The following is a 144,179-nucleotide window of genomic DNA, read 5'->3' as shown; positions in this document are numbered from 1 at the left end:
GGTCTTTAGGGAATAGACTGAGAAGGGGAATAGCTGGGTCAAATGGTGGTTCCATTCCCAGCTTTCCAAGAAATCTCCATACTGCTTTCCAAATTGGCTGCACCAATTTGCAGTCCCACCAGCAATGAACAAGAGTGCCCTTTTCCCCGCATCCTCTCCAGCACTTATTGTTGTTTGACTTCCTAATGGCTGCCAATCTTACTGGAGTGAGATGGTATCTTAGGGTAGTTTTGATTTGCATTTCTCTGACTGCTAGCGATGGTGAGCATTTTTTCATGTACTTATTGATTGATTGTATGTCCTTCTCTGAGAAGTGTCTGTTCAGGTCCTTGGCCCATTTATTGATTGGGTTATTTGTTATCTTATTGTCTAATTTTTTGAGTTCTTTGTATATTCTGGTTATTAGGGCTCTATCTGAAGTGTGTGGATTAAAGATTTGTTCCCAGGATGTAGGCTCCCTGTTTATCTCTCTTATTGTTTCTTTTGCTGAGAAAAAACTTTTTAGTTTGAGTAAGTCCCATTTGTTGCTTCTAGTTGTTAACTCTTGCGCTATGGGTGTCCTATTGAGGAATTTGGGGCCCGATCCCACAGTATGTAGATCATAACCAACTTTTTCTTCTATCAGATGCCGTGTCTCTGATTTAATATCAAGCTCCTTGATCCATTTTGAGTTAACTTTTGTGCATGGCGAGAGATAGGGATTCAGATTCATTTTGATGCAAATGGATTTCCAGTTTTCCCAGCACCATTTGTTGAAGATGCTATCCTTCCTCCATTGCATGCTTTTAGCCCCTTTATCAAATATAAGATAGTTGTAGTTTTGTGGATTGGTTACTATATCCTCTATTCTGTACCATTGGTCCACCCGCCTGTTTTGGTACCAGTACCATGCTGTTTTTGTTACTATTGCTCTGTAGTATAGTTTGAAGTCTGGTATCGCTATACCGCCTGATTCACACTTCCTGCTTAGCATTGTTTTTGCTATTCTGGGTCTTTTATTATTCCATATGAATTTCATGATTCTTTTATCTATTTCTACAAGAAATGCCGTTGGGATTTTGATTGGCATTGCATTGAACTTATAGAGAACTTTTGGTAATATCGCCATTTTGATGATGTTAGTTCTGCCTATCCATGAGCAGGGTATATTTTTCCATCTTCTAAGGTCTTCTTCTATATCTTTCTTTAGGGTTCTGTAATTTTCATTATATAAATCTTTCACCTCTTTTGTTAGGTTGATTCCCAAGTATTTTATTTTTTGGGGGGATATTGTGAATGGAGTAGTTGTCCTCATTTCCGTTTCAGAGGATTTGTCGCTGATATACAGGAATGCCTTTGATTTATGCGTGTTGATCTTATATCCTGCCACTTTGCTGAATTCATTTATTAGCTCTAATAGCTTCTTTGTAGACCCTTTTGGGTCTGCTAGGTATAGAATCATATCATCTGCAAATAGTGATAATTTAAGTTCTTCTTTTCCTATTTTTATGCCTTTAATTTCTTTCGTCTGTCTAATTGCTCTGGCCAGTGTTTCGAGGACTATGTTGAACAGAAGTGGTGAGAGAGGGCATCCCTGTCTTGTACCAGATCTTAGAGGGAATGCCTTCAATTTTTCTCCATTCAGAATGATGCTGGCCTGTGGCTTATCGTAGATTGCTTTTACAATGTTGAGGTATGTTCCAGTTATCCCTAATTTTTCTAGAGTTTTGAACATAAAGGGATGCTGTACTTTGTCGAATGCTTTTTCTGCATCTATCGAGATGATCATATGGTTCTTATTTTTAAGTCTATTGATGTGGTGAATAACATTTATTGATTTCCGTACATTGAACCAGCCTTGCATCCCAGGGATGAATCCTACTTGATCATGGTGTATAATTTTTTTGATATGTATTTGAATCCGATTCGCCAGAATTTTATTGAGGATTTTTGCGTCAAGGTTCATTATACCTTTATTTTTTTATTTATTTATTTTGTTTTATGTGGTGCTGAGGATCGAACCCAGGACCTCACACGTGCTAGGCGAGCACTCTATACTGGGCCACAACACCAGCCCTCCAAGCCCTTTTCTTAAATTTAATTTTGAGACAGGGTCTTGCTAAGTTGCTGAGGCTGACTTTGAACTTGCAATCCTCCTGCCTCAGCCCCCAGAGTTGCTGGGATTACAGGCATGTACCTCCACGACCTGGCTAGCATTCGTCTTAGTGTTTTCTGATTTCCATTGTGTGTGTGTGTGTGTGTGTGTGTGTGTGTGTGTGTGTGTTTCTTCCTTCGTGGTCTTAATGCTTTTTGTTGGCTTGTTGTTATACACATGACATGGCTCAAGTTTCAAGTTTCAATCTATGGGGGATTTCCTGTTTTATGTTTGTTTGTTTTTTTAACTTTATTTTATTTATTTATTTTTACGTGGTGCTGAGGATGGAACTCAGCGCCTCGCACGTGATAGGCCAGCGCACCAGCCCTCCCGGGTCTCTATAAGTTGCTTAGGGCCTCGCTAAGTTGCCGAGGCTGACGTTGAACTTGCAATCCTCCTGCCTCAGCCTCCAGAGTCTCTGGGATTACAGGCATGTACCACTGTGTCCCAGTTAGCGTTTGTCTTAATGTTTTCCAATTTCCATTGTGTGTGTGTGTTTCCTTTGGGGTCTTAATGCTTTTTGCTATACACATGGCATGGCTCAAGTTTCAATCTCCTGGGGATTTGCTGGCGTTTTTTTTTTGTTTGTTTGTTTGTTTTGTTTTTTAATCTTTATTTTATTTATTTATTTTTATGTGGTGCTGAGGATCGAACTCAGCGACTCCCATGTGCTAGTTAAGCACTGAGCCACAATCTCAGCCCCGATTTTCTGTTTGTTTTAAATTTCATTTCTAGCTTTGTGCAATTAGTTCAAAAGAAGGTAGTGCATTTTTTAATTATTCTGCATTTCATCACTTTATCAAATAGTCATTTATGTCAGTTATATAGTCTTAGGTCACTTTTTAAAAAATTGTTTTCTGTTGTTGTTGCAGGTAGACACACTACCTTTATGTTATTTATTTATTTTTTATGTGGTGCTGAGGATTGAACCCAGCACCTCACACATGCTAGGCAAGCACTCTACCACTGAGCCAGAACCCCAGCCCCTTAGGTCATTTTTTTTTATTAGGACCAGTCAGGTCAAAGTTATTTTTGTAATAATGTCTTTCAGCATTTCCATTCTCATTCTCCATAAAGGAGTCAGAGGAATAATCCAGAAGGTCAGTATGTGTGATAATGCAACATATAAAATGAACAATTTGACATAAAACCCACACCTGTCCAATTCAGTGTTTCCAAATATCCCTCATACAGAATTCTTGTAACTACATAGAGTAGCTCCAAAATAGAGTAGGGAAATAGCTAAATAAAAATTTCAAGAAAAATTTCCCTTTTCCAGCTCCCTGGACTCTGAATCGGTGTTTAGAATCATTGGGATTTAGCTGATTCTACTGTTTACTACTGATAATCTTTCAACTTTAAAAACACAAACCTTTATTGCATGCAATTATGCATCTCTTGTGTGAAGGGAGCTTCCAGTAAGAACAGTGATGCCAAGAAGGGACCTGCAGCCAATGAGGCACAGCCATTGGCCCGATGTGTGGGGAGGTGAACCTGGCTAAGCCAGGCACAGCCTTCCTGCAATATGCAGCTTGTAGATTAAGGGGAATGGGACTGAAGTTTGTTGCTTTTGTTGTTGTTGTTGTTCTATGACTTGGTGATCTTCATGGCGTTTTAAAAATAGAAGTAGAAATACAGACCCGGGAGTGGGATATTTCCCTACCCCTTGCATCTAATAGGAGGAGTATGGTCTGCCATTAATAAAAGAATTAAGATGATGACTTTCCCTTAAGTGATCTGAATGTTAATATTCATTTTAATGTTCACGCATTTGAAGTTCCTTTGTGTTTTCTTCTTGGTCCCAGCAGCCATTTGGTTCATTTGGTTCATTTTTTTCTATAAATGTACTGCTGAATTTTAAAGCAGTTGGGGATCTTCTAATTACTATTCTTTAAAAAATTGGTTCCTACCTGACTTTGTTTGCAGAGAAAGAACATACTCTGGGATTTCAGTCCTAAGAAATTTATTACAGTTTTCTTTAATGCCCAATATTTTATTATTTTTGTGAAGTGTTTCATTTGTACATCTTTTAAAATGTTGTAAACAACCCTCAAAGTGTGCACACAACTTTTAAGGATGTCAGTCTTAGACAAACAACGAGACAAAAATCTGGGTGAATTGCCAATATCAAAGTGTTTCTTGAGCGCATCAGGGGAGGAAGAAGACCCTTCCAGGAGAGACACCCCCCCCCCACCCCATGGATTCTTCTGTTTGACAAGGCCATCCTGGCTCGAGGGGAAAATACCATGAGGGGGGCAATTTCACCTCCAGGGCTCCACCTGGGGTCTGTAGTGACAGGATATAGTTACAAATGAGTCCTCTCGTCAGGATTAGTACTCCTTCTTATTTAGGAAAATTAGAGCAATCTTACGAAAAAATCTGAATAAAGGTGCTTGATGCACAGGAAGCCCAAGAAAAGCTACCCTGAAATCAAACTCAAGTGGATCCCTGGTGGTGACTCCCACAACAACTTTGGATGCTGAAGGAGCCATGTACTTTTTTTTTTTTTTTTCTTGTGGAATGGTGAAAGAAAGAGGAGGGTGGGGATCGAGGGGAAGGGAAGGGGGGAGTTTGGAAGGGAGGAAGAAAGATTTCACAAATGTGCTGAATTAGTCATGGTGGTTGGTGCTGCTTCAAAATGCCACTATTTTTAATAAGAAATATTATTCCTAAGGGCTTCGTGTATATTGACTTCATCCAGATCTCTTTATGAGAAGTAATTTTAAGAAGTCACATTCACTACATTAGATTTATTTTGCTATGGGTGTTTTCACCTTTGTAAGTTCAGAAATCACAGTAGGAGCGTTAGTAAAACAAACCTAATTGGATCTGTTGAATGAAGACAGGGAGTATAGTGGGACTGACATAGACAAACGATTGGGCTGAGAGTGGAATAATAAGGTTGAGGACCAGTAGTAAATGTGAATGCATGTGATTAATCACTTCAGTGGTTGACTGAGCAAAGGGGGCACCTAGTGAGAAATCACATGAGCTGCCCCTTGACGGGCCTCCCCCCCCAGACTTCTGCAGCCCTGGGGTCCATTACTGCACCCCTGAAAGTGCCCTAGATCCACTGTTATGCCAGATTCGTGGGACCCCAGTAGACCTCCAGGAGCCAAATCTGATGCAATCATACAAGTCTTTATTGCAAGCTCGAGCCTGGCCTCACAACCTTTTTTGAAGCAGCCGTCCCGAGGAGTGAGACCCTGTCCTTGTTCAGTGAGATTTTATAGGTTTTGGGGATACTCTATATGTCACAACATCACACAGCAAATCATTTCACACTGCAGGAATATCAAACAACAACTCTTAACATTGATTAGCACATTCACTGGAGGGAACAAGTTGGGTAGGGGTGATTGGTTAGTACAAGAGGTGGATACATTTGAACTGATTGGTTTAAGCCACGAGGGGTGTACGTGCTAAACTATGGTTTCCTAACATGTTATCAATCACTGAAACTACTGGAGGCGGGGTCACCTGGCATTCCAGGTATTTTCCCTGTCTCACGCTGATTTGTGTTTGCTAGGGGGTTGCTATGGGTCCTCACCTAGTGTAACTGAGTCAGGGACACCTGGCACCACAGATCTCTCCTGTTATTTACAACAAACAACTCAGCAGGGTGACTATGTGCCTAGGAACGCTCTGTGGGTTTTTCCAAGGACAAGGATCACCCCGCCCACCTTGGACAGGCTTTGCTCTGAGGCAGAGGCTGGTTTCTCAAAAATGGAGTCGCATCAGTTTCTCACCACCACCCCTGAGAACCAACCTCTTTGGGTAATGAGTGGGACCTCTCATAGTCTTCTCTCAGCAGCCCGAGACTTCACCACTTGTCGGAGCATGTCAGTGACACACCTGATCCTTCCAGCCCACCTTTCCTGGAAATTCTCTGGAAATTCTGCTGTCTAGAGGCCCCTTGGGCCATGCCTGTGATTCTTGATTAACCATGAAGAAAGCAGCACTGGAGACCTGATGACTCCATCCTCGACACAGCCTCCTGCTTTAGCCCCTACCCTGTGGGCCCCAGCTCAGTGTCCAGGCACCTTATTCTCGACCCAGTGCCCCCACTTAGTCACTGCAAAACACTTCAAAAGTTGTTTTCTAAACATCAACTCGTTCCATTACTTTGTCTTTTCAGTAAAACATACTATTATGCCAGATTCATGGGACCCCAATAGACCTCCAGGAGCCGAATCCGATGCAATCACAACAAGAGTCTTTATTGCAAGCTCGAGCCTGGACTCACAGCCGTTCCCGATGCCGTGGTCCCAGGGAGTGAGTCCCGGTCCTTTGTTCGGTGAGATTTTATAGGTTTTGGGGGGATACTCTATGTGCCACAACATCACACAGCAAATCATTCCATACCGCGGGAAAGTCAAACAACACCTCTTAACATTGATTAGCACATTCACTGGTGGGAACAAGTTGGGTAGGGGTGATTGGTTGGTACAATAGGGGGATTCGTTTGAACTGGTTGGTTTAGGCCACAAGGGGTGTACATGCTAAACTACATGGTTTCCCAACATGTTATCAACCACCGTAAACTACTTGGGGGTCATCTGGCATTCCAGGTATTTTCCCTGTCTCATGCTGATTGGAGGTTGCTAGGGGGTTGCTATGGGTCCTCACCTAGCCTAACTGAGTCAGGGACACCTGGCGCCTCAGACCTCTCCTGTTATTTACAGACAAACAACTCAGCAGGGTGGGTATGTGCTTAGGAGCGCTCTGTGGGTTTTTCCAAGGACAAGAGTCACTCCCCCTTCCTTGGACAGGCTTCGCTCTGAGGTAGAGGCTGGTTTCTCAAAAATGGAGTCACATTAGTTTCTCAATACCATGAGACCATGATTGCTGGCTAGTTGCACTGTTTACTCTATCAACCCCTGAAGTGAATAAGCACATGTGTTCATATTCATTTCCAGTCTTCAACTCCATTGTTCCCTCTCTTCCCAATAATTTACCTGTGTTGGTCCCATTATGCTCCCTGTCTTCAATCCACAGACCCATTTTTTGTTGTTTTTACTAATGCTATTGGATTTCTGCATTTACAAAACAAAAATAATTGAATGGATATAATTTCTTAATATTACTTCTTTTACAAAGATAAGTATGAGTTTGGTATGCATGAAATAACTTGGAATAATATTTCTAATGAAAAACACTGGCATTTTGAAGCAGTACCAACTGCCATGATAAATTTAGTGGCTTGGGGAAATGGGTATGTTCTTATTGGTCCACAGGAAAAGGCATATGGCTCCCTTGGCACCTAAAGTTTTATTCCAGCTGTGTACAACCATCCATGAGTTACGGGCAGTTGATTTCACAGTAGTTTTCTTTAGTCGCCTTGTGCAGCAAGCCCTTTTTTTCAAACGTTGTCACGAGTTGGTTCCAATTCCCAGAGCAATAATAAGTACTAACCCTGATGAGAGGACTTATTTATAATACAATTGGGAGATATTAGCATGAATATTAACACTGAAATGATGTGAGGAAAAAAAAGTAATCCTAGTCTTCTTAATGAGTCACCTTCCTCCTCTTCATTTGATGAAAGGGATAAGAAACGTGTCCCTCTCACAGCTCTGAATTTGCATTTTCAAATCACCACTTTAAAAAACATGTGAGCCAGGGCTGGGGTTGTGGCCCAATGGTAGAGTACTTGCTGAGCATGCGTAAGGCACTAGCTTCCATCCACAGCACCACATTAAATTAAAAAAAAAAAACACAAAAACTTAATAAACAAAGTAAAGATACTGTGTCCATCTATAACTAAAAAAAGAAAAAAGTAAAAAGAAAGAAAGAAAGAAAACAAGCAAGCCAACAGTCCTTGGCAACAAAAGGAATCACAACGTGTCTCTCCTCCAAACCCAAGATGAATTTCACACAGAGGATCTTACTGCATTAGCCCGGCAACCTATCCACACTGTGAGCCTATGCCTGGGACTCAGACGCTTCAGGCCTCTGACTTAGCCAGCCTAAACACAGACTTGGGCTGTGGTCCCATCATCCATGCATAATTGCACAGCATGAAGGGTTTTGGCTTAAAACTTAGAAAACTCTCAAAGAGTTAGATTATTAATTTCAGGCTCTGGGGAGTTGGAAAAATGAATTACTTCTTGAAATTTTGGCTTCACTCCTTGTGCACTGTAGCTTCATTACTATAGTTAGTGAATGTTAAAATCTTTGACTGAGATGAGTCTGATCATATATTTTCTGCCATATCACACAAAAAGTACCTCTGGATAAGTCTGACACACGCTTCTTGGAGAATAAGAGTGAAAAATGTCAATTCCTTCCTTACAAAAATGAGGTGACCTGATTTAACCTTAGGAAGGGTGACCTAGGAATATACCTGTCAGAAATCACCATTAAAGGAAATGATTAACTGCAGAACCATGAAAAGAAGCCTGCTGTGTTCCTTGGAGTAACCACACATGTATTAGAGGTGGCAATGTTTTCATTTATTAAATAATCCTTGGAGATGGGCAGGGCACCCTCTTGCCCACCCCGAGACATGAGCTGTGCAGTACTGACAGCACTACAGGTATTTTGGGCCCAGTGATGGCTCTGAAAAGAGCCTTGGGGGTTGGCTGCTGAGGGCGCCCAGAGTCGGCTCACTGGCGGGGATGTGAGCGGCTGAGGGCCCTGGTGGCCTCGTACACGGCGTGCTTGAAGATCTCCCCGGGCAGCAGGAGGCCCACGGCCACCTGGATGTCTCTGGAGGTGATGGTGGAGCGATGGTTCTGGCGGGCCAGGCTGCCGGCCTCGTTGGTGATGCGCTGGAACATGTCCTTGACGAAGGAGTCCAGGACGCTCACGGTCGACCGGGAGAGGATGAGGCCTGAATGAATGTGCTTCAGCACCTTGGGGAAATAGATGGCCAAAATGTCCCTGTGCTTGGAGTGGCTGAAGCGCCTCGGATTCTTCACTTTCTTCACCTTCTGCGGGGTGGTCGGGCTGGCATCCTGAGGCTCTTGGGGATTGAGGGACTCCTCAGAAGACTGGTCACAAGCTTGTTCAGCCATCTCCTTGGCACCTTCGGACACCGAGGGAGGACACGTCACCCCCTTCTTCAGTCACCGCCCTGGTTCCTTCCAACACTGGGGGAGGACACATGTCACAAACTTCTTCAGCCACCGCCTTGGCAACTTCTGACACTGGGGGAGGACACATGTCACCCCCTTCTTCAGCCACCACCCTGGTACCTTCTGACACTGGGGGCGGACACATGTCACAAACTTCTTCAGCTACTGCCTTGGCACCTTCGGACACAGGGGGAGGACCCACGTCACCCCCTTCTTCAGCCACTGCCCTGGTACTTTCAGACACTGGGGGAGGACACATGTCACCCCCTTCTTTAGCCATAGCCTTGGCATCTTTCAACACTTGGGGAGGGCACATGTCACCCGCTTCTTTAGCCATCGTCTTGGGACCTTCTGACACTGGGGCAGGAGACATGTCCCCAGCTTCTTTAGGCATTGCCTTGGCACCTTCCGACATTAGGGCAGGAGACCCGTCACAGTCTTTTGCCACCATCGCCTTGGCACCTTCTGACACTGGGGGAGGACACCTGTCACAAGCTTCTTCAGCCATCGCCTCGGCACTTTCCAACCCTGGGGCAGGAGAAGTGTCACAGGCTGGTTCAGCCATCACCTCGGCACCTTCTGACACTTGGAGAGGACAATTAACAATGCCAGTTGCCAGGGGCCATTTGTCGCGTCACAGGCCAACTCGACGTCTCATTGGATGGCCCACAACCCATGGACCCTGTCAGTATGGGACGTGGAACAATGTGATTCGACCATCCTCTTGAGTGGCATCCTCCCGACCAATGGGAGTGGATGGTTGATGGTCCTCCTGCTTGACCAATCACAGGGAATGTCTGTCCTTCCAGAACCCAACTGTTGCCACTAGCAGAGCGTTAGGAAGGTGACACAGGGGGCAAACGGTCATCAGACCATATCTGGTGACTCCTGGCACACTACGAGCACTTTGAAAAGACGGTTACCGAAGAAATGAGAGAGTCTATCGCCAATATCCCTAGTCTCAGAGATGTGCCCATAGGGTACGTCTGGGCTATTGCTTTGTCACAGCAGAAAATATCTTTGTCCTGAGAGGAGCCACTCTGGCTTGAGCAGCAGTTCCCTGACCGGGCCAGCTGAGTGTTCCTGGAAGCCAAGGGGCCTGACTGTCCCTCTCATGCCTCTCGTTCCCATCAAACCCTCAGTGAACTGGGAAAAGGAGAAATGACAAAACCCCAGTTTCCAAACGGTGAACACGAAGAGAAGAAGGCTATGTGTACATATGTACAAGTTCCTTCGGCATTTCCCAAGTCCAAATTGTGTTATCGTCGTCCTCGTTTTGGTACTACAGGTTAAACTCAGGGCTACTTAACCACTGAGCCACACACAGCTCTTTTTTATTTTTTATTTTAATACATGGTTTCCCTAAGTTGCTTAGAGCCTCACTAAATTGTTGAAGCTGGCCTTCAACTTGCAATCCTCCTGCTTCACCCTTCCCAGCAGCTGCTGTGATCATAGGCCTTCACCACCATTCCTGGCCCATATCGTATTTTTAACAGTCCTTAATCCTAGTAAATAAATACCTCCACATGCTATCATTGGTGAAGAAAGACAAAGGTTCCTAACTGAAATTCAAAATGACACCATTTCTGTAATAAACCATCAGAGAGAGAGAAAGCTAGTTTAATCTCAGTAACTCAGGTCTATTATTCACCACTACAGTTTCACTACCTCCTGCTCCATTGCTGAAGCACGTCCATATCTGCCTCACCATTACCTAGACAACCTTCTGTCATCTGCCAATCCAAGTCCCTTTTCCCTAAAAAGAAATGTTAGGCAAGTTTGGTTTATTATTCCTTCAAATCAGAATGGTTTTGGTTTCCTAGAATAACCCACCCTGGTTTTAAGCCAAATTCCCTCATACCCTCTGTCTTCATATTTGACCAAACCCTTCAGAGAATCAGAAAAATTAGAAATAGCAAAACCACCCTCTCCAAACCCAGAACACAAAGAGAAAAGGGTACACATATACAAATGTTAATTTTTTTCTTAAACATCTACCAATTGTAAATTTGTTTCTAAACAATATTTAGGTTGTAAAAATATTCTTAATCTTAGCATGAGAGAATGAGTTATTCCAGGCAATTCCTGTTAACCTAATTTCTCTAAGAAACCTCTTTAGGGAAAGAAAGGGAATAAAGTGAATGGAAAACAGTTTTAAATTGAAAGATATCTGTCAAGTATCTATGATAATACATTCAACACCATTTCTTAAATAGATGGAAATAAAACATAAATGACAAAAATTGAACCAAAGAAGGAGTCAAGGATTAAGAAGACTTAAAGAAATAGAGATCCCTCATGAGATGTCACATCAAATGGCCAGGATTCTCACAGTGTTTCCCTGTCAGACATATAAGAATCAAATAATAAGTCTACAATATGAAGGGATGAAAACCTTTTTTTCATCCAAAATACAATGTGATGAGAAAACTGTTGAAAGAAGCATGCTAAGAAATTCTGAGAAGCTCATTTTTAAGCAAGGATACAAAAATCTTTCTTGAAATATAGCAATCAAATATGGTACCATATAACATTAAACAAAACAAAATAAGGGAATAAATTACTGCCATAAATAATAATTAGAAACCAGGGAAAACATTATTAATGGAACCATCATACCCCATTCCACATTTTTTAACACAATCCCTATTATAATATTCATTTAAGTAGCCAGCAGGTGGTGCAAGACTGTATTCCTAGTGACTCAGGAGGCTGAGGCAAGAGGATTTCGAGTTCAAAAATAGCCTCAGCAAAAGCAAGTTACTAAGCAACTTGGTCTCTAAATAAAATACAAACTAGGGCTTGGGTTATGGCTCAGTAGTTGAGTGCCCCTTAGTTCAAACCCTTGTACTCCCCCCAAAATTTATTTAAGTATATAACCAAGGACCAAACACAGTGGAGTAATAGCTATATGAATAAAATAATGGATCTGAAGATATGGCTCAATGGTAGAGCACCTGCCTAGCCTACATCAGGCCCTGTTTTTGAGTACCAGACCATAAAAAAAGAAAAAAATGAAAGAGAAATGAAAAAAAATGTGTAAGTACTCTTTTTCAAGCTTTCTCAAACTGGAGTAACTATTCTACTTCATTCAGACTTAGCTGATTCTATTGTTTTCCTATTCTGTTTGTTAATCAGCTCTCCATCACTATAACAAAATTCCTCAGATACACAATTTGTAAGGAGGAAATGTTTATTTTGGCTCAAGGTTTCTGAGTTTTTGGTCCATGGTCTCTTGTCGCTACTGTCTTTGGGCCTTTGGTAAGGCCGCACACATATCAGGAGCACATGGCAAAATAAATTGCTTATCTCCTAAAGACCAGGAATCAAAAGAAAGAGAGAGGAAGAGAGAGAACAAAGGAGGAGAGGAGAGGGGAGGGGAGGGGAGGGAAGAGGAGAGGATGGCTTACAATATCTCCTTCAAGTGCATGTCCTCAATGACATAACTTTCTTCCACTAGGCTCCACTTCCCAAAGGGTCTGTTACCTCCAAATAATTCCACAAGCTGGTGACTAGCCTTTAACACATGGGACCTTGGAGGGCTGTGTTGGTCAGCTTTCTTTTGCTATGACAAAATACCTGATGAAAATGAACTTAAAAGAGAAAAGATTTATTTTTGGCTCATGGATTCAGAAGTTTCAGTCCATAATCCCTGGAATCATTTCTTTGGTCCTGAGGTAAGTCAGAATATCATGGCAGAAAGATGTAGCAGAACAGAACTTCTTACCTCAGGTGAATGAGAAGCAGAGTGAATAAAGAGGATTTGGGGATAAGACATACTATTCTTATATTCTTGGATGCCCCAAGTGACCTGCTTCCTCCAATTTAGTCCCACTACCTCCCAACATTCTGTTCAATTATGAATCCACCAATGGGTTAATCTGTTGTTGAAATCAGAGCTTTCACCATCCAACCACCACCCAACAGCTCCACCTCTGAGTCTTGCTGCACTACGGTCCAAGTCTCCAATACCTGAGCCTTTGGGGTACACTTCATATTCAAACACTAACAGGATCACATATCCAAACTATATCACTAGTCTATAATCTCTTTTTGCTAATTTAAACTTTATTATCTGTAACTATGCATTAGTCTAATAATGGAAGCATTCAATGAGAACTACTCAAAATTATTTTTCAGTGGCTCAAAGTGTGAGCAGGTAATCTAAGCTAAACCACAAAGTGCTTTCCTGGGTGTTCAGCCCTGGAGATTTTGGAGGAAACTGATATTTTGTTTTTGTTGTTTGGTCTGCTATTTTATCATTGTTCGCTTTTTAAAAAAATATTTATTTTCTAGTTGTAGTTGGACACAATAACTTTATTTATTTATTTTTATGTGGTGCTGAGGATCGAACTCAGGGCCTCATATATGCTAGGCGAGCACTCTACCACTGAGCCACAACCCTAGTCCCTGTTGTTGTTTGCTTTTAATCACAGCAATTTAAGGATATGAATCCAAAGATATGAGTGTGCATGTCTTCTCTCTCTAGCATCATAGTAAGAAAATTATGATGACCAATTATGAGAACTAGGGTAAATCTTCCATTCTTTTTACCAATTTGTTTGATGATCTTGTTATTTTTTTTTTTTTACTTTCAATCATGTGTCTGGAAAAAAACCCACTGTAGTAATTTGTTTTTTTAATATTTTTTAATATTTATTTTTCAGTTTTCGGTAGACACAACATCTTTATTTTATTTTATGTGATGCTGAGGATCGAACCCAGCGCCCCACGCATGGCGAGCACGTTACCACTTGAGCCACATCTCCAGCCCCCACTGTAGTAATTTGGAATGATGAAAACACCTCCTTCAAAACAATGCTCCCTACAAAATGTGATTGGCCCTGATTTGTCACCCAATATAACAGTCTTCCTCTTTTATCATTTCATAAGGGAAGAATGAGTGTTAAATTGGGAGGTAGGTGCAGAATCTTGAACAGTGGGTATTTACTTCTTTTTGTATTCCCAGGCATTTTCCCTATGCCCTGATTTCACCTGTTATCCTTTTGAATTTCTTAATAGCATCCCTTAAACCCTGAGATGTGTTCCAACTTACTACTCCACACTTCTCAGGGTAACTAGATCATGTAGAAAATTGTGAGCACAGTAATTCTCAGATCTTTGTTAAATAGACAAAATTAATAGGGCATATTTTATTATGTCTGACATTTCACCTCTTTGGGGGTTATTGGGGGGTAACAGATCTGTTCCTGGAGACCATAATTTTCCTTTACGTTTCCATGAGTTTGACTATTTTAGATACCTCATGTAAGGGAAATCATATAGTATTTGTCTTTTTATGACTGGCTTTTCTCACTTAGCATAATGTTCTAAATTTCATCCACATTTGTAGCATGTGACAGGATTTGCTTCTTTTTAAGGCTACATACTATTTTACTACGTGTATAGATTAGAATTTCTTTATCATTCATTTGTTGATGGCCATTTGGGCTGCTTTCGCCTCTTGAGTATTGTAAGTTTGTACTATATTTGTGTACAATGAGTTGAAATGCATTCTGTTGTCATGTATAACTAATGGGAATAAATTTTAAAAAGATAAATGAGCAGCTAATAGTCACCAGACTGGAGAAAAGTTCAGACATAGGATCCAGGAAATAGGAAACACAGCACAGGAAAGAAATGAAGAAAACAAGCAGGATAAGGCACGTAAGTTCCTAGAGAATAGTTCAGTAGTAGGTCAACAAAGAAGCAAAAAAGATTATATAAGAGGGCAGAGGATGTCTCCAAGTAAGAAGTGTAACTAATAGGCTGCCTGATGTGATTGACCACACTGAGAGTAACTTTTAAGTAAGTAATTCTGGCTATAAATTAATGTTAAATGCATTTTTAAAATGTAAGGGCATCAAGGGCTGGGGTTGTGGCTCAGCAGTAGAGCACTCATCTGGCACACTGGAGGCCCTGGGTTCAATCCTCAGCACCACATAAAATAAATAAAATAAAGGTATTTTATTTTTAAAAAAATGTAAGGGCATCAAAAATAGAACAATCAACTCTAGATAAAACAAAATACTCTACAGGAAAGGAAATGTAATAACAATGCCTGTACAGTCATAGAAATGTAGACACAGAATAATAATTTAACCAAAACTTGAAATGGGGCTGGGGATGAAGCTCAGTGATAGAGCGCTTGCCTCGCATGCATGAGGCCCTCAGTTTGATCCTCAGCACCACGTAAAAATAAATAAAAATAAAGATATTAAAAAATATATACATGGAAGACAGTAGAAAGAGGAAATTGAGATGGCAGAGACATATAATAAAGCTTATTTTCTGGAGTATGAAAAGCTTATCTTCCCAAAAAATAAAATTAAAAAAAGCAAGAAATATCTGTAATAGCATATTACTTAGTAAATAGCTTCTCAAAAAATTAAAAATAGCATTATTATAAGACCTTTTTGTTTTTAGTAATTAAGGTCACATCTACTTATGTGCAATGACAGGATAAGTGTTTAAAGACACTGACCAGTATTTTTTTAAAGGGTATGAATGTGTATGAGAAGAAAACCATTTAAATTCAGCCTTTTTCCTTTTCCTTTTTCTGCTACAATAGGCCTTAGTGCTGTCAGTTTTGAAAAAAAAAAATAAGATTTTTGGCCCTAAATCATAATCCCTGCATATTGGGGGGGGGGAATCCTCCCACTGTTGGTAAGGCAACTGAAACTAATGACTAGAAGAGTGCCCCACATTATGTATTTAAGAAATTGTTTTTCCCACCTCCATTCTTTATTAATATTTACTTAGCAGCTACATGTCATTCACCTCCTGCCATGCACTACTTATCTATTCCTACTCTGTTTAGCACTTAATCTACCCAGGATGGAACCAATACTTGACTGAAAAGGATGGCTACCAGAAGCAACTTAACACTAGGAGTTCTTGTCTAATCCCAGCGTGCCTTCCTTTGAGCTGTGTTAGTGTGCAAATACAGAGGTTTCTGAATCTATCATGGATGAATAACGTCTTTGCAAATGGCACCACTGAAAGGAGAACAAACATATTAGATAACAGAGTCAGGATCCAGAGATCTAATGATGAACAAGTTTGTGCTTATGTGGAACCAGGATGTCCCCTGTCAGTGTAACTTGGGCCAAAGGATCTGTGAAGTGTTAGATGGAGAAGACTTGGAGGTACAGGGGCAGGCACACAACAGCTAACTTCAGATTAACTCTGCTGTATGAGCCTCTGGTGCATAGTTTAGGAGTATTGAATAGAAGTTACAGGGAGGCAGCTTTGGGCACAGTGCAAGCAGCATATCACTACAAGGGATTAAGTGACTCTACTAGACAAATTATTAGAGACTAACATGTTTACTTACAAGGTTCAAATCTTCTTACTAAAAACCCTGTGATTGTGTTACCTTATTGGCACTTGATCAAAGTTGACCCATTTACTATTTTGCATATGGGAAGTTCATATCATACCAGAAAAAATAGCTTCCATTCTGCTTAACTACAGTGATTATTTAAGGGTATGAGTCCTTAGAAAAGAGGAAAGAAGATAATATTTCAGGTCAAAAATAGATATTGAAGTATAATCCCCTTTTAAGGGATGATATATATTAACAGATGACATTCTGGATGGTTATACTGGATGATTAACATTTCTAATTGGTGGGACTGTAGATGACTGGTTTTATAAATTTAAAGTGATAAAAGTATCATTTAAAGGCAGGGATTGAGACACATGCATTTATATGTATTCCTTATTATATTAATCAGCTCAGGCTGCCATAACAAAATACCATGGACTTGGTGGCTTAAAAATCAGAAATTTATTTTCTCACAGTTCCAGATGTTAGAAGTCCCAGCCCAGGTCAAGGTCCAGCATGGTCAGATTCTGGTGAAGGTACTTTTCCTGGTTTGTAGATGGTCATTTTCTCATTGTGTCTTCTCATAGTAGAAAGAATTTCATTCTCTTTTCCTTTTATTGTAAGGCCCACAGTCCTATTAGTCCAACCTTTATGGGCTGATTTAACTTTAATTACTTCTTTAAAACTCTATTACCAGATACACAGTCACATTGGGTGTTAGGACATATGAATTTGCAAATTCAACATATGAATTTGCAACTCACAATTCAGTCAGTAGTACTTACATTGACCATAACAACCAAAAATGTTCACTTCATAAGACAGTAAATTCTGTTCAGTACAAGAACCAGACCAGAGGCTAAGCATGGTAGAGCACACCTGTAATCCCAGCACTTGGGAGGCTGAGGCCAGAGGATCACAAGTTCAAAGTCAGACTCAGCAATTTTGAGACAAGGTTTCCCTAAACAACTTAGGGAGACCCTGTCTCAAAATAAAATATAAAAATTGCTGAGGATGTGACTCAGTGATTAAGCACCCCTTGTGCCAAAAAAAAAAAAAAAAAAAAAAAAGGACCAGGCCAGAGTTTCAGTGCCACAGGCCATTAGTGATATTAAACATCTGAGTTTACACTCAATGGAATATCTTGATATGCTTAGTATGGTGTAAGTTAGCAACTACCTCCTTCCCCATTCAACCCTAGCCTTGAGTGTTCCCTCCCATTAAGTTGAAAAATACTTTCCAGAAAACAAGAGGGTTAGCATGAATCCCAGCCCTTACTCATCTTGAACAGATTTCTTATCTTCAGACCTCATGTTTCCATTCTTCATTCTGAGATAAGAAGTTTAGTCCACATGACCTCTTCTTCCAACGTTACCTATGATTCTAACTCTAAGGGGAAAGCATCTAGTATCCCCAATTCAGGACTGACCAGACCTGGATGGGGGTGGGGAGGAGCATTTCTCTTACACATAAGCTGCTAAAGAGATTTCCCTTCAAGGACTTTGCTTAGTTTAAAAGAGTACCCTCACTTAACTTCATTCCTTACAAGAACACCAAGAATGAACCACAGGAAAACAGTGACTGTGTTTATTATTTTATTGGTACATTAGAAATGAAAATTAACTGTGAGAAGCTGCAAAAGTATGTAACTTCATGAATATTAAGAAGCAATAGAGGTACCCATTCTAAGTTAAAATTGGCTTGCCTTATGGGGTTTGCAAAGACTACACACACAAAGATCATCAATGGTGATACTATTGACAGCATCTTTCATTTGGAATTTATTTATGTACCAAGAAGAAGTTTAAAAATAAATTTAAGGGAACATTGACTAGTGTTGACCTCTTAGCCACAGAGTACAAGTGAGAAGCCATAGATGCCTAAAATTTCTACGAATACATGGGTTTACTAAAACCAAGACTCTCCATCAATGTTGAAATTTGCTCTTGGGAGGAGATCCCCATTTTATGATGTTTGGACACACTCTTTCTCCTGCTGGATAGCTAAGAAGGAAAAAAAAGCAACAAAAAAAATCGTTAAGAGAGTGTTTTCCTAAGATTAAGTCCAGTACCTTCCAAAAAAACACTTTGCTACTGGGTAGGGGGTACAGCTCAGTGGCAGAGTGCTTACCCAATATGCAGGAGTCCCTGGGTTCAATCCACAGCACCCCCCACCCCCCCCACCCCCCACCCCCCCACACACACACTGAGTTCTTTACTAAGTCACTTCAGCCTGCCATACACACTTTAAATTTAGGATGCCAAAGCACTGAGCACAAATCCTCATAGTGTGAGTATGTGCATGCTTTTTAACCACCTGAACATACATTAGAATCTACATCAACTGTGGGCTTTTTTTTTTCATTTGAGAGGTATTTATTATTTATTCTATTGCCATTTTTCCATAGATTATTTGAGACTGAAGAGAAAACAAAGCACTTTCATTCACATTTTTAATCACTATACAATAAGGAAATTATACTTCCAGATATTTTTTGAAATTCCCAAATAATGCTGACATGACAAAAGTGTCCCAGAGCATTTGTAAACATGTTTGCAATTTCTTCAGAAGGCTGTAACTCTAGAGGGTAAAACTGACCCCTTGAAGTCTGGGAATCTTAAGTATATCCAAGGTCTATACATGTTCTTCCCTATTATCATCAGGTAGAGAAGGTCAAAACTGCAGACTGTGCATGGTTCTTTAGGGGTGAGATCACAGACTGAAATTTCTAAATGCAGAAAAATACCAGATAACTGAAAGTGGATAAAAACCAAAGCTCTTCTAGTGTTTAGTCCAATATTCTAAGATTGGATTTAATGTGATTATTAGTAATTTTCCCAAAAAAAACTAGTTTTTTTATTCCGACATACTACTAAGGCCTATCATATGAGAACCATTTACATAACCCCAATAACAAAGTCAACTATTGACATTTTTAACTGTTGCTTTAAATACAATAATACTCTAATTACTGCCCATTTTGTGGCAAAATTTACTAGAATATGGGTTTATTTACTGAACAACTTCCACCCTTGTTGGCATGTCAATTAAAAATCCCTCATTACTTACTTTCCTTTGAGGGAAGAGTATTTTTTTCTTCAGTATTAGTTTTCTTCAGTTTTGATTTGTCAAACTTCTCCACTTCAGACAAGTCTGGTTTATCACTCATCTTGACTAAAAGAAAGACTAAAAAAAATTAAGTTAATTGGCAGAACTATCTTCAGACTAAAGAGTAACAGTAAAAAATGTCCTCGTTTAATTTAATATCAATGTATATTTTACCTGCTGATATTCAACAGAAAAAGAGCTTAGAAAGGTCACACTTTTATTAGAATGCTTTCAGTTCTGTTTCATTAGCCCATTTCTGGTAGGCAGTAAGTGATCACAGTGGATGAAGATGCAGTAGAAAAAGATGCTCTAGATACGCAGAGCCAATATGTCTGACTCTTTTCAAATCACAGCAAAGGTAAAATGGAGGTGATAGAAGCACACAAACAGGTTTAGAAGACAAAAATAAAAGAAAATTTAGATTTGACTAGTTAATGATTCTGTAACAGGAGCAAGCACTATTTGAGCGTTTTTGTCTTCTATTCAAGTTCTCTTTTTTCTGGCATTTTCCCTGGGAGATGAAGGACACATCATACAAAAAAAGGTAACACGCAAAATTGTACTAATTTCTTTCCATTTTAAATGTCCAAAGACAGTATATTAAAGAGCTACAATAAGAAAAGGAAGGATTTAATCTGGTCAGAACTAATCACAGGTCTTGTGACACTAGTTTGGAAAATACTGTAAGGAACAGCTAATTAGAATCAGATTGAGGTCATCAGAATGGGGTAAAGCAAACAGAATTGATTCTTATTTCACCCTATTTTCTCTGTAAAGGGAGAAGCAAGAAGATGAGGCTCAGAGGTGCCCTCTGAACATCCTGTATTTGTCCAGGAGAGACAATAGGAGACTCCACAAACCGGAAGAGAGCTCTCCTGTACGTGCCTGGCCCCACCCTGGTGAGGAAAGACACGTCTAGTGCCCAGAACAGAATGAAGAGCCCCTCACCACACACACACACACACACACACACACACACACACACACACACACACGCAGCTATAAATCTTCAGTTAAGGCCCTCTTGCCGAGTGATCCGACACCAATCTGAAAGCTATGAAAACCGGAATTAACAAAATTATTATTAATAACAATAAAGGAAGGGCGGGGCTTATTGGCGAGTTTGTCAGGAACCATTTGCCAGGAAAGATTTGTGTACATTTTAAAATATTGTCACTGCCTGGTGCCCTGCTGAATGGTCACTGAGAGGCAAGGGTATAAGGGGCCTGCCCCAGAAGACCCATTCCGGGTGGCCCCCCAAACTCCTTGTCCTCACAGACTCCGGAACTGCCGCTACAGTGGGTAGGTGACTGGTGGTTCATCCCCCTGGGCCTTCCAGAAACCGACCCCCAGGAGGGCTAACCATCTCGCAAAAAAAGGTGGTGCTGCAGGAAGACAAAGGCGAGGACTCCTCCAGTGGCACAGACGCCAAACGCCAGCCCAACCCCCGCCTCCTCGGCTCCAGAGGGCGCGACAGACGCCCTGAGCCCTCCCATAACCGTGGGCCTCCGATTCGGATGAGACCACAAGTCCTCACCTGAAGCCTTGAGTCTAGCGTAGAGCCGTCGGTTAACTGCCGCCGCGTTCACTCTGGAGCAGGTTGGCGTTCCCGCGCAGAACCAGGCACTTAAACATCGGTAACAGGCACCGCCCCCATATCCCGCCCCAGCCCTCTGATTGGATGAGAGGTCCTGGCATCGCCTCCCGCCCTGCCTCTGCTTTAGCCCAGCAGGCCTGCGTCCACCATCTTCGCTCTACCATATACTTAATCCGTGGCCGCAAAACTTGATGACGTCATAGCAGACCCTGGTCCAGGATTAATTTTAGGGAGGACACAACTCCCCACTTCCACTGCTTTAGTCCTGAGGGTCCACATTCCTTTTGTCGCAAATACCCGTACTCCTCCGCGGTAGTAGGGTCCTCTAGAGTAAGCGGACGTCAAGCCCAGTTAGATTTGAACGTCTGGAACTTTTGAGATTCGAGCTGAATGAGCAGTGCTTAGGCTCTCTTGGCGTTTTTTAGTCCGTGGAAGTTCGCTGCGATGGTCGAACAGTAACTTGGAAGAGGTGCTCTGGGAGGTCTGTTCTAATCCTTGGTCTATAGTAGGGCTGCTCATGGTGAGGGTGGATGGTTCAGGGTCATTCACTTCTACGGCTAGACGTTTCTGTGACAATGGTGCCCTCCTATGTAAAAGCCACATTTGTTTTTTTCACTTTCTCTACCACTGAACATGATAGCAGTCAGTTTAGAATAATTGCAGGAGACTCTACTGGGTCTCTTTATATCCCCAATCCCTAGCACTTTGCTCGGCCCACAGGAAACACTGGTTAAAGACATGTCTGTAGATTGAAGTAATAAATCCATGAAGAGCTTAATTTTTGGACAGCAGCACCACCCAGTGTCTATTTGGGGAGAAAAGTAAGAATCTGATAGTTACTTGAAAGGACTTCAAGTTCAAGGTCATTTTCTGGGAACTCACCCAGAACCTTAGAGTGTTAAGGTAAAATTAAAGTAGAACTATATATAGCTTGCACCATATGTTTTCTATATGGCTCATGTATGATAATATAAAGCTACACAGGTCAGAAATCACTATTTACAGGGATTTCTCCAAACTTCCCCACCTCACTCCATACTGTTTTCTATGCTTTTGAGGCACTTTGTGTCAATTTCAGTTTTGTATATTTTTAAAGAATTGCTTAAAATTGAAAGGCACATTTGTTCAAAAGATTGAACAAATTGAACTCATCGTTGAATACCTACAATGTTCCAGGCATTAAAAATGATAAATACCAGTGTTTCTACCACTCAGATTTCAATGTTAATATTTTTAAAAATACTTTTAGCTGTAGATAGACACAATATCTTTATTTTGTTTATTTTTTTATGTGGTGCTAAGACTCTAACCCAGTGCCTCACACATGCTAGGCAAGTGCTCTACCACTGAACCACAACACTGACCCTCCATGTTGTTAATACTTAGGTATATTTAATTTTACTTTCTTTTTTGCAAATAATGAAAAAAAATATAAGTTTCCTTGACCTTTGTCCCTTTTCCATTCAACCTTCCCCATTTTAGATGTACTCCTATCCTGAATGTGATGTATAGCCTTCCAGTTCATTTCTCTAGTGTTTGAACCTGCATTTCCCAGATTATTTTATAAAGATGAGCAACTTTTTATAAGTTTCCTGGTCATATGTATTTCTTCTTCTGTGAAGTACCTTTTTAAATATCCTTCGCCCACTTTCTAAAGTTGTTTGTCTTTTTAGTATTGCTTTTTTATGGGCTCTTTATATATTCTGTATTCTAACTAGTGGTTAGAATTAATAACAATAAAGATTGAGGTGGGGGTCTGGGGCTGTAGCTCAGTAATATATTTTACAAAAAAAATTCTCAATCTCTTGATGGTTCTTTTTTGCATTACACTCTGTTGGTTTATAACTAGTATAACCAGAATAAACTTGTCTGAGGAAAAATAACTTTTGGGATGCACACAACTACTTCAAGAGCCATGTGTTAGGAAGTATTCTATGACATGGGTTTCCAAATATTTTATTCATGTATTATATACATACACAAAAAAATGAACATATCTTATATGTGCATCTTTTTTTTTGTCCTGGGGACTGAGCCACATTCCCAGCCTTTTTTATTTTTTATTTTGAGATAGAGTCTCACTAAGTTGCTTAGGACCTCACTAAGTTGCTGAGGTTGGCTTTGAACTTGTGATCCTCCCTTGTCAGCCTCCCAAGTTGCTGGGATTACAGGTAGGCACCACTGTACTGGGCTTAAGTGTGCATCTTAATGAATGTTCACAAAGTGATGAAACCCATTTAACCAGTCCCGAGATCAGGACATGTAACATGATCAGCTCTCCGGAAATCTCTCTTGTGAAACCTTCCAATCACCACTATGGGCAAAGATGATAGCCACTCTCCTGACAATTAGTTTACCTCCTTTATGCTTTAAATATACACTTTGTGTGTGTGTGTGTGTGTGTGTGTGTGTGTGTGTGTGTATGTGTCTTCTTTTACTCAACATTCAACTTTAGGTGTGTAAATTCATCCATGTGTTCATGTGTATTTGTCATTAGTTTGTTCTCCTTTGTGTACTGCATTTCAATGTATTATGAATACACCACCATTTATTTACTCATTCTACTCTTGATGGACATTTTTTCTTTCTTTCTCCTCCCCTTACCATCACTGAGATAAAATCCCCATCCCTATTTATTTCCACTTTAGGGCTACTACATATAGTTTTGTTATGAGTATAAATATGTACATTTTTTTCTTGGCTGTATACATAAGAATAGAGTTGCTGGTCATAAGGAATCATATATTCAGGTTTAAAAGATATGGTAACTTGTTTTTTATAAAGCTTATACCAATTATTAATTGTTTTTTTTATTTCTCATGTATTTTATTATACAATGTTTCTGGAATGAAATATATACTTCTTTTCCTTCAAAAACTTGTATTTGGGGTATTTATTCAGAAAATTATTCTCTAAGGACATTCTGATTTTTTTATTGATTTTGACATTTTGGTTGTTGCCTACATCTAGACTTTATTGTATAAGGCATGAATCTAAATTCTGTCTATAAGGCAAACCAATTGGCCCAATCACGGGTATCAAATTACTTATCCTTTCTCCACTTCTTTGCAATGCCATCTTTCATATACCAATTTCCTATATATACCTTTTTCAATTTTGTAATCATTTCTTAAATTGCACCAAAAAATGAACCTGTTAATGTGTCAATTGGAATAGTATTGGACTTATGGGTTAATTTGAGAATTGCCATCTTACTGACACAAAGTCTTTCCATATCATATATCCAATTCATAATGGAGTATTGTTGGAAAAGACAACCCTCCATGGGCCCTGAGTATCCTTTATGTTCTTGCTGAGTATGCCAAAAATGTTGGGCTCTAATAACTTGGTCTTTTCTCAAGGTCATGTTTGCAATGGCTAACCCTGAGGGATGAGGAAACATCACTCCCCAGACAAGGAGCAGACTTGTTTCTCTTTTCTATGAAAGCACTGGATTTTTCAAATTACTATTACTTTCCTTTAATGCAATGCACTGTGGGTGCAGCCATCTATCATTTCTCCTTCACATTGCGCTTGTGTAGCTTGGAAGGCATAGGGGACAAGAACAAACCAACATGAATCTACAGCTACTCCTGTTTCTGTGAGTAATAAAATTCTTTGTCCTTCACTCAAAACTCCTATGTCTTCTGATAAAATACTTGAAACTATGGCAGGCAAATGTGTTAGCTTGTACATGGGGTAAAATCCCAGACCCTGTACAGTTCTTGACAAGTGTGTGTGTGTGTGTATGTATATATATATATTATTTTTCCTTTAGCACAATTTTATGATTTTCTGCATAATGCTTGTTCATCTTTGTTAGTTATTATTCATAGATGTCCTATATAGTTTTTGTACTACCATGAATGGGTCATTTTTTCTGCTGTATTTTTTAATTCCACATGATTTTTCTGTGTCACTAGTATAGCTTCTCATATAGTATACTGTATTTTTCCCTCAATATGTTATTGGCTTCTCTCAAGAGCAGAAACTGCCTTATTCATGTCTGTATTCTTCCAGTGAAACATGTACTTTAACGTTTATTGAGCATCTACTATATAATCTGTTCTTAAATAAGGAATGAGATGTGTACAACCACAAATAAAATAGGCGCCTATCTTTAGGGATTTTAGAAAACATGAAGAAGATATACACAGCCACAAAATATTCAGAAAGCAGTAAACTGCACTGTAATAGATATATGAATAAAGGACAATGTGAGTAGAGGCAAATTATTGTGACTTGCAGGATTCTGGAAGATTTCATACAATAAGTAACATTTGAGTTGGATCTCAGAGGGTGATCTAGGCTGGTGCAGATGGAGAACTGATAGGGGAGGTCATTTCTTATACATTCAAATTTAAAAATATGACATTCAAATTAAAAATTTCAAAAATTTTGAAATTTTGAAATTCAGTTTTAAAAATTATTTTTTCTTGGACCAAAGCATAATAGCATTACCTACAAGAATCCCATTATAATCCTATTCATGAGAATCCTCTTTATTGTCAGTAATTTATTTTAAAAAAAGCAACTAATAAAATCCAACAGGAACTGAAAATATAGCTCAGTGGTAGAGTGCTTGCTTTGCATGCTCAAGGCCCGAAGATCAATCCTCAGCACTGAAAACAAAACAAAAAAAAGAATCCAACAGAGAATATGTTAAGCACTCTGAAGGAATATTGTAAAACTTTGAGAAACATTAAAATTAGAATAAAACATTATTTTGTTTACATTAAAATTCAATAGTTACTTTTGCTGAAATTAAAGTCTCAACATTAAGTTTTATACAAAATAAACCTTGTATTTATTTTTGTAGCTATTTATAAGAAAGTTATGAAACTCTTGAAAAAAGATTGAGGTGGGGGTCTGGGGCTGTAGCTCAGTGGCAGAGCACTTGCCTAGCATGCGTGTGGCACTGGGTTCAATCGTCAGCACCACATAAAAAATAAATAAAATAAAGGCATGCTACAACTACAAAAAAATTTTTTAAAAGATTGAGGTGGGAAGACTTTCCCTATTAGACATCAAAACTTATTTTAAAGCTACAGTAATTAGGCAACAACCCCCAAAATATATTCTTCACATGGTTGGCATTATAAATGAATTGGGAAGGAAAGACTTTTTAGCAGATGATATTGGAACAATTGGATATAAGAGGGAGGGGATGGAATTGGACCTCTATTCTCACATTTTACACAATATCAATACCAAGTGTACTGAAGACCTAAATGTAAATGGCAAAATTATAAAAAGTATGAATGTTAATATAAGGGAACATATGATATTGGACTAGAAAATAATTTCTTTGAAAAAAACAAAGTGCTTATCATTAAAAAAATGATAACTTTGGCTATATTATAATTAGAACTTCTGATTATCAAAGGAATCCAATAAGGAAATGAAAAAAATAAGTAACTAAGTGGGGTATCTATGCAACACATAAAAAGGACACAGGACTGAAGTTAGAACAAGTAACACAATTTAATTTGAAAAAGCCACAGAACCCAACATAAAAAAAATTCAAATGTCTTGAATACATAATTCAATTATTTCTTCCAAGAAAGAGGAAGTCTTAATGTTCAATAGGCATATGATAGATGCTCACCATTATTAGTAATCAGGAAAATCTAATTATGAGATGCCATTTTACCCGCCACTGCATAGGCAAAAATTAAATCTGTTAATGCCAAGTTTTGGCCAGCAGGTGGAGCAATAGGAATCCTAAACAGATGATAAGGCTGTAAATTAGGACACACCATTAGGAAAAGATAGACATCATCTAGAGAAGTTGAAAGTATCCATGTTCCATAAACCAATAATTCCATTCTTAGGAAAATGAGCTATAAACACCCATGTTTATGCACACATCCAAGAATATTTATTGTAGCTCTGTTTTCTAACAGTAAAAAACTGGAAACAACCAGAATGTCCCTCAAGGTTCAAAGTTTATTCATCCAATGGTATACTGCCCAACATTAAAAATGAACCAACTACAGCTATCTGCAACATGAATGAGTCTCACAACAATGTGGAGTGAAAGAAGATATTCACAGTTTCACGTTTACAGAGTACATAAATTTTAAGCATAAGTAAAACAAATTTGTTGTTGGGGCTGGGGATAGAGCTCAGTTGGTAGAGTGTTTGCCTCACATGCACAAGGCCCTTGGTTCAATCCCCAGCACCACAAAAAGAAAAAATGTTGTTTAAGGATGATAATAAGGAAGGTAAATCTATAGACAAAAGTACAGAAACAAGTGTCACAAATGTGAGAATAGGGGTTACCACTAAGATGGAAGAAGGAATTTATTAGTGGTGGTGTGTAAGGAGGTTAGGTGTTCTATTTCTTGTCCTGGATGTTATTACATGGGTGATAGCTTTATGAATGTTCTTTTAAATAGCAGTTCTCTTCTGAATGTGTTCCCCCTCTCCCTCTCTCTTCCCGTCTCCCCTGTCCCTCCCTCTGGAACCAGGGATTAAACCCAGGGACATATTGCCATACTAGTGACTGTTGTATTCTGCTGCCTTTCCTATCCTTTACTATCCCCCCTCCCCTCCCCTCCCATCTTCTCTTTCTACCGTATCTACTGTAATTCATTTTTCTCCCTTGTCTTTTTTCCCCCTTTCCCCTCATATCCTCTTATATGTAATTTTGTATAACAGCCAGGGTCTCCTTAGTATGGCAATATGTAAAAACGTGGATGTGTAACCAATGTGATTCTGCAATCTGTATACGGGGTAAAAATGGGAATCCATAACCCACTTGAATCAAATACATGAAATATGATGTGTCAAGAGCTTTGTAATGTTTTGAACAACCAATAATTTAAAAAAATAAAATAAATTAAAAAAAAAAACAGGGATACTGATACTGAGCCACATCTCCAGCCCTTTTTTATTTTTTTATTTTGAGACAAGTTCTCACTAATTTGCTTAGGGTCTCACTAAGTTGCTGAGACAGGCTTTTAACTTGTGATCCTCTTTCTTCAGCCTCCTGAACTACACCCCCAGCTCTATGCCATTATCATAGAGATAAAACAGTCTTCTTTAAAGATTGGAATCTATAACTATTAAATATAGAAATTAATATATGCAGCTCTCAGTTCAGGAAAAAAATACATTGTGCCTGTACAGAGAATGCACAATTAAATGATATAGAAAATTTGGTAAAAATTTTAATAATAGGTGAATGTGAGTGAAAAGCATATAGAGATTCTTTATGCTTTATGTTTGCAACGTTTTAATATGTTTAAAATTATTTGTAAAAGAGAATAAAGAAAGGAACACTAACTGACAGTGACATAAGTAGAAATTAACAATGTACTTGGCAATTGGTGCATCTCTTAAATAAAAATAGGGAGTAGTGGCAGTTTATCCCTCTTCTTTTCAGCTTAAAAAATAAAGCCATAGGGGCTGAGGTTGTGGCTTAGTGGTAGAGCGCTTGCTTAGCACATGTGGGGTCCGATCCTCAGCACCACATAAAAATAAATAAACAAAATAAAGGTATTTGTCCATCTACAACTAAAAAAATATTGAAAAAAACTAAAGCCATAAGTTGTTACAAATTTTTTAAACATTATTTTTCTTCTGAGAGCCTTAAAACATAACTAGCTGCTGTTCTGTTTCCTTACCTTGTGCCAACTATGTGTTCTATATCCTTGAATCCACAAGTACAGTCATGCATCCATGACCAGAGGGGATTGGTTCCAGGACTCCCCATGGATACCCAAATCCACAGACTCCCAAGTCCCTTATTTAAAAAATGGCACAGTTGCATATAACTTCCCATCCTATACTTTAAATCATCTCCAGATTATTTGTAATCCCTAATACAAGGTAAATTCTATGTAAATGGTGTTTATACTATATTTAATGAACAGTGGCAAGAAAACAGGCTTTCTATGTTCAGTACAAATGTAATTTCTTTCCAAATATTTTCTATCCATAATTAATTGAATGAAGAATGTGGAACCTGAAGGCAGAGAGGGCCAACAGCATTATTCCAATACATCCAGTTCTGCAGATGTGGAAGCTCACCTGCAGCTCTTCTGGACATCCATGTCCTATTGACCTCAGTGGCAAATGCTAATACTTTTTTTTTTTTGGTCATATTATTTTATTTATTTGTTTTTTTAATTTTTATTGTTGGTTGTTCAAAACATTACATAGTTCTTGACATATCATACTTCACACTTTGATTCAAGTGGGTTATGAACTCCCATTTTTACCCCGTATACAGATTGCAGAATCACATCAGTTACACATCCACTGTTTTACATACTGCCGTACTAGTGTCTGTTGTATTCTGCTGCCTTTCCTACCCTCTGTAAATGCTAATACTATATGGTCAATAACTGTGTCTTTAATTTTTATCACATTCAGTGGAGAATTATCATTGCTAGATCTATAATCCAGTTATTATAAAGGACACATTTAGGTCAGCAAGGAAGTGCAAGTGGAGGGCATTATCATGATATAAGGGAAGAATTACAACACATGCCATCTTGGAAATACTCAAAATTCCACAGTGGAAATGAATGGGATAGCTATGCAATGTGATTCTGTTCCTGAAATTTCAGTTGCTAAAGGGGTCTTAATAAAAAATATGCCATCAACAACACAAACTCAGGGGCTGGGGATATGGCCCACGTAGTAGAGTGCTTGCCTTACATGCACAAGGTTCTGGGTCCAATCCCTGACACCACCAAAAAAAAGAAGAAAAAAAAAAGAAAAAACACAAACTCATCCTTGTGTTCCCATTGAAAGTCATTTATTGTTATGATTATTATCATCATCATCATTTGTGTTATTATTATTATCATCATCATTGTTGAAATCATTATCATTAGCACAAAACTAAATCCACTATTAAAAGAAAACAAAACACACCCCAAAAGGGATGTATCTTGCTGACAATGAGTCAGTAACATTATCTTCATGTACAAGGGACAGCACCCTGAGGATATAGACCATATCACAGCTTGATAATCAATTCAATAATTCACCAACATTATTGAGCACCTAGGCACAATGGAGGATTTTAAAATTCATATACAAGAATCCCTGCTTTCAAGAAGTTTTACAGTCTAGTAGGAGGTATTGAAGAACACTAAGAATACGAAGCCAAATCAGTGACATTATGGAAATAGTGCCACATTGATGTGCTGTTGGAAAGGGGCATCATAAGATACTAATGTCACATTCAGGTAGGGGAAATGGAGAAGAAGCTCCATACAGAAGGTGAGCTGGGCTTTGAAGAACTAGAAGGATTTGGGCAGACTGGCCAAAAGAAGAACTGCAGGCAAAGAGGGAATAGCATGGGCCAAAGTATGACCATGGGTTAAGTTCATGGCATGTTTGGGAAGGAAACAGTAATTCATTTTGCTGGCTTATGGGGTCCACGTAAGTGGGAGAAGTGTGTTAATGTTTAAGTTATAGTGAGACCATATTTTTAATGTCTCTGAATGACAGGACTAAAATTTCTGATCTTTATGTCATAGTAACTATCCACATCAACAAAATACATAATTATTTGTGAAGAGATATGGTGATTTCACTTCCAGATTTCTTAGGGAAACTCAAGTAGTTTCTAGGCCATGTTACCTTGATATCAAAAATGTCCCAGCAGGTAACACCAAGCAACCTATTGTATTTTTTTTCTATTTTGCATGTAATTAAATCTCATCTTTCAAAATCTATATTATTTCCATCAGGAACCAAATTTCTTCACATTTCCATTTTTAGCCCTACCAGATCTTGTGGCACCTGATGAGATGAAGCGAACCAAATTTAAGATTTCCAGCCACAGCTGCTACCCTGAAACTAGGCCCTATAGCCTGAAGAAGGGTTAGTGATTGGGGTAGAGGCAGTGAATGTGACAATCTGAGAAGGTTCATGGAATCTCCATCTTCAATGTCAAGAATAGTTCTTTGAAATTGGAGATCTCAATTTGGTCTGGAGGACACCTGGAGTGGTCCCAGAACTCAGAAAGCCTGAATCAATTCATCTGCTGAACTGTCTTCTTATTAAGGAATCCCTTAATAGAATGACATTTAATCTAGGTTACAAGTTATTTAAAGGCCTCCTGGCTCTGAGGCTACTGAAGCTGTGGATAGACTGGAGGGACTTTCCCTTTCTGACCTAAAGTTCCTGTTGGGCTTTGTCTGTTCCCAACAGGCTAGTAGTTGGGAACTCCTGCAATGACAGATGCTAAAAAATGGCTGCATTAGGTAACCAAGCCAAAGAAGTAAGTTAGATAGGAGCAACCATGGAAGATTGAGAAGAACAAAGATGCCATGGCCACACTTCCTGCAGCTAGTCAGTCTTTCAGCTCTTTCCTGGAGTGAGACTTCCTCTGCAGGAAGTCGTGGATAGCAGTAGTGAGGCCCCACGTCACGCTGGACCTTAGGATAACCAGGGAACCTCCTCGGTAGATCAGGAATACCTTTCGACCCCGAGTGTCCCACACATCCTGGGCAGAAGCCCACAGGCTTGGCATTCTCTGCCAGCCAATATGGGACTGCATATTGGCAACCAGCACAATCAGAGGATACAGAACTAAACAGGTGATTGTTCCATTGACACTACCAGACACCAGTGCAGGAACCCAATGGGGCAGGCCTTGCTCTGCCAAGCCATCCTGGATGGGGTCCTTGAAAGAGAAATAGAGAGCACTCCCCAGGCTATTCCTGACAAGAACAGGCCAGAAACCCCGATAATAGCCCAGTGACAGCCGCCCCCACAGCCCATAAGAGTTGAATTCCTTAAGAATGCTGAAGGTGCTGGGGAAACGAGCTTGCTTGCGACCATCCTGGAGGACATTTTGAACTCTTTCAAAGGGGCTGAGTGCCACAGCCTCCACCACCCCAGACATGAGCCCTGCAGTCCATCGGTGTCCCAGGGAATGTGGCCCATCAGGGGAAAGAGAGCACAGCAGGCTATCATAAGTCCCGAATAGCAGAGTCCCTTGCAATGTCTTGGAGAGAAGAGGAGGGTAGATTCCCCTGTAGAAGTACTGAGGACCTTCATGCCAAAGCTGTCTCACAGCCTCTGACACTGCCATAGCATGGATCTGCTGCCGGAATACCACCTTATAGATAGGAAAGGTCAGAAAAGTAGACATAAAGTTGGAAATGGCCCCAAGAGTGTAGGCTTGGGGGTGCCAGTTTTTCTTTGCTGGAGCCTCTGTTCGTGTCCTGTGCTGAAGCTCTTTCCCTGCAGAGTGGTTCTGCTCCCCCATGCTGAAGACAACTGGTTGCAGCTGGAAGAAACTGGCAAAGATGATGAGAGTTAGATTGACAATTTAAATATGTTGGCCAGCATTATCATGGCTTGGTTAGAAACGGAGACCCAAGAAACTCAAGTCTACGTAAATAAGCAACACTTTGGGCCAGTTTCTGAGAAACAGGCATACCCTTAACAAATTAAGAATTCACCAGGGGGCTGGGGATGTGGCTCAGCGGTATTGCGCTCGCCTGGCATGCGTGCGGCCCGGGTTCGATCCTCAGCACCACATACCAACAAAGATGTTGTGTCCGCTGAGAACTAAAGAATAAATATTAAAAATTCTCTCTCTCTCTCCTCTCTCACTCTCTCTTTAAAAAAAAAAAAAAAAAAAAAAGAATTCACCAGCCTTAAATTAAAATGTAGTTAAGGGTTTTTTTTTCATTTTCTTTTTAGTTGTAGATGGGCACAATACCTTTATTTTAATTATTTATTTATATTTATGTGGTCCTGAGGATTGAACCCAAAAGGCTCACACATTAGGCAAGCGCTCTACTACTGCACAACAATCCAAGCCCAAGATAGTTTTTCATAGTCACATCTAGACACAGCAAATATTCCAGTATTTAAAGGATTACAAATTAAAATCATGAAAACTGAAGAGAGAGGGCTCTAAAACCTATTGCATTCAACTTTCACTGAATAAAACTTTGCATTTTATTAATTACTACTAGACTGTTACTATTTTCTTTCCAAAAACATTGTATGTGTATGTGTAACACTAGGGATTGAACCCAGGGCCTCCTACATGCTAGGTAAAGTACTCTACCACTAAACTACACTCATTAGGCCCCCTCAAATTTTCTTTAAAAAGGCGTTCAGAGGTGGGGCGAGCTGGTGCGTGCCTGTAATCCCAGCAGCTCGGGAGGCTGAGGCAAGAGGATCATGAATTCAAAGCCAGCCTCAGCAACTTAGCAAGGCCCTAAGCAACTCACTGAGACCCTGTCTCTAAATAAAATACTTTTTAAAAGGGGCTGGGATGTGGCTCAGTGGTTAAGATCCCTGGGTTCAATCCCTAGTACCAAAAAAAAAGGTGTTCAAAAGATGTGGTGCAACACTTCCTCTAAAAAAGTTGGTAGTTCCAGGCACAGTGGGGTATGCCTGTAATCCCAGCTACTCAGTAGGCTGAGGTAGAAGGATTGCAATTTCAAAGACAGCCTCAGCAACTTAGAAAGGCCCTAAGCAATTTGGCAAGACATTGTCTCAAAATAAGATATAAAAAAGGGCTGGGGTGGGGCAGCGGTTGTGGCTCAGAGGTAGAGCACTCGCCTAGCACGTGCGAGGGCCCTGGGTTCGATCCTCAATGCCACATAAATATAAAATAAAGATATTGTGTCCACTATAACTAAAAACTAAATATTTTTTTAAAAGGGCCTGGGGATGTGGCTCAATGGTTAAGTGCCTCTGGATTTAATCCCCAGTACCTAAATAAATAAATAAGTAAAAGTTGGTAGTAAATATGGGGAGGGGAGAATTTCTCCACCCCCTATAGATTTCTGCCTAAATTGTAGCTGTCTTAAAGCAATGCCTGGACCCCTCTCCCAATTGAGAGAAGGAAGAAGCAGCTGCCCCTTGAAGTACAATGCCAAGAAGTTCAGCACCTGGCAAATTCCAAGTTTAACCTTTAACAAGAGTACCTATGGGGCTGGGGTTGTGGCTCAGTGGCAGAGCACTTGCCTAGCATGTGTGAGATCCTGAGTTCAATCCTCAGCACCACAAGAAAATGAAACAAATAAACTAAAGGCATGCTGTCCATCTACAACTACATTTAAAAAAAAAAAAAAAAGAGGAGTACCTAAATAATAAAGCAGTGTTTCACAACTTTGACACCATCGACATTGTGAGCAGGATATTTATTATCAGTTCTAGTCCTGTGCAAGATAGGAAGTTTAGTGGCATGCCTGGCTTCTACTCACTGCATACCAATTAAGACCCACCCAATGTGACAATTGAAAATTTCTCTAGACATAACCCTTAGTCCCCAGGGATTCAAAACAGCCCTGGGTTTCAGAATCACAGTACTAGAAAGAAAAGGTAATGTAAACTATTAAACTATTAAAAGGTCTGGAAGCAGGTGGAGTATTATGAGAACCAATCTGGGAACAAGGAGAATGGTAGAACTTTGGGATCAAAAGGAAATGAGAGAGGCTGTGGTTGTGGCTCAGTGGTAGAGCGCTCACCTAGTACATGTGAGGCACTGGGTTCGATCCTCAGCACCACATAAAAATAAGTAAATAAAATAAAAACATTGTATCCACCTACAATTAAAAAATACTTAAAAAAATAAATGAGAGCCACTCATGGTGGTTTATGACTGTGATCCCAGATACTTGGGAAGCTGAGGCAGGAGACTACCTTTGAGCCCGTGAGCTGGAAACTAGACTGGGTGATGTAGTAAAAACCTGTTTCAAAAAAATGGGGGGTAAGAAGGGAGGGAGAAAGAAAAAGGGGGGAAGAAAATAAATACAGTAAGCAAAAAGAAATGAATGCTCAGTGCAAACCTGAGACAGTTTGTCCAGAAGGCACGCCACTGAGAAGAAGGATAGACAGCAGCGGGAGCTGGCCTGCTGTGGAGAGGAAGCACACAATTATCTGGGTAGGGAAGAGGAGGGGGAGGGCATGATGACCAGGCAGCAGCATTCACCTCCAGATTGACAGGAACAGGAAGGAGGATAGGATCCTGGGCTGTGAGCCGGGACGGGGAGAGGGTAGGTGCTGGGACTCTAAATAAGTCAGCAGGCTGTGGCTCACTCAGTAGGGACAAAGCAGGTACAGGCTGAGGCCCCAGGGAGGAGATGCCAGGTGCTACTAGAAACCCATGCAGCCTTCCATGAGCTGCCACACCCAGAACTTGCCTTGCACTGCTTCTCCTTCCAGAAGCAGCCCCATCAGCTCTGTTTCTCCCTGGCCTCTTGTCCTGTTCCACCTCTACCCCCACAATCTCACCTTACAGCTGCCCCCTCCCCTGGAGCCTCTCTCATCGCTTGGTGGAGGGGTGGAGACTCAGCCTCCTGTGCTCTGCCCATCACCCCTCTCCTGCTCCCAGCATTCCATGTTGGCCTTAAACCTCAGCCTCCTTGACCCTCAAGGCCAGAAGGAGACTGGCAGGGCCTTTCTGCCTCTGACCCCTTAGCTGAGGCCTGACCAGAGGTGATGGCTTAAGAGGCCCAATCCATGAATTCCTCTGGGGCACCTCTGGGCCTCTGGAAGCCACCTCCTTCTCTGTAGAGCCAAAGGGGACCCCTCCCCCACATGCAGGCAGGAGGCAGCTTCACTCAGGTCCCCAAAGCCACAGGGGGCCCCAACAGTAAATTCTTCTATCAAAGGTCTTATTTAAGTCTTTTGTATACCTAAGTAAAGACAGGTGGTGAGCAAATGTTTGTCTCCTCTTCTAACTCAGAGTGCAGTAATATTTTACTTTCTCCCCACCTTTTTATAAATCTGGGTTCACTGACTCTATGAGGCAGGCTGATTTAGCAGATATAAATTGGCTAGGATTGGGGCTGGGGCTGTATCTCAGTGGTTGAATGCTTGCCTGGCATGTGTGAGGTACTGGGTTTGATCCTCAGCACCACATTAAAAAAAATAAAATAAAAATATTTTGTCCACCTACAACTAAAAAAATTTTTAAATAAATAAATAAAATAAAATGGCTAGGATTTGGCAGACTGGTTTCTAAGCACCAGTTCTGTTATCAACTTTTTAATATGACCTTTAGAAATTCATGACACCTTGGTTATAAAATGAGGAGAAAGGGCAAAATGTTCTGTAGGTATCCCTATAACTACATAATTTATAGGGGGTAAATATGGGGAAATTCAGTCCAATAGTTGTAGAGGATTTATATTTTTCTAACCCTTCCTTCTGTCATTTATGCAAATGTTTTTGAGAGATTAAAGATAAACAATAATTTAGAAACACTTTACCTTAAATATCTAATTCATCATTTTATAAATATATTTCTATTTTATAGGGGAAAGGAAGCCCACATTTCTTCTGTGTATTTTTCTATTAAGATTCTTTGGGGACCTACTGATCTGAGACTGAATCATGTCTTCATTATTTGCTTAGCTGTGTAACCTTGGGCAAGACACTAGCTTCATTCAGTCTCATATTCTTCAGCTATAAAATGAGGGCCATAAGACTTACCACAAAGGTGGCTCCAAAAATCAAAAATATAAGAGATTGAGGGGCAAGGCTGGAGTTGTAGCTCAGCAATAGAGTGCTCGTCTTATATTCATGAGGTACTGTGTTCGATTCCCAGCACCACATATAAATAAGCAAATAAAATAAAAAAATCCATCAACAACAACAATAACAAAAAGAGATCAAGTGGCTGAGAATCCATGACTTGGTGGCTTCAACAAAAAATATGTTTAAAACTGATGCTTCCCAACCTTACCCTCTGTCTCCACAGAGCATTTGCTCCTACAGGACACTATCAAGCTAGCCATTACCAGAAGAAGCATGGTGGAACAAACTTCATGTTCATATGGGAGCCAGGAAAGGCCTTTCTTCCATGAATGCAGACATGCACCATAAGTGATCCAGGAGAGTCTGTCCCTTTAACATGAATTCCAAAGTAGAGAATGGGCCTGGAGTTGGGCATGAGCAGTTATCACCTGAACCCTATGATCTGCCTCCTATGTTTACAACACAGTCAGATGACCCCAGGGTAGTCCAGACTCCTCTCACCAGTATAGTGCAAATGGGTATCCAGTGTGACCATCCCCAGATCCAGCTCAACATTTGTCCATTCATTTGGGGCATCCTTAGCCAGTCCTTTGAACACCTTACAAACATGTACTGATCATCTTCTAAGCCATTAAATTACTGCATAGCTAGAGATGAATAGGACTGGGTGCCTGCTCTCAAGGCCTTGAAAATTCAGTGGGTGAGACAGCTCAACAATAAGCTCAACTTTACTGGAAGACAAAACGAGACACTAATCAAGGTCAAAGCAGAAAGACAAGAACAATGTGTTCCACTCAAGATAGGGGACACTCAAAGCTAGTGGGAACATAAATGAGTACAGCTACTATGGAAAATATGGAGGTTCCTCAGAAAACTAAAAATAACACTACCATATGATCCAGCTATCTACTCCTGGGTATATATCCAAAGCGAATGAAATCAGCATTCCAATGAAGTACTTCATGCCCATGTTTATTGCAGCACTCTTCACAGTAGCCAAGACAGGGAATTACCCTAGCTGCCCATCAACAGATAAAAGGATAAAGAAATGTAGTATATACACAATGAAATATTATTCAGCCATAAAGAACAATGAAATCCTGTCATTTTTAGCAAAATGGATGAAACTGGAGGATATTATATGAAATTAGCCAGATATAGAAAGACAAGTACTGCATATTCTCTCTCATATGTAGAAACTAAAAATGTCAATTTGAATTTAGAATACTAAAGGTTGGGGAGGTTGGGAAGGTGAGAGGAAGGTGGAAGAAGGGTGGGTAGATATGATCAGTTTATGCTGTATGTATATATGGAAACATCACACTGAATTTCATGAATATGTACAATTAATATGTGTTAACAAAATATTTCTCTGAGGAAAGGCATCTGATTTCAATCCTTATACAGTGAGTAGGCTTTTGCTAGGTAGAAGATTGAGGGCAAGTGTCTAGGCTGAGGAAGAGGCCTAAAGCACAGACTTAAAAGTATGAGTGGAGCCGGGCACGGTGGTGCACACCTGTAATCCCACCGGCTAGTGAGACTGAGGCAGGAGGATCATGAGTTCAAAGGCAGCTTCAGCAAAAGCAAAGCACTAAGCAACTCAGTGAGACCCTGTCTCTAAAATACAAAATAGGGCTGAGGATATGGCTCAGTGGGCGAGTGCCCATGAGTTCAATCCCTGGTACCAAAAAAAAAAAAAAAAAGTGTGAGTTATGCTTGTGGCTGCCAGTAGACAGTGAAAGGAGACAGAGCCATGGCTGACAGAGGAGCCAATATGGAATGACGGCCATATTTGTTTTCCCCACTGCAGCATGTTGCAGGGAATATACATGGACTTTGCAGTCAGGCAGCCCTGGAGTTTGAGTTTCACTCTGCCATTTCCTAAATTTATAACCTTAGTCAAGCCTCCTAACCTTCTCAAGTCCTAGTGACATTTTTTATGAACTAACTGTTAAGAAAGTTGCATGAGCCAGGCATGGTGGTCCATGCCTGTAATCCCATCATGGCTCAGGAGGCTGAGACAGGAGAATTTCAAGTTCAAAGCCAGCCTCAGCAATTTAGCAAGGCCCTAAGCAACTAAGTAAGACCCTGCCTCAGAATATAAAAAAGGCTATGGATGGGGATTGGCTCAGTGGCTAAGCACCTCTGTGTTCAATCCCTAGTACCAAAAAAAAAAAAAGTTTGCATGCGATGAATCATATAAAACTGGGGAGCCAGGTGCAGTGACACACACCTGTAATCCCAGTGGCCTGGGAGGCTGAAGCAGGAGGATTGCAAGTTCAAAGCCAGCCTCAGCTTCTCAGCAAGACCCTAAGCAACTCAGTGAGACTCTGTCTCTAGATAAAATTTTAAAATGGCTGAGGATGTGGTTCAGTGGTTAACGGCCCCTGGCTTCAATCCCCAGTACCAAACAACGCAACAACAACAACAAAAACATCTGAGGATATAAGTTGCTCCATAACTGATGTTAGTAGTTTCATTTTTTAAAAAAATGAGATAATATCAAAAAGGTATGATTACAACTAAATGATTCCAAAGGCTGCCATTGGTGGTATGCAGGGGTCATCTGCAAATGTTTTTTTTTTCCCCTCAATACTGGGGATCAACCCAGGGCCTTAGACATGCTAGGCAAGTGCTCTACCAGCTCTGCAGAATGCATTTTAAATTGCTTGTTTGGAAGACAGTAGAGTTTTCATGGGCTTTGGACCCTGCCAGCCCTGGGCTAGAGTCCAGTAGCTCTACTTTCAAGTTGTGTGGCCTAACACAAGTTACTTAACCTCCCTGAAACTCAGTTTCCGACTCTACAAAATGGGATCACAATACCTGTCTCAAAAAGGTTGCTGAGAAACTTAAATGAAATAACAGATGGAAAGTTCCTGGCAAGGAGGAGGCAGGCAGCCAAAAGTTGCTATTATTGTATCATCTGAGAGCTTTATCTCCTAACCTTCAAGCTTTTAAAAGGCTTATTTGTTGAAACTGGAAAATGTGGTCTCATTAGAACCATCATTTGGAACACACTCCCACATATGAGGCCAGAGATAAGGAATCTTTGTATCCAATTGGAGTGGACTTGCAAATTTGCAATGTTGCTCCCAAGGCTGCTCAAAGAGACCCTTACTTTGTTCTAATGGCCCAATCCTATACCTTTACACAATTCATTTGCCTTTAGTATTTTTGTCAGAATACTGAGATATATTCTTGGTCCTATCTGTTTCTACCTTCACCAGGTCCAATGGCATATACACAATTTAGAGATAAGGCCAATAAAAACATAGAATATGAGTCTGCTGAGAGGCCAGGGTCAAACATCATAGCACTGGGAGCAGAAGCAAGAGTCTAAAGGATACCCAATTGCTACTGCCAACCTCACCCCTGCCTGTGCAAGATGCACAATCCATCTTCTTTGTGCCTCTAGCACTTTTCACCTTCTACCACCACTAAAACACTGTTCCATCCCCAAGAGGAAGGCCACGATTCTGGAATGGAAGGTGCTTCCCCCCTCCAAATCTGGATTGGTTATTCCAAGAAATTCCAGATAACAAGGTTGTAAATAAGAGGGCAGAAAGAAACAGGTGAAGTACCTCAATAGGTTGAAGCTGAACCAAACAGGGTTGAACACCATCAAACTGCTCATTTATTTCCAAGCATCAGGAATCAAGAACAAGTCCCATCAAGGTCTCCTGGTCACAGGCTACATAAGGGAAGTAATACCTGCTCTCTAAGAACCAGACGTCAAAGAAAATGGAGCAGGTTTTCTACCCACTGGCTTCATGGCCCATTCACTCTGGACAGCCCTGCATGCCGTTTCCATGGAGCTGCTCCTTCTCTGGGGCCAGTGATGCCAAAGCCAGCAAAGGAGAAGTCTCCTGAAGAGCTCACAGAAGGGCAACCTAGCAACCTATCCTTGAGCCAGGAAATGAAAGAGCTATATCAGCGGCACAGAGCTGTGGTGTGGGGGTGAGGTCAAATAGTGTTTCATTTCTCACACTTCTTCCTCAAGCAGGAGTTGAAGGAGGAAGATGTCATGAAGAAAGACTGTTGCAGAGTGGTTCTTAACTGTTTGGGGGCCATAGATCCATTCAAACATTGACAAAGCTGTAGACTCATAAAAACACACAGAGTTCAAATTCTTTGCATACAATTTCAGGAAGGACCGTAGGAAGGAACCTTTGCCCGGGAGTAACATTTCATGACAGGTATGCTCTGGACAAATATACTGATGACAGGACCATTTACTTACAACCTACAGCATGGTGTGGCACTTAAAACAGTGGTCTACACCTCAGAATCAACTACAGCAATGGTTAAAAATACAGATCACACTGCTCACTTCTAGTCCTTGACAAAACCCCTAGACATGGCCCAGGAATCTGCATCTTGCAAAGCTCTCCAAGATGACTCTGAGGCAGCCAGCCTGGTTACCCACATTTTGGTTAATAGCATGAATTCTGTATTCAGAGACTCATTCAAAATTTTGACTTCACCTGATAATTTTAGGCAAGTTATTTCATCTCTCTGAGCCTTGTCTCCTTTGGGGGTCATAATGGGCTATAGAAATAATGTTATTTGTATAAACTGGCCAGCTTGTTGTGGGGTAAAATCTAGTGTAAAAAAAAAAGGAAAAGAAAAGTGCATCAGTTTCCTCTTCTGTACAATGGGTACCATAAAGATTGCCTTCCTCTTCTTTTGTTTTCCCCATTCCCACCTCACCCCATCCCTCAGCACCACCATCACACCAAGGTTGCTGTTGAAATGGTTTGAGACTACTTACATAAAATGCTCTCCAGGCAGCGCAGCAGGGCAAAAACCTGGCATCAACAGAACAACGGACTGGGGTGCAAAATCAGACACTGCTACTTATTTGCTGCAGGATACAGGGCAAGACGCTTAAGCTCCTTTTGGTTCAATTTCCTCATCTGTAAAACGGAGATAGCAGTCTTTGCTCGCTAATTCTATACAGCCCCAAATTGGTCCTCTCGTGCCCACTTAGGCTTTTCACAACTAACCCTTAATATGATGGTAGAAAGGAGTGTTTACAAAGAACTGCCTTTGAAGTCAGATATGACGACTTGAGTGTCAGCTTTTAGCTCTGCACTTCTAACCGTACTGCCTGGGTGTTTATGTCGCCCTCTCTGTTAAATGGGCACACTGCTACCGCCTTCTCAAGGAGACTGTGAAGAATAAATGAGATGTCCATATGAGCGCACTTGGACATGGAAAGCGGAAAAAGTAGATGCTTCCCACCCACCCCCTTCCCTCTATACAAAGGTGAGGAACTCTCATTGTTCACTTGCTTTCTGTCCCACCTCGTGTTTAAAGCATCCAGTCTCAAAGAGCAGAGGAGAGCCGAGGCGGAAGGGGATTGGAAGAAGGGAAGTGAGAGGAAGCAGCAAACTCACGAGTGAAATGTAAATGGGCCCGGTCCGTGGGTCCGAGCTGCACTTGACGCCGCGCTGGCTCCCGCGCCTGTCTGCCGCAGCCCCCGCCAGCCCGCTCCCCCCTCTTGCTAGCTTGAGCATCAGGGCCCTTGGCTGCGCGGGGAGGCGGCCCCCGCGCCCCGCTGATTGGCCACGCCGCCCCTCGTCACACTCTTTTGTCTCAATGGGCAGAGGCTAAAAGCAGCCGCCGCTGCTGGGCAGGCGGGCCGAGCCGGAGGGCGGGGGCAGCCGCGGCTGCCTTGGAAACCGCGCTGCCTAGACTCAGCCGCCCCTCTCTGGGCAGCCTTGCTGAGCTGCAGGGTCTGGCAGCCCGCGTTCGTTAGCAGCCGAGAAGGCGCCATCCTTTTCCCCTTCAGGGCCACAGAGACTGGAAGGTGAAACCGAACTGTAGGCGACGCCAGAGCATCCGTTGCCCACCTGCGGAGCCAAGGTAAAAGGGGGGGGGGATGCGGAATTCGCATGACGCAGAGAGTAGAGAGTGAAGGCCCACCGGTTCTGAGCCGGGCGGCTAGCGGCTTGGGAGAATCAGTATCTGCAAAGCAGGGGAAGGCGGACTCCCGTGACCTGGCTGCACTGAGGAAGGAGGTGGGGTTCACCTGGATGCGACTGGGTAGGATTTGCCAGGGCTGGGGAGGGGGTATTTTTAGGGAGGTGGCAAGGGGCATGAAAGAGGATTCTCAAGCTATCTTTGAATCCCCTTTGCATCTCATCTCTTCCTGAAATGAAATACGAAGGTGTGGGGATATCTAACTCCTATTCCCTTTCTCCATAGCAGTCCATTAAAGCCAATTTTGAACTTGAATTCTGTACATCTGATTGCAGAACTGGTAGGCTTATGGTTTCCCGGGGGGGGGGCGGATATAATGGGGGTGGGGGTATTCAAAAGACGGGAGAAGGGAATTTTCTGCCTGGTGATAGTGGAGGTGGGGGCGGGTAGCAGCATGACGGGTGAGGCAGCTTCTGACGTCTTTGACCCTTCCAATCCCTTCGCAGTGGCGCAGTCTCCAAGCTCAGAGCACCCGGATCTGCGACCCCCTGTGGACAAAGATCGGCCATACTGGGGAGACAAGCTCTCTCATTGAAGACACCTGTTGCAGAGGCCGGACATGAAATAAAGGCAAGCACTAATTTCCCAGCACGCGTAAGAATCCAAAACCGGGTAGACTTTGAGAAAGGGGTGTGATTGAGATCTAAGACCATCAGATCAATGGATATTTTACTTATTATCATAAATCTGTGAGACTTACACCGTTGCACTCTATTTTTGAGAGCTCAACATTGGCTTCAAAGGTTTTTACCTACAATTCTAAAAACAGTTCCTGCCCCTCCTGAAGGAAAGGTGGGAAGGGATATAGATATGACTGAAAAAAAAAAGTCTAGCACAGGGACACCTTGTTATTTTGAATGATTTTAACTACCAGTCACCTGAAGGATATTTTTTATGGCAATGGGCAGATAAAACCTACTGCAGGGTATTCAAGAGCTTAAAGAATGCTACAGCAGACTGGTTCCCTGCAGCTTTATTGACTTTTTTTTTTTCTCTCCCTCTTACAGTCCCTACAAGGCACGGTCCAGGAAACTTGCTCTGGGTATTCCTGCAAATTAGGCTTTTTGAAAAGCCTGAGCATCTTGCACTAAGATACCCTATCGCCTTGAGTCATGGCTAACATCATTACACATGTGGGTAACAGCCGGCGGCAGAATGCGCCTTTACCTCCTTGGGCCCATTCCATGTTGAGGTCTCTGGGGCAGAGTCTCGGTCCTTTAATGGTCAGCATGGCAGAAAGAAACATGAAGTTGTTCTCGGGGAGGGTGGTGCCAGCCCAGGGGGAAGAAACCTTTGAAAACTGGCTGACCCAAGTCAATGGGGTCCTGCCAGATTGGAATATGTCAGAAGAACAAAAGCTCAACCGCCTGATGAAAACCCTTAGGGGCCCTGCCCGGGAGGTCATGCGTTTGCTCCAGGCGGCCAACCCCAACTTGAATGTGTCCGATTTTTTGCGAGCAATGAAACTGGTGTTTGGGGAGTCTCAGAGCAATGTGACCGCCCATGGTAATTTTTTTAACACCCTGCAGGCGGAAGGGGAGAAAGCCTCCCTTTATGTGATCCGTCTGGAGGTGCAGCTCCAGAATGCTATTCAGGCAGGCATCCTAGCTGAGAAAGATGCAAACCAGACTCGACTGCGCCAGCTCCTGGCAGGGGCTGAGCTGAATAGAGACCTGCGCTTTAGGCTTAAGGGTCTTCTCAGGATGTATGCAAATGAGCAGGAGCATCTTCCCAATTTCCTGGAGTTAATCAGGATGATAAGGGAGGAAGAAGATTGGGATGACGCTTTTATTAAACGGAAGCGGCCCAAAAGATCTGAGCCAGTAATGGAGAGGGCAGCTAGCCCTGTGGCATTTCAGGGCCCTCAGCCAATAGAGATCAGTAATGCAGACTACAATGGCAACGTGATAGAGATAGATGACACCCTTGATGACTCAGATGAGGATGTGATCCTGGTGGAGTCTGGGGACCCTCCACTGTCATCCTCAGGCACCCCTCCCAGAGGCAGGGCCAGATCTCAGGACCAGGTTGTGGTCATTGATCCCCCCAGTAATTATGGGCCTGAATCTCCTTCTACCAGTGGCCATTCTGGAAATAAGAATGATGGTCCTGGGGATATTCGTAGAATCAGGAAGCGCAAGTACATAATTCGATGCTCCTATTGTGGTAAAGAGGGCCATTCAAAAGAAACCTGTGTCAATGAAAGCAACAAGGCCCAGGTTTTTGAGAATCTGATCATCACTCTGCAGGAGCTAACACATACAGAGGAGAGGGCAAGGGAGGTCTTTCGAGAACACAAGGATCCTTCTGAGCCACAGTATGGTGCTAGACCCAGCCCTAAATGAACCCTTAACTGTATTCAGAGTCCGATGCTTGGGAAACTGCAGGTGGGGTGGGGGTGGGGTGCTTCTACCTGCATGAATTAATCCACAATGAAGTTTTCCTTTGGGAATAAAATGAGATCGTGAATACCAGTGCAGTGGAGAAGGATGCCCTGACCTCTGTCCTTGCTCCCTCTTCAGCCTGCTTAAAGGCCTATTCTTTCTTTGTGTGTCTTTCTTTGAAGATTTTATTCTGTTTATGAAGAGTATCTTAAACCTTTCAAAAATAAAGAAAAATACAAGAACAAAAGTATAAATTACCTGGAAATCTCACCCCTGTTATAACCATTGTCAGCCCTTTGATGAATGTCTTTCTGGATATTTGCCTGTACCTGTGTGCCCAAATAGATATATGTATAGATGAAAGTGATCAAATATAAGTGCTGTTCTATACTGTGTATTTTTTCACCAAAAATATATCTTGTGGACTTCTATGTAATCGAATATATATATAAGCATCTCATTTAATATCTGTATGATGTTACTTTTAGTAGGATAAAGGAAAAATAAAACGATTATAGAAGCTATATGTGGGATATCATACAATGAGGTGGGGCTTTTTATCAATCTCATTTACAGATAACAAGGGAAAGTGAAATTGACTAAATATCTCTCCAAGAGCATCTTATCCCAACGGACCTTTCTCCTCAGTCATACAGCCAACATCTGCACCTACTAGTTAATAATGTCCCAATGTCCTCTAATGTATCCTGAGATCTAAATATGTGGGTGAAGAATAAAAAACAGGTGTTCCCAAGGCTCCATTCCTGTTAATATTTGGAAAGAACACATGCCCCTCCCCTGTATCTTGACCTGAGATTGGAGAGTGATGAAAGATGACATCTGACCTCTGTCCCTGAGGATCCATGTTCCTTGTAGGTACATCAGTCCCTATTCTGAGCAAGACCAGACTGATGGGGGGATGGTTTCATTTAAACAGGGTGCTGAGGGAAATGAATGTTGAAGTGAGGACCTGAGGCGGTTTATCCAGAAGGCAATTGGTCTCAATAGGGCTGAGAAGAAGGATGGACAGCAGCGGGAGCTGGCCTGCTGTGGAGAGGAAGCACACAATTATCTGGGTAGGGAAGAGGAGGGGGAGGGCATGATGACCAGGCAGCAGCATTCACCTCCAGATTGACAGGAACAGGAAGGAGGATAGGATCCTGGGCTGTGAGCCGGGAGGGGGAGAGGGTAGGTGCTGGGACTCTAAATAAGTCAGCAGGCTGTGGCTCACTCAGTAGGGACAAAGCAGGTACAGGCTGAGGCCCCAGGGAGGAGATGCCAGGTGCTACTAGAAACCCATGCAGCCTTCCATGAGCTGCCACACCCAGAACTTGCCTTGCACTGCTTCTCCTTCCAGAAGCAGCCCCATCAGCTCTGTTTCTCCCTGGCCTCTTGTCCTGTTCCACCTCTACCCCCACAATCTCACCTTACAGCTGCCCCCTCCCCTGGAGCCTCTCTCATCGCTTGGTGGAGGGGTGGAGACTCAGCCTCCTGTGCTCTGCCCATCACCCCTCTCCTGCTCCCAGCATTCCATGTTGGCCTTAAACCTCAGCCTCCTTGACCCTCAAGGCCAGAAGGAGACTGGCAGGGCCTTTCTGCCTCTGACCCCTTAGCTGAGGCCTGACCAGAGGTGATGGCTTAAGAGGCCCAATCCATGAATTCCTCTGGGGCACCTCTGGGCCTCTGGAAGCCACCTCCTTCTCTGTAGAGCCAAAGGGGACCCCTCCCCCACATGCAGGCAGGAGGCAGCTTCACTCAGGTCCCCAAAGCCACAGGGGGCCCCAATACTCTTATAGTTTTATAGCCCTTTATTTTTCCCTCCAGCCCCTCCCATATCTACCCACCCATAGTTCATTTATCCCAAATCATTAGAATCATTTCATTACCTGCTTTTCCTGCTCAACAATTCTTAATTTTACTTTAGAAATGCCATTGAAGATTTACCCAGATTTACCATTTATGTTGCCACAATTTCTTTCAGAAGCCATGTTGAAAAAAAAATGCTATCCCTACTATGGCACTTGTTTTCTCTGGAGTTTTAACTTTGAGGTTCCATATAGACTTGTTGCTTTGAAAACCTGCTCTGGAATTTATCCCCTTTTATTCCCTCCCCATTTTCTTCTATTGTGTAAACCTGAAACTCTGAATTTTTACTTTACTAAAAAATGATGCAAAACTGATACTTTCCTTTTCAATTTGTGTGACATTGACTTTTCCTTAATGTGAGAAACACATACCTTCTTTTTAAAAAATATTTCTTAGTTATTGATGGGCTTTTATTTATTATATGTGGTGCTGAGAATTGAACTCAGTGCCTCACACATGCTAGGTAAGCGCTCTTCCACTGAGCTACAACTCCAGCCCTGAAACATATACCTTCTTTAAGGAGGATATGGAAGACCTAGGTTGAATAATGGGGTTAAGTGAAAGAAGACTTTTAGAGGATTTTGTGTTTGATACTCTTCATTTAAAATTATCAGATTTTCCCCTCCCTTCTCCCTTCATTCACATTAGTCATTAAAATGTGAAGCTGAAAATTGCTCTTTCTTCTGGTCAGGAGAAACCAGCCTTTGAGTGACCTCATTTTGCATTATCTCCCTTCTTGATACTATTTTCCCTTGTTTCCATGACACTACTCTCATGGCTTCCCTCTCCCAGATCCCTTTGGTGCCTAGTTCCTTTGTTGAATCTTCTTTATCTCCCTGACCCTAACACAAGGGCAACAAAAATTAAAATCATAACAACTGTGATGTATTGGAAGTTTTTTTTTTTTTAAGAGAGAGAGAGAGAGAGAGTTTTAATATTTATTTTTAGTTCTCGGCGGACACAACATCCTTGTCTGTATGTGGTGCTGAGGATCGAACCCGGGTCGCACGCATGCCAGGCAAGCACGCTACCGCCTGAGCCACATCCCCAGCCCCTGTATTGGAAGTTTATTATGTGCCAGGTACTCCAGGCTAAGCCCTTTAAATGTATTAAGACAGGAATTAGTATTATTTTTCATTTATGATATGGTTTAAATCTTAAGTGTCCCCCAAAGTCTGGTATACTAAACGTTTGGTCTCTAGCCTGTGGAACTATGGGGAGGTGGTAGAATCCTTAGGATGTGGGGCCTAGTGGTAAAGTTAGGTCATTGAGAGCATGCTCATTAAGGGCATATTGGGATACCAGCCCTTTCCTCCCTCTCCCTCTCCCTCTCCCTCTCCCTCTCTCTCTCTCTCTCTCTCTCACTGGTTTCTGGCCAGGATGGGTGAATAAACTTTCCTTCACCATAATGTACTGTCTCACCACATACCCAAAAGCAATGGGGCCAAGTTGCCACGGACCGAAACCTCTGAAACTGTGAACCAAAATAAACCTTTCCTTTTGTTTTCTTCAGGCATTTTGAAATAGAAATGAAAAGGTGACACAATTTCTAATTAACTATTGATTTGATTGCTATTAATTGACACATATTTCAGATAAGGAAAACAGATGGAAAGTTAATAAACTTACTTAGGGTCATGTAGGTATTTAGTGACGGAACCAGGGATGAGACACAGGACTGACTGACCCCAAAGCCTGTGTTTTGCTACTTGGGTTAGTTTTCATTGCATAGCACCATGAGTTATTACATGCATATGATGCACGAGAAAATCAAAGATCTGCAGACATAATAAACCAAATGTCATAGCAACAAGTGCCACAAACAAGGATGGAGTTTTTAAGGAAAACTTTCTTGACAGAAGCTTTTTCTACTTTCTCTTTCTCACCTTATTGCAACTATCCATCTTGTTACCTGGCAACCATCCTCTGCCCACTTCTGAGTTGCATTAGTACACTCAGAGTACCAAGTTTCAGGTTTATGCTTTTAGTGCAAATGGTTGTGAATTTAACATATGCAAGAGGAGACAACAGCAGAAGTCAGTGGGGGAGTGATGAGTTGTTCATGTAGTGGTGGGGAGAACTTCATTACCCAATTGGAAAAATAAAAAGGACAATTTATTTTTCCCATGACACTAAATATGAACTCCAGATAAAATCCAGAAATAATGTAGACTTTATATCATTGTGTACTAGTTCTTCTTTAATATTACAATGAAGTAATAAGTTCTAGTGTTTTGCAACATATTATTTGACTACAATTCACAATATCCTATTATATATAGTTAATGAAGAACTAGAAGGGAGGAGTTCAAAGACTCCAAACACAAAATTAACATTAATTAGCCCAATTGGTCAATGTACATTATATACATGTAATTAAATGTCACACTGTACCTTAAAAATATGTACATTATGTGTTAATTAAAATTGTAAAAAAAAATGTTCCAGGAGATGGGAATGCTAATAATCCTGTGCAGTTAAAATAATAAATTCTGAAGATAAAATTTTGCTTGTTATAAAAGGAATGAAAAGAATCAAATTCTCAAAAGCAACCCTTTTTAAAACTTCAACAAAATATATTTTTATTAAATCTCTGGATTAGACAGCACTTTCTGTGATTAAAAGAAATGATAAAGAGTACAAGGGGGGCCAGGGTCACAGCTCAGTGGTAGAATACTTGCCTAGCATACATGAGGCACTGGGCTCAATTCTCAGCACCACATATAAATAAATAAAAGGTCCATAGACAACTAAAAAAATATTTTTAAAAGATTTAAAAGAGTACAAAGGGACGGCTGGGATTGTAGCTCAGTGGTAGAGTGCTCGCCTAGCACATATGAGGCACTGGGTGTGATCCTCAGCACCACATAAAAATAAACTTAAAAATAAAGGTATTTTTAAAAAGAAATGACTTTAATAATAGTCTCTTAATAAAAGAGTACAAGGGGAAAGACTGATAATTTGGAAGATAGCATTACCAGAAATGATATATAAACCGCAAACTGAGAAATGTTGGCAACAAATATGAAAAAGCGGGTGGGGTTAGCAACAAATAAGAAAAAAAATAACAACATCAAACTTGTGCTTAGATAGATAACATTTATTAAGGTCTCATAAAGTCCCAGGCATATTCTGAGAGCTCTACACGGTTTTATACTTCATTTCATTCTCACAATAAACCCTGAGATTGATCCTAGTATCTCCATGTCCTAAAACAGCCGGGTGGGGGGGTATAAAATATAAATAACATTAAAAGGGGAGTGAAGTGCATAAAATGCAAATATAGAGCTTAAAAGTTACATGCAAACCATCACAAAGATCAAGAAATAGAATGTTTTCAGAAATCCCTGTGGGCTCCTGTCCAATCACAGTCTCTTTCCTCTCTTCTAAAGGAAACCATACTTTTGACAACTCTGGCTGTTAATTGCTTGTTTTTCTTTATAGCTTTAAATATGGATTCCCAAACACTATCATTTGTTTTGAACTTGCTATAAATAGGATGACAATTATTATATGTTTCTGTATCTGGTTTATTTACCTTCATTTTTTTTTAAAAAAAGAACATTTTGTTACTTTTTTCCCTTCAAAAGGAGTTAAACTTTTTTTTTAAATTCTTTTTAGTTATATATGACAGAAGTGTCTATTTTGACATTTTTATACAAACATGGAGTATAGCTTATTCTAATTAGGATCCCAATCTTATGAATATACACAATGTTGAGATTTACTATGGCATATTCATATGTGTACATAGGAAATTTATGATTCATTCTACTGTCTTTCCTTTTCCTATTCCCCCTCCCTTTCCTTCATTCTCCTTTGCCTAATCCACTGAACTTCTCTTCTTCCCCTCCGCCTCCCCTTGTTGTGTGTTAGCATTCTCATATCAGAGAAACCATTTAACCTTTGATTTGGGGGGGGATTGGCTTATTTCACTTAGCATGATAGTCTCCAGATCCATCCATTTGCTGGCAAATGTCATAAAATCATTCTTCTTTATGGCTAATATTCCATTGTGCATATAAACCATTTTCTTTGTCTACTCATCTGTTGTAGAGCTCCTAGGCTGGTTCCATGGGTTACCTATTGTGAACTGTGCTGTTATAAACATTAATATTGCTGCATCACTGTAGTATGCTGATTTTAATCCTTTGGATATATACCAAGGAGTGGGATAACTGAGTCAAATGGTGGTTCCATTCCTAGTTTTGTAAGGAATCTCCATACTGCTTTCCAGAGTGGTTACACCAATTTGCAGACCCACCAGCAAATTTTTCCACACATCTTTTTCCATACATTCTCACCAACATTTATTGTTACTGGCATTCTTATAATTGGGAACTGACTTACTCAAGAAGGCTTCCAAAACAAGAAGTAAAAAAAAAAAAAAAAAAAAAAAAAAAAAAACCACGATAAATGGGATGGTATTACGTCAAAAGAAAAGATTCTTCACAGCAAAAGAAACAATCAAGGTTTTGGTATTGTGATGCCTCCTGCTTGCTTTTCTCGCTAAGGATTGCTTTGGCTATTCTGGGCCTCTTATTTTTCCAAATAATTGTTCTTCTGATGGGTGTGAGATGGAATCTCCATGTAGTTTTAATTTGCATTTCTCTAATGTTGAAGATTTTTCATATATTTGTTGAATACAATTCAACTTGTTGAATACAATATAATTCAACAAAAACATTCTTATTTCTTCTTTTGAGAAGTGTTTAGTTCCTTTGCCCATTTATTGATTGGGTTATTTGCTTTTATGGAATTAAGCTTTTTCAGTTTTTTTTTAATATCCTGGATATTAATGCCCTATCTGGGATGCAGCTGGCAAAGATTTTCTCCCATTCTGTAGGCTCTCTCTTCACACTCTTGATTGTTTCCTTTGCTGTGAAGAATCTTTTCTTTTGATGTAATACCATCCCATTTATTATTTTTTTTTAAATTTTACTTCTTGCTTTGAGAGTCTTCTTGAGGAAGTCAGTTCCCAAGCCAACATGTTGGAGTGTTGGGCCTACATTTTCTTCTAGTAGGTGCAGGGTTCTCATCTGACATCTAGGTCTTTGATCTACTTTGAGTTGACTTTTGTGCAGGGCTGAGAGATAAGAATTAAATTTCATTCTCCTATATATGAATTTCCATTTTCCCAAGCACTATTTGTTTTTCTCCAGTGTATGTTTTTGGCACCTTTGTCTAGTATGATATCACTGTATTGATGTGGGTTTGTCTCTGTGTCTTCTATTCTATTCCAGCAGTTCTTTATGCCTGTTTTGGTGCCAATACCATGCTGTTTTTGTTACTATAACTCTGTAGTATAATTTAAAGTTTGGCATTGTGATGCTTCTTGCCTCGATTTTCTCATTAAGGATTGTTTTGGCTATTCTGGGCCTCTTATTTTTCCAACTTTTTTTTTCACAACTGTTTTTTCTGTATCTATGAAGAATGTCATTGGAATTTTAATAGGATTTGCATTAAATCTGTATAGCACTTTTGGTAGCATGGCTATCTTGACAATATTAATTCTACCATTTTGCCCCTGTGCAAGGATTACACACAAATTCATGAAGCATTCCATATTTAAAAAGAAAATTCTTCCATTTCTTGGATATGCAGAATTAATACTATCAAAATGGACTTCTACTCATGTTTTTGAAATTCAATTTTTGTATATAGTATTGGTTTACTATTTTCTGTGTTGCATTACATTCAATGAACTTTTCCATTGTACTGTTGATGAACATTTTAGTTGTTCCTAGTTTGGGACAATTATGAAAAATGTTCCTAGGAACATGTTTTTATGTCTCTTGGTACACATGTACATATATAAAGTTTATATCTAGGATTTACTGGGTTATAGAGTATATAGATTTAACTTCAGAAGATTCTACCAAGCTATACAGCAAAGTCGTACCAATTCCCACCTCTACACATCAGTGTTTCAGTTTCTGTTGGTCCACATCATCACAAACACTTGGCAATGTCAACAAAGCTTTATAACTTTTCCTTAAGGTTTTACATATCTTTTATTTAGTTAAAGGTACTTGATTTTTTATACCACTGTAAATGTTTTTTTAATTTTATTTTTAAGTGCTTTTGATTATATACAGAAATATGATTGATCTTTCAATATTGATGTCATGGATTTTTCTAAGCTCTCCTAATAATTCTAAATTATTTTTAAATTTCTTAGGGTTTTCTCATGACAAAAGCAAATCATCTGCAAATGATAAGTTTTATTTCTTCTTTTATGAACCATTTAAAATTCTTCTTCTTCTTTTGCCTTATTATACTGGCTAAGACCAAGAAGTGGAAGTGGTAAGAGGGGATAGCTTTATCTTCTTCCTGAGCTCAAGGGAACTACTTTCAACAATTCACATTAAGAATGACATTTGCTGCAGGTTCCTGGTAGATACCATTTGTCAGACTGAAGATGTTTCCTTTCTTTTTTGGGGGGGGGGAATGGGGAGTACCAAGGTTTGAATTCAGGGGCACTCGGCCACTGAGCCACATCCCCAATCCTAGTTTGTATTTTATTTAGAGGCAGGGTCTCACCGGGTTGCTTAGCATCTTGCTTTTGCTGAGGCCGGCTTTGTACTCACCACCCTCTTGCTTCAGCCTCCTGAGACGCTGGGATTACAAGCAAGCACAAAAGTGCCTGGCCCTTCCATTCTTATTGTAAACTTACTGTTATCTATTAAGAGAATCATATTTTTCCTTTTATCTGTTAATATGTTAAATTATATTGCTTGGTTTTCTAATAATAAACCAATCAGGCATTGCTGGATAAACCCCGTTTGACCTGATTTTTTACAATTATTATAGATTGCTGGATTCAACCTGCTAATATTGTTTAGAATTTTTATAAGAAAATCATCCTGAACATTTCCTTTCTTATATTGTCCTTGTCTGATTTGGGTATCAAGTATTTGCTAGCTTCATAAAACTAACTAAAGAGTACAATTTCTTTTTTTTTTCCTCCTTTGGCTTTCTCCATTGAAAAATGAGGAAACTGATGTCTGAGGTATACAAATTTTTCATAAATGTATTATATCCAATTATTTGCTTAGTACCATGTGTCAGTCTGTTTTCTGTTGCTATAACAAAATAACTGAGACCAGATAATTTATCAAAAAAATAGAAGTTTATTTGGATCATGGTTCTGGAAGCTGGGAAATCCAAGTGCATGATACCAGCATCTGATTGGTATCTAGTTAGGGCCTTCATGCTGCATCAAAACGTGTCCGAGGACATTACATAAGACAAAGTAAGTGTGCTAGCTTCGGTTTCTCTTCCTCTTCTTATAAACTTACTAATGCCATCATGGCAGTCCCACCAACATGACCTCTTTGAATACTAATTACCTCCTGTGTTGGAAAAAACAAATTGCATTTTTCCTCTGTTCTCACTCAACAGCAATCAATACAGAAGATTTTGGTGACCTCAAAATGAGCGGGGGCTTCTCCCCAACAGCAAGCAAGCAATTCTGCAATGAATACCAGCTGTGTGTTCTTTAATTTAATTCAGTTCTGACACTATCTACCTGGAGATAGTGTAAGATCCCACAGGACTGCCCACACACTTTAGATTCTAGTCACAAGTCTCAGGTTGTTTTTATCTGTGCTTCTGAACAATTGAGCATTAAGTGTGGTTCCCATGACTCCGTCCTCTAGTTTAATTATTTTGCTTGAGCAGCTCACAGAACTCAGGCAAAGATGTTTACCAGTTTTTTTGTAAAAAAAAAAAAAATATTACAAAGCATACAACTGGGGAGAAGCATGGGGCAATGTATGAGGGGAGGGCTATAGTATTTCCATATCCTTTCCAAGGATACCAGCCTCCATACCAGAAAACTCCATGTGTTCAGCTATGTGGAATCTTTCTAAGCTCTATTCTTTGGGGTTTTTATAGATACTTCATTGCACAGGAATGACCAAAACATCAATAACTGTGTAGGAATGTGTTTGAACAAATCTAATGCTAGCAGATTGAGTGGGGGAAACATAATAAGACTTGTCTGCTTCAGAATTGTTGTTGGCCATTCCTGGGCAGCATTCCTTCCTCTAGAGTATGGAGGACTCCTCCACAATGAAGAAGTTTTTATGATCTACTATTGGACAAGGGTAGATCAAATAATTTCTTTATGGCCATTTCAAAGACAGAAAGGTGGAGGAAAATTAGAGTACTTATAACACACCTTCAGAAAGAGAAATTCTAGTTTTCTAGGTCTGCTTTGAGGAGGGAGTTTATGAACCAGGAATTGTGGATGAAAATGAAAAAATTATATATCATAATATCACAGCTCCCAAAGACTCCACCTCCAAATACTATTGACATAGGAATTTGAAGGTTAAATTTACAACACATTGGGGCTGGGGATGTGGCTCAAGCAGCAGCGCGCTCGCCTGGCATGTGTGCGGCCGGGGTTCGATCCTCAGCACCACATACCAACAAACATGTTGTGTCCGCCGAAAACTAAAAAATAAATATTAAAAATTCTCTCTCTCTCTTTAAAAAAAAATTAAAAAATAAATAAATAAACAAATTTACAACACACAAAATTTGGAGGGATACATTTAAACCACAGCACCATGACTTAAGCCCCTAGTGTTCGTCATTGCCTTGTTTCAATTGATTTACTATTATGAATCCACTTAGGATATCCTTATTCATATACAGGTGTGCACATATGACCAATTATTTCCTGAGGGTACATTCCTACAAGTGGAGTTGCTGGATCAAGGACTATATTCCATACAAACCTGAGTGGAAGGGGAGATGGCTCTCATTCAGCAGGACCTACTTTGCTAGCACTGGCTCATGTTCAAGGGCCTTCCTCATTTCTTACATTGCCTATAATACTTTGACTCTGAACTACTGAAGATCTTAATATTTAAAGGTTGATTCAGCTCTAAGAAATTCCTGACATTACTTAAGTTTTCAAATGATTTAGAAGGGCTTTTCAAAATGATTTTAATGGAAAATTTTTAAACACACAGAAAAAAATTTTTAAACACATAGAAAACAGTATAATGATTCCCCCATGTACCCATCAATCAGCTTCAGTAATTATTCACATTTTGAATAACTTGTTTCATCTATAAACCTCTGCACTTCAATGGAATATTTAAAGTCATTATGAAACATCCTATCAAATCATAGGACTTATCTATAGTGTATCCATAGTTATAGCTCTTCCTTTTTTTTTTTTTGTACCAGGGATTGAACTCAGGGATACTCAACGACTGAACCACATCCCCAGCCCTATTTTGTATTTTATTTAGAAATAGGGACTCACTGAGTTGCTAAGTGCCTCACCATTGCTGAGGCTAGCTTTGAACTTGTGATCCTCCTGTCTGAACCTCCCAAGCCACTAGGATTACAGGCATGCACTACCACACCCGGCTCTATAGCTCTTCATTTTATCCCACGTTTTTTAATTGGCACTTTTAAGTGGCATAGAGCACTCATTCCAATTTTTTTTTAGTTTTTATTTTTTTTAGTACTGGGGATTTAACATGGGCACTTAACCACTGAGCTACATCCCATTCCCCCCCCCTTTTTTATTTTGAGAGATGATCTCACTAAGTTGCTGAAGCCAGCTTTGAACTTGTGATCCTCCTGCCTCAGCCTCCCAAGCTACTGGGATTACAGGAGTGCACCTGGCTCAAATAATTTTAATTTGTACATTTGTCTCTATTCTAGGCCAGTTTGTTCAGAGGGGTATTAGTTTTCTGTGTGAATTTACTTTTGGTTTAACTAATTTTTCTATTGCTTCTTTGATTTCTACATCATTCATTTCTACTCTTCATTATATCATCCCTTCTACCTACCTAATCAATTACATTCCACATTCATTGTATTTCAGTCTTTTTTCATATAATATGAAGTATATGTACTTTGGCTTTAAATTTGTCTTTGAGTACTGCTTGGGTTGGCTATATTCAACAAGCCTGGATCAAAGATGAAATTTTTGGGCTGGGGATATAGCTCAGTTGGAAGAGTGCTTTCCTCCCATGCACAAGGTCCTGAATTCAATCCCCAGCACCACATACACACACAAAAAAAGATGGAATTTTCATTGTCATTCAGTTCTTCATGTTTTATTTTCAATTCTTAAGGTAATTAATACCATTTCTCAAATTTACATGTCCAACCCTGACCTCTTCTATGAAATCCATACTTGTATAACCCTTTGTTTACTTTACATCTTCAGTTGGAATTAAAATAGTAGGCAACTCAAACCCAAAAGAGTAAAAAAAAAAAAAAAAAAGAATTCTGGAAAACCTGCTCCTCCTTCAATTTCCTCTCTTTTGTGGAATGGCTTCATTGTTCATCAGTTGTTCAATCAAATCTTGATGCTGGGGATCAAACTCAGAATACTAACTATATGCTCTACTGCTGAGCTATACCCCCACCCTCAACTGAAACTTTTTTTAAAATATTTATTTTTTAGTTATAGGTGGATACAAGATCTTCATTTTATTTTCATGTGGTGCTGAGGATCGAACCTAGTGCCTCACGCATGGTAGGTGAGCGCTTTACCACTGAGCCACAGCCCAGCCCTCAATTGAATCTTAAGTTGGGTATTATTTCTAAACTCCCCTGAATCTCCCATGTCAGAAAGTCCCTTTGTTCTACCGGTACATTATTTCTTGCATCAATTCTCCATTTTCCATAGCCCTATTCCACCATACTGGTACCAGCTACAATAACTTCTTGCACAGACTAGAAATAAATGGCATAGCAGGATCCAACCTCTTACATCCCTAACTTGAGGTATTACTAATCCTCCTGTGATTAGCACTTTCCTACTGGCTTGAGAGAACAGCAATAATAAAACAACTCCCACCCCCTCCCTGTTGATATATGTCAATTCCCTCATTCTTCAGTGTCCAGGGAATGATGCTGGAGAGACAGTTACCATGGTGACCTAAAAATTTTCAGGTATAATTTGTGAAGTGTAAAAATATGGGAGGTTCTAACTGCAGTAAAACAAATGAACTGGGGAAAGCTTGCCCCCAAACCAGAAATGAGCTCTCTAGACCTGGTACTCTATTGAGAACAGGAGCAATCAGCAATCAGAGCAATGCTTTTTCTCTCAGCAGATGCAAATACTTCTCCAGCTGAAGACCAACGACAGAATTTCATCTTCTGCAAACCTGCACATCCAGAGTCCAAACCACTCTGTGTTTACTCTGGCTGAATATGACATCTTCAGGTACCCAACTACTAAAAGACTAATCCAACTCTCTTTATAATGAAACTCCATAATCCCCTTTTTGTTTGGAGACCTTATATCCTATTTTGCTGGGATACAACCCTCAATGACTTATTGATGAAAAAGAAGATAACTAGAAATTTAGTTTCAACAAACAGGACATTTTGCTATACTGTACCAATTAAGCTATATTCCCCAGGACAGGTTTTGGGAGCCTGGCACTGGCTCAAAACTTCACATTAATATGTTGACTCCAATCTGAATATTGCACTTGGTATAATGGTTGCCAGTCAGGTTGTCTGTGGAAGGACTGGATGATTGAACAAAGAGAGGAGGAACATGACTTAAGCATTCCTCAGCCTCCGGATCCTGCCTCTACTAGTTGTGTGAACTTGGGCAAGGTAGTTAACCTCTGTGTTTCAACTTCCTCATCAGTAAAAAGGAAATAATAACAGGAAGCACCTCATAGGTTTGAGGTGAGGATTAAATGAAGGAACATATGCAAAGTCTTTAAAAGGGTACCTAGTGCATTACAAGTGCCATGCTGTGGAATGTCATCATAACTGTACCAAACACTTCTCTCCAAATATTTTGAACATCCATGTAATAGATTACCTAAACCCACCCTCCCAGCCTCTTCACACAGAATTCATTAAAGTCACTAGCTTTAGACTACTCTCCCCAACATCATTGGGGGTGGGGAATCCCTTTATGAGCTAACCAAGTAATTCCTTTCACAGAAGGAACTGTCTTCAGTCACGAAGACACCCGTGGAATGCTTGCTTATTTGGGGAGGGGATTAAGGCTCCATGAACCAAGGTGAGATGACCCAGGTCTAAGGGAAAGAGTAACTCAAATCTCCTGCACAAGCATAACTCAGAAACTTTGGCGGATGGGAAGCTGGAGAGCCAAGGAGACGAAGAAGCACAAAGGCCAGGCAGGCAGTTGAATGGAAGAGAAATTTAAGGGAAATTATTCCACTATATTTGTGTGTGCACAGTTTGCTAACTAGTTAATTTTTTCAACTGATTGGCCTTTGAAAAATAATTTATTTTGATATTGTTTAGTACAACACAAACTCAGTTAAAAAGAAATAGCTTTCAAGCACAAAAGGGGAAAAAGCAAATGTGAAAGTCCCTCAACTCCTGGCAGTCCAGTTTGGTGTGTATGCCTCTAAATCTACTTTTATACACAGACAGTTTAATTCTTTTTCTGTAGAAGTTGGGTCATAGCTGTCACAAGGTTTGGAGATTTTCTTTCCTATTGTCTGTTGTGCTATGATGAACTTTCTCTATTGTCCCAAACCTACAGCAAGATCTTGCTACCGGCTCTTGGAGCTATCTTCTTGGTTTCCACCAAGTTTCTCTCAGAGAAAGGGAGAATACTACTAATAATCACTGCCCAGATGTCCCTACACTATCAGGCAGTCAATTCTCACCTTCATTCCTCATGACACCCCTTGGAAGTCATTCCCACTATTAGTGCCTATGGGGGTCACAGATGAGGGCTCGAAAGGCCCAAAAAGCAAAGGGTGAAAAGGAGGAAAGTAAAGAAGACAGAGGCAGGATTCAGACCTCCACTGTCTCTTTAAATCTTCACAATGATATTATGAAGGAGCTGTGACCACAAATGAGGAAACTGAGGCTACCGAATTCACACAGCAAGCAGCATGTCTGCTCCTTGCTGGGATGAAGCACTGAGACTTCACCAGTCCTCTCATGTCATAAGTACATCCCTTTCTATAAAATGTTGATGAAAGAAAAAACATTTCTTTAAAAATGGAAAAATAGCTGGGCATGGTGGCCCACTCCTGTAATCCCAGCAGCTCAGAAGGCTGAGGCAGAAGAATCATGAGTTCAAAGCCAGCCTCAGCAAATTAGCGAGACCCTCTCAAAAAAGAGGAGGTGTGCCCCAAAGTTCAATCCCTGGTACAAAAAAAGAAAAATATACAGTGTTCATTGAATAGAACACTCAATATAGTAAAGATGTAAATTCCCCCCAAGGTGATCTGTACATTTAACATAATTATTATCCAAATACTACCAAGATTTCTCATTAATATAGGCAAGCTTACAAAACCTATAGGAAAAAGTAAAGCAACTAGAATAGTTAAAACAATTTTTAAAGAGAAGAATAAACTGGGGGAATATCTTTATTGCAAGTTAAAATATTGGATGGATACAGTAAATTGAGACAGTAGGATCCCTGGGGAGTGACAGATACAGGTCAAGGGAAATGAGTAACAGACCAGCACAGGTACACTCAACTGACTTTACAAATGGTGTAACAAATTTCAATGGAAGAAGGATAGAATTTTTAAAAAAATGGTGTCGGAATAAATGTTCATCCATAGGAAAAAAATTGAACCTCACACTATCTATAAAAATGAAATCAAGAGGCTGGGGTTGTAGCTCAGTGGTAGAGCACTTGCCTAGCATATGTGAGGCACTGGGTTTGATTCTCAGCATTGCATATAAATAAATAAATAAATAAATAAATAAATAAATAAATAAATAAATAAATAAATAGACAAGCAGGGCTGGGGTTGTGGCTCAGTGGTAGAGCACTTACCTTGCACATGTGAGGTGCTGGCTTCAGTCCTCAGCACCATATATAAATAAATGAAGGCATTGTATCCATCTATAACCAAAAAAAAAAATTTAAAAAAACAAAAATGCAAGAGAATAAATTTCTGTTGTTAAACAAAAAAAGAAAAAAAAATGTCAACAACTAAAAGAAAAAAATTTCAAAAACAAATCTCTTTAATAGTTTAAAAAAATAAACTTAAAGTGGATTGTGGACTTAAATATAAAAATCATGAAACAATAAAAACATGAAAAATTACATATTACACTAACAAAATTAAAAGTTATTATGCTGAAAAGATCCTATTAAGAGACTGAAAATACAAACTACAGATTGGGAGAACATATTTGCAAACTATATATACAACAAAGGATTGGTATTCAGAATATATAAAGAACTCTCAAAATCCTATAGTTAAAAATAAAGATCCAGTTGGAAAACAAGCAAAAGGCATGGATAGAAAAGAGAATATACAGATGACAAAGAAGAACATGAAAATATGTACATCATCATTAGCCATTAGGGAAATGCAAAGTAAAACCACACCAATGAGAATGGCTAATATAAATAATGGTAATAACAAATGTTAGCAACTGAATTTTTTAATTGGTACTTGGGGATTGAACCCAGGGGTGCTTTACTTCTGAGCTACATCCCCAGTCATTTTAAAATTTTGTTTGTTTGTTTCTTTCTTTCTTTCTTTTTTTTTCTTTTTCTTTTTCTTTTTCTTTTTTTTTTGGTACCAGGGATTGAACTTAAGGGAGCTTAACCATTGAGCCACACCCCAAGTCTCGTATTATATTTTTATTCAGCGACAGGTTCTGAGTTGCTTAGGGCCTCACTAAGTTGCTGACGCTGGCTTTGAACTTGTGATCCTCCTGCTTCAGCTTCCTGAGCTGCTAGGATTATGGGCATGTTCCACTGTACCCAGCCTTTTTTTTTTTATTTTTGAGACAGGGTCTCACTAAATTGTTGAGGATCTCACCAAGTTTCCGAGTCTGGTCTCAAACTTGCCATCTCCTTGCCTCAGCCTCCTAAGTCACTGGTAATACAAGTGTGCACCACCACACCCAGCCTAGCAATGGAAATTTTTCATTTAGGAATATACAACAGCAAGGCTCATTCTGATACGTACTTAACTAAACATATACTTATCATAGAACTCCACAAGTCACTCTTGGGCATTTATCCAAGAGAAATGATAATTTGTGTTCACACAAAAACCTGTATGTAAATGTTCATGGTAACTTTACAATAGCAAAACCAGGTAATCCATAAGTCTTTCAATCACAACCCACATGGACCTCAAGAACATTATACTTAGTGAAAAAAAAAAGTCAATCTCCAAAGTACAGGATTTCATTTGCATAACATTCTCAAAATTACAAAAATTTAGAGATTGAGAACAGATCAATCACTGAAAAAGTGTAAAAGTAAAGCAGGATGGATATGAATATAAATGGAAAATACAAAGGAGGCAACTGAAGAGTTTTACATCTTGGCAGTGCTGATGATCACCCAACTCACTATGTGTATACATGGGATAAAACCACAGAGAACCACTTGTACATGAACACATGTAAAAATGATGAAAACTGAATAAAGCCCACATTCTAGTTAATATTATTGTACCATTACCAATTTCCTGAATTTTAGATTATGCTAGCTATATAACATATCACTAAGAGGGAGAGCTTGATGATAGATACATGAGTCTCTATATACTACTTTTGCAATTTCCTGTGAGTCTATAATTTTTAAAAATATTTTTTAAAGTTGTAAATGTACACAATACCTTTATTTTTTTTTAATTTATTTTTATGTGGTGCTGAGGATCAAACCCAGTGCCTCATGCATGCTAGGCAAGCACTCTACCCATGAGCCACAAACCCAGCCCCTTAAAATATTTTTTAAAGAAAACTATTTCAAATTCCAGAGTTGCAGAAATTTACCTTGGTACATTTCATAACCAGAATTGTTCTTACTGTGTTAATTGCTATTCATGCATATGTGAGGCAGTTTAAAAAGTCCTCCACCTTTTGATAGGTTTTGCAAATAGGTATGCTGAAGGAAAGTGCACTAATGTTTCTTTTTAAAATACTGACCTGGGCTGGAGTTGTGGCTCAGCAGTAGAGCACTCACCTAGTGTGAACGAGGCCCTGGGTTCAATCCTCAGCACCACATAAAAATAAAAATGAAGGTATTCTGTCCAGCTACAACTAAATAAACAAAATATTTTTATTTATATTTTATATTTATATTTTTAAAATAAAGTTACATGCATATGATAAAAATATTAATATTTTACATCCTAAATAGCTTTTGTTCATGTAGGAGATAGAAATATAATGTTTATTAGAAATAAAAACTGAAATTTTAAAAATATTTACTAACCCTTGAAAATAACAATAGTGACTGGGGTGTTGCTCAGTGGTAGAGTACTTGTGTGGTCTTGCATTTGATCCCAGAACCAAAAAGAAAAAAATAGTAAAATAGAAAAAAATAACAATGAACCCACTACAAATTTGTATAAATAAATTTTTATTAAAAGAACCACTTTACATTTTTTGCAAATAACTTTAATATCTGCATTAATACAAACAGCTAGATTCTCATATTTGCTTCTTATTTAAGGTTGTAATATGTTGTTTTGGTTGAATTTTATGAAAAAAATCCAAATTCATGGAGATACAGTTAGAAAAAGGACGAATTCCTAAACACCCTGAAAAGGTCCCAGGTGTCTCCAGGGTTACTCAGATCACACTTTGGAGAACCACTGTGGTTAGAGAGACATTAAAATATTAATAAATAAAATGTTAGCATATCTGCAATTTGGATTAAATTCTTCCCAAACACACATAAAACCTATGTCAGGGTGTACACAAATGATTCTTATTATTTGTGGTAGTGAGGCTATATAAAGTCAACTTATACAATTAATTAGCAAATAGTGAACTACTACTCACAGTAGAACTCCAAGGTTCAGTTCCTGTGAACCTCTGGTCTCATTCCTTTCAAATGATCAATACATGAATTAGTTTTATATATGTTTCTGTTTAAAGATATCTTATTTATTATCTATTTTTTAAAGAATTGAATTTGGTGTCAACATACCTTATATATAATCAGAGATATGATAAATTATGAAATAATGGTGTATTAAGAATTGTAATACAAAAATAAATAAAGAAAGAAAATTAAAAAAGAATTATATATGATATTTCTTTACAACAAAACATGAGGCGAGAAGGGTTTAAATTTTTCCTGCTCTCAGGTAGCATGACCATAAATGACTTTAGTTTTCAGCCACACAACAGTGCTCTCCACTCTGCTTTTTAAAATCAGTCATCTCATAAACCCATTAATTTAGGTGCTTTTCCATCTATTCCACAGCTTCATCTCACACTAAAGATGGTATCTTATCTCTTCCCAGAGAAGGCTCACATATTTTATTTTAGTTGTAAATGAAAACGATATCTTTATTTTATTTTTAATTTACTTTATTTTTTACGTGATGCCGGGGATTGAATCCATTGCCTTACACATGCTAGGCAAGTGCTCTACCAGTGAGCCACAACTCCGGCCCCAAGCCTCACATATTAACTGGCAAATTTCTTCTTCCTTTTTCTGGATGTACCATATTGTTGATTCATTAACATTGAACTCACAACCAACAGTATTATAACTCATGCCTAAATGAAGCTTATCTAATACATATATTTTCTCCATAAGGCACATCACTTCTGGCAATTAGGAACACTAGAGAACATATCAGTGTAATGATTAGGGGCCATTTTAAACAGTGAATTCATCAACAAAAGGAATAAAAATGTGGCATTAGATAGACTATGAAAAAGATATAGCATAAGAGCTAAAACAAGAAGACAGTGTGTCATTTTATCCAAACTCAACTGAGAACATTGAGTGCTTGGCCAATCTGTGCAGGTCCACGAATGACCATGAAAGTACTTCAGGTACTGATTGTGGGGTTAAAGATAAGTATAAGCAAGTAGGTAAACTTGCAAATATGAAATCTGTGAATAAAAAGGACCAACTACTTTAAACAACTTACAACTGCACATACCCACACACGTGTGTGTGCGCGCGCACGCATGTGTATGACATTTTATTGATGAGCAGAAATCATTAATTATTGGTGCTGGAATATAGGGGTTCATTATTCTAGTCTAATTTTGTATATGTTTGCATTTTTTCCAAAATGAGAAAGTTTTTTAAAAGTGGTTTATTTTTGCATTGGATTACTATTCCACTTTGCCTTGATCGGGCTTTTCCTTGGGGAAGTCTGCTACTGTGAAAGGTGAAGCCAAAGTGACTTTATGGTACAGAGGGTCAACCACCACCAGCTCAAACTACCACAAGTCTTCCTTGGGGGTATTAATCCAATACTTAGTCCCTGCTGAAAGTGGGACAGCAACAGGCAGAGGTATGAGGTCAACAGCTCTTTTTCTTGGAAAGAATTTCTAGGTAATTATCTAAGAGGCAATGGAATTTAAACCCTATAATATTTTGAGAGCCCAATGAGCCCAGACCAGCTGACTCTGTGGAAGTATGGTTTTAATGTGACCTTAGTAAAGATAACTTAGATTTTAGTTCAAGAGTGTAGATTCAGTCACTTTCTGGCCTGGGTTAAGTCAGTAAATCCTTGGTAGATCCAACATTTTCCAACAAATTTTCATATATTTAATATATATATAACCTATACATACATGTAAAATATATATAAACACATACACACATATATACACATGTAACATTTATATAATTATATATGTTTGAAAGCTTGGCATTTTTAAATATCCAGAGGAGGGAAGATACCTTCTAATTTAGAAGCTAAAGTATCCTACTATCCTGGTTTCTAAGATCAGACCCTCTACCAGAGTATGGATCACATCCTTTCCCTTCTGAGAACTTCATGCATCAGCTGCCTCCTTCCTCTTCTACATTTTCAATTTTCTCTTTCTCATAGCTCTTCCCCATCAGCCTGTGCACATTCCCAAGTCTCTAACATTTTTATCAAAATCTTCCCTCAGTCTTGTGACCTTCCAGCTGCCATTAGATCATTCTCTTTCCAACCTTATTGAAGGTATAACATGCATTAACAGTCTCACTACTTCAGCACCCAATCTTCGGGTTTTACATCATGTGTAAAAAATCACCCCAAAACTTAGGGCTTAAATAATAATTATTTAATTATATTCATGACTGTGTGAGGAATGTTGGCAAGTCTACCCTATGAGGTATCTAATGGGGTCAGTGGTATCCAGCTGATTGGCAGGTTGGTCTGGAGGGCCCCAAATGGCTTCCTTCATTCCTATGCCTGCCACCTGGTGGAGATATCTGGAAATTGGGCTTAGCTGTGTTGCTGTCTCACTCCATGTTGTCTCAGGGCTTCTTTACTTGATCTCCTTAGCAAGGTGCTCAGATTTCTTATGTGATTGTTCAGAGCTCCAAAAGGCCAAGGCAAAAGTTTCAAGGCTTCTTACAACCTACCCTTGGAATTTAAGCAGCATCACTTCCTTACATTTTCACAGAGCACACCAGATTTAAGAGTAGGGGACTACATAAGGGAATGGTTTCTGGAAAGGATGATTAATAAGAGCCACATGCTGTTATCTACCACCCCCATGTACTCCTCAAACCACTACAATGTGGTCACACTCCCTGCCACTCCACTGCAAATGTGAACTCTGAGGTGAAGATCTTTTAGATGCTAAATCCAATGGATGCTTTTTAGTGCTTGCTTTTCTTGCTTTTCTCTGAATTGGACTCTATTGGCCACTAACTCCTCCTTGAAACTCATCTCCCCTGGCTTCTGTATACCACATTTCCTGTTTTGCCTTTCCTTTTCTGACTGCTTCTCAGTCTCTCAAACTGACTCATTTCTTATAGTATCCCCTGCTTTACCACTGGGCTTCGTTATCAGTTCCCATTCTGTATACGTTATCCAGTTATATCACTTACACAGGTAGCTTCATCTATGCTTATCTGCCAGTCATTCTTCAATATTTATCACCCTCTCAGATGTCTCTTCAGCCTTCCAGATTCATATATATTCTGCCTAACTGTCTCATAGATACTTCAAACATGGCCAAAGCTGGATTCACCTTCTCCCTTAAACTTGCTTTCTTTTCTGTCCTCTATTTACCACTCATCTAGATGCTAAAAGCAGAAATTTGAAGCTAGTCCTTAACTCCTCTCTTTTATTTCCCTACCTATACTTTGTCACTAATCCCTGACCATCCAACCCAGTAAAACACTTGTCAATTTATCTACCCTGTGCATCCCACACAGTAGGTCTGGCAGAGGACTGGGTAGTGGTCTTGGCCTGTTGTTCTGATCTATAAACTGCAAAGAAAGTATAATTTACTACATTAAGTTCAAATATTGCTTTTTTTTTAAAGCAGAGGTGATCCAGAGATACTAGGATAGGAGGTGTTTGATGAATGAAACTCCTTATGGGAGAGGCACTCAGGTTGGTGACAGTAGGATTCCACCTGTGTAGGGTGACGTTATTTAAGTTCACAGTAGACCAAGTGGGAGATTACCAAGCCACTCATACCTCCAAACGTGTCATCCTAAAATGTCATCACCTCTAGCTTACTTAATTGTAAAGACTTCCTTTATTAAGTCACATCTTCTGGATCAAACATTCAAAGCCTACATACAAATTCTTACTGCACTAGAGTGCTCCTGCCATATATGCCACAGGTTAAATAATAGTAGTGACTTGACAGGTTTTGGTTTCTAATAAAAGACCAAGTAGCTTTCAACAAGTTCATCTTCCTTCAGATATAGCAAGTATATATCCTGAGCAAAATATTAAAAAAATAACTACCTGCAAATATTGACAAGTAGGCAGAAACTGGAAGAAAATCAACACTTCAAAGATGGGATCAGATCTAGATGAGCTTCCCATTTTTAAGACTTTTAGCCACAGAGTAGGCCCCAGTCAGTGCTCTGGTGACTGGCCGAAATTGAATCTTACTAACTTGAAAATCAGAGGACAGAGCTCAGGGTTTCCACAGCAGCTGGAAAGAGTGGGGGTAAAATCCTAAAATGGACCAAGCCTGATAGGTAGAGCCCTAAATTATGCATATAAAATGCCTCAAAGTCTGACAAACCTCTGAATTATAAGTGTGTGGGGCCATCTTCAAACAGTCCATGTAAGTTTCAAAGAACTGAATAGGTATTTCAGTTGGTGCCTACCATAAGAGAGACTGAGTATGGAGTTTGAGTTATATTAACTGTCTGCTAAAACAAAAACAAAAATCAATACTTTTCATAGGGAAAAAATGAAATACAGATTTGCATCCTCTACAATGTTCAGGAGACAAGTCCAAATGAATGGATATATAGGAAACAGGAATATATTACCCATACTGAAGAAGAAAGGCAATCAATAAAAAGTGACCCCAAGATGACCAACATTTTCAGAATTAACAAACAAGAATTTTTAAGCAGCTATTATAACTATGCCTAAGGACTGAGGGAAAATGCCCATAATAAATAGTGACTAGTTACACTGCAACCATATAAAGATGACCAGCCCATAGATATGGGCAGCTGGCTCAAGGCTTATAAGAAACGGGTCATGGCAAGCCTGGCCCCCTGATGTGCCTTAGCTCAGATTGTTATTACCTTCAGGTAGATTACTGAAACGGTCTCATAAACTATCTCCCTGCTCCTGGTTACTATTTACTATAATCTCACCCCCCCCCCCAGTACAAAACACGGATCCTAAACACATCTACATTGATTTTAGAATTACCTTTTACAACAGATTTTATCAAGACTTCAATGATATCAAGTAACAGAAATGCTACTTAAACTTGGGTAAAAGAGGGAATCTATTAGAAGCCTCACATAATCATAGGGGCATATGGGCATCAAAGACAAGTAAGACTAGGAACTTGAACACGAATCTTGAAACCGTGCATGTATATAGGGTAATAAGGTCTGTCTCATTCCACCATCTTTCCTACCTTCGTATCTCCTCCCCTCCCCTCACTCCCCTCTTCCCAATCCAAAGGTCCTCCATTCTTCCCTCCCCCCCCATTATGGAACAGCATCCACTTATAAGAAAAAACATTCAGCCTTTGGCATTCTTTTAGACAGGTTTTCTCCCTCTGACCATAAAAGGGCCATCAGCTGCGGGCTGGTGTTATAGCTCAGTGGTAGAGCACCCACCTCGCATGTGTGAGGCACTGGGTTCTGAGCTCAGCACCACATATAAATTAATTAATTAAATAAAAGTCCATTGACAACTAAAAAAAAAAGTAATTAAAAAAAAGGGCCATCAGCAGTTTCTGGCCACACATTTTCCAGTCATGTCACAATTTTTTCCTCAATTAAGTAAAAAAAAGTAATTAAAGTAAAGTATTCTGATTGTCCTGGCCTGGATCACATGGCCATACCTCAATCAATCAAACTGTTTGCCAGAGAGACAGAGTACTGATTGAAAGATCTCACTAGAACTGCATGGCTAGATAGGAAAAGGGCAGTACACCAAAAACCAAAATAATACAAATAAACAGGCTTTTGCTTCTAGGTGAAGCCAAAGGCCCTAGGAAAACAAACATAAAGTTCTAATAGGTTTCCTGTATTCTCCACTTAAATTGGGGATCATAGCATCCTGCATGCAATCCTCTATGCAAATGTCAGAATCCTGGAATCTCCCTTATAGCAAAGACTGCTAGCTTTCACCTAATATCTGTTCTCTCCTTACCCCTGCAACATAGCATTTTGCTGCTTGGAACACGAATGTGCTCATTGGAGTTGTATCTTATACCCTGAAGTTTGGACATTAAACCCTTTGAAAGAGAAATGAATTTCTATCCAGTTTAGCCAGTGGCTATTTTGTTATTGTTGTTGTTGTTTAATGCATTATACTATACTCTTTCTTTTATTTTATCTTGCATTGAGATATTTATTTCCATATTTTTATTGGTAAATTACAATTATACATAACCCATCATTATTTTGGCTATCTGATAACATACAGCTCAACCTAATCGGAACTAACAACCCCACGCTTCCCACATCCAATCATGGCACAACAATGACCAATGACATTAAGAGTGAGGGTTAAGGGCTGGGGCTGTAGCTCAGTGGTAGAGCACTTGCCTAGCACGTGGGAAGCCCTAGGTTTGATCCTCAGCACCACATAAAATAAATAAAGATATTGTGTCCATCTATAACTAAAAAAAAAATTGTTTAAAAAAAACAGTATGGGTTAAGAGTCAAGCCACTTAGCTGGGTGCAGCAGCACATGCCTGTAATCCCAGTGGCTTGAGAGGCTGAGGCAAGAGAATTGCAAGTTCAAAGCCAGCCTCAGCAAAAGTGAGGAGCTAAGCAATTCAGTGAGACCCTGCCTCTAAATAAAATACAAAATAGGGCTGGAAATGTGGCTCAGTGATTGAGTGCCCCTGAGTTCAATCCCCAGTACCAAAAAAATAAAAAGTCAAGCCACTTGAGTTTGAATTTATGCTCTGCCACTTACTATCTCTGTTCACCAAATTTCTTTATTTCTATGTTCCTGTTTCATTGTGCATAAAATGACGTTAATGATACTTATCTATCTCACAGGTTGGTTGTAAGGATTTAGCAAGATAATCGATGTATGTACTTAGAATACTACCTAGAACATGGCTCAGTGAGCATTAGCTATTTTTTTGGGTTGGGGAGGCTGCAAATTTTATCTACTAAAGATTTTGGGAAACTCTCCCTTCCTCCACAACCCATTCCTACTTTGCCTTAATGAGGCCTTCTTCTACATGCTGCCTCAACCTGACTTTTCTAAAATACCTCGATCTAATGAGGTCACTCCTACTTGAATCTCCTCAATGACTCCCATTTACCTGCAAAAGGAAGCCTTAACCCCTTCACCTGGTGGCCAAGGCCCTTTTGGATGAAGGCTTAACTGACCTTTCTGGGCTAACCTCCTACCACTCTTCTACAATGCCCCACACCCCAGCCATACTCAACTATTCTCTGCCATCACCTCCCTAACTGCCTCTCAAATGTTAACTACTCCCATTGCCCACCTCCTGAACTCCTTTGGCTGCCGTGGTACCATACTTTCTTGGTCTTCTTCCAATTCCCCTTGGTATTCCTTTTCTTTCATTCTTCAATTTCCCTGTAAGGTTCCACAGAGTTCCATCCTAAACCCACTTCCTGTTATGCTGCATGTCCCGTCCCTGAGTGATGGCATCCATTTTTAAGCCCTATCTATATGCTCATGACTCCTAGTTCTTTACTCCTGACCTCTCTCATGAGTTTTGGTTTAAAATAACCTTTTTTGGGGGCTGGGGATGTGGCTCAAGCGGTAGTATGCTCGCCTGGCATGCGTGCGGCCCGAGTTCGATCCTCAGCACCACATATAAACAAAGATGTTGTGTCCGCGGAAAACTAAAAAATAAATATTAAAATTCACACACTCTCTCTCTCTCTCAAAAAAAATTAAAAAATAATAATAATAACCTTTTTTTATATTTTTATTTTGAGACAGGGTCTCACTGAGTTGCTTAGGGACTCACTAAGTTGCGGAGGTTGGCTTTGAACTTGGGATCCTCCTACCTCAGCCTCCTAAACTGCTAGAATTACAGGTGTACACCACCACACCCAGATGGTTGCAAACATCTCTATAGATGACATTTCCTGAACAGTCACCTTAACCTCAGCCTGTCCCAAACTGAACTTATCTTCCGCATCTTAAACCTGCTTTTCCTCTTCATTCTGAATTTGTTGATGACACCACCATCACCCAAGCCTGAAACTCTTCATTCTCTGCATGTAAGAAATTACCCAATCCTGACCATTTACATACTCAGTAACTCTCCAATCTATCTTCTCTCCATACTCACCCTCATCCTTTCTAGCCCGGACTCTGCAATAGTCTGTCTCCAGTCGTTATGCTTTGAAATCAACTGACAACCTTTTATCTACCACTAGTGAAAACCTTACATTGTCACTGCCCTGCTAGAAATTGTTTTTTTGTTTTTGTTTTTATTTTTTGTTTGTTTGTTTGTTTGTTCTTTTAGTACCGGGGATTGAACTTAGAGGCACTGAACCACTGAGCCACATCCTCAGCCCTATTTTATATTTTACTTAGAGATAGAGTCTCACTGAGTGGCTGAGTACCTCGCTATTGCTGAGGCTGGCTTTGAACTCATGATCCTCCTTCCTCAGCCTCCCAAGCCACTGAGATAACAGGTGTGTGCCACTGTGCCTGGCTGGAAACTCTTTATTGATTCCCAGTTAGACGAAATTACTCCATCCCCTGTTATATGCCAAGATCTATGCTAAGTATAAAAACTGCAATGTTGAACATGAAATCATCCCTACCTCTTAGTGGACTTACCACCTGGAATGATAGATACATATAACGCATACTAATCGTAAGTGATAAGTCCTGTGATAAATATACTCACAGAACATTAATAGGAGCACACAACTGAGTTCCTTAGGGACTATATCTTCCTAATCTTTGTGACCCCCAACATGTAGTACTAGGTTTAATTCAGAAGAGAATTTTATCTGAATTCTGAATAGATACTCTTCTCTTATCTTCAGTCTCCTTCTGTATAAAAAGACTCATAACTCATCTATTAAATAAATGCAATTTATAAACCTGTCTGAATCCTGATTTGAATAAAATACATGCAATTTTAAAAGATGAGAAACCAGGTAAATTTAACAGGGCTAGATATTTGAGGATGTTAAGGAATTACTGTAGGGTTTTTTAGTGTTATAATGTTATTGCCATTGTGTTAAAGAGTGTTTATCTTTTAGAGCTATTGAGTTTTAGGAGGTTTTTTGTTTGTTGTGTACTGGGGATTGAACCCAGAGATGCTTCATCACTGAGCTACATCTCTAGCCCTTTTTATTTTTTTATTTGAGACAGGGTCTCACCAAGTTTCTTAGGACCTCACTAAGTTACTGAGGCTGGCTTCAAACTTGTGACCCTCCTGCCTCAGGCTGTGCTGCTGGGATTACTGGTGTGTGCCACTGTGCCCAGCAAAAAAGTATTTCAAAATGAAATAATATGATGAGATTGTCTGGGAGCTGTCTGAAAATAATATGTGTTGTCAGATGATGGTATAACTGAAAGAGGACTGATAATACCTGTTATTAATTGCTGAAGCAGGCTGAGGTATAAAATGAAAGATAAAATTAATCTCTCAGGGTTTCATGGCAATTAAATAATTATATAAAATGTCTGACTATAGTGCCTGATGTCTCAAAACATAATAGTTTTATCTGGGTACAGTGGCACAGACCTGAAACCCCAACAACTCAGGAGGCCGAGGCAGGAAGATTTCAAGTTCAAGGCCAGCCTCAGTAATTTAGCAAGACCCTGTCTCAAAATAAAATAATAAAAAGGGTTGGGGAATGTAACTCAGTGATAGAGAGCGCTCCGGGTACAATCATTAGTACACACGTGCACACACACACACACACACACACACACACACACACGCACGCACGCACATGTGTGTTTACAAGTTTGCTTCTCTCCTCACCTCTTTAAATCCATCCACATAAGGGCATTACATGGGAGACAGCAGATCAGTGGAGTAGGAATTAGAATTCCAGCATCTGAAGGACTGGAAAAATACTCGGCATCATTTCTCTTCTCTGGCTGGTAATGACTGACCAACTAGAACACCAGATGTCTCCCAGAGCAGCCTTGGGCAGGAATTGAAGTGTTTCAAAACTAGCAAAACAAAAGAAAAGAAATCACAGCTTTTACTTTTGTGGACAGGACACAAAAACTCATTTAGAAGTAAATATGGGCTCTTAGCTGGAATAGGGCTGGCCATTTCCTCTGCTGCGCAAATCTCTCTGCAATATCGCCATCTGGTGGCTATCTAGCATCATTTTATTTTGTTCCCAGATGCAGAGCCCTCTGATGGCTTTGAATACACTTAGAAAGTTCTGGAACTGGGGCTGGGGATGTGGCTCAAGTGATAGCGCACTCGCCTGGCATGCATGAGGCACTAGAATCGATTCTCAGCACCATATAAAAATAAAAATAAAGATACTGTGTTCACCTAAAACTAAAAAAATTAAAATATTAAAAAAAGAGAAAATTCTGAAAGGAAACAGCTTCACTCAGTGAAATGTTCTATGAACTGCTCAAAGTTAATCGTAATGTCCCTCATGTCCTACAAAGTCCCTTATGCTCAAACTCCATTATAGCCCCTCTCTGTTAGAATTGTTTACCTGTGAGCATTCATTCATTTACTCACCCAACAAATTTATTCTCTAAATGCCACACTTAGGATAGACACTGTAGCACAGGAGACACAATGGTAAACAAAATGAATTGAGGGCAGAAACAAAAAATCAAGCATGCAAACAGAATTAAAACATCCCCTTTTCCACTCACTATAAAATAGTTTTTAAATTTATTGATACTGGGGATTAAGTCCAAGGCCCCATGCATGCTATGCATCGCACGATACCACTGAGCTACACCTTCAGCTCTAATTATTGCAATAGATAAAATTTGGATGCCACTCCTCACCCAAATTGGGAACACATTCCTCATGCTAAGAGGGGAGGTTGGAGGGACTGTGACCACTACCCCCCAAACCGACAAGCCCAAAGATGGGAAGATTACCCATTCAGGCCTACCTGCATCTATATATGTATAATTCCAGTCCTTTTGTCACTCATTCCCTTGCCTCCTCTCCTTTAAAAATTCTGCTAATTGTCAGGGATTTTAGAGATGGAATGAAGTTTCTTCCATTTTTCTTCAAAGATAGATTTGAATATAAAACCTATTTGCCTATATATTTTGGAGGGGGAATACTGGAGGTTAAACTCAGGGTGTTCTACCACTGAGCTACATCCACAGTTCATCCCTCTTTGTCTTTTACTTTGAGACAGTATATCACTAAGTTGCCCAAACTGGCCTTAAACTTGTGATCCTCCTGCCTCAGCCTTGTCACTGGAATTACAGTCATGCACCATTGCATCTGGCTAAATTATATATATTTTGTTTTGTCTGATTAGGGCTTTTAATTTTCTCTAAAATATTTCTATCTTTGGCAAACAAATTCCCCGTTCAAGTTTGCTAATCTTCCTAGTTTCAACTTTGGAAATGCAAATTTCTGGCTTATAAAACTAGCATGGAATGTCTGGCTTATAAAACTAGCAAACGTTAATTCTAGGTTTTAATTTTTTCTTGTATACACCTATGTTTATATGCTTATATATAGTCTGCTTACATGGTACTAAATTGACTTATAAAAAAATTAGTCCAAGTGCCTTTTGATTCACATGACTTTAAATCTATAATAAATTATTTAAATTTGTTCATAATAAAAATGTCTTTAAAATCTAGTAACTAATTTTTCTGGCCTGCTAACCAATTAATATATTGGTCTCTAGATACTGAGATATAATGTCCATTGTTTTCTATATATAGCAACCTTTGAGGATATTTTTGGCAAAGAATAATTTAAACGTTAACTATGCTTGATTTCTGTAAGTAAAGCTAACTATTAAAATGAATAAATTAAGCTGGGAGTGGCAGCACACACCTGTAATCGCAGTGGCTGGGGAGGTTAAGGCAGAAGGATTCAAAGCTGACCTCAGCAACTTAGCAAGGCCCCATGCAACTCAGGGAGACCCTATCTCTAAATAAATATAAAAGGGATGAGATGTGGCTCAGTGGTTAAGCACACTGGGCTCATCCCCAGTACCAAAAAATAAATAAATTTAAATTTTCTAAAATGTGACATTTCAAATTATTTTGTTTTTACAGGGAAACCTCAATCCAGAGATGAAAACTCTTAGGCTTTTCATACCTGAAAAATATTCCATCTACTTTTTTTATTTAAAAAATTTTTAGTTGTTGATGAACCTTTATTTTACTTATATGAGGTGCTGAGAATTAAACCCAGTGCCTCACACATGCTAGGCAAGTACTCTACCACTGAGCCACAACCCCAGCCCTCCATTTTTTTAATTAGTGTATGATGTTTATATCTATATATGATATTCAAGGTTTGTTTAAAATATTAATTGTTCAATAGATTTAAAAATACACAAGTGACCTGCCAGACATGGTGGTACACTCCTATAATCCCAGTGACTAGGGAGTCTGAGGCAGGAGGATCTCAAATTCAAGGCCAGCCTCAGCAACTTAACAAGACCCTAACATTTTATAATGAGCTAAAATTAGGGAGATTTTGTTTTAATTTCATAACTCCTAATAGTACTTTCAGAAATTAACTATTAGTCTGTCTACACCTTCATTCAGTAATCTAAACTTGTTAAAAAACTTGTGTCTGTTTTAAAATTATTTTCACAACTACCTTGTTAAAAAAATACATGATATACAGGATATGATATTGAAACTGGGTTCTCCACCTCTGCTTCTGTAGTTGCTGGTGAAGTTACAGCCCTCCCAGCAGCAGCAGCTCCTCACAACTGGGCATGCCCTCCAGCATTAGCAGCTGGTCTCAGTCACCAGGACTGGATTCTTTGGAAGCGAGTGGGACCTGTGTTGTATATCTCCATAGCAGGCAAATGCCCACTTAGTGCTGCAGCAGACCTTATCCACCCACTAGTGACTTCTTTCCAGGTTCTTGTCCTGAGAATTTGAAGAATGAAACCCAGGGATAACAGAGAGTGAGAGTGAAAGAGTTGCATTTGTTCAAGTATGAAGAAAACAAACAGAGCTCTTGCTGGGCAAGAAGGGACTAGAAAGCAGGTTGCCACTTAAGTTTACTAGTCCAGGAGTTATTAGAAAAATGCCAAGGCTACTGGTCAGCAGCTATACTTATCAGGTATTAGAAAGGTGCCATGCCTATTGGTTCAGCTTATGACCCTTTAATTAGTTGTGCCCTTTTAGGCCTTGAGTCTATAACCTTCATTCTGGTCCATCCCACTTGTCTTTTCACACTACTCTGAGACAAATGGGTCAACTGGAATGCTTGCAATGTTTCTATAGGTTAATTTCATGGATTAGCCTACACGTTTAGAGAAGCTGTTATGGGGCCCAATACCCTGCCTGCCTGCCTCTCTTTTACTATCTACTTTATCTATTCAATGTTGCTTATAAAACAACTCCAGTAATTTTCCTTTATGGTTTCATGTTTTCTGCACAAACTGGCTGGTTTTTTTTATTATTATTTTGGTTGTAGTTGGACACAATAACTTTATTTATTTATTTTTATGAGGTGCTGAGGATCCAACCCAGCACCTCACATGTGCTAGGTGAGCGCTCTACAACTGAGCCACAACCACAGCTCCTGCCTAGGTTTTATTGTTCTGTAATCAGCAAGGTGCTTCACTGTGTTCTTAAAAAATGCTAAATGGGGGGACTGTAGTAGTGGCTTAGTGATAGAGCGCTTGCCTGGCATGTGTGAGGCCCTGGGTTCAATCCTCAGCACCATATAAAAATAAATAAATAAAATAAAGATATTGTGCCTGTCTACAACTAAAAAATGTTTTTTTAAAAAAAAAACAGTTTGTCTTATCAAGAGAATTTGGAAGCTGGGCACAGTGATGCACGCCTGTAATCTCAGTGGCTCAAGAGGCAGGAGGACTGCAAGTTCAAAGCCAGCCTCAGCAACTCGGTGAGGCCCTAAGTAACTCATCAAGACCCTGTCTTTAAATAAAATATTAAAAGGGCTGGGGATGTGGCTTAGTAAGGGCCCCTGGGTTCAATCTCCATTACCAAAAAAAAGAAAAGAAAAGAAAAGAAAAAAACAGAGAAAGAATTTGTTTTCTACTGAGTAAGTCCTACAAGAGTTAAGATTTACTCAAATCTTCATTTGTTCTAAAATTGCTTTTAGTCTGTAACTCTAAAGCTTTAAAATCTGCCAATTAAATATAATGCTGTTGTTATCAAGAATACAAGCAACAATAAATGTTGGTGAGGATATAGGAGGAAAGGCACACATTGCTGGTGGGACTGCAAATTGGTGCAACCAATCTGAAAGTAGTATGGAGATTCCTAGAAAACTTGGAATGGAACCACCATTTTACTGAGCTATCCCACTCCTAGGTTTGTACCCAAAGGACTTAAAATCAGCATACTACAGTGACATCAATATTTATAGCAGCACAATTCACAATAGCTAAACTGTGGAACCAACCTAGATGCCCTTCAATAGATGAATGGATAAAGAAACTGTGGTACATATACATAATGGAATATTGCTTAGCATTAAAAGAGAATAAAATTATGGCATTTGCAGGTAAATGGATGAAGTTGGAGAATATCATGCTAAGCAAAATAAACCAATCCCCAAAAACCAGGGGCCAAATGCTTTTTTGGATAAGTGGATGCTAATCCTTAATGGGGAAGGGCAGGGGATGAGTGCAGGAACTGTGGATGGGGCAAAGGGGAGGGGGGAGGAGACAAGGGGTTAGGAAAGATGGTGGAATGAGATGGACATCATTTCCCAAGGTACATGTATGACTGCACAAATGGTGTGACTCTACTCCATATACAACCAGAGAAATGCAAAATTCTGCTCCATTTGTATACAATGAATCGAAGAGCTTCCTACTGTCATGTATAACTAATTAGAACTAATTAATGAATAACTAAATAAAATACTGTTGATCATGTTGTTGTTTTACTGTTACATAGCTGAGGACTTCCAAGAAACTGAGACAGCGTGAAAACTCACCCTTTAAACCCTGAATCTTGTGATCATGTCATAAAGATTTCAGACATGTCACTCTGAGTAACAGGAATGAGTTTATTGAAAGGACAGGAAAAGGGAAAGGGCACACTCTCAAGGAAGACAGTAGGTCCTCTCAGAGAGGAAAGGGACAATGTGCCTCTCCTGTATTCAAGTTTTGTTTTTTTTTTTGTTGTTGTTGTTGTTGTTGTTTTAAGAGAGAGAAAGAAGAAAGAGAGAGGAGAGAGAATTTTTTTTTAATATTTATTTTTTAGGTGTAGATGGACACAACACAATGCCTTTATTTTTATATGGTGCTGAGGATTGAACTCAGGTCCCGCCTGTGCTCGGCAAGCGCTCTACCACTGAGCCACAATCCCAGTCCCTGTATTCAAGTTTTATTGGGGACCCCAAAGAAGTTTCCAGAGAGTCCCACCCAGGTTCATCTCTTGACTGACAGCAGGTGACATCAGTATCTATTGCTATGAAAACTGAAGTTACCCTTGGCCTGGCTAAGTGGTTCTAACTGAATTCTTAATCATTTTATAGGTTTTATGGTCAGGAGAAATTATCCCTATGTTCCAGGATCTGGTCTGTGAAAAGGGTCACAAAAGTGTCTCCCTTCAAAGTAACTTGGGTTCCTCTTATCAATGTTATTTCCTGCTTGCATTTCCTTGCAAATAACAGGTAGTTTGGTAAGAATGTGACATATCCTGTCCAGTTAGCCAGGCAGGGCTACAGGCAAATTGCTTTTTGGCAAAGAAAGTATGTAGGTATCCGCACAGTGGGTCCACTTTATAGAGTTATTCTCTTAATCTTGTGTTCCCGCCATTCACATCTGTCTGTTCCCTAACACTAGGAATTCACACACAAGAGGAACTGTATTCAGGACCAGCAAGCCTCTTGGCATATATGATGGAAAAAAATTTCAGCACGTGCCAGTCAGAAACAGACTTAAGGGGCTGGGATTGTGGCTCAGCGGTAGAGTGCTCGTCTAGCACGTGCAAGGCCCTGGGTTCTATCCTCAGCACCACATAAAAATAAATAAATAAAGGTATTGTGTCCAACTACAACTAAAAAAAAAAAGGAAAAAAGGAACATAGACTGAGGTTTATTTAGGAAAGCAGAGGCACATTCAAGGAGAATGTGGGCTATTTTGAGAGTAAAAAGCAAAGCAGAGAGAAAAAAATAACAGCTTTTTGTCAAATCCCACCAAAAACATAGATAGCTGGGAGGTCATAAAAATGTTACCAGAGTCTAAGGCCTGAGGCCTGACTCTGGGGATTCAGCAAATCAGGTCCAGCCACTCACCACAAAAACCAAATAGAAAAGGTAATGGTGACATTCAAGGGAGAATGTGGGTCATCTCCAGAGGGAGAAATAGCAACCTGTTGTTGTGGGGTGTTACATTTATAAAAGGATGATTGTTAGGGGCTGGACTAGAAGTATAGGCAGGGTAGGGCTAAGCAGTTTCCCCCACTTGTACACTGCCCTGTTACTTTTTGCAGATAAGGGCATGCATCAAGGGTATGAGCCAAGGACATTGGATGGGTTACTCAGGAGTTAAAACTGTTTATGGACACTTCCTGCATTTCAGTGTTTCATGGGTGCTTCCTTTGAGACTCCTCATCTCTGCCTTTATCCCCTCATTCCTATCTGACAGGATTACTTTTTACAGACAAGTTGCTTTTCTTTAAGATGATGGAATGAAAGAGACTGTCTTTATTAGTTCAAATCTATTATACAGGCTGGACCGCTTTGCTCTTATTAGTAATTTGTACTTTTCTGGCCTAAGAGCTAATCTTTACAAAAAACCTGTTGCTTAAAATTGGCTCAAAAGATGATTTTTTTTTTTGTAATGGGGATTGAACCCAGGGGCACTTAATCACTAAACTGCACCCCTAGATCTTTTGACTTATTTTATTTTGAGATAAGGTCTCACTAGGTTGCATAGGGTATAAGTTGCTGAGGCTAACCTTGAACTTGTGGTCTTTCTGCCTCAGCCTCCTAAATTGTTGGGATAACAGGCATACACCACCACACCTGGCTCAAAAAGAGGTTTTCTTAATGTTGACTCAAACTATCCCGTCATATCCCATCCAATGTGGAACAACTCAGATAAAAGAATGGAAAACACTCCTACGAAAATAGCAGAGTCGCTTGTCAAATTTCACCAAAAACAGACAGCTAAGAGGTCATAAAAATGTTACATGAGTCTAAGGCCCGAGGCCTGACTCTAGGGATTCAACAAATCAGGTCCAGCCACTCACCACAAAAACCAAACAGAAAGGGTAATGATGAAAATCCTGTGGGTAGCTACGCAGATTAAATTTTCTTTCAGGTTTTCACCTATCCCTTCCCTATTTGGCTTTTAGGGCAAGTGAGCAGACCCAATTTGTTGGATCCCTGAAATCAGGCCTGTGTCCTAGGACTCCACTAACAGCTTTGGCCAGCTGTGCTAGGAGAAAACTTGCTGTTGAAGCCAGATTTAAAGATAGGTAGTTAGTGTAGTTAGGTAAATCTGGTCTAATCTAACAAAGAAAATGGGGTAGAGCTGAGCTGGGGGAAACAAGAACAGCACCAAGGAGACTAAAATGTTAATGTTTCCAAGCCCCCCCCCCCATCCCAAAGAACTGTAAATGAAACAGCTCCCAGCAAGACAGGGAGATGCTAATCAAATCACCCTAGGCCCTTCCTGCCCAGATCACTCCTCCCCCACCCCATTGGCCCACCAGTCTTTCACTGTTTGGCTTTTCCACCTGCAACCCCCACCACATGCAGGGTAGAGGGAGATAAGCAAAAAATAAAGGACAGGAATGTAGAAGAACAAAAGATCTTAGATATAAAAGGGAGAAGCCCCTTAGCACAGATTTGGCCTTTTAGGTCTCCTTCTTCCTCTGGTATCCTTTAATAAAGCCTTTTACTTTCCACTCTACACTTGCCTCTGGTGTTATTCTTCAGCATTCAGGGTGTTACACTTCAGCATTCAGGGAAGCAAGGACGTCATGGTAACGGTGGTATCACTGTTTGGGCCTTTGCCATTCACAGCTGGCCAATCCTGAAATGAAGAGAGCAGAAAAAGAGGGGGGCCATGCAGCTGCCAAAATTAAATTCCTTTCAGGGTCTCTCCCTTTATTTTCACCTTGGGACAGCATCAGCTGCTTTTTACCATCATTTAGTGAAACAGAGAAATAAACTTTTGGGACTCTATGGACCCCAAAGTCTGACCTATGGCAAGTTCTCCCTGGCAGTGCCTTGCCCTTACTTTTCCTTGTTGTTTGGGGCTCTTTTGAGCCAAGTTGGGTTCTTTTGAACCAATTTGGGCTTCTGCCCATTTCTGTGACAAGGAAGTTCAGATTCTGTAACTTTGTGCTGCCAATTAGCAAAGAAGAGTCATAAGATACACAGAGAAAACCGGGTGGTTTGAGGAAATCTATTTTGTTATTTGTGTAAGAATGGAAAGCACTAATTTTGTATAGGTGCTCCCTAGAACAATTTTGGCTTGTCTATTTATAGCTATAAACTTATAACTAAGAAAAAGATGTTATATATGTACCTGAAGGTGTATTCTAGTTTAATATAACTGTGTCATGTGTTCTTTTGTTAGTCTGCTATTAGTCTATATTCATGGTGACTGAATTAAAGCAAAAAAAAAAAATCTGATAGCTGGTATTGACAATCCCTACTAGAATTTTATTGTTCAGTTGATGGTTCGTCTTTATTTTGAGCTGGTTAATTTGGATATCCTTTGTTTCAGAATCTTTGTTAGAACACTATTTGCTAGCATTTGGTCTTTTCTTCTGCAATCCCATTGTGTAAATCTGCCTTTTTGCTTTTTTGCCTCTTTCTTCTGATCATTGATTGCAACCTTGTCCCTTTTAGTCCAAAATACAAGAAGAAGCAAGGCCACTATTCAAGGGAGGAGATAGTGTTTAGAGAAAAACCCTATCTAGCACTCCAACTAGTTTTATGTTTGATGATTATGGTGTCTCCAGTTGCAATTACTTAATGTGGACTATTTAATATTTCCAAATAGGTTTTCTTGTGTGCTGATCTGGAGTCCTCAGGTAAGACAAATGGAAAAAATATACATAAATTTCTGACCAGCTGTTTTAAATTCTGATACAATGGGAAATGTTTTAAAATTTAAAGCAAGCTCTTTCTAAAACGACTAAAACCTGTGATAAACTAAAGCAGGAAGAAAAAGTTTTGGAAACTCAAAAGAGGCTTTACCAGTGTGGGTGGGCATAGAAAGTGCCTTATGCCCTACTCTTTGAAGGGCTAACTCTGACTGAAAACCAAGTCAGACCAGAATTGTTAGGTAGTGGTAAGTAAGTAATGAGCACTTTAGTATATAGCAAGGCCAAAAGTTATTTTTTAAAGTTTTAAGTTACTGCCAAGACAGTTGAGTAAAAACTTGTAGCAGATAACCTGTAGCAAAACATTGACCTTGACAATAAGCAAATAGAAACAAAAGAATCTAATTGGGGAAATGCATCAAGAATAAAGGATTAATGGAACTAACTCTTTTACAGGGTCCACTGAGGTCAGGGTAAAGCTAGGAGTTGTGGCCATAGGTGCCTCCATATATCCTAGAAGTGATGTTTCTTTAGTAACTCAGGACCACTAAGGTAACATCTGTTTGGCCACTGAGTCCAGTCCCCACATTAACATAGGATTGACTTGTAGATGAAGCCTCCCCCTCCTCAATGGGATGGCCACCATGACAGTTCTAGAGAGAACAAATTATGGCCAAAAACTCCACCACCAGACATGAAGGAGAACCTTGGTTCTCCTGGTAAACACCAGACAGTAATAAATATGGAGACAACATTGTTTCCTTTATTGCTCTCTGAACAGAAATGGCCCATTCTCTCAAGAGTGCTCTCTGCTTAAGCCCTAATCTACTTTTCACCCTACTCCAACTTTGATTCCACTTTACCTTTACTTGTAATAAAATTCTCTTGCATGACTTTCAGTATCTGACTTTAAATTTTCTTTTGTCAGAACACAAGAACCAATGTTTATAGCTTCGGTTCCCCACTCCCTACTCTCCTATGACAGAATGACTTATCAACTAAAATATGATTTTTCCAACCCTTTACAAAAGAAATTTCCATTTGTAAGAGTTTCTCCCTCTACTGCTTAGCTCTTAAAATATTGGTAGAGGTTTTTAACTTAAGCCTGAATAGCAAGTCTCATTTTTAAACCTTTTTATTTTAACAGACCTTTGCCTCTACCCCTTTCAGTGATGTTTAGACTGTTTTGTGTCTCTGAGATTTATATTTTTTGCTTTGTTTCAACTAAGTTAAATCTAAATCTGGAATTACAGATTTAGACTAAGGATTTCTTAGGATTATAGTAATTATATCAAAAGATTAGTTTTAAGAAACTGGCAAATAATGAATCTAAATGAAAACTATAAAATCTTCGTTTTCCATTTTTATCTATGTTTGTGTATATGTGTATATTGTGTTGTATGCTCATGGTATCAAATTAGCTAATAAATAAATATTCATAAATTTTTATTATTTTTTTAAGTATTAGGAATTGAACACAGGAGCATTCAACCACTGAGCTACATCCTGAGCACTTTTTATATTTTATTTACAGACAAGTTCTCACTAAACTGTTTAGGGCCTTGCTAAATTGCATAGGCTGGCTTTGAAATTGTGATCCTCTTGCTTTAGCCTCCTGGGATTACAGATGTGCACCACCATACCCAGCTGCTCATAAACTTTTAAAGGACATAAATACAAAGGTCTCAGTTCACATGACTTTAAATGTTTGAGAAGTTAGCTAATTTTAATTTGTTGGTAGGACAAAAGTAAAGGTATTTTTAAAATTATTAACACATTTTTGTCTTAGTAGATAATTTGGATTGTATTTGTCTCTGCTAAGATGTTTAAAGTACAGTGTCTTTTAAGATTTTTTTGAAGGGAAAAAATGGCTAAAAATATTAACTATATTTATTCAAAATCAATCTTGCTAGTGAATAGGTAGAATATTCAGACAGTAAGATCTAGGAAGGCCATTAGGACAATGGGTCCCTAAAAGGCTTCTCTAAGTAGATGAAAGCACACATTACTGTATAGAAATGGACTGCTCTGTAAAAACATTCCAAACAGCCAACCAACAAAACCCTTTGATCCAGAGGGGCAGGAAAAGAGAAGGCACACAGACCTGAGTAGAAACTACACAGAATTTCAAACTCAACAGCAAAAAGGATAGAACCAATCAGAATGTTATTGGTCCCACCAACAAACAAGTCACCTTCCAGATACCTAATCACCATACCAGTTAAGACCAATAGTCTTAGCATTCTTTTTTTTTAAATTTATTTATTTGTAGAGGGACACAATACCTTTATTTAATTTTATTTATTTATTTATTTATGGTGCTGAGGATGGAACTCAGTGCCTCACAAGTGCTAGGTAAGTGCCCTATCACTGAGCTACAATCTCAGTCCAGCATTCTTTCTATATCTGATTAGCATAAACACTGAGCAACACCCCTACCAAGTAGCTATAAGTCCCTAAATTAGTGCACTTGAGCAGCAAGCCTCTATCTGAACCCTTCTCACTCTGCAAGAGCTGTGTTTTATCTTTTTTTTTTTTTTTTTGTACCAGGGATGTACCCAGGGCACTTAACCACCAGGATACATCCGCAGCCCTTTTTATGTTTTATTTAGAAACAGGGTCTCACTAAGTTGCTTAGGACCTCAGGGCCTTGATTAGTTGCTGAGGCTGGCATTGAACTCAAGATCCTCCTGCCTCAGCTTCCCTAGCCACTGGGATTATAGGCATGTGCCACCATGAACAGCTTGAGTTGTTTCTTTTCTACTCACTCAAATAAATCTTAATTTTCATGGATTTCATTCTTCAAAGTTCATGTGACAAGAACCCTAGAAGGACTCACTAGAGGTCTGCTGCTGAATGATAACACCACCATATGACAACAGCAGGTGTTACCGGCTGTGGAGCTAAAAGATCTGTAACACAAACAGCCCTGCCCACCATGATTATAATAGCAAAATATCTGTTTTCACTAGCATCATTTTGCTGTCATGCCACTTAATATTCGAAGAGACTCATTAAATATAATTACACAGAAAATATAAAATGTAAAGGAAACAGTTGGGTAAATGCCATTCCAATAGGAAAGGAGAGAACAATGTTTTACTTCTACACTTGGCTACTGTCATCCTGACTGAACCTATTGGGTTTCAGACCTTGACTATGGGATACCTGATTTGGCTTCTTGGTTTCCTAACTCCTGACATTTAATAACTGTTTCTCTCCTCGGTATCACTTGTTTGTTTGTTTTAGAAATGATTGTGTTTCAAAAATATACAAAAGCAAAGGGAAGACTAGTCAGTCACTGAACACAGGTAATTATACTGAAATTTTGGCATATAACATTCTAGGTTTTTATAATCGTATTTATGCTTTTTTATCAAAAATGAAGTCATCCCAAAGGTATCATAAACATACATTAAAGAAAAAATAGTCTCTTCAACAAATGGTGCTGGGTAAACTGGAAATCCATATGTAGTAAAATGAAATTAAACCCCTATCTCTTACTCTGCACAGAACTCAACTCAAAAAGTGCATAATGGATCTAGGCATTAGCACTGAACCCAACCTAATTCTATCCTAAGTTTGGGAGCCATCTCGTCACAAAGTTATAAAAAGTTCATTTCTGTTTTACTAAGATATCTATTTGGCCTGACTATACTCTGAGGACTAATCTTGTTTAGAATCCCTGCCTGTGCTCTAAACTCACCCATGCCTGGCTCTCTTTGACCAGATAACAACCCTCTCTAAAACCTTAGCAGCCCCTCAGAAATTCTGATGTTGGAATCTCAATTTACTCCCTACCTTGAAATGTTAAGCCATGTAGATAATTAACCTGCTATCTGTCTTTGTATTATGCTTGCCAGAATCCCGTTAGCCATAAGTTCCCTCTTTGTAACTCTTTGTGCTATAAAAACTTTTTCCTGGACAGTTGGGCTGCTGTTCTCTAGCCCGGCTTTGGGTGAGACAGCTGCTGGTCAGCTAGATCTCTTTTGTACACAATATCTCTTTTGTACAGCAAGCTTTAATTTGATTTAAAATTGGAGTTGGTGGTCTCCAATCATGGGTTCAACAATTAGACCAAAATCCCTACACCTACTAGAAGAAAATGTAGGCCCAACTCTACCATCATGTCAGCTTAGGAACTGAATTCCTCAACAAGATTCCAAAAGGGCAAGAAGTACAATCAAGAATCAATAAATGGGATGGTATCAAAATAAAAAGCTTCTTCACAGCAAAGAAAACAATCAAGAATGTGCAGAAAGAGCCTACAGAATTGGAGAAAATCTTTGCCACCTCAGAGCATTAATTTCCAGGATATATAAAAAACTCAAAATAACTCAAAAGAACTTAAAAATCAGCATACTATAGTGACACAGCCACATCAATGCTTATAGCAGCTCAATTCACAATAGCTAAGCTACGGAACTAACCTAGGTGCCCTTCAACAGAAGAATGGATAAAGAAAATGTGATACACATACACACACACACATACACACACACAATGGAATATTACTCAGCTATAAAGAAGAATGAAATAGTGGCATTTTCCAGTAAATGGATGGAACTGGAAAATATCATGCTAAGTGAAATGAACCAGTCTCAAAAAAACAAAGGTCAAATGTTTTCTCTAATATATGGATGCTAATATACAATAAGGGGTAAGGGGAACAGAATTTCATAGGCATAAGAAAAGGGAAGGGAGGGGAGATGGGAATGGGAAAGACAATAGAATGAATCAGACAACTTTCCTATGTCCATATATGAATACATAATCAGTGTAACTGCACATCATGTACAACCACAGGAAATGGAATTTATACTATATGTATGTATGATATATCAAATTCACTCTACTGTCATGTATATCTAAAAATAACAAAAAAACAATAATTTCAAAATATTTGGAAATAAAAACTAATAACAGCAACAAAAACATGAAGTCATCCTCTACTCACTACTTGTAACCAGCTTATTTCATAACATATTGTTTTCTTATATCATTAAATAATTGCCCTCATAAAAATATTAAATATGATTGTCTGATATCTTGGTTTTCGTGGGTAATCTAAAAAGAGCTGTTAAAAATGGGTAAATCTGCCAGGTGCAGTGGCACAAGCCTGTAATCCCAGCAGCTCAGGAGGCTGAGGCAAGAGGATTGTGTGTTCAAAACCAGCCTCAGCAACTTAGTGAGGCCCTAAGCAACTCAGTGAGACCCTGTCTCTAAATAAAGTAAAAAAAAAGGGGGGGGCTGGGGATGTGGCTCAGTGGTTGAGTGTCCCTGAGTTCAATCCCCAGTACCAAAAGGAGGGGGGGAGGGGGTTAAATTAGATTTTATATAAATGGGATAAATATTTATAAATACATTTATTAGAGAAAACATCTGATTTTTTGTGGGGGGGGGGATACTAGGGGTCAAACCCAGGGCCTCAGGCATGCCCAGCAAGGTGCTCTACCACTAAGCCATGTCCCCAGTCTAACATCCAATTCATTATTCAGTTAGAATACTAAAACACCTACTGCTAAACATAAATTCAAGTACTCTTAACTTCTTAAATTCTATTCTTAAATTCACAAAACATGCACACATACATACATATACACATAGACTTGTTTATATATTAGGGTCTTTCAATGAATGCATTTTTGTAATTTTGTTGGTATATGGAAAAAAACAGTTTATGATTGCTTTATTTCTGAGTCTTCACTAAAAGGTTAATAAGAGTTAAAATTCTAACTGATGTACTTGTATAAGCAAAAATTACAAAAAAATTAAGCTGTGCTTTATTGGGGAAAATCTATTTTAAAAGAAAAAGTTATTTCATCTTATTGGATAAAAAAGAGTAATTTGTCAAAAGTCAAAAATTTCATAAAGGTTGTTTTAAATTATAAATATAAGGAAGGGGAAAAAAGAATCAGCAAGTGGGAAGGAAGAAATATAAGAAAGCTATAAGCATGGGGATATATTTTAAGGAAAATTAAAAGGAAAATATAATGTTTTGGGATGGAAAATCAGAAGCCTTGAAATCACAGTGAGTTGTGAAAACTGGCTACTAGGACAATTAGATATCCACTTGAAAAAAAAACTGGACCCCTACTTTACATCATAAGCCAAAATTATTACCTCAAAATGGAACAAATGCATTAATGTAAGAGATAAAAAATTAAACTCTTAGAAGAAAAAAACAGATGTAAATCTTCCTAACCATAGAAATTCACATGAATTTTTTTACAGTGAAGGAATAAGATATTTTTTTACTCTGGCCTATAACCATGAGGTTATATTTATATATATTTATCATCAATATCTTTGAGTACTGACTAAACAATTACAATAATAATACAGTCTCATTCACAGACATAAATTACTAAGTTTCTGAAACTGGCACTGAACTTGCCATTCTCCTGCCTCAGCCTCCCTAGACACTGGGATTACAGACATGTGCCACCATGCCTGCTGCCCCCCCACACACCATTCTATTGATTAACACAATCAAAGTCTGACAGGATTCAAAGCTGAGGGGTTACTTGACCCTGCTTATCAACGGAAGGGTGGCAAGGTCCCATTACAGAGGAGAGTGGGATGGGAGGAAGTGGTATAGACATCTTTGAAAAATAACACCCTATCACATCCTCCCAAGTACTTCTCTTGCTTAAGTATATGTTGATCTCATTTTTTTCCCCAAGGAGAAACCACTCAGGAGACTATTATTATAAATGAGGTTCCTAAACTCTATTTGAGGGTAACCAGATGCTTTTTAAAAATATATTTTTTAGTTGTAGTTGAACACAATACTTTTATTTATTTATTTTTATGTGGTGCTGAGGATCAAACCCAGGGCCTCACACATGTAAGGCAAGCACTCTACCCCTGAGCCACAATCCCAGCCCCAGAGGCTTTTATCCATATTCAGCTTTTCCGTTTAGCACATCTGACCATTTCTCCACTCTCAGTGGCTCTCAACAGAGAAGGATTTGGTCGCCTATAGGCTGCTGGACACAGCAGTAATCATTCTAAGGAGAAAAGCAGCCACTGACATGAGCTGGCTGCACCCTCACAACTAAGGCTCTTAATGAACATAAACAATTTCTTGGACCTCCAATGTTATACAAGGTTACTATGTGATCAGGATGACCAGAAAAAAAAAAAAAAAAGGAAAACCACTGCATAATCATATCTGACAAGACAAAACACAAACTTTTACCAAATCACAAAATGACCAAACATCCTACTGTCCTGGTTAAAACAGTGCCCATGGCTACTCAGTCTACTTCTAGTCTATCCTCCTAGATAATACTCATTACGATATCCACAAAATTACTTCTTAACTGAATCCAATCTAGAGCAAAGCCTCACTTCTTTAAATCCTCCCCCAAATCACCTAACAGGTTCAAATCCTATAAATCCTTTTTGACTCCCCAACAGATGCCTTACAGTTCCCCATTGTGTGCATTCTGCTTCAGTGCAACACATCCAGTGACCAACTCCATTTGCTCAACCACCATGTTTTAGTAGTCTTTGCTTAGAACTCACTGACAACTTTACTAAAGACCCTGGAGTTTACAGAATACATTCATGGCCAAGGTTATTTCTGATCTTCTGAACTCTAACATACAGTCAGTAAGACATTGGATTTTACTCTTTTTCACTATGGTTTTGGAAGACAATTATATAAATTCCTTAGACCACCAGAAACTTTTTAAATGCCCTTACAGTTAAATTCATTTAACTATAGTTAAAATATATTTATGTGTGGTGGTACACTTGTAAATCCCAGTGGTTCAAGAGGCTGAGGAAGGAGGATCACAAGTTCTAGCCTAGCCTCAGCAACTTAGCAAGACCCTGTCTCAAAATAAAAACTGAAAATGTCTGAGGATACTGTAGCTCAGTGGTTAAGTGCCCCTGGGTTCAACTTGGGGGCGGGTGGTGGGTAGAGGAATACACACACACATTTGCATATGTATGTATGTATGTATGTATGGGTAAGATATATATATATACATATATATATATATATATATATTTTATATATATATAAAATCTGGACCCCCAGATTTCCTTCTTATCACCTTATCAAGTGCAGAAAGATTATCCTGATAACAGTGACAATAGCTGTCCTATCCCCAGCATGGCTACAGAGTCCAAGGGCAACCTGGCTTCAGACTATCCAAGACATTTAAGTCTCTGCTATGGGAAAAGAAATAAGTATAATAGGACAACTGGCTCATCAGCTGTGGGTACCAGAGTCCAGAACATATTTCTATTGCTGTCACCTCCTCCTCTTCCTAATGAGTTCTTGATTTCTCTCATAGTCATTTTGCAAAGGAAAAATTTGACTTTTTGTGGTGCTGGGGATTGAACCCAGGGCCTTGTATATGCGAGGCAAGCACTCTACCAACTAAGTTATATCCCTAACCCCAAAATATGACATTACTTATAATTACCCACCCTTTTCCCCTTATCCTTTTCAGTTCTCACTCCCTTGATACAAAGACTTGTATACTCAGAAAAACCATGTGTAGGGCTAGGGTCGTGGCCCAGTGGTAGATCACTTGTCTAGCATGTGTGAGGCACTAGGTTCAATTCTCAGCACCACATACAAATAAATAAAGGTCCAATGACAACTAAATATTTTAAAAAAGAAAGAAAAACCATGTGGCCTAAGGGGTATGGGCTCAGTGTTAGAGTACTTGCCTAATATGCTCAATAGCCTGGGTCCAATCTCCAACACTACAAAAATGAAAAAAAATTTTTTCAAAAAACACTGTCTTCCACAGCATGGTAGTTAAGTGACAGATCAGAAACCTCCCCTTACCTTAGAGGTGCACATATACAGTTAATTTAAAGGCATTTAAAGAACCAGCTATAGCAGTTAGGTAATTTGGATTGGAAACAAACTCATCTGAACTTCAGTTCTAGAGTTATTTTAACACACATGACTCCAAATTCTCCTTAGCCTGTCTATTCCCAGGAACCCTGGGAGTTTTTCCCTTGCAAAATGACTATGAGAGAAATCAAGAACTCATTAGGAGGAGGAGGAGGTGACAGCAGTAGAAATATGAATGTTAATGCAAAAATATTAAAGCATTGTTGGGCTGGGGTTGTGGCTAAGTGGTAGAGCACTTGCCTAGCATGTGTGAAACACTGGGTTTGATCCTCAGCACCACATAAAATAAAAAAAACAAAATAAAGGTATTGTGTCCATCTACAACTAAAAAAATAAAAATTAAAAATTAAAGCATTGCTACCTAGGAATCATCTAGGACATCAAGCTAAAGAGCCCAACCTCACATAGGTTTAACTTCTCACATTTCACCGAAAATTATACTCTCTCAGTAGAATGAATTGGACATAACTTTTCTATGTCCACATATGAATACATGACTAGTAAAACTCCATATGTACAACCCCAAGAATAGGAAGTTATACTTCAAGTGTATATGTCAAAATACATTCTACTGTCATGTATAACTAAAAAGAATAAAAAATTTTAAAAAACACACAAAAAAGAGAATTGTACTCTCTGGAGGACAATGTGCAGATTAGATATGAGGACTAATGTGGAGGGGAGAAATCAGTGAAACAACAAAAAGGATAAGGTTTGGCAATCATGAATGAATTTGATAATTTTTAAGTTTGGTTGCTTTTTGTGTGTGTTTGTGTCTGGCTGACTCCCTTAGGATGTGAGGATGTGCATACAGCAGATAAGATATTTCTGAAACATTCAGAGCACTGGCCAGCCCAGCTACTTGCTGGCCCTCTGCAAAGACTCTGAATAGAACTAGGCCGGTTTGTTTGGACTTTTTCTGTTGTTATTTTATGTGTGCCTGGTTGTTTGGTTTGAGGTTGTTTTATAACTGGTCTGGGGAGAGATCTGGGATGCAACATTGACTAGAGTCTAGAATGAATAGTAAAATTTCTGAAAGTGTGTCCTGGTCATTTTCAGACTCCTGGGAGGATTTGGAGGGCATGTGTAACTGTGAACTGTACCCCTCCAGGAGACTGTTTAGGGTCAACCTTTAAAAGAAATCTTCAAATTAAGCTCCAGCACAACAGGATTTCTGGTTCTGAGCTCTAGATTAAACAAAATGATTATTTCTTCAGAGGAGGGAGAGATTTTATTGAGGGTTAGAAAAAAACTACCTACCATACCTTCTCAATTCTGACTCATTATACTAATTTTTCTCTGACAATTAGATCATCACAGCATTTTTTAACTTCAACATAATTTATTACTAGAAATTAGGAACAACCCATATTTTGTTGTTGTTGACACAAGTAGGGGTGTGAATTCCACTATAAATAACTACTTACCTTAATATAACTCAGCAAAGAATTTTAAAAGAAAATATCTTCTTAGTGTTTTTTTAATTTTCATGGTGCAAAGCACTATGACACCTAAAATTGAAGAAAAACAGTTTTGTTTGGTTAATCTTTGCTTCACCATTCAAAATATACAAATGAACAACCAAAACAAACCCATTCTATTAAAGACAAACATAAGACCTAAAATGTAAAACTTGTAGACAAACTAAGACAAGAGAAAAACTATATGACATTGATATGGGCAATGATTATTTGTATTTGATCTCAAAAGTTCAGGCAACAAAAACAAAAATAGACAAACGGGGGGCGGGCTGGGGCTGTGGCTCAGCAGTAGAGCGTTCATCTCTCATATGTGAGACCTGGGTTTGATCCTCAGCACCACATAAAAATAAATAAATAAATAAAGATATTGTGTCCATGTAAAACTAAATTTTTTTTTTTTTTAAATAGACAAATGGGGGCTGGAGTTATGGCTTAGAGGTAGAGAGCTCACCTGGCATGTGTGAAGCACTGAGTTTGATCCTCAACACCACAAAAAAATAAAATAAAAAATAAAGAGATTGTGTCCACCTATAACTAAAAAATAAATATTAAAACAAATAAGACAAATGGGCCGGGTAACTAAGGACACTGAAATAGGAGGATTCTCCAAGTTCAAGGCCAACTCTAAGCAACTTAGGGAGACCCTGTCTCAAACACAGAAGGGGTGTAGTGGCTCACACCTGCAATCCCAGCAAAGCCAGCCTCAGCAACTTAGTAAGGCCCTGAGCAACTTAGGAAGACTCTGTCTCAAAAAGTGAAAAAAAAAAAATGGCAATGTGGTTGAGTGCCCACCCCTGGGTTCAATCCTCAGTAAGGGAGGGGATGGAGGGAAGGGGGGGTATGAAGGGGGGGCAGAGGGGGAGGGGAACAGAGGAAGGGGGTGATGAGGACAAAACACCTACCTGCCATTCAAATTCACTATCTGACCAGTCCCAGTATCTGCAATACCAAAAATAAATAGATAGATAGATAGATAGAACAGACTAGGAATGCAGCTCAGTGGTAAAGTGTCCCTGGGTTAATCCCCAGTACCAAAAAAAAAAAAATAGACAAATGGGATTATATCAAACTAAAATACTTCTGCACATCAAAGAAAACATTCAACAGTAAAGAAACAACCTATAGGGGATGAGACTGTAGCTCAGTGGCAGAGCACTTGTCTAGCACATGTGAGGTACTGGGTTCAATTCTTTGAACCACATAAAAATAAAACAAATAAAATGGAGGCATTCTGTCCATCTATAACTACAAAAAAATTTAAACAACCTACAGCATGAGAGGAAATATATATCTGTAAGCCATACATCTGATAAGGGGTTAATATCCAAAATATATAAGAAACTCAACTCAATAAGAAGAAAATAACACAACTTAAAAATGAGCAGAGAGACAGGCACAATGGTATATGCCTGTAATTCCAGCAACTCTGGAGACTGAGGCAGGAGGATCGTGAGTTCAAAGCCAGCCTCAGCAAAAGTGAGGCACTAAGCGACTCAGTTAGACCCTGTCTCTAAAATACAAAATAGGGCTGAGGATACGGCTAAGTGGTCGAGTGCCCCTAAGTTCAATACCTGGTACCAAACAAACAAAGAACTTGAATAATATTCCTTGAAAGGAAGACTTACAAATGGCCAACAAACATATGAAAAAATGTTCAACACCACTAATCACTAAAAAATGCAATAAAGCCCCAATAATATATCACCTCATACCTGTTGAAATAGCTATCATAAAAAAGATGAGGGTGGGGATGGGGTTGTGCCTCAGTGGTAGAGCGCTTGCCTAGCACATGTGAAACACTAGGTTTGATTCTCAGCACTGCATATAAATAAATAAAATAAAGGTCCATTGACAACTATTTTTTTTTAAAGGATGAGGGGCTGGAGATGTAGCTCGATGTTAGATTACTTGCCTAGCAAGCACAGAGTCCTGGGTTTGATTCCCCAGCAAGTTTAGAGAAAAGAAGACTCATGTACATTGTTGGTGGAAATGTAAATTAGTAAGGCATTATGGAAAATTGTATAGCAGTTCCTCAAAAACTTAGAATTACCAGCAATCTCACTTTGGGGTATATATGCAAAGGATTTGAATCAATATGTTGAAGAGAGACCTGCATTCTCAAATTAATTACAGCATTATTCACAATAGCTAAGTTATGGAATCAACAAAATTGTCCATTAAAGGGTGAATGGTAAAAGAAAATGTGATATATATTAACAGAATACTCTTCAACCTTAAAAAAGAAGAAAAGTCTATCATTTGTAATAGCATGGACAAACCTGTATAAAGTGAAATAAGCCAAGCACAAAATGACAAATACTGCATATTCTCATATATGTGTGGAATTTAAAACAATTACACTCATAGTAGAGAGTATAGTGGTGGATATCAGAGGCTGGAGGCTGAAGAGAATGGGGAGATGTTGATCAAGGTGTATAAAACTTTACGTAGATAGGAGGAATGTTTTTTGAGATCTACTATATAGCACGACAACTATAATTAATAATAGAAATAGAAAATTAAGTTCTCTTGCTGGGTGTAGTGGTGCATGCCTGTATTCCCAGGAACTCAGGAGGCTGAGGCAGGAGGATTTCAAGTTGGAGGCCAACCTCAGAACTTAGTGAGACCCTGTCTGGGGCTGATAGTGGTAAAACTCAGTGGTAAAGTGTCCCTGATTTCAATTCCCAGTAACCCCCCCCAAAAAAGGTATGTTGTGCATTTCAAAATTGCTAAGTTTCAAATATTTACAGCACAAAAAATTAAGTATTTCAGGTGATGGGTATGTTTCTTAGCTTAATTTAATCATTCCACATTTTGTGTGTGTGTGTGTGTGTGTGTGTGTGTGTGTGAGAGAGAGAGAGAGAGAGAGAGAGAGAGAGAGAGAGAGAGAGAGAGAGAGAGACTTGACTTTGTATCCCATATATATGATGTTTTGTCAACATACACTAAAATACAAATGTAAAAAATTAAACATTTTCTGTGCAGTGTCTAAACAAAATCTATTTTTATATCCATTATGATTTAGTTCAGATCTGTAACTGGGGGTGTGCCTAGCCTTCTCTACATAAAATGCCCTTTCAGATTTACTTAAATCTGCTGTGTTTAGACCAGCAGTGGCCCCAAGGCCAATAGTATTAGCATCTCCAGGGACTTGCTAGAAATGTTAATTTGGGGGCCCACTCCATACCAACTGAAAAAGTAACTCTGCATGAAACCCAGTAATTCTGTTTTAATAAGCTCTCCAACTGATTCTGATGCACAGGAACATTTGAGAACCCATTGACCTGGACTGTCTGCTATACAGCTGTTTCTCTGGTTAACAAAGCAGTAGGTTTGATGGTTCAGAAGCATTAAAAGATTGCTTAGGATTTCTAGTGGGTGCACAATTCTCTGCTATGAATTGAGTTTGCTAGAAAACAAAGAACTGGCACAAAAGTGTTTTAAAGCCAGGAAGCCTGTAAATCCTTTACTGCAGTCCTACATAGAGCTAGTAGGCTCCACATGCAAAGAGAGACCCTGTTTTCAAGTAGTATCAATTTTCCCAGGAAGCTTCTGGGATTGTGATGTGCAAGTGCTCTCGGGAGGAATAAACTTTTTGAGCTGAGGTACTTCTTAGCTCTCCAAGTGGCTGCATCTGTGCTTAAAAGGGAGGAAATGTACCTGGAAGAAAACTGCACACAGTTTTGCCCTTATTTTATCTTAAAATATGTATATTAAGGGCTGGAGTGCTAGAGCAATTGCCTAGCACATGTAAGGCAGAAGCCATGCCCAAGGGCTCCGCAGGTAAAACCTGTCCCCTTGTATTTTAATTTCCTATGTTCAAATGCAGTTAGCAACTGCTTAGATGTAAAAGTGGAGAACAAAGCCTAATTCCTTCTCTAGACCCTCTAGTGCAGTACTCAGAACAGAACAGATACTGTACTCAGTAATTTGGAAAAGAAAGCTATCATTCCACTAGTAACCATCTGAAACTACAGGCTTAGATCACTCCAATAAAATCATCTTTTAGAAGTTCGACTCAGGCGTGTTGGTGCCAAGCCAACAATACATTTTCGCCCAGATTTATCACTTTCAACAGTTTGCCACCTCCCCCAAGGATACCGCCAATCCCCAACTGAAAATAACCAGAGCATTTACACATCCCAAGGTCAACACACACAGTTACACGCCCCCTTAGCCCTACAACTATGCCATCAATTCTCGCGGCAGAGTCCGTCTGCGGGTTAGTTCCCCCCACTCCTCACGTCCTTTCACTTCCGTTCCCCTCTGTCTGCGTAGCTGGTAAGCAGGACATGCCCAGCCCTCAGACTGTAAGAAATACTACAAACCTCTGCCTTATCTGCTCTCCGCGGCTGACGACCCCTGAACTTCGGCTGGCTTCAGAGAGCTATGGCAGTGGCAGTTCGGCCGCTCAACCACTCATTTAGGGTCGGCCATGATAAAGAAGCGCACCGTATTGTTCAAGCGCCTGCAGGTGACGCACAACAGAGTCCCCACAATCCTCTTCGCCTCCGCCCTCCCCACGCCCAGCCGTGGTATTAACCCTTTCGCGCTCTCGTTTGTTGGTCATCGGACTCCTCCTTGCACACCGACTGCTTGGTTGGGAGATCCAGGTGACTTAACTGGTAAAAAACCAGGCCTGTCCTCTTATTCATCTATTGAACATTGTCCTATTTTGCTTATAGGTGGACTTACAAGCTTATCAGTCATTCTAAAATACGAGTTAATTTATTTGTTAAGTGAACAGTTTGTGATAATACCTTTAAACTGCTGGACCAAGCCAAACTCTCAATTTGTAGTTTCTGACCTGTTCACCTTGAGCTTGTAACACTTTCTACACTTGTTCCCCATCTCCTTTAGGTTAATTCCTGACTCTGCATAGATAAAAAGCAGAGACTTTGTAACCATTGGATCTACGGCAGATAACTCAAGCATGCTATTCCTTGGCTTCCTTATCTGTAAGATTAGTATAACAGTATCTATCCTTAGGGTGGTAGTAAGAATATGAAAAGTTCACATGTGAGAAGCACCTAGAACATTGCCTGGCACAGAGTTAAGCAGTATATTGAAATAGAAATCATAATTATTGAGTTTGATGGAAATATTTTTTCACCTATGACCTTCTGACTAATAAATAAGAAATGATAACAATAGCTAGTTAGAGGACCTATTGGATCAGGAACTTTAAGTGCCACCCCATTTTGTTGTTGTTTAACCCTCATAAACCCTTTGGTGGTAGTTAAATTATTATCTTTTCCTCTCCTCTTGCTTTTTTTTTTTTTAAGCCCATAAGAAAACTCAATAAAGTGCTAGCAGATAATAACTTGCCTGTGGTCACAGAGCTAGTAACATACAAAACCAAGACAAATATCACTGAGAAAAAGGATAGAAATACTTTTCAAGTGATTTTTTTTTTCTCCTGCAAGTTGCTTCAAAATCTTTTCAGGTCAGGAAGACTGTGTTCTTTTCGGAACTATCTCTTCCTTGAAGGCTGGCAGCAAAGGAGATGACTCAAATCACAGTGGTCATGACCAGCTCACTTACTGCTTTCATTGTGCCACACAGGCCCCAATATTGCCTATTCTAACTGAGGCCGCTGGGGATGAAAGTATAAGATCCTCACTTCACCCCACCATTCTGTAAAGCTTGGATATTGTAAAAGATTTTGGTTATTTGAGTAGAGTACCAAGAGATTCTTTAATATACTCTTTGGACTCCAGCCAAATAGTAGTAATTTCCATATTAGTCTCTAGAGTCATGGCCTGAGCCATGAGAGAACAGGAAAATCCCCTCTTTCTCAGATCAAAACAAAGCAGGAATTCCCTCATTCTCCCAGAGTCTGTAGTACCCAGGACCTTGTTATTCTTGCTTTATACCCACCCACTCTCACTTCCAATTTATCCTAAGGCCGTCCATGGTGGTTCTTATACTTTTTCAGGGAAGGACTGGTGATGGTCATGGAACTGGGGAGGAAAAACATAAATTTCCAAGTTGGCTGAGATAAATGAAGCACACTGCCTCATTCGAATATTTGTACTACTTTTCTAGCTTGCTGATCTTCTTCACTGCCTCTAGGCATTTCAGAGCCTATTGTCTGCACCTCATGAAAGCCTCTGGTTTTAAATTGCAGGTGAATAATCTTGTCTTTCTTTCCCCAGCATCCAACAATAGCTCACATGTCTGAGCTTGCCTTCTACTTAAAAGTGGCTAAGTTTAGAAAGGAAAAGGACAGAGATAGCATGGGAAGACTTTTTGCTTAATTTTCTCCATTATTTCCAACTGTCCGACTATTGAAAAATGTCAGCTTGGGGAGAAATCTAGTTCCAGAAGCCAAGAAAATAAAAATCCTAGTGCAAAAGAAAAATGTTAGCAGAGAAATGACAAGCAGACAAGGAGGTCTCTGGGCCAGTAGTGAGATCTGTGAGTGGGTCTTGGACACAAACAAGAAATTGTGCCCTTACAGCTTCTTTTACCCTAACCAACCCAATTATTTCACCACTGCACATTTTGCCTCATCACAGAATCCATCACCAGCTTAGCATAAGGGATAGGTGAGGAGACAGGATGTTGATAAACCCAATGTTACAAAAGATGTGTCCTTAGCATCTCTATTTGTACTCATAACATCTCTTTAGAATCATTGTCATATGTAGTTTAAGTCTCAGGGTCTGCAGTGATTTCTACAATATGTTTCAATTATTTATTTCTTACAGGCTGCTCTAGAGTCCTAATATCTATGACAGAATTTTTATAGTGTACATACACTGCTCTGCTGGTGACCAGTTCAAGCTCCTTTTCCAAGGCAAATAGGCCCATTCTCCAGAAGCTACAGGTGTTAACTGTGCATTTCAGCTGGTTCCTTCTGAGGAAAATGGCACTCCATAAAAGAGCTTTCATGCCTGCAAGATTGCAACATAATCCCCTACTCCATATACAATTCTGCAACCTGCAACCAATAATTGACTGTTGATTGGGGTACAAGGGCACCATGCCTCAAGATTCATAAATTTTATGGTGCAAATCCTATTCCAGAGCACCCCTTGGGATCATGCTAAAGCTGATTTCCAACTGCCTTAGTTTTTCTCCCCTTCTCTATCCTGCTTTTCTCACTCCCCTACACCTGGGAACCCTCCCTCAATAAGTCACTTGCCTAAGAACATGCCCCCTTCAGACTCTGCTTCTAGGGAACCCTGTCTAAGACTCATGCTTATCTCATGTTTGTTAGAGGACTATGTAAAGAGGATCCTTTGTGGGCCCCCCTTGTGTAACTGCAGCAGGCTGTACCCATCTCTGGGGAAGTCAGGAGTGAGTTAAAGTACAACTGGACAGGGCTTCTCAAATCAAAGTTGAACATAATGTTACCAAAAGCTCTGTCCTTGTCCCCAATGCCAATTTAATAAGGAGGACACAGTTTTGAGGAAAAGGAAAAAGAATATTTATTGCTTTGCTAGGAAAGGAGAAGCACAGGGGACTCTTGATTAGAAACCGTGATTCTGTCCATCCTGGGGAACGGGGGCTTTTAAAGAAGCTATTCAAAGACTCCCTAACAGGTGTTCCTGTCAGAGGGATTATGAATCGCTTGTTAATTTTGGAGACAGCCATTCCTTAGATTCTCTGCCAGCACCCCCCACCAGTCTGAATTACTTGGTTCCTATGGTGGGTATGTGCTCAAATACAGATAACTAGGCCTAGAATGGGATATAAAGGTAATCCTGTTCCCTGCCCCTTCGTTAGGAAGGGAGAGAAAGAGAAGAGGAAAAGAAAAACATGTCCATTTTAAAATAAGCCATTGTGCAGTGAGGGCTGTATTCAAAAGGTGAAGTGGACCACTGTTACAATAAGTACTAACTCAAATTAAGATGAGGTTCAGTTCTGTTGGGTACAGTGGCACATACCTGTAATCTAGGTGGCTGGGGAGGCTGAGGCAGAAGTATTGCAAATTCAAAGTCAGCCTTAGCAATTTAGTGAGACCCTAAGAAACTTAATGAGACCCTGTCTCAAAATAAAAAATAAATAAATAAAAAGAACTGGGGATGTGGCTCAGTTGTTAAGCACGACTGGGTCCAATACCTGGTACAAATTTTTTTTTTTAAAATACATAAAAATAAATGAGTCTCAGTCTATTCCTAACATCTCCTGTCTTGCTGATACCAACATATCACATTCTATCAAATGAGAAATGAAGTTATATGTATTCATGATTCTTTGTAGCAATTCTTACAATTAATACAAAGAGCTATGTAGCATTTGTTAAAAATTTAGTTAGGTTAAGATTATTTGTGATACATATTCTAGCTTTAATAATATGGACCTCAAAATTTTTTATCAACTGTTGGATGTTTTATTTTTATTAACTGTAAACTCTATTATTGAAGATAGTCAAAGAATGTGCCTGAGTGGGTTACTTGATAAGAATGCTCATTATTCTAGAAGTGTTAAAAAAAACAGACCATATTATCAGCTTTTAAATAATAAAAATGTAATGTAAAGATTGTGCCATAATACAGGGACTATAGCAGATCATCATTATAAACATCAGCCCAAATATTGTAGAAGTGTACAGATAGTGGTTAAGAGCAATGTTCAGATTGAAAAAAGTGCAGGTTGAAAACAGCCAGATTTTTAAAATATACATTTGCAAGGATAAAAATTTCATAATATATGTCATTTTATTCAATTTATTCACCCAACATATATATCCTATCACATAGGCCCTTGTATAGCCACCCACATTAATTTCAGTTAATTAAATATATTTTTCTGGCTTACAATAAAATCCAAGACAATAATTTTCTTTTTTATTGATTTTTTTTAAAGACACGACAGTAGAATATATTATAATTCTTATTACACATACAGAGCACAGTTTTTCATATGTTTGTATAAAGTATGTTCACTCCGATTCATGTCTTCCAAAACGATAATTTTCATTGTGAGTATCCTATCAAATAAATTTCACCTAAATAAGGATCCTGCCATATCTGAAAACACCTGTAATCCAAGGGGCTTGGGAGGCTGAGGCAGGAGGATTGCAAGTTCAAAGCCAGCCTCAGTAAAAGTGAGGTGCTAAGTGACTCAGTGAGACTCTGTCTCTAAACAAAACACAAAATAGGGCTGGGGATGTGGCTCAGTGGTCGAGTGTAAAACCTATTTCTAGGTATATTTGGAAACATTCCTTTTGGTATGATCTCTTATAATTAGTTCCTTCTTATTAGTTTCACTTATGTATATTTATTTATATATTATACTTTAATTCCTTTTAACTTGTTATCTAGCAAAATGTATTGATCAAAAATCAGATTATGAGAATCTTTGTATTGATTATTTTTGATTTGGGTAACTGAAATAAACATTTTCATAAGAATAAAATATCGGGGCTGGGGATGTGGCTCAAGTGGTAGCGCGCTCACCTGGCATGCGTGCAGCCCGGGTGCGATCCTCAGCACCACATACAAACAAAGATGTTGTGTCCGCCGAGAACTGAAAAACAAATGTTAAAAAAAAACTCTCTCTCTCTCTCACCCCCCTCTCTTTCTCTCTTTAAAAAAAAAGAATAAAATATCATTAAAAATCCCTACCAATTAATAAATGTTTTATTTAGCCCTTTCTAAATAAAATAAATATCATGTGTATAAGTATTGTGCAGTGTTTCCATTTCATACAAGCTTTTCATTATGGCATAAGAAAAAAAATGCTGTACTTAATTGCTTAACACATGTGTACTGAAGAGGAGATATGACTTTCCAATTTTTTTGTTTGTTTGTTTTTGGTACTAGTAACCCAAGGTTACTTTATCATTGAACTACATCCCCAGTCCCCTTTTTTAAGTTAAAATTTATTATGTTTGTTATTGATAGAACTTTGTTTTTATTTTTTTTATGTGTGGGGCTGAGAATTGAACCCATTGCCTCACACATGTTAGACAAGTGCTCTAATCACTGAGCCACCACCCCAGCCTCCAGCCTCAGCCCTTTTTATTTTTTATTTTGAGATAGTGTCTTACCAAGTTGCTGAGGTTTTTGCTAAGTTGCTGAGGCTGGTATTTAACTTGTGATCCTCTGTCTCGGCCCCCAGAGTCACTGGGATTATAGGTTTGTGCTACCATGCCTGGCCTTTCCTAACTTATTTGTAACAAAGAAGGTTTGGTAAGAGCAATTAAAGAGTGATGAATTAATCAATTCATTGAAATTTTTAATGTACTTAAGCACTAGAATGGATAGAATTATAGAGGGCAATAATATATCTTATTTCCTTTTCAAAAATAAGACGAAAATTATATGAGGACAAATATATAAATATTATTATAATAGTCTTATTGGTTGGTATTTCTCAAAATTCTGTTTGCCATCAACCCTTAAGGGTTTCCGTGATTGTGTATGATTAATATCACATTGCCCATTTCCTGTCAAAGACATTTTCTAAGTTCATAATCTCTCAGAGTCCACAGAAATGATATAGAATTTCAATGTGACATTGTTTCATCTAAAATGCCCATCTTTCCTGGCCTACTTAACAGCTACTATTCTAAAAGCCCAGACCAAATGTCTTTCCCCATAAAACCCTCACTAATATCCTTTCTCCCAAACTGAACTAATTTTTTCTTTAAAGGTGCACTATGTCTTTATACATCTTTTTTTGGACCTTATATCTCACTGCATTGTAATTATATTTTGTATCAGCAACTATTTGACTGTCGTGACAAAACCCATGTGTTTCTAGCACATAAAAGAAATCCAAAGGAAGGTAGTTTAATATTGTTGTGGCTGTGCCTTTCATATTTCTGTTATGTTTTCCAAGTTCAAATTCTGCTTTCTCATTTCAAGTTTTCCTCAATGTAACAATGTGGTTCCTGTAGATCTAGCCCTAGGCAAGAATGGATAAGAAGGAATGTGAAATGTCCTTTCAGCTAAACAGCCTCTTAAACACCACCACTCAAGCCTCCTTCAGCATGCATGCACAAGCACACACACATATCCACATACACATTTGATATGATACCTTCTAAGAAGCCTCACCTAACAAGTTCTACCCACATATCATTGGTCTATATCTAGTCAAAATGTGCACCTTATGAGAAAAGAAGCATGAAAATTAAGGCTTATTTTTCATTCTAGGTACCTAGCCAATGCCCCAAAATGAGAATTTTGTTATTTAGGACAGGGAAAAAAGGTATATAATAGATAATTCACACTCGCTAACACATTTTACCACCTTATTTCCCTAACTAGATTGTAACATCCTAGGAGGTTTAGCTTATGTCACATTTACTATATATCTCCAAAATTTAGCATAGTATTAGACACATAGTTGTTTATTTTTTATTTCCTTCACTTATATTGTGAGGGGCTATTCCATGTAATCTGGATAGAAATGAGACTGTGTTTTACACTATAATTTTCTGTAATGTATGTTGATTTTATTATGTCCTTGATTACTTAAGAAAACAATTTTCTCACAAAAGAGCTATGGTTCTTGATAATAATGTGACCTGTATTTATTTTTTAAATGTTTTATGTACTTTCAAATGAGTAGCCAACTATTGTTTCTCATCACCAACTATCCTCTTTTAATTGTTCAAATCTTCTCACAAGCTTTTTCTACCTAAAATTGAATCCTAAATGTAAAATGAAACAAAATAAATTTCAAGATAACTTTTGCAACTAAAACTATCTTGGAGATTTTCAGAGGCCCTTGGAAATCAAAGATTTATTATTTTTCTTTATCAAAAGAGAGGTGCTGGAAACAATTGTTTATTTGATGTTGCCATTGAAGACTGCACGGGAAAAGTTGTTAAGTCAGAAGAGATGGTCAGCTCTGCCCAGGTCAAATTTGTATGTGCAAAATTCTATTAATATAAACATTTAAGAAATTGTATGATGTGTGGGAGGTAAATTGAGATTTCTCATTGTCCTTGTTCTCCATGATATTTCTATTTATCTGAGTCCTGGTGGTGCTTTGCCTGAGGATATTAGGAAAAGGCAGCAGAATGTTATCTGTCCTCATTTCCATTAGTGTTTACTTGGCCACAGACATCCTATTTATTTGAATCTAGCACCTTTTTTTTCTTTTTTGGTGCTGGGGATTGAACCCAGGGAAACTTTACCACTGGGATGCATCCCCGGCTCTTTTATATTTTATTTTGAGGCCAGGATCTCGCTAAATTGTTGAGGTTGGCCTCAAAGTTGCCATTCCCCTGCCTCAGCCTTCAGAGTCCCTGAGATTACAGGTGTGTACCCCCATGACAGGCGGAATCTAAGCATATTTTAGGACAGTAATTTTCAAGTTAAGAATGAACATCAGATTCACCTGCGAAGTTTCACTAAACTACAAACTTTTTAGAACTGCTCCAGATTTGCGAATTTCTTTTATTGGTATTTATGATATTCTTTCAATATATATTTCCCCTGTATGTCTGGTAATTCGTGGCATAATGTGTACATTGTGTCTCTGTTAATATGATATATCTTAAGTGTTTTCATTCACAAATTGTGTCCATTCATGTTTGTAAATGAAATGTAACATTTATTGTCTTCATTGGAAATGAGCTCAATTATTATCCTTACAGATATTTTGTCAAAGACATTGTGAATTGGCTTTATTATTGGAATTCTCTGACATTACATATTTTGGTCCATTGGCTTGTCCTCTTGGAAAATAATTGGTAGATATTTTAACTCAAAACAGAAAAAAAAGAAGGATTTGAGAATTGAAATCCTAATTACTTTAGAAGAATTCTTGATTTATCTTCTTTCCTCAGTCCTCTTAATTCCATGCTTTACAAGGGGCCTAGAAAGTAAAACAAATCCCATGTTCTGTGGTTCAGAGACTAGCAAAAATTTTGATAATGTCTCTGTAGTGAGCTGAATGGTGGCTCTCTCAAATGATATTTCTACAGTCCAGTTCCTAGAATCTGCAAATATTATTGTAGATAGAAAAATATTAGATAAAGATTTTGGAAAAGAGGACTTTATCCTTAATTATTTGGCAGAGCCTTAAATCCAATGGAAAATGTCCTTATAGAAATGAGGCAGAAGGAGATTTGACAGGTACGAAAGGAAGAAGATGAAGGGATGATGAAGGCACAGAGTAAAATGATGAGGTCACAAGTTCAAGAATGCCAAGGCAGCCCTTAGAAGCTGAAAGAGACAAGGAATTATTTCTCCTCTAGAAAAACAGGCAGCTTGGCCATATTTCAGACTTTCAGCCTCCAGAACTGTGCAAGAATAAATTTCAATTGTCTTAAATGACCAAGTTGTGGTAAGTATTTACTGTAACCTCAGAAAACTAATACAGCCACTAAGACCATAGAACCTTCTGCCCCAGAAGCTCATGAAATTGAACAGGGTGTGGTTCAGGATAGAGCTACTTGAGGAATAGGAGATTAGCTTCCTAAGGGAGAACGTGTGATGTTTTATAGAAGAATGTAGTACTTCCATTCCTGAAGACCTCACCTTACCTTGTGTGATTTGGAGAATGACCTCATAGCTGGTTCTATAGACCTGAGATTGGGGATGAGATCTATTCCCTTGGTTTAATAGGGGTAATTTTGGCTCATGGCTGAGAAATGGATTTCAAATTCTGACCATAGTGCGGTTTTTGTTTGTTTGTTTGTTTAGTTTCTGTCTGTTTTGCAATTCTAGATGTGTGTTCTCCCATTACAGCCATTAAACTGTCAAGTACCCAGCAAATGATCATACAGTAGAAAGAGAAGGAAAACCTGACAATAATAATTAGACTTAAACTAATCTTAAATTATTTTAAACCTAGAAGTTGAAACAACTATAGATGGGAACTTGACATACCATTTTGACACCTCAAACAAGGATGATCACACCTTCATATAGTAATAGACTCTCCCTCACCTTAGGCTGAAGAATAACCACAGAAGGGACTAAAAACCAAACTGTGTAGCTTTACACTTAGCGTCTTATACAAATTTAATATCAAAGTAAATTTAAAAATTGTGTACACAACTTATTTAGAAAATATAATATTGTTTTTAAAATTTTTATTTATTTTTTACATGAGCTCTAATTATTATTATTATTATTGTTATTATTATTATTTGCATTACAATTCTTAATACACCTTTTTGTGATACACCATATTTTATGAAACAAAACTACCCTTAGAAATGTGAGCATGGTGGTGCATGCCTTAATCCTGGCTACTCAGGAGGCTGAAGTAGGAGCATCATAAGTTTGAGGCCAGCCTCAGCAACTTAGTGAGAACTTGTCCCAAAATAAAGAATAAAAGGGATTGGGGTTGTAGTTCAGTGGTAAAGCACTCCTGGGTTAATCCCCAGTATCACACACACACACACACACACACACACACACACACACACACACACTCACAAGGGGGGGGTCGTGTTAACATACTAGTGACTGACCAGTGTTGATCTTGGGCTTCAGCATGCTTGTAAGGAGATTTTGTGAGGATTCCACTTTCCCTTTCCTTTTTTCACACTACTGCAAACATTCATTCATGTAGCAATCCATGAAGTATAAAGTTCGCTTCATTTATTTTCTCACTAGCTCATGGCAATTAAAGTAGTATTACCTTGTGTGAATTTGATTGTGAAAACAGACTCAAATGCATCCTAATTATGTGGTAGCAATTATCATGTGCTCATCCAGATACTCCTGAATATGCTTAAAATTAAATGCAAAAGTAAAACATGCTTGTAGAAAATGTGCAGACTATCATTAGATTCCAGCCTGAAATACACCCACCTCTCAGAGTATGTATAAAAAATACACATAATTTGCTGGGCATGGTGGTGCACTCCCATAATCCCAGGGACTCAGGAGGCTGAGGCAGAAGGATTGCAAATTCCAGCCAGTCAGAGCAACTTGACAAGACCTTGTCTCAAAAATTAAAAAATAAGTAAATAAATAAAAAAGTCTGGGGATGAAGCTTAGTAGTAGAGCCCCCAGGTTCAATCCCCAGTACAAATATTTTACCTGAGTACCTAATGTTATCATGAAGCACTTGACTCTTGTTCCATTTGGACAATCGAATATCTTTGTTTTTGGGGAATAAGCCATGACCCATTTGGCCTCACTAGCCCCAGACCCCTGGAGATTGGTACACTGGGAATCATAGGTTAAACCATCACCATCCTCACTTCCACAAGTTTTAAATTGGTTGGCATCCTGAGGTTTTAATGAATGATTGATTTTGAAATTCACATTCCCAATACAACATACCTGCAATCTAAATGAAAGAAAATGGTCATGCTCCACAGTTAGGTAACCAAATAACTGAAGCAAGACAGTATATCTGCTGGTTCTTCACCCTGGGATTCAACCACTGTGAGTAGAAGATATTTGAAAACAAAAATGTATCTGTACAAACATACACAGGTTTTTCTCATCATTATTCCCCAAACAATACAGTATAACAACTATGATAAGTAATCTGGAGATTGTTTAAAGTATATGGGATGGTGTGCACAAATTATATGTAAATATTATGCCATTTTATTTTATTTTATTTTTAGTCATTGATGGACCTTTATTTAATTTATTTATTTAGATGTGGTGCTGAGAATTGAATCCAGTGCCTCACACATTCCAGGAAAGTGCTCTACTACTGAACCACAACCCCAGCCCCTCTGTCATTTTATTTTAGTTTTGGTAGTGGGAATTACATTCAGGGACACTCCATCACTGAGCCACATCCCCTGCCCTATTTTGTATTTTATTAAAAAACAGGATCTCACCGAGTTGCTTAGGAGCTCACTTTTGCTGAGGCTGGCTTTGAACTCGCAATCCTCCTGCCTCAGCCTCCCAAGCCTCTGGGATTACAGGTGTTCCTGGCAATATTCTGCCATTTTATACAAGGGACTTGAGCATCCATGGATTTTCCTGTCTTTGGGGGTCCTGGACCAATACTCTGCAGATACCCAGAGATGACTACATATAAATTTTTAGAAGTGTTTGGGGGAGTTGTTTTCATTATATTGTATTGGTAGGGCAAGGCACAGAGTGTGCCTATTTGTGTGACAGTTTTTCCCTTATGTTGTCCTCTTTCTTATCTTGCTCTTGTGTTCCTTCATCTTTCCCTTCTACTTTAGTTCCTTACTTCCCTCTAAGATCAATGTAATAAATTTTTCCATAAAGCTAAATATATTTAATGTAAAGAATTATTTTTATTATTATATTACATTCCTTATAATATTATGCCTTATAATTTTATATGGAAATAAATGCTAGCTGGGAGCACACCTTAATCCCAACAACTAGAGAACTGAGTCAGGAGGACCACAAGTTTGAGGCTAGCTTCAGCAATATAGTGAGACCCTCAGAAACTTAGTGATACTCTGTCTCAAAAAAAAAAAAAAAAGGATTGGAGATGTAGCTCAATGGTAAAGCACCTCTGGATTCAGTCTCTTGTGCCAAAGGAGAAGAGGAGTGGGGGAGGAGGGGAGGAAAGCTTCCTTTTATAAATAGTAGTGGGTTGTTTTTAAAAGTGTCTTCATTTGACAAAATAAGAAATTGGCAATGTTGGGTTTTCCTCTAAATATTTTGTGCATACAACATCTGGAACCACTTGTCTAGAGAATCGAGCAAAGAGAAGTGATAGCAGGAAAGAACAGAGAAATTTAGCAAATTGAGTTAAGTTGAATCAGTTCCATAACATACTTGCAACGCGGGAGGGGGGCCTGCGGGAAGTAATAGCGGGAGTGTGTGTCTCCTTTGGGAGTCTGGGAAGGCTTCACCGAGGAGGTAGCTTTTGAGCCGGGCTTTAAGGATCAGCAGGGAAGAAATGGCAGGGCATTCCAAGCAGAGTGCATAATGCCAGCAAAAGCACAGAGCACAAAAGAAACACTACGTGTCCAGCAGTTCTGAGTAGCTTGGTACTGGAGCGTAGGGTTCTTGGAGCGAGGTGATTAAGGGTGAGGCAGGAACTATTTTTTTTCTACTTGGCGTTTTTCTCCTACAGCTCTTTGCACAGTGCTGGGCACACACGCTACAGGAGCTCAATAAATACTTGTTGAATTGAGACAGGATGATCGAGTACGCTGGGAACAAGGACATATGAATCCTTTCTCACGCACCCGCGGTGTGACCTTGGCCAAGTCCTTTTTCTCAGGGCTGCGGTTGTTGCTTAGGTGCGAGTGGAAAAGTGGAGGAGGAGGCTGGTTTGAGTCAGTTCTTCCAAAGCCCTGAATCCCTGATTCGACGCGTCGGGCGGGGCGGGCCACGCGGGGCTGTGGCCCGCGGAGGTTCAGTTACTCCTCCGCTCCAGCAGGGGGCAAGGGGAGCGGCTTCCCGCCGCTCTTCCTATACTGGACGGCGTCTGGCCGACTGCAGCAGTCGCAAGCTGCGAGCGCAGTGGGCGGGGCCGCCCAAGCGGGGCGGTGGCGCTGCGCTGACTGGCTGGGCGGGGTAGTGGCAGTGGCAGCGGCAGCGGCAGCGGCGGAGGCTGCGGCTGCAGAGGCCACTGGGGCGCCGACTGGGTGGCCGGCGACCCTCTCTGCCCTCGTGCAGCCTCTTCACACAGATCCGCACTCCCTGGGCAGCGGGGACCTCGGTGCTCAGCCCGCCAGCGAGCTGCGGTGGGCACACCCTGGAGCTGCGGTGACAGCGGACAGGTTAGAGTGGGGGCAGGGGAGGGCGCGGGAACAGCCCAGGGCCAGAGAAGGAGTCCAAGCCGGACAATCTCCAGCCATGTCCGACGAGGCGTCGGCCACCACTTCCTACGAGAAGTTCCTAACCCCGGAGGAGCCCTTCCCGCTCCTGGGACCCCCTCGTGGCGTGGGCATCTGCCCCAGCGAGGAGCCAGGCTGCCTGGACATCAGCGACTTTGGCTGCCAGCTGTCCTCCTGCCATCGCACCGACCCGCTCCACCGCTTCCATACCAACAGGTATGAGCAGCCTCCGAGGGCAGCGGTGGACTTCCCATATCGCTGCCTATTGCTGGAGAACGCGGGGTCGCGCCCCAGCGGCGTTTCAGGTCCTTTGCCTGAGGCTGAGCTTCCAATGGCCCCCTCCCCCACCTTCCTTCGACCAGAGCTCATTCCCGGGCTCTTTCCCTCCTCCTCCTCCTCCTCCTCCCCCCTATTTTCACCCCTGCCCTCTGATTTTCCTTCCCACTGGCGTTACTAGGTTTCTTTCCCCCATTCATCTTCTGACTACAGCGATATCTTGTTTTCCTGCCCTCTGCTTTTCCCCTTCCATCTCCCCATCTGTACCCTGCGAATCCCAAACCCCCACCCTTGATTTTTAGATGCTCCCCTGTTTCCATCCGTCTGCAAAAGTTTAACCCATTCCATTTCCGGTACGCTATAGAGTGAATTTTGGGTGGCTCAAAAATCAATCCATGGATCTTTGAAAGGTGGCACTTTTGAAGCTCGAACCTTCTCTTTCCCAATTTTTAACCTGTCTTAATAGTTATTTTCCCATCCACCTCCCCCATTTTTAGCGGAGCGCTGTAAAAACTACCCCCCCTTCCTTTATGAACTCTTTGCCTGAGCGCTTTAGGCCCTGCCAAAATGTATAAAACTTAAAATCTGGAAGATTCCTTCATGTAACATAATCCTTCGTTTGCTTCCTCAGTATGGGGTTAGAGCAAGGCTTAAAATGAGCTTGTTTATACACATTTTATTCAGAGGGTGCATCTTCTAACTGGTTTTATTGGAAGGCAGTGTTCTGGAGAATTCTCCCACGAAAGTACTTAAGTGTTACATCAAACGTTGTGGGGGATTTGAAGATGTTTTAGATATAAGCCTCAACTTTTACTAACTGAGGATATTTGAGATAGGCATACAAAGGACTGGGAGAATGTGTAAAAGGGACTTGAGAGGGTTCAGCTGTAGAAAATACTGGAAGTAAGTAGTCTAGTTCTTATTTCTGATCCAGGTTTACTATGTGAGTTTGATCAAATCCATCCACATTTTAGTGTCTTGCATATTTTCCCCTCCTACCCACTTAAATCAATCTAGATCTACTGAGTCTCTACCAAATACAAGGAATGTTAAAAACATGATTCTTATCTAAAAGAAAGTTATAGTCTGTGGAAACAAAGATGCTTTAATACTCTTTCAGAACATCAGCATAATACAAAATGGCAGTAAATTTTTTACAACTATTCCAAGTTTTTATTGCAAAAATGAAGAAACTGAGGCTCAGAGAGAAAAAGACTGATTTGAAGGTCACAAAACCTTTCCTAATCAGGGAAAGGCCTAGTCAGACCTGGACTACTCCTTTGGAGCCAGTGATGGAACTTGGATCAGAACCAATGGATCTAGGATTATCAATGGTCATTGTAGTTTCTTAGACTGACTCACAGAAGCCTGTTTAACCATGATGTAACTAACATGAATGTAAAATTGATAAAATCAAGTATTAAGGTTATTTGTTTTGAAAAATAATATAAAAGAATGCCTTTGCATATATTTGGTATTCAAGTTTTGCAGTAGTGGAGTAAGTTACATACCCAGGAAAGTTAAATGATTTTAGAGTTAGCTGGCTCTGATGATGAGGGCAAGGAAGTGGGGGCAGAATTTGAGGGTCACTGTTGCCAAAACTGGTGGAGGTTATGGGGAGTGAAGCAGTGAGAATAATATGTTTCTTACAGTTTGTTCTGTTCCTCCTCCTCCCCATTATTTCCTTGTATTTTTTCCCCTTTAAAAGACTGTGAAAAGGTCAGGGCTGTTTTCCAGAATGGGGCAGTGAGGGTGAAAGGAGGTTCCTGTCAAGGCCAAGTTTGTCTAAGTCAAGCTTTATTTTTTATTTTTTTCTTACTGCTTTTTTTTTTTTTTTTTTTTTTACAGTACAGGGGATTGAACCCAGGAGTGCAGGACCACTGAATCCCATCTTTAGCCCCAGACAGGGTCTTCCTAAAATGCTTAGCCTGGCCTTGAACTTTTACTCCTCCTGCCTCAACCTCCACAGTAGCTAGGATTATGGGTGTGCCACACCTAGCACTGCCTGCTTTTTTTTTTAACTGTCCCCTTTCTACTGTATTTTTCACAAGGCTTGGAATGGTAGCATGGGATCTAATGCTCTGCATTCTTTTCAGCAGAAAGTAGAAGAAACAGAATTAGCAATATTTATAGCAGATGATGTTTCTGCCCTAGGCTACCTTGCTTTTTAAATCTTTTCTCCTTCTGGAATGTTCTGCCTTCTTACCCCTCTTCAAGATGGTGTTTGAGAGAACCATATGCTTCCAGCCATTTCTTTTCAGGGAGAAGCAAACAGCTAAATCATCTATGTGGGCAAAGTTTAATATAGGGAGTTCTTTTATTTTGGAGTTGTATGCGTCACTTTTTTTCTTCATATCACATCATTTGCCAATTCAAGCAACATTCCAAAAATCAGATGTGAATAGTCGAGTACTAAAATTCTGCTTTGGGTTTAGTCACTGTAAAACAAGTTTTATTGAAAATAGAAAGCTTGTCAGTGCGTAGATATTTGGTTTACCTTTAATTGGCTTCTTCCTTATTATCGGTAAGAAAATAGGGAGATTGTTTAATTAATGCCCTTGATAAGGACCTTGTGATTATGACTATTGTGCCTACTCATTTACTTGAATGAGCTCTATTTCCAATCTTCATTAGCCAAGAGTCATGGAACTAATACTGGTCCCTAAGTTTGAATACATGTGTGCACATTAGAATCATGTTTGATATAGGTTGGTGTGTCACTGATCTAGGTTCAGTAGAAAATAAATTACAGGGACATAACCATTTTTTTGAAGAATTTTCATTTTCTATCAAGGTATGGTGATGTACTCTTGTAGTACCAGCTACTGTGGAGGCTGAGGGAAAGAATCACTTGAGCTCAGAATGTTATGAAGCTGGGGCCTTCCAGAAAACTGAGACAGTATGAAGACCCACCCTTCAAACCCTAATTCTTACAATCTAGTCACAAAGATTTCAGACATGCCACTCAGAGTAACAGGAATGAGTTTATTGAAGTGGGGGCAGAATTTGAGGGTCACTGTTGGATAGGAAAAGGGAAAGGAATAGGAAAAGGGATAGGAAAAGGGAAAGGGTAAACTCTCAAGGGAGGGAGTGGGTCCTCTCAGAGAGGAGAGAAACAATGTGCCTCTCCTGGACTCCAGTTTTATTGGGGATCCCAGATAAGTTTCCAGAGAGTCCCGCCCAGGTCCACCTCTTGACTTTTGACTGACAGCAGGTTGACATCAGACTTTCAAATGCCTGTTGCATGACAACTCTATGATACCCTGGCTTGTGATGAGTAGTTTTAATTGGACTCTTAATCATTTTTACATGTTTTATGGTCAGGAGGAACTATCCTTATCTTCTAGGATCTGATTTGTGAAGAGGGCCACAAAAGTTTCCCTTCAAAGTAACTTGGGTTCTTTTTATCAACAATATTTCCTGCTTACATTTCTTTACAGATAACAGGTGGTTTATTGAGGAATGTGACATATCCTGTCCACTTAGGCCAGGCAGGGCTGCAGGCAAATTGCTTTTTGGCAAAGAAAGCATGTGGGGTCAGCACAGTGAGCCCATTTTATAGAATTATTCTCTTAACCTCATGTTTCCACCATCCTCATCTGTCTGTCCCCTAACCAGAACTTAGACCAGAAAACCAGGCTGGGCAACATAGGAGACATTACCTTAAAAAAAACAAATAAAAAAAGGAGGGAAATCACATCTTTTAGAATTTTAAGAACTAATTGAGTTTTTCTAGAATTTTGGAAAAATAGAATAAATTTAAATTAGCTAAAAAATTAAGACTTAAAAAGAAAATTGAAATGTCAGTGTTTACATATATATATATATATATAAAATATTAATTTGTGTGGGCATGTTTTCAAGACATTCTCTGTGGTTTTTGGGACAGGGTTTTTCTGATGTAAATGGTGTTTTTCCTCTTGAATTAGCATCAGGACTTTTTTTTTTGTATACTAGCTATGTCTGCTGCAACCACTCCCATCACCAAAAACAGATGTCATTTAGCAGATTGGAAAATTTTTCATGATACTGATAGGTCCTATGATTAAATTGTGAGATGACAGAAGTTAATATTAACTACGAAGTATGTTATTCTCTTCATCCTTCAGGACTGCATTAGTACTATGACATTAAACAATTGTGAAAAGTGTGTGGGAGGACAGTGCCTTACTTTTTGTACACCTTACCTGCAGGGTATGAAATGAACTATTGAATAAATCAGTTACTCAGTGATGAGATTTTAGAGCCCCATTTTCAACCACAATTAAGCAGAAAAATTCCAATACTATTGTGTTTCCTTTTTTGTTATTGTTTGGCAGTGCTAGGAATTGAACCTAGGGTCTCACACATGCTAAGGAAGTGCTTTACCACTGAGCTACATCCCTGGCCCCTATTGTGTATCTTTTATACCACACACAGTTTTACTATCTAGGTATAGAATTGGAGGTGCAGAAGAACTGTGGGTTACAGGTGGGAGAAACAAATTGGAGGAATTTGGTTTAGGGACTTGAGACAAAATGAGAATGGGGCTCAGGCTTTGGAGAAATTTCCAAGCTAGAAATAATAGACTTGGAGGTATGTATTAGTCCTCTTTTTGTCACTGACCAAAATTTCTGACAAGGATAACTTAGAGGGAAAGTTTATTTGGACTCATGGTTTCAGAGGTTCAGTCTGTTTTGGGCCAACTCCATTGCTCTGGGCCCAAGTGAGAGAGAACCTCATGATGGAAGGACATGGTACTCCATTCATGATAGCCGGGAAGCAGAGGAAGGGATCACAGGGAAGTTAACCCCCAGTGACCCACCTCCTCTAGCCATACTCCACCTGCCTACAGTTACCACCTAGCTCACACAAATTAGGATGTACTGATTAGGTGACAGCTCTCACAATTCAGCCATTTCACCTCTGAATATTTTCCTGCATTAATACAGGAGCTTTGCGGGGTGGGGATTCCTCATATCCAAACCATAATAGAGTAATCAACAGAATTTCTAGTAGTGTGATAGTAGTAAAAGCACAGGTTCTAATGGCTGAAAGAGTGGGAGTTTTTCAATAAATCTAGCAGGGAATGGATGATAATTTTTTTTTGTTTAGTTTTTCTTTTCCAATAATAGATATTTTAGCTTCCTTGGAGCAGGCCATAGAAAGGGAGAAGTTGAAAACAGAAGAGAGATTGAGATGAGTGGAGATAGATACGGTGAACTCAGAAGCCCAAATGAAGGATTGACCTTAGAAATGGCACAGGAGGGGTTGTGGCTCAGTGGTAGAGCACTTGCCTGGCATGTGTGAGGCACTGGGTTCAATTCTCAGCACCACATATAAATGAATAAAATAAAGGTCCATCAATATCTAAAAACAAATACTTAAAAAAAAAGAAATGGCACAGGATTTTTTTTAACTTCTAAGACAGTAGAAGGAGTAAGGAAGATGGGTAATGATCTCAAGACAATTAAGGTAGCTGGGAGGACAGTAGGAAACTTATGGGAAATAGAGAAGTGGGTTGTGCCATCTACTCCCTATTGGAACCCTGATGACCTGTTAGAATCCAAAGGAGAAGCAGAGTGGGATGACTATGTGGGGATTCTGTCAAGGATTCAAAGATGAATACTTATGATGATGAGGGATTGTCCTCTAAGAAAGAATGTATAGCATGGATTTGGAGTGACCTTGATCAGCTTGACAGTTTTGACTTTGACAGTACCTGTTGGCTGGATTCTCATCCTGAGAGATCCACCTGAAAGAGGAAAGAACTACAGAGGAATGAGTACATGGTGGACATCCTTTCCTTTATTCCACATTTAAATAGCTACTTATCAAAATACAACTGAAAATTGTTAGTCTGTATATTCTTGCTGAAAAACCTTGCAAAGAAGTGTTCTTGTCTTTTTTTAAATTAAAATTGGGGGGCTCAGCAGTAGAGCACTTGCCTAGCATGTACAAGGCACTGAGCTCGATCCTCAGCACCACATAAAATAAATAAAATAAAGGTATTGTGTCCAACTACAACTAAAAAAATTTAAATTAAAAAAAATTGGGGCAGGAAGCCTAGTTATTGAGTTAAACACCATTTCATTGGAGTTCTTGTCAACATTTTTTCTTGTACACTTTTTGGAGAAAGTCTCCTTTGAGAGTAATGTTATAGTTATATCTAGAACCTTAGTATTAGGCAGGTTTCCCTTAGTGAATAAGATGGAAGAGCTTGTAAATTTGAATGATTCAGTGCTACGCCTACAATGAACATTCATTGAAAGCTGTCAGAACAGTCAAAGTGAATCACAGTTAAATTTTTATTATAAAAGCTCATAATAGAAAGTTGAAGGCATATTAAAACTATGAAGACCACTCATGATCCCTTTTCCCAGAGTTAACAATTTGTCAACACTTCAATGTTACTTTTAATGTCCCTTCTCTGTACAGATAGAGGTTTTAAGTATCTCTTATCTAAAATGCTTGGGACCAGAAGTGTTTCAGATTTCATTTTTTATTGAATAGTTGCATGTGCATAATGAGATATCTTGGGGGTGAGACCCAAGAGTAAACACAAAATTCATTTGTTTCACATGTGTCTTATACACATAGCCTGAAGGTAATTTTATACACTATTTTTAGTGTGCCTGTATTTTGACTGCAGCCCATCACAAGGTCAGAGTGGAATTTTCCACTTGTTGTGTCAAGTCAACATTCAAAAAGTTGAATGGATTTTGGAAAGGTTCAAATTTTGGATTTTCAGATTAGTGATGCTTAACCTATGTAATTTTTAAAAATCACTATCAGGCCACATATACTATTTGTGATTTGTTTATTTGCACTAATATAGATGAATGTTTTCCTTTTCAACAAATCATCTGAAAATGTGATTTTTAAAATGATTACAAAAATACTATTATTGAGATATGACAGTTATTCCCCAGGTTTTAAGGTCATTTATTTTCCCATTTTTGCTATTATAAATGGTATTTTTTTTAAAGAGAGAGAGAATTTTTAAAATTTATTTTTTTTTAGTTCTCGGCGGACACAACATCTTTGTTTGTATGTGGTGCTGAGGATCGAACCCGGGCCACACGCATGCCAGGCGAGCACGCTACCACTTGAGCCACATCCCCAGCCCAATATAAATGATATTTTTGACATATTTGAAATTTATTTTTTCTAAATTTCTATTTGGGGAAAGGAATAGATTTCCTAGAATATAAGTTAATGGAGTCCAAAGGTATGGACCTTCGTTGGTGGGGGGGAGGGTGTCACTTGGGATTGGGCGCATGGGACTCTACCATTGAACTGCATCCCAGCCCTTTTTATTTTTTATTTTGAGAAAAGGTCTCATTAAGTTGCTGGGGCTGGTCTTGAACTTGTAATCATTGTGCCTCAGTCTCCCAAGTGGGTTGGATTATAAGAGTGTGACACCAAACCCTGCTAAGAAAGAACCTTTTTAATGTTTTTGGTATGCATATACTACTAATTGATTTTCAAAAGGGTTGTATCAATTTATACTCATATCAGAAATGGATAAAAGTATTTCTTGCTATGTTTTTATCCACACTGCTTTAAAATAATAATAAAACAATATTATAAATTAGAAGATAAAGAATTTTTAAAAAATCATTAGTAATAAAAATACTTTTTTTTCTATTTTGTAAATGATTTGTAAAGTAAAAAGCCCAGTTTACTTGCCACTGATAATAAAAAAGACAGAGGCTTCTGAGACTATCTAAAACCTTGTTACATAGTCATAAATCTGAAAGGCTGAGAAACATACTAATTTTGCCTTATGGTAAGGGCACAAAACCAAGCAAATCCCTAACTTCCCAGTAAACTAATGGTTAGATTATCAAATGTGACATAGCTTTTTAAAAAGGTATGTTATTACTCATTGAGGGAAATACATTTCAGCAGAATTTTTACAAGCTGAAAAGAAATTCTAATTAAAAAACAATTATCTAACAGCTTTTCCTAACAGTGAACATTGTATTTGGCACACAGAAGATACTGACTAAATGTTTGCTGAATGGGTGAATGAATAAAGGGGGGAAAGTCATGAGCAATTTGAAGACATGCAGTTTGAAGAGAAAATAGTTTGCTCAGTGTAACTGGCTTACTGTGTCTAGGAGAGCACTTATGATTGAGGTTTAGAGCTTTTATTGTAAGCTCTGAGCAATTTGGTTAAATCTACTAGTTTGTTAATTTTTTTAAATGAGGATACTGCCCACACAGCAAGAATACAATGAAACTAAGTAATACTACATAGTATTCTATAATTCTTAGATGAATGATAGATTTGTAACAAATTATCAACATGTGCTTTTTATTTATTGAACTGTAATAGTTGAGTGTGTCTATACAGGCTCCTGCACATTTCAACTCTACTGTCAGCTCAACAGAAATAGATACCATACATTTTTTTGAGTTTTCCAAATTTGTTAAATCATGAACTTCTGAATTTAATGTTAGCTATGAAAAATAAGGAAAGGCTGTGGTTGGTGTCATCTCCTGTAATCCCAGAGTTCCAGAGGCTGAGGCAGTAGGATCTCAAATTCGAGGTCAGCCTCAGCAATTTACCAAGACCCTGTCTCAAAATTAAAAATAAAAGGTTGGGGATGTACCTCAGTGGTAAAGTGCACCTGAATTCAATTTCTACTTCAAAAAAGGCAGAGAAGGAAGTTAAAAAATTTTATAATTCAAAAAATCTGTTTTTAATGAAGGATGAGGAACAACCTAATAATAGATAAATAATAGGCTTTTCTTCAGGAAGCCATTAGTTCAGTAGCTTATTAGTATTGGAAATACTAAATCATTATCTTCAGAATTAATTCCCTATTCTACTAGCAAAGCAATGAAAAAGATCTCATTATCTCATTAATGATATGAAACTAGTGGAAATTTACAAAAGAAAACAAATTTTATACCGTTTTTTTTTTTGGGGGGGGGGGAGTGGTAACAGGAATGAGCCCAGGGGCACTTAACCACTGAGCCCCCCCCCCCTCTCTCTATATATATTTTTAAACTTTGTTTTTTAGTTGTAGATGGATACAGTACCTTTATTTATTTACTTTTATGTGGTGCTGAGGATTAAACCCAGTGCCTCACACATGCCAGGCAAGCATGCTACCACTGAGCCACAACCCCAGCCCCCTATATATTTTTTATTTAGAGACAGGGCTTGCTTAGGATCTTGCTAAGTTGCTGAGCCTGGCTTTGAACCCGCAATCCTCCTCCCTCAGCTTCTCAAGCCTTGGATTATAGGCATGTATCATCATGCCCAGTAAATTTCATAGATTTTTAAGACCATAAAACAACAACAAAAAAGGCAAACCCCAAAATCCCTTTAACAAATAGTACATGAAAAAAATCTTAATATTCTTAATGCATGAAGAATTCATGAAATCAATAGATAAAAACATTTAACACAAAGAAAAACACCATTAGAAAAATAGCTGATACATATTTAAAGTTTTGATCATCCTGATAATCAAATAAAAATGTGAATAAAATATTTCTGTCCCAGGAGATAGGTAAAAGTTTTCTTAAATGAAGATTTCTGTGCTGTTATGGTTATGGTGAGATGAACCTTATTTCAGTTTTGATTTTTTTTTTTTTGTGGTACTGTGGCTTGAACCCAGGGCCTTCCACTTGCTAGACAAGTACTTTACCACTGTCCTATATCCCCAGCCCAAAATTAACATATTTATATGTTGCCTTGGGGAATATGAATTGATGCAGCCTTTCAAAAAGGTATTTGACTAAATGTACTGTAGCCCTTAGGAGTGTTTATATTCTTTGACTCAGTACTTTCAAGCAGTCTATCTTGGGAGTATTGATGTTTGGATAAATAATTATAAACAAAAAGCTTATCTCTGAGTTATGTGTAATATATAAAAACAGAGAGCAGTCTACATATCTGTTATTGGGGAAATAAGGTAAATAAGTTATGATTCATTCAATCAATATAATATTATATTGATATTAAAATAGTTTCAAATAATATGCAGGTTGAGTATACCTAATGTAAAAATTCAAAATCTGAAACTTCCTGAATGGCAACTCAACATAGCAAGTGGAAAGTTCCACTGTGACCTCACGTGATGGAATGCAGTCAAAATACAGGTGCACTACCTGCATGCACTACACACATGCCTCTAATCTCGCCTACTCCAGTGCCTGAGGCAGGAAGATTGCAAGTTTGAGGCCAGCCTTAGCAATTTAGTGAAACCCTGTCTCAAAATAAAAAGTAAAAGAGGGTGTGGATATAGCTCAGTGCCTAGTACCTCAAGACAAAAAAAAATAGGTGCACTAAAAATATTGTATAAAATTACTTTCAGGATATGTGTTTACAGTGTATATGAAACAAATGTATTTCATTTTTATACTCAGGTCTCATCCCCAATACATATCATTATGTATATGCAAATAATTCAAAATTTTAGAAATGATGGAAACAATTCTGGTCCCCATTTTGTTTTAAATGTTTTAGGTAAGGGATATTCAACTTGTGCTTAGAAAAATGTCCAGTATATAATATTCAGTGTAAACAAGATACTAACACACATATATGTATACGTAGGCTAACTGCCAATTCTGTAAAAAATATATATATGCATCTAGAAAAATGTTACAAAATTTTATAGGCTAGCTGTTGCTGGATAGTGGAACTATAGGACCTTTTAAACATATTTACTCTTTTTTTTTATTCCAGCATCTCTACAGTGATCCTGTGTAACATTAATATATAAAAGTTATTTAAATATAACAACCACTTCTTAAACTTCTTCCTGTGTACGTTGTTGGTGATTTTCTCTGCCACGAACTGGCTATGCTCGTCCTTTAATTTAGTAATGATAGCTGTCATGTATTGAGCACTTTTTATGTGTGCTAAATTCTCTGTATGCATTCTTATATACTGCTCACAATAACTCCATTTTAAAGATGAGGACGTAGGCTTGGAAAGGTTGTGATTTACTTAAGATCAAAGAGCTAGCAGATGATGACAGAGCAAGAATTTGTACTCATTCTGACTCCAAGGCTTAGTCATACCCACTGTGTTATATATTTTGTTTTGGAAGAAGGTTCTACTTCATTACTAATTTAAATATATTTTTGTTTTAAAATGTTTTATTATAAAGTTTTTCAGACAGCTATAAAAGAAATTAGTATACTGAACCCTTTGTACACATCACCCAGCTTCAATTATTCACATATGGCATCATGCTTTATCTATATTTCTAACCTATTCCCCAACTCCTTTCTTATTATTTTGAGGCAAATCCCAGACATATTTTACTCATAAATATTTTAGTATATTTTCTTAAAATGTAAATGCTTTTTAAAAATAATCACACTATTATATTACCTAAAAATACATTCCTCATAAATGTTTCCTATTAATAACTTCAAAGTGTGTGGACTGTAGTCGCTGTCATGATTTCTTTTATGTTATGTTTTTAAAGGTGGAACCTAACTTCGTGTGGAACAAGTGTTGCCAGCTCGGAATGCAGTGAGGAGCTGTTTTCATCAGTTTCTGTTGGAGATCAAGATGATTGCTATTCCCTGTTAGATGATCAAGACTTCACTTCTTTTGATTTGTTCCCTGAGGGGAGTGTCTGCAGTGATGTGTCTTCTTCTATTAGTACTTACTGGGATTGGTCAGATAGTGAATTTGAATGGCAGGTAGGTATTTGGTCATCTCCCTGCCCCCTTACTGGGGATTGAACCCAGGGGCACTTAGCCACTGAGCCACATCCCCAGCACTTTTGGTTTTAATATTTCATTTTGAGACAGGGTCTTTCTTAAGTTGCTGGCTTTGTACTTGCAATCCCCTTATCTCGGCCTCCTGAACCACTGGAATTACAGGTGTGTGCCACCATGCCCAGCTTTGTTTTTTCTTTAATTGACATTGTTACTATATAAATACAAGTACAATTTTTCTTTTTCTTTTTTTAATTTCTACCTCAAAGTAAGTTTTTCTACAATCTCCAGATCGGGGGATTCTTTGACAACACATTTTAAGGTTGAGAATTCAATGAAATATGTATTTTTTATTTTTGCAAATATATCCTTTAGCCTTATGATGCTATAGATAATCCTTTTGTAGGTTTTTTAAAAAAAATTGTAGTTATAGATGGACAGAATGCCTTTATTTTATTTGTTTGTTTTTACGTGGTGCTGAGGATCAAACCCAGTGCCTCATGCATGCTAGGCAAGCACTCTGTCACTAAGTTACAGCCCCAGCCCCTTTTGTAGGTTTTTGTTTACAAAATAATCAGTACTTTTCTATGCATGAATCCAAGCACATTTATTCTCCCTGCTTTGTAATAGATAGCCTTATGTCCTCATAGGACACACATCAGTGTCACCTTATGTATCTAATGCCATAAACCATTATTACCATAAATACATAATTTTTGGTTTTGTTATCAGAAATGGAATATAATTTCTCATTTTGTATTCTCTTTGTAGACATTTTTTTCACCTGAAACTTTTCTCATGGCATGTATACCATACAAAATGGTTTTGTGGCAAATTGTTTGAAAATGCTGCCTTATAATGAGTACAGTCTATCAGAAAATATAGATGATGTTTCCCCTACATCCTTTTTACTGATTATAAAAGGCAATAACATTCCAAGAGCTCTTCTTTCGTACAGCAAATGTTTTATTCCACAAATAAGCTTGAATGCTTACTATATTTGAAAACTGAATACTTGAAGTGATATTCCAAAACAGGAATCAGATATTTTATTTCAGAAAATTCTTAAAATATCAAATAATACAGAATGACATGAAGTTAAAAGTCTCAAAGTCTCACTCTACCGTGGTCACCATTATTAAGACTTTATATGGGGCTGGGGATGTGGCTCAAGCGGTAGCGCGCTCACCTGGCATGCGTGCGGCCCGGGTTTGATCCTCAGCACCACATACCAACAAAGATGTTGTGTCCGCCGAGAACTAAAAAATAAATATTAAAAATTCTCTCTCTCTCTCTCCCCTCTCTCACTCTCTCTTAAAAAAAAAGACTTTATATGATAACTCTTTAACATTTTGAGGAACTGCCAACAATGTTTTCCAGAGTAGCTGCCTCATTTTACATTTCCGCCAGCAGTGTATGAAAGTTTCACTTTCTCCACATTCTTGCCTACACTTGGTATTCTTTCTTTTGATTATAGTGTCTTACTGGGTGTGAAGTGGTTATGTTCTTGTGAGTTTTGTTTATATTTTTCTAGTGACTAATTGTGTTGAACAACTTCTCCTGTGCTTATTGGCTGTTTGTACATCATCTTTGATGCTATTCTATATAAGTCCTTTACTTGTTTTCTAAATTGTGTTATCTTTTAGTTCTAAGAGTTCTTTTGCTACTAAACTTTTATCAGGTATATAATTTACAATTTTTTTTCCTGTTTTGTGGATTGTCTTTTCACTTGATAGTTTCTGTTCACTTCATAGTATCTTATGTAAACATTTTGAATTTTGAAGTCTAATTTATTTGTAGACTAATCCAGTATCATTAAGATTTTCACCTGTTTTCCTCTGAGTTTTAGAGTTTTAGTTCTTATACTAAGTTAGGTCTTTGATCCATCTTGAATTACTTTTTCTTTCCAGTATGAAATAAAGGTCCAAATTCATTCCTTTGCATGTGGATTTCCAGTTGTTCCAGCACCATTTGTTGAAAAGACTATTTTTTCCTCATTAAACAGTCTTGGCACCCTGTCCAAAATAGGGTTATCTTTGGACTCTCAGTTATTTTCCATTAATATGTGTGTCTGTCCTTACGCCAGTACAGCATTGTTTAAATTACAGTTTTGTAGTAAGCTTTCAAAATGGAAAGTGGGAGTTTTCTCACTTTATTTTTCTTTATAAAGATTGCTTTGCTTTTGGAGGTCCCTCCCAATTCTATATGAATTTTAGGACGAGGTTATCCATTTCTACAAATGGCAGTTGGAATTTTGAGAGAGATTGCATTGAATCCATACGTCAGTTTGGGGAGTATTGACATCTTAATAGTATTAAATATTCCAATCCAAGAAATGAGATGGAATGTCTTTATTTTCATCTCCTTTAATTTCTTTCAGTGATGTTTTAGAGTTTTCAGTGCCCAACTCTTATACTTCCTTGGTTGAATGTATTCCTAAATACTTTATTCTTTGTGCCATTATTATAAATGGTACCATTTTCTTAATTTCATTTTCAGATTGTTCATTGCAAGTGTATATATGTTTAAAGATGTCTAATTAATTTCTGTATACTGATTTTGTATCCTGCAACTTTGCTGAACTTGTTTGTTAGCATTAATAGTTTTTTCCCTGTATAGATTCTCCAGGTTTTTCTACATTTAACATCATGTCATCTGTGAATAGAGATAGTTTTTCCTTCCTTTTTTCTCAATCTGGATATTTTTTATTTCTTGTTTAATTGCCCTGGCTAGATCATACAGTGTTGAATAGAATTGATGAGAGTGGGAGGATCTTGTGTTTTTTCTCATCTCAGGGGAGAAATTTATTTATTTATTTTTTGCCATAAGCACCCTATATCATACTGAGGAATTTATCTTTTGTTCCAATTGGTACAATTTTTTTTTCATGAAAGAGTATAGAATTTCATTAAATGTTATTTCTGCATCAGTTTAGATGATATGTGTTCCTTCTTCATTCTATTAATAGAATTGATTGGAATTCTATTAATAGAATTGGTAGTGTTACATTGGTTGATTTTCATGTTTAACTACCCTTACTTTTCTGGAATAAATCCTAATTGGTTATGGTGTATAGTCCTTTTTTTTTTTTAAAGAGAGAGAGAGAGATAATTTTTTAATATTTATTTTTTAGTTTCGGTGGACACAACATCTTTTTTTAATTTTTATGTGGTGCTGAGAACTGAACCCAGCGTCCTGCTCATGCCAGGCGAGCGCACTACCACTTGAGCCACATCCCCAACCCGGTATATAGTCCTTTTAATGTGCTTCTGGATATAGTTTATTTATTTTTTTTTTTTAGTTGTTGATAGACATATACCTTTATTTTATTTATTTATTTTTATGTGGTGCTGAGGATCGAACCCAGTGCCTCATATGTGCTAGGCAGGCTCTCTACTTCTGAGCCTTATCTCCAGCCCCTGGACACAGTTGTATAGTATTTTTTAAGGAATTTTGCATCTGTACTCATAAGGGATATTAGTCTCTGGTTTTCTTTTATCTTTGTTTTTCTTTGTATCAGGTAACTCTGGCCTCATAGAAGGAGTTAGGAAATGTTCTTTCTTCTTGATAAAATTTTGTAATATTTTCTTATTTAACGTATGAATTTTTCCATGTTCTTCATAATACATTTTGTAATGACTACATGATATTCCTACTGTTAGATGTGCCAGAACTTGTGAAAATGTTTTGTTTACTTCTGTTTCAATTTTTTATTACAGATAACACCACAGTGATAATTTTTGTGTCTTTTTTATACTTTAGAATCTCATTTTTAAGTTTGTAAATTGTATTTAAAATCATACTTCAAAGATTCTTAATAAAGTATAATCAGATAGAGCCCTGATGATTAATGGAAATATATTTTCTGCTTAGTTCATATGATTTATTTAGAATTCTTATCATCTATAATGTTACAATGTGGCAGGCTTTTAAAATTTTTAATTGCTGGCTTCTTCACTCATTTCATGAGTGATTAGATTGGAAATCCATCCACAACTACTCACAGTTAATGTACATTAGTGGCTACAATGTTGGAACAAAAATCAGGTCTGCTTTAGTAATGTGTTTTCCCACTTCTGAAATTGGAGTATGGGTACTCTGTTACCATGGATATTTACTATTTAAATATGCTGAAAGGTTTGAAATGCTGTCTTATTTTTGTGGGGCCTCATAATGATGAGCAGTAAATTGTCCAAGAGGATAATTACAAATTATATGTTAGGAATAATATAAAGTAAAAATTGTTTACTATAGTTTAAAAATTCATATTACCTCTGTTGAGATTAAAAAGCATATGTGTTTAAATTTTTCTTTTAACATTAGATATTTCATTTGCTACTAAAATAAAAATAAATAAAAAATGATTCATAGATTCTCTAGGAAGAGAAATGCTAACTTCTTGATAAAGCAAGATTTGAACCTTAGAATAAAGCAGATCTTAGCATTTGAGGTAGCATTAGTGCATTTTGCTTACTGATCATTTGCATTGCTTGCAGTCCTTTCATTATTGAAGATATATTTGACTAGTCTTAGAGCTTGAGAAATTATTTCTATTGTTGGGCAGGAGAGCTTAGAAAATTTACAGAGTAATTCAGCTGTCACAATTGAAACCTAGAGGTGCAATCTGAAATTACACATCAGCTGTTACAGAAATGAGCTTACTCATAAAATTCTGCTGCATCCTGCAGAAAATATGGCAGAGCTTTGATTTAATTCTCCTTATGTGTCACAATTACTGATTATAATATAAATATACCAAATATTATCCCTGAAAAATATAGGATAGGACTCATTAAACATTTTTATTCTGAAATATATTATCAGTTATGAAATGGAACATTGCTGGTCTAATAAATATACAGGAGCCCATGCAATTAATTGTGCTGTACAACTGCTTCTCTAATCCCATATGTCCAATTGAGCACATGACATTTCCACTTGGATGACCTTATTATTTAATATTAACCAGTTATCTGATGCTGAATCCTTGGTCAGTGATGCCACTTCCAAGTATAGTGTTTCCATAGGAAAAAATAAATTCTGCTTTGTGATATGTCTTTATAACATAGTGAAAAATGGCTATTGTCTGTTCAAAGGACATTTGTGTTTTTCCCATTATCACCACAGACTCTCAATATCCCAAATTGTGTTCTCTCATTCCAAACTGCATCCAAGGCAAGGCTGTCTGGCACAGTTGAAAGCACTGGACTTGTGTCAACTTCAAATTCTGCCACTAGTTGTATGCCTCTCTCTGGATGTCATTTTTCCTTATTTTTAAGAGGGTGTTGGATTACAAGATCTGTAAGATTGCTTCAGTTCTCTTCCTGTAACTATTCAAGTCTTTGAGAATATCATCATGGGTGTTCATATGACCTTGAAATATTACCAGTTTTCTTCTAGTCTCAACATCTGACTCCTTATTCTTTCATCAGTTATCAAACAGCTTTGTAAATTGTTTTTCATTAAAAAAATATTTCCTATTTATTCCCTTTTTTCTTTCTATTTTTGCTTTAGTCCAGGCCTTAATCATAACAAGAGCATCCTAATTCCAAACTTTTCTCAATATTTTGTCCCCATAGTACTTTTTAACTAATTTTCCCTGGTGACTGCTTTCATCACATGATGCTATGGGCCAACTTCTATATGTCATTGGACATCTTCTGGTTCTTCTTTTGAGCTTTCAAGTCCCTAACATTGATTTTGTTTTAATTGTATTGTTTTTCAACTTGCCTTTTTATATTTTCATCTGTGATTTCACTAAGTTATTCTCGTTACCTGAAATGCCATTTCCTTTTCCCCTCTGTCATTCTGAAATACCTCCTTGTGAAACTCAACCTAGTCACTTTAGCAACATATAGTATTCCCTGAATATTTATGCTACTTTAAACCATGGCCAGAGATGGAAGAAGTTTTTAAAATTACATCTCTTTTTTGAGTATCATCTATGTGTCAGGCATGTTATCTAATTTAAAGCTCTGTCAATAATCCTTTGAAATCAGTGGCATTAACCACATTTCATATAGTCTGGCGCCTAGGAGATATTCTCTGAAAACTTAGATTAAAGAAAATTTCTTGATTTTGAAAGTATAGGTATTTTAAAATATTTTTTTTTAGTTGTAGATGGACAGAGTACCTTTATTTTATTCATTTTTATGTGGTGCTGAGGATCAAATCCAGTGCCTCATACATGTTAGGCAAGTGCTCTACCACTGAGCCACAACCCCAGCCCAATATAGCTATTTTGAGTGTTTCTTTTTTCTGCCTTCTTTATCGAAGGAACTTGAAATACAGGAGACCTTTCATTTGATAAGGAGGGTCTCATTGTGTTTGGAGACTCTAGGGAGATCTCTAATGTAACATTGTGATTTGAAGTTTTGAAATCAATGAAAAAATAGCAGAGCTTTTCCATTTTTGCCAATAAAGTTTGGAAAAGAGATGACCTTCGTGTGTGTATTCAGCAATCATCCTTTTATAGCACTGGCTTGATAACATTAGGGATAAGGGTGAACGATCCAAGCAGTGTTAATGAGATTTTTACAAGTCCTACAAATTGTTGGAAGTTACTTATACACTAGTATTGGATTCATCAATGACTATCATAGTGAAAATATGGTTTGTAGGATTTAGTTGCTTATGGAGATGTAGAAAAAATGGTCCCTAACAGTTTCATTCTAAATATCATAATTATAGTGATTGATCCCATTTTTGTGGCCTTACCCAATCTCTTCTATATAATTGATTTCCCAATTCCCACCTTTAAAACCCTCACAGGTCTCCCAAACTTTTTAATCCTGGAGTTTCAACTCACTGCTCAGTATTTCTATGAATGACCTATCATCTCAGGCCTAGCATTCATCCTGTGCTCTGTTATATTTGGGTGTTATTATCTTCCCAACTGGAGTATAACGTTTTTGTGTAAGGACCAAAACTTACACTCCTTTGAATCTCCTGTGCTTGTTATATTGTGCGTATAATAGGAGTTCCAATACATGATTGTGATAGTTTTTGTAACTGAAGAAGCTCTTCTCTTGGTAACTTCAAAAACCTGGAAATCACTCAGTTCAGGTTTAGTTGCAAACACTATAGAACAACAAAAAGGTGCTGTTTTGTACCTTGTAAACATGAAAACAATATCTTTGAAAATTGTTATATGCTACTTCAGCAGAAAATGATTTCTCTTTTTAAAAAAAAATTTATGTTTTAGTTATAGTTGGACACGATATCTTATTTATTATGTGGTGCTGAGGATCAAACCCAGGGCCTTGCACGTGCTAGGCAAGCACTCTACCATTGAGCCACACACCCAGCCCCTGATTTCTCTTTTTGACATATATGTTAAATACATTTATTTAAATCCATTCTCACTTTTAGAGGTGAGGGATATGGTTATCACTTTGATTGTGGTGATGGTTTCTTGGGTATGTGTATGTTTTCAAATGCATTGAATTATATACATTTAATATGTACAGTTTTGGTTTTAAGTGTACATTAATAAAGCTATAAAGATTAAATCCCCTCTCTTTTTTAACAGGCAGTATAAAATTATGGCATGTATTTTTGCTGTTTGTCTCACCTTAAGCTGGTTTGATTTGCTGTATGCTAGGCTTGCTTTTATTTCTCTTTTGTCTACACTTTGTTTTCTATTTTTCTATTTTCTTTAGTACTTCTGGTCTTTAAAATTTCTTGCTTTAGGGCAATTCATATTTTGAATTTTTAAAATTTTCTTGAGGTTGTTAACATGGACTTAAGGACAAGAACCATGGTTTATTTGTCTTTTTGTTGGCAATATGACTAGAAACGTCTGGCAAAAAGCTAATGAGTGACAGCTCATTCAGATCTCCCAATATTCAGACCAGTGCTTCTTATTTATTGCTGTTTGGGCCCTAGTAACAATGGCACTCTAAATTAAAAATCTTTAATGATTTGGGGGATACCAGGGATTGAACCCAGGGGCATTTAACCACTGAACTACATCCTCAGCTGTTTTTAACTTTTTATTTTGAGACAGGACCTCACTGAGTTGCTTCAGGCCTTGCCAAGTTGCTGAGGCTTACTTTGAACTTTAGATCCTCCTGCCTCAGCCTCCCGAGTCACTGGGATTACAGATGTACATCACTGCGTCTGGCTCCTTAATGATGATTGTCTCTTAAGTTAGCACTTTAACAAGTTTTGATTATGATTTTAAACTTTCAGAAAACATATTTTATTGAATAAGTGAATATATATATATATATATATATATATGTAAAGAGAATATTGATTATGCTGCCGTGTATAAATTATGTGTACATCTGAATTTATGTTCTGTGATTGGTATATTTACCATTAGTTTTATGTAAAAGTAACTTTTAATCAATGAATGAAATTTGTTGTAATATTCAAAATGTGTTTTTAAAAATCTTGCTTTCCCTATCTCCTACCTTCCTTGTTTTTATAAAGTTACCAGGCAGTGACATTGCCAGTGGAAGTGATGTACTTTCTGATGTCATACCCAGTATTCCAAGTTCACCTTGCCTACTTCCTAAAAAGAAAAACAAGCACCGAAATTTAGATGAACTTCCTTGGAGTGCAATGACAAATGATGAACAGGTAAAAATGTTGACATGCTTAACTGAAAGCATATGTGAAGCCCATTTTATTTCCTATTTAAAGCCACTTGGTAAATATGGATTGTTTAGTAAGTCTGAATTTGAGCTTTAATTGTTTTTCAGGAACCAAATATAATGTTAAGTGTTTCTGATACATAAGATACGTTATAATTGGTATATTGAAGGACCAGAGGTTTTAGCATTGATATTGTGTGTTGTAATTTTTCATCATATAGGTGGAATATATTGAGTATCTGAGCCGAAAAGTCAGTACTGAGATGGGCCTTCGGGAGCAACTTGATATTATTAAAATCATTGATCCTTCTGCTCAAATCTCCCCTACAGACAGTGAGTTTATCATTGAACTTAACTGTCTCACAGATGAAAAACTGAAGCAGGTATGTTAATACAGTTTGTTTGCCTACTGAAAATGCCACCATCTTATAAAATGTAAAATGAATAATCATGCATATATACATTGAGAAATCACTGTTGTGATTTGTAATATTTTAAAAAATGATGATGGGGGTGCTAGGGTTGTAGCTCAGCACTTGCCTAGTACGTGTGAGGCACTGAGTTCCATGCTCAGCGCCACATAAAAATAAATAAATAAACAAAGGTATTTTAAAAAATGATGGGACTGGGGATATAGCTCAGAGGTAGAGCATTTGCTTGCCTATCATATGCAAGGATCTAGGTTCATTTCCTAGCACCACAAAGAAAAGAAGAAGAAAATGAAAAAAAATAATGGTAATATTGGAGAAATGTGCTTTTAAAAGGTTTTATGTACTTCTCACCTGGTAGTACCTTTTCTGGTCAACATGGATCTAGAACCTGCTGTTCAGTTATAAAGGCTTTGAAACTTAGTTTTATTATATAAGGTGTGGTTAAGCTAAGGTATAGATTTATTCTAACTCAATTTACAAAAGATGAATTGACAGAATAAACATACTAATTAACAAGCTCAATACTTTAGTAAATATATTAGCTGAGGGCTTTGAGTAGTCTTATGGAGTAATTGACTGGGGTGAAATCTAATGACTGTTCCCTCTGCCGTTCTGAAACTTATATTTCTGGTATCTTCTAATTATAGTCTTTGCTGCTCCCTTTTTCTCTAGTAGATGGCTAAATGAATACTTAATATTTTTATGTTCTCCTTTTGGTTTATTTTGCATTTATCATCTGTGAAAAATTTCTCTCATTTCGATTTTTCTCTCAATAGACATAGAATATAATTTTCTACATTCCAGCCCTTTTTATTTATTATGCTAAATTGCTGCCTTGCATTTGAAGACAGGTACCATTGACCCCTCACTAAAGTATAGGAACAAATACCCTGATCATAAATACAATTGTTAATTTACTTAAGTCATCTTAAGTAGAGATTTTACAAATGATTAATCACATCTACTGTGCTTTGTTTTGATTTCTATTAGCCTTTCATTCACTGATTATACTTTTATGCTTTGAAAGTTTGTATCCATAATATGTTTTCTAGCATTTCAAACAGTCAATTTTTTGGGTAATTGTTTTAAATTTAAAGATTTCTGTTGCCCTTCTATTCTACTTTATTTATACATTTATAACACTTTTGACAGTTTTTTTTTATTAAGGACAATGTGATTTTTTCCCCCTCCAGTATCTTGACAGTCAAATATCAAGGTATAACACTAAGCTGTTTTTCATCCTCGTGTCCCAAGGTCAGAAACTATATCAAGGAGCATAGTCCTCGCCAGCGGCCTGCGAGAGAGGCCTGGAAGAGAAGCAATTTTAGTTGTGCAAGCACTAGTGGAGTGAGCGGTGCCAGTGCCAGTGCCAGCAGCAGCAGTGCCAGCATGGTCAGTTCTGCAAGCAGCAGTGGGTCCAGTGTTGGAAACTCTGCTTCAAACTCCAGTGCCAACATGAGTCGAGCACACAGTGACAGCAACCTGTCTGCAAGTGCAGCAGAGCGGATTCGGGATTCAAAAGTAAAATGTCTAATCAATACAAAACTTTACCTTTCAATATTAATATTAGTCCTTCTTCATTTAAATTTCTTGAACAGTGAAAATTGTCTATCTAGATGCCTGTGGGTTTGGGTTTTAATTGAACAAGCAGAATGCTCTGCTGTCAAAGAGAGCACTCTAGGCTGAGTGCTTCGAAGTACTCTTTTGACCCACAATCATTCACATTCAATTTTATTTGATTTTTGTGTCTGTCTTATATAAGATATTAATGGAAATAATGAGTAATTCTCAAGATTGCAATATTGACTGCAACTCACTACTGAGCGAATCTCACTATGTTGCTGATGTTGCTGTCTATTAGCTCCTAAAAATGTTGTGTATGTCTTTTGTGTGTGTTAAATGTTTTCTTGATGTTTTAACCTTGAATGTTCCTTCTTAGATAATTTAGACATGTAATAATGCTTTCTGTAATTTCTGTCTATAGAAATCCTTTATAATAATATCGAGTACTTTTAAAAACAGAAAATGTAAGTGTATATGGAATGGTTCTGAGGCTTAACAGGAGCATTTGGTTCCTTGCAGTGATACAGTCTGGAACCAATTTAAAGATGAAAAGAGAATCTCTTTAACTCTTTGAGAACTCAGTGGTGACTTAAAGATACACAATGATTTCTTTCCTGGTTCTTAACGAAGTAGCAGAAACATAGCCAGCTTTGTTGGTTGCCAGAGGATTTCTCTTGATATGTGGCCATTCCTTTTTGGCATTAGTTTCTTGGTATTGAAGATTGGATTATTCACTGGGGTTCTAATGAGGTTTTAAGATGATATTTAGCTAATATAAAAAGGCATGATTCTTTCCCAGCCATTATAAAAATTGTTAGTGCTTTTGGGTTCAAGCCTCCTTAAAAGCATAAGTGGTAGAGATTTATGAAAAGTTCTCTACATTCTATATTCATTTTGTCCCCTAGTATTAATTTTGTTTTCACTATGCATTGATACCAATGTGCCTTAATAAATGTCTGATTATCCATAGCTAGCCCAAATGATCAAGTATCAGCCCTTCCTAGTCAGAAGAGTTGCTGGTCAAATGCAATGAAAGGAGAATCTTGAAAATCTCTTAAAATTGGGAAAGGAGAATATTGAGCTATAAAAAACATTTTGGGGTGGATATTCCAAGAAGTAAACCTTACTGATCTAGAGCTTTTTACTTTGACAGAAACGATCTAAGCAGCGGAAGTTACAGCAGAAGGCCTTTCGCAAGAGGCAGCTGAAGGAGCAGAGGCAGGCCCGGAAGGAGAGGCTTAGTGGGCTCTTCCTTAATGAAGAAGTGCTGTCCTTGAAAGTGACTGAGGAAGACCATGAAGCAGATGTTGATGTTTTGATGTAATAAGGATGAATTTATCAGTGTTCTTTCTAAGCATTATTCTATCCTTATTGGTTTACATGCATCTTGACCAAAATTTTGGTTAGGGCTGTGCTGATATACCATTAGTAACTTAGGCCAGTGATTCTCAGAGGGTGGTCCCAGGAACTACAACTTTAGCATCACCTGAGAAATTTTTAGGATTGCTTACTATCAGCCCCCCACCAGACCCAGTGAGTCAGAAACGCTGGGGGAGTAGCCCAGCATTGTGTTTTTCAACCAGTGCCAGGCTGTTCTGATGCACATTCTGGTTTAAGAACCACTGGTTTAAGTAAATGTTTTGACTATTTAAACTTTATGGTAGTTAAGTGGGTTTTTTTCAAAGACTAGTACTTTTTAGGAGATTTTACTTCATGGTACTGCTGACAAGTAGTTTGTTATGTACATGTGTATAGATCATAATTCAGTCCCCCTCCCCTTTTTTGTGGTGCTTGGGATCAAACCCAGGGCCTCACGCATGCCAGGCAAGTGCTCTACCACTGAGCCATATCCCTAGCCCCTTAGTTCCCTTCTTAATGTTAAGATTTCTTGGTTTACTTTTTCTAAAGGGCCATAGCATAATTCTCAATTCCTTGTGGGAATCTTTCTTGAAGCGGGGGTGGGGTAGAGTAGGGGTGTGTGTAAAGTGTGGATTGTTGTTTACTATAGTGCCTTCATTAGATTTAGTTCTATTTGTTTTCATTCATTGTTAACTCAAAGGTGTAAACGAACAGGCCCTACTCTTTTTTTCCAGTTAGGTTTTTTGTTTTCATTTTTCCCTTTAGGTAAAATTGAATCCTTTCTGCAAATGATAACTACTGAGGATATAATGTTAGTAGTAGCTGAATTGTAGACTTGATACTGTTGATTCATATGCAAGTAGAGAAAGCAATTAAGCAGAACAACTGATTCTATTTTCCCATTGCTTTCTGAAATTTTAGGCTGCAAAATTGTCTCAAAGATAAAAAATCTCTCTCTTCTCGCTCCCCTTCCCCTTATCATTCTCTGTTTCTCAAGTTCTTTTTGTGGGTCATTTTTCATCCAGCACAGCTCTAATTTTAAAATATTTGGTGTAACAGCTTCAGGCATGTGAACAAGTTAATGTTCAAAATTAACTGATGACAGACAGCCTTTAGACTTCTGCTAAACTTCTCTATAAATTGCTATAAGTATACAGATCAGTGAGTTACAGAAAACACCTTAATTTGTTGGTTATTAATAGAACTCTAAATTTAAATGTGAAGTCATGTAGATTCTTTAAATGTTTTCACAGAGAATTTATTACAGATTTAGAAATAGAGTGATTCCTTTTCTTCTACTACATGTCTTTGAACACGCACATGAGTTAAAGAAGATGGAAAGTGATACTACTGACAATCAAGCTGCTTTTCGACTTTCATAATTTTCTTTTTATAGTGAATAACATTTAGGAGGTAATCTTGATTCTGTAGGAAGAGTCATAATCAATATTTTTTTAAACTCTAGAGTCCAGAGGTTAATAGAATTTCTACTTCTTTTTAACATTAGCTCATTAAAAAAAAGATCAACTTAAATTCTTAATTCTCATTTGTTATAAGGCTTAAACTTCACTGTAATCATTTGTTTTGAAATTTTGATTTCATTTTGATTCCTTGTAGGTTAAAGAATTGAAACTGAGGGTTAAATTAATACATTGCAGTTTTGCAAGGTCTGTGATTTAGTGGTAACCTTTTGAAGACTACTTCTAAAGTCAGAATGTAAAAGTTTACTAAAATAAAATCATATGTGTATCTTTCTGACTTTCCTTTTACTTCCTCTTTGGTGCCCCTACCCAGCTTAGAGGACTCAAAGAGAGCTGGGAAAAGACCCCAGACTACTTGGAAGAAGATGGAAAAGATAAACCTCATTGTTTTCCCTTCCAAGTATAGGAAGAAGAAAGGGAGAGAAGAGCAAATACATCTGAATTCTCTACCTGCTTTTAGGAAAAACAAAATCCAACAGACTTATTGCCTGCTCTTTATCTATGATTCAAGGAAAATAGGCCACATTGGGAGACCAATGTGAGCAGCATTTATCTGTCACATACTTGGAAACTATTTACTTTATATGGTGACCTGTAAAAGAAAATCCCAGTGGTCACTAAGAGAAATTCCTAAACAGGGTCATGATGTAATTTTAAGACCAATTCCTGTATTCTCCCCAAAATCACGTAGTTTTATTACCTTAGATTTAACTTAAGTCACTATTAAACAAATTTACCAAAGTGCCACAAAGCGAATTTTTAAAGTTTGTAAAGGTTTGGTTGTTTGTAGAAGTGTGTCATAAAATTTTGTGTAAATCTGGATGCACTATCTTTACTATAAATAGAGCCAACCCATAAAGAGGATTTGGAAAACAATAAAATATTTCTTTCATTAAAAATAAATAAATAAATAACTTGAACTTGCTTATAATCTAAGAGGAAGACTACCAAGTCTTTCTCTATCCCTCCAAAAAAAGAAGCCAGCCCAAAAAGAAATGATTTTTTTCTTTTTAATGCTTCATGTGGATAATTAAAGTTTGAATGATCTCTTTCTTGGAATAAGTAATTATTTATTCAATCTGTTATCTCTCTAAGTTCAAATAAAAGAAATACAACTCAGTATTTATCCTTCTTAAATATAAACCCTTATTAACCAATTAGGGTTAAGACAAGGCTTATTTGCCCCAGTGTTGGTTCCCATTTGTACAGAACTGACATTGCTGCAAATAATTCTCCTCTTTAAAAAATAAAACTTGTTAGCAGAGTGCATGCTAAAGTTCCCACAGACTTTCCAGAGACCTTTGATTAGAGATCTTATAATGAATGGTATTTCAGTCCTTACTGCTACTTTTAAAAGCATGAACCTTGAGTTAAATAAAATGGTGTGTATTTTTCTACAGTTTTGCAACCTATTAAAGGAAGACAGTGTGCTATAATGTGTAGTGGGGTATAAAGGGCTAATTCATTCTTTCTCAACAAAAACTTAAAAGTAATACTTGTCTCATATTTTGTTGGATGTGGCAGCTTAGTTTAATTTCTTTGTCCCTTGGGTAAATTAGATATTGCTGAATTAATCTCAGAAACTGACTTAATAAAATAATGACTCTTCATAGATTGAGTAGATGTCTCATTTTATTTAGCTTTTGAAATGCTAAATCTCAAGAAAACTAAAATTATAAGAAATTATTATATAAAGTTATCCAGATTCTGATGAGCTTTAAAAATTGTAAAATTTGTCAAATAACTTCATATTTAAGCCAAAAATGTTAGTATATAAACAATATAGAAGTCTTGTTTGTTTTGGGTTCTCTAGTAGACTTTTTGTTCATGGCTTAGTCTTTTAGCCTCATGTGCCTTAAAAGGTGGTGAACTCTGTACTTTTTGTCAATATCAGGCTTCTCCAAACTCAAAAAATAATCATGTGATAATTCATTTTGTATAATGCCCATGGTGTTTGGATATCAGTAAGTAAAACCTTTGAATTGAACCAATCTATAGTGATAGAGTGTAAAACAAACACAAAATCCTTCAGATCTTAAACCTCATTTGTGTAACTTTATTTTCTACCCATCTAGATCACTGGAGAATCTTGAAAGTTATCTGAAGTATGACTTAATGTATTCTTTTTTTTCCCTGAGAAAAGTCATAGGCCAGGATACTTTTAAAACCAGATACAGTTATCTGGAAAGAAAATTTTCAAGGTATAGGTAAAGAGTATATAGCAAGCTGATTCTCTTGTTAACTTTAAGGATTCTTTGAATTCATTTGTGTCATAATTGGAATACTACTTCCCTTTCTGTGTTAGTCAGCTTTTCATCACTGTGACCAAAAGGCCCGACAAGAACAATTTGGAGGAGAAAAAGGTTTAATTTGGGCCCACAGTTTCAGAGGCTCAGTCCATGGACAGCTGGGTATATCACTCAGAGCCGGATGGAGGTGAGGCAGAACATGCTAGCAGGGCAGGGTGAAGGAAAACTACTCAACTCACAGAGAATAGGTGCCAGGGACAAAATATGATTCCTTAAGGGCATGCCCTTCAGTGACCTACTTCCTCCAGTCATACCAGTTACCACCCAGTAATCCATTCAAATTATCAAACTATCAAATGGATTAATCCACTGATTAGGTTATAGCTATCAGTCTAATCATTTCACCTCTTAACATTTCTGTCTATGGGCTGGGGATGTGGCTCAAGCGGTAGCGCGCTCGCCTGGCATGCGTGCAGCCCGGGTTCGATCCTCAGCACCACATACCAATAAAGATGTTGTGTCCACCGAGAGCTAAAAAATAAATATTAAAAATTCTCTCTCTCTCTCTCACACACTCTCTCTTTAAAAAAAAAAATTTCTGTCTATCACATGAGCTTATTGGAGGATAACTCATATCCAAAAACATAATACTTTCCTTTAACAAATTAACCTTTTAGCACTTCTATCTTATTTGGCATTGAGGGGGAATACTTCTGTCCATTTTTATTTGGGGACAGTTGATAGTAAAATTCCCAGTTACATTAAATAATTTTGTTGACAATGAGTTCAGTGATATTCAGTATGTCTAAATTACAAGTATATTTAATCATGAAAAGGACTATTAGTAAATAAATTTGTATACATATGTACTGTGGTAACTTCAGATTTGTTTTCAGTCTGATAAAGTAAATTTTTCTTAAAACTGAAATTAGGTTAAGTGGTTAAGAACCATCTGGGAGACACTTTGAAGCTAAGCACCTCTAAGCATAGTATCTGAAACATACTCCTTAGAAATTAAGTCTTAATGTTACCAGCCGTGGTCTGGGATCATGTTGTGTTTCTCAGATCTTGAGTTCTTGCAGGACAAAATTCCAGGCAAGGCATGAAAAGTAGTAAAGTCTAGCAGTTTTAATAGAAGAAAAAAAGCACTCTCAAGAGGGAGGAAGATGGTAGGGGGGTCTCAACTTTTTGACTGATAATAGTTTTGCATCAGATTTTTAGTCCCTACTTAGCCTCAGGTACCCAAACAGAGCCCATGGGGGGAATTTTACCATGTAATGCTAAAGATCTGAAGGCAACTCTGGTCACTTTGGTCCACCTAACCAGTTCTAATTGGAACTTGATTTTTAAAAAAAATTTAAACAGATTTCATGGTGAGTGGGCTTTGCTTTTAATTATCCCGTCTTCCTCGGTAGAACTTTTGGTGTATATAAGGGTTTTGAAAGTCTACACTTCAGGGTACTTTGTGTTCTTTTAGGCAGGGAGTGATCTTAAGTTCCTTATGCCTGAGAATAACTCTACAGATAACAGGTTGCAACTCATCCTATTGCCTTAAGCCAGGGCAGGGCCTGAGTGGCCTTAGGTAAATTGCTTTTTAAAAGAAAGCATGTGGGTAGGCCAACACAGTAGGCCCATCTATAGAATTATCCCCTCAATGTTCCTACTGTTCATGTCTATCTGCTACCTGTCATTATTTCTTTGGAAAATAATTTACTTATTCCAAAAGGCTTAGAAAGAACTCTGAAAATTCTTCTAATTGGGTATTAAGAATAAGGAAGTTGCATGGTATATTTGAAGATCTGAGTTGACTCACTGAAATTGTATTCCCATTTTAAAAATATTAAAATTGTTTTCAACGCCCTTTCCGATTATTTTTTTAAAATAATATTAGTGTCTTAACCTAGATCAAATAATGGTGAATTACATTTTAATTTGAAATTCATGAGGAACTCAGAAAAACCAGTTTGGTCTGACTTGGTCTTTGCTGAATTTGTAGAACTTTTTCTTTATTGTCAAGTTTACTGTTACGTTTTTGTGGTTAATGGAACCTGTGGAAATCTGTATTCTTTTTTTGTGGTGAGGGATGGAGGTAAAAAAAAAAAAAAGGTGAATTGCTTAATTATGCATATACATTTTGACTATGTAAAGGTAGTTGTACAAGTAATATGTATAAATGACAAGTTAATACTTACTATTCTGGATTGTTCTAAGGAACATTGGCCTGAAGCCATGACTTGTTTTGTGGAGCTACTTGCTCTTAACAGTAGGTGACTTATTGTAAAATGAAACTTTGGAGTTAGCTTATCTAGCTGAGGCGTTTAAGAATGGAGCAGATAATCTCTGTTCCTGAAGTAGATTCATTTAATTTCCTATTTGATATTTCCTAATTTAGATATAAATATTAGACATTCTAAATCTTTGTGTTGGGAATCTAATAGAACTCTTTGTCAAAGATATTAATGATCAACTCCATGTAAGACATTTCACAGATGGTTAAGTATTTCAAATTGTTTGAGGGTTTTTTTGTCTTTGTTTTTAGTTTCAAAGATTAGTTATGTAGCATCAATATCATAACCAAAGCAAGTAGGAAGTTGACTGGTTTGGAGAATCTTCAAGTAGTCTTAAATACTGTAATGTATCCGGTTGTTAACCAGGATTTATTTTTCCTGTATTCCTGCTAAATGTATTAATGCACTTTTGTATATATAACTGTCTTCTGTACATTCTGTACTTACTACAGTGTATATAAAGCCTGTTTTTCCTGAAGCTGTGTGAGGAAATAACAATTGATAACACAAGTCATTTCTATTTTGAGTTCCTTCTTGTACTTGAAAGTAATTCAGTAGTTAAGTCTAAATGAGTGTGTGTGATTGTAATTAAAACTGGCTATGTGGCAGAGCTGTCTTTTGAACTGAATATCAGAATGAAAAAATGTTTCCAGTTATTAAGAACACTTGTAATAATATCATTTTTATTGTTTCTTTTGATGTGCAAGTTTCTACAAACCCTGCTGCTGGTTACCACTTTATACTTCTGAATCAGTTTCTTTCATGTTCATCCTAGGACACTGACCAGCAGAGAAGAATCGCTCTCTTTCCTTTAGCTTTCTGCTTGGGTAGAGCCCAATTCCCCAAAAGTCATTGGCAAAATATTTTTTTTTCTGAAGAGATTAGATTTCAAGAGAGAGATTAATGTTGATAATAAGTGAAAGTTAGGCCTTATTTTGTTGACAAAAATGATCTGGTTTCCTTATAGTCACTCTAAATCTTTTTAAGTTATGGTTTTATAAAAGAAATCCCTGTGTGCAGTTTGATGTATAGAAACAGGAGCAGTTCAGCTTTTCAGCAGCAACTTTATCTTTTGCCACTAGAGGGAGGCCTATGATTGCTCTCTCCTTTGGAAAATGTCCTAGCTGCTTTTCCTTTGTTTTTAATTTCAGAGGTTGGCATAGACCTTATTCTCAAAATTCCTTTGTGGTATTAAGTACTTTCATTTATTAGTCAAAGGTAACTTAATTAAGCTTGTTTAGTGAAGCCAGTCTTATTCATGCTTTTCTGTAATCTTCAATTTTTAATAAATGTGAGTTAGGTATTAAGTGAAACTTGAGTATGTGTATTTCTTCTTTTGTGTACTTGAGAGCTGTACTGTCCCTATGGTAGCCATTAGCCACATGTGGCTATTTATTATTTTTTTAAAATATATATATATTTTTAGTTGTAGGTTGACACAATACCTTTATTTTATTTATTTCTTTTTATGTGGTGCGGAGGATTGAACCCGGTGTGCCTCGCACATACTAGGTAAGCACTCTACTACTAAGCCACAACCCCAGCCCCATATGTGGCTATTTAAATGAAATAAAACTAAATAAATTTTGAAAATTAATTCCTTAGTCCCATAGCAGTGCTTCAAGTGCCCAATAACCACATGTGAAATATTTCTATTTCTCTATTGGAAAGCACAGGCTCTAGAACATTCCCATTACCACAGAGAGTTCTTGACAATGCTGCAATAGAGATTTGATGGCTTATATAGCAAGCCATTAATCATTATTTTACTAGTGAATGATAACGAGTGGCTAAAAACTACTGTTTACAACTAACTGTTGTGATTGGCATGAGAGGAAAAGTGAGATCTATTTCATCTTCTGCTTCATTAAAGCCACTACCAAAATTAGGAACTTGGTGGTTTCAAGGAGGAATTACTCAAACATTGACCATTTCATTTGACTATTAAAAAGATATATTCGAATACTGTGGGAAATTTGGTGCATTTTCCCAGGTTTGTATGTTTTAGTGCTGGGGATTGAACCCAGGGCCTACCATGTGTGTGCCCTGCCATTGAACTATACCCCCAACCACACAATTTCTCAGTTTTTATCTTTCCAGGTTTCTTTATGAGTTTGCCCTTTGATGCAAAAACAGTTGTAAATGACAATACTAGTACTCAGAACTGAATACATACATTTTAAAACACTGCAGTTTTTAAAAAATATGCTTATAAAAAATAGAGGGCTGGGGTTGTGGCTCAGTGGTAGAGCACTCACCCAGCACATGTGAGGCACTGGTTCCTCAGGACCACATAAAAATAAAAAAATAAAGGTATTATGTCCAACTACAACTAAAAAGTAAATATAAAAAAAATAGAAGTGTGAATTTCTGAATCATCCTCCCAAAGTGTTTCTTCATTAATCCTTAGGATACAAGAGCCTTAATAGATTCACTGTTTCTTGGGTCTGACAATTCTTCACCCTGGCCATTAGCTTGGATCTCATGGTAAGTGGGATGCTTATACTATAATATCCATGTTTCTTTACTAATAGATTGATACTACATTTAGGTACAATATCACTTCCCTCTGTAATGAATAATGAATAATGTTTTAACACTTAGGTATGAGTAATGTTTTAACATTTAGGTACAATATCACTTCCCTCTGTAATGAATAATGTTTTAACATTCCTTTGGTTATCAGGGTCCTCCTGACAGATTATTGGATTTATGTATTTTCAATTTCATTATAAAAAATTTCAAGTAGAGAAGAATAAAATGAATCCCCATGTAGACATCTATACGTTGACTCTCACCACTAGTCTTTTGTTTCTTTTACCTTAGCTACCCACCCACTCACCTTATCTTAAAATTCCAATAATACTGAAGTAATCTCAGGTGACAGAATTTCATTTTTAAGTATTTTAGTATGTGATTTTTAAAGACAAAGATATTCCTGTCTTATATGTAACTATAATACCACCATCATACCTCTAAAAATAATACATTTAAAATAGTTCCTTAATATCAAATATTTGTTTTTATTTGCAGTCAAAATCATGATCATTTGTATAATTCATTTCAAAATCAATCATTTTGTTAGCAATAGTGTAGAAGAGTTTTTACTATTGCTTGATAAGCCCTAATGGTGTCTTAAACACTTTTCAGTGAAAGTGAGATGTCCTGTTGCTTTTATTTATTTTTTTATTTTATTTTATTTTATTTATTTTTTAAAGACAGAGAGAGAGAGAGAGAGAGAGAGATTGATTTTTAGTTTTTGGTGGACACAACATCTTTGTTTGTATGTGGTGCTGAGGATCAAACCCGGGCCGCATGCATACCAGGCGAGCGCCCTACCACTTGAGCCACATCCCCAGTCCTCCTGTTGCTTTTAGATAAAAACAGATTCCAGTTGTTCCTCAGTACTTAGTTATTAAAACCATGGGATAATTTGGGTAGGAGGCAGGAGGAAGGGAAATAACTGTTCGAGATAAGTTGGAGCATGTATTTACTATCCCACCTAACTCTTAGCCCAATAACTTTCTTTTTAGCCAAAATTGACCCATATGGTAGATTTGTAATTAGGTATAGAATTTTGTGAGAATACTGTGGAGGATACAAGGAAAATTTAAGATTTACAAATCCCTTAGAAATTAAGAAATCTGGGGTTGTGGCTGTGGCTCAGAGGTAGCGCGCTCACCTAGCATGCATGGGGCACTGGGTTCGATCCTCAGCATC

The 144,179-nt window shown here is 38.4% G+C and overlaps 4 protein-coding genes and 1 pseudogene across 22 annotated transcripts; 2 read left to right on the top strand and 3 right to left on the bottom strand.

Moving 5' to 3' along the window:
- Positions 1-8,682: 8,682 nt before the first annotated feature.
- On the bottom strand, positions 8,683-9,636 carry LOC120890792 (histone H2B pseudogene; annotated as a pseudogene).
- An 8,488-nt stretch (positions 9,637-18,124) lies between these two features.
- Tmsb15c (thymosin beta 15C) lies at positions 18,125-21,335 on the bottom strand. 2 transcript variants are annotated; one of them, XM_005323397.4, is made up of 3 exons: positions 21,189-21,335; positions 19,613-19,729; positions 18,125-18,546 (listed from the first exon to the last, which is right to left on the bottom strand). In XM_005323397.4, exons 2-3 carry the CDS (start codon positions 19,710-19,712, stop codon positions 18,509-18,511), a joined length of 138 nt encoding a protein of 45 aa, XP_005323454.1. In that variant the 5' UTR covers positions 19,713-19,729; positions 21,189-21,335; the 3' UTR covers positions 18,125-18,508. The 2 variants fall into 2 exon arrangements, with proteins under 2 accessions (XP_005323454.1, XP_013213199.1); XM_013357745.4 differs by having other exon boundaries at positions 19,613-19,717; positions 21,189-21,306.
- An 8,661-nt stretch (positions 21,336-29,996) lies between these two features.
- On the bottom strand, positions 29,997-97,375 carry LOC110597940 (solute carrier family 25 member 53). Of its 17 annotated transcripts, XM_078034451.1 has the most exons (8): positions 97,200-97,375; positions 93,774-93,810; positions 93,323-93,405; positions 92,818-92,901; positions 81,367-81,482; positions 73,298-73,491; positions 60,741-60,809; positions 29,997-32,518 (listed from the first exon to the last, which is right to left on the bottom strand). In XM_078034451.1, exon 8 carries the CDS (start codon positions 32,485-32,487, stop codon positions 31,567-31,569), a length of 921 nt encoding a protein of 306 aa, XP_077890577.1. In that variant the 5' UTR covers positions 32,488-32,518; positions 60,741-60,809; positions 73,298-73,491; positions 81,367-81,482; positions 92,818-92,901; positions 93,323-93,405; positions 93,774-93,810; positions 97,200-97,375; the 3' UTR covers positions 29,997-31,566. The 17 variants fall into 17 exon arrangements, 11 of the variants coding, with proteins under 11 accessions (XP_077890577.1, XP_077890576.1, XP_077890579.1 ...); XM_078034450.1 differs by lacking the exon at positions 93,323-93,405; XR_013431712.1 differs by lacking the exons at positions 29,997-32,518; positions 93,323-93,405 and adding an exon at positions 54,073-57,309.
- Positions 42,378-45,848, top strand: Zcchc18 (zinc finger CCHC-type containing 18). The gene is made up of 4 exons (XM_040283781.2): positions 42,378-42,593; positions 42,936-42,990; positions 43,157-43,280; positions 43,718-45,848. Exon 4 carries the CDS (start codon positions 43,823-43,825, stop codon positions 45,053-45,055), a length of 1,233 nt encoding a protein of 410 aa, XP_040139715.1. The 5' UTR covers positions 42,378-42,593; positions 42,936-42,990; positions 43,157-43,280; positions 43,718-43,822; the 3' UTR covers positions 45,056-45,848.
- A 12,863-nt stretch (positions 97,376-110,238) lies between the features above and the next one.
- On the top strand, positions 110,239-141,772 carry Fam199x (family with sequence similarity 199, X-linked). 2 transcript variants are annotated; one of them, XM_005323394.5, is made up of 6 exons: positions 110,239-110,746; positions 122,248-122,467; positions 130,925-131,074; positions 131,310-131,471; positions 132,774-133,040; positions 134,236-141,772. In XM_005323394.5, the coding sequence occupies exons 1-6, from the start codon at positions 110,550-110,552 to the stop codon at positions 134,404-134,406; spliced, it is 1,167 nt and encodes a 388-aa protein (XP_005323451.1). In that variant the 5' UTR covers positions 110,239-110,549; the 3' UTR covers positions 134,407-141,772. The 2 variants fall into 2 exon arrangements, with proteins under 2 accessions (XP_005323451.1, XP_021580905.1); XM_021725230.3 differs by having other exon boundaries at positions 110,332-110,746; positions 132,774-132,911.
- The last annotated feature ends 2,407 nt before the right edge of the window (positions 141,773-144,179 follow it).

This window comes from Ictidomys tridecemlineatus, chromosome X, assembly GCF_052094955.1.
Source record: "Ictidomys tridecemlineatus isolate mIctTri1 chromosome X, mIctTri1.hap1, whole genome shotgun sequence".
Lineage (NCBI taxonomy): Eukaryota > Metazoa > Chordata > Mammalia > Rodentia > Sciuridae > Ictidomys > Ictidomys tridecemlineatus.
The sequence above is the reverse complement of the archived record's forward strand: the minus strand, read 5'-3'. Positions and strand labels throughout refer to the sequence as shown.

Bases quoted from the DNA above. Each gene is read 5' to 3' on its own strand.
- Tmsb15c (XM_005323397.4), bottom strand. From the start codon at position 19,712: ATGAGTGATAAACCAGACTTGTCTGAAGTGGAGAAGTTTGACAAATCA. The intron at 18,547-19,612 runs GTAAGTAATGAG...TTTCCTTCTTAG, and splicing joins TACTCTTCCCTCAAAGGAAA to CTATCCAGCAGGAGAAAGAG.
- LOC110597940 (XM_021725231.3), bottom strand. From the start codon at position 41,540: ATGCCAGGTTTTTGCCCTGCTGCGCTGCCTGGAGAGCATTTTAT. The intron at 35,099-41,496 runs GTAAGTAGTCTC...TCCTCTCCACAG, and splicing joins CTGCCTGGAGAGCATTTTAT to CAGGCCAGCTCCCGCTGCTG. The intron at 32,519-35,032 runs GTTTGCACTGAG...CATCTTTGCCAG, and splicing joins TTCTGGACAAACTGTCTCAG to TTTCTTCCAGCTGCAACCAG.
- Zcchc18 (XM_040283781.2), top strand. From the start codon at position 43,823: ATGGCTAACATCATTACACATGTGGGTAACAGCCGGCGGCAGAATGCG.
- Fam199x (XM_005323394.5), top strand. From the start codon at position 110,550: ATGTCCGACGAGGCGTCGGCCACCACTTCCTACGAGAAGTTCCTAACC. The intron at 122,468-130,924 runs GTAGGTATTTGG...GTTTTTATAAAG, and splicing joins ATAGTGAATTTGAATGGCAG to TTACCAGGCAGTGACATTGC. The intron at 131,075-131,309 runs GTAAAAATGTTG...TTCATCATATAG, and splicing joins CAATGACAAATGATGAACAG to GTGGAATATATTGAGTATCT.